The 121896-nt window shown below is 42.2% G+C and overlaps 2 protein-coding genes and 1 pseudogene across 6 annotated transcripts; 1 reads left to right on the forward strand and 2 right to left on the reverse strand.

The window, feature by feature from the left end:
• Positions 1–9962: 9962 nt before the first annotated feature.
• On the forward strand, positions 9963–10775 carry LOC133402558 (programmed cell death 1 ligand 1-like; annotated as a pseudogene).
• Positions 10776–56271: 45496 nt separating this feature from the next.
• Positions 56272–80114, reverse strand: phaf1 (phagosome assembly factor 1). Of its 4 annotated transcripts, none has more exons than XM_061677449.1 (16): positions 79209–80114; positions 78456–78538; positions 77869–77952; positions 75958–76001; positions 72885–72964; positions 72663–72757; positions 71707–71771; positions 71502–71614; positions 68291–68424; positions 68094–68177; positions 67501–67583; positions 67326–67369; positions 67202–67251; positions 65134–65192; positions 64905–64977; positions 56272–58122 (listed from the first exon to the last, which is right to left on the reverse strand). In XM_061677449.1, the coding sequence occupies exons 1-16, from the start codon at positions 79270–79272 to the stop codon at positions 58027–58029; spliced, it is 1251 nt and encodes a 416-aa protein (XP_061533433.1). In that variant the 5' UTR covers positions 79273–80114; the 3' UTR covers positions 56272–58026. The 4 variants fall into 4 exon arrangements, with proteins under 4 accessions (XP_061533433.1, XP_061533436.1, XP_061533435.1 ...); XM_061677451.1 differs by having other exon boundaries at positions 58024–58122; positions 64892–64977; XM_061677452.1 differs by lacking the exon at positions 77869–77952.
• A 3962-nt stretch (positions 80115–84076) lies between these two features.
• cbfb (core-binding factor subunit beta) lies at positions 84077–120498 on the reverse strand. Of its 2 annotated transcripts, none has more exons than XM_061677459.1 (7): positions 120140–120498; positions 119661–119747; positions 113355–113471; positions 96413–96529; positions 96166–96261; positions 94594–94656; positions 84077–85638 (listed from the first exon to the last, which is right to left on the reverse strand). In XM_061677459.1, exons 1-6 carry the CDS (start codon positions 120215–120217, stop codon positions 94627–94629), a joined length of 525 nt encoding a protein of 174 aa, XP_061533443.1. In that variant the 5' UTR covers positions 120218–120498; the 3' UTR covers positions 84077–85638; positions 94594–94626. The 2 variants fall into 2 exon arrangements, with proteins under 2 accessions (XP_061533443.1, XP_061533444.1); XM_061677460.1 differs by having other exon boundaries at positions 84077–85643.
• Between the last annotated feature and the right edge of the window lie 1398 nt (positions 120499–121896).

Here is a 121896-nt window from a genome sequence, read left to right on the forward strand (position 1 = left end):
TTTTTTATTGTAACTAATTACTTCACAAAGGATGCTTTCCAAGTAAAGTCTCTTGCTTTTTAGAGTAGAACTCTCCCCTTTATACAAGTTCCAGGCAGTGGTTTGAATCACAAAGTCTTGGTTGGAGTTTTACACACATTTGCAGTTTTTATTGCTTAAAAATGCTTCCCAGCTCCCTCTGCTGTACACTTTTTTTATTGTAACTCATAACTTCACAAAGGATGCTTTCCAAGTAAATTCTCTTGCATTTCAGAGTAAAACTCTCCCCTTTACACTAGTTACAGGCAGTGGTTTGAATCCCAAAGCTTTGGTTGGAGTTTTTCACACATTTGCAGCTTTTATCGCTTAAAAATGCTTCCCAGTGCCTGCTGTACACTTTTTTTTATTTTCACTCATAACTTCACAAAGGATGCTTTCCAAGTAAAGTCTCTTGCTTTTTAGAGTAGAACTCTCCCCTTTATACAAGTTCCAGGCAGTGGTTTGAATCCCAAAGCTTTGGTTGGAGTTTTACACACATTTGCAGTTTATATTGCTTAAAAATGCTTCCCAGCTCCCTCTGCTGTACACTTTTTTTATTGTAACTCATAACTTCACAAAGCATGCTTTCCCATTAAATTATCTTGCTTTGTAGAGTAAAACTCTCCCCTTTATACTAGTTACAGACAGTGGTTTGAATCCCAAAGCTTTGGTTGGAGTTTTACACACATTTGCAGTTTTTATCGCTTAAAAATGCTTCCCAGCGCCTGCTGTCCACTTTTTTTATTTTGACTCATAACTTCACAAAGGATGCTTTCCCAGTAAATTCTCGTGCTTTTTAGAGTAGAACTCTCCCCTTTATACTAGTTACAGGCAGTGGTTTGAATCCCAAAGCTTTGGTTGGAGTTTTACACACATTTGCAGCTTTTATCACTTAAAAATACTTCCCAGCGCCTGCTGTACACTTTTTTTATTTTGACTCATAACTTCACAAAGGATGCTTTCCCAGCAAATTATCTTGCTTTTCAGAGTAGAACTCTCCCCTTTATTCGAGTTACAGGCAGTGGTTTGAATCCCAAAGCTTTGGTTGGAGTTTTACACACATTTGCTTTTTTTATTGCTTTAAAATGCTTCCAAGCGCCTGCTGTACACATTTTGTATTTTGACTCATAACTTCACAAAGGATGTTTTCCCAGTAAATTCTCTTGCTTTTTAGAGGAGAACTCTCCCCTTCATGCTAGTTACAGGCAGTGGTTTGAATCCCAAAGCTTTGGTTGGAGTTTTACACACATTTGCTGTTTTTATCGCTTAAAAATGCTTCCCAGCGACTGCTGTACACGTTTTTTATTTTCACTCATAACTTCACAAAGGATGCTTTCCCAGTAAAGTCTCTTGCTATTTAGAGTAGAACTCTCCCCTTTACCGAGTTAAAGGCAGTGGTTTGAATCCCAAAGGTTTGGTTGGAGTTTTACACACATTTGCAGTTTTTATTGCTTAAAAATGCTTCCCAGCTCCCTCTGCTGTACACTTTTTTTATTGTAACTAATTACTTCACAAAGGATGCTTTCCAAGTAAAGTCTCTTGCTTTTTAGAGTAGAACTCTCCCCTTTATACAAGTTCCAGGCAGTGGTTTGAATCACAAAGCCTTGGTTGGAGTTTTACACACATTTGCAGTTTTTATTGCTTAAAAATGCTTCCCAGCTCCCTCTGCTGTACACTTTTTTTATTGTAACTCATAACTTCACAAAGGATGCTTTCCAAGTAAATTCTCTTGCATTTCAGAGTAAAACTCTCCCCTTTACACTAGTTACAGGCAGTGGTTTGAATCCCAAAGCTTTGGTTGGAATTTTTCACACATTTGCAGCTTTTTTCGCTTAAAAATGCTTCCCAGCGCCTGCTGTACACTTTTTTTATTTTGAGTCATAACTTCACAAAGGATGCTTTCCCAGTAAATTCTCTTGCTTTTTAGAGTAGAACTCTCCCCTTTATACAAGTTCCAGGCAGTGGTTTGAATCCCAAAGCTTTGGTTGGAGTTTTACACACATTTGCAGTTTTTCTTGCTTAAAAATGCTTCCCAGCTCCCTCTGCTGTACACTTTTTTTATTGTAACTCATAACTTCACAAAGGATGCTTTCCAAGTAAATTATCTTGCATTTCAGAGTAAAACTCTCCCCTTTACACTAGTTACAGGCAGTGGTTTGAATCCCAAAGCTTTGGTTGGAGTTTTTCACACATTTGCAGCTTTTTTCGCTTAAAAATGCTTCCCAGCGCCTGCTGTACACTTTTTTTTATTTTCACTCATAACTTCACAAAGGATGCTTGCCAAGTAAAGTCTCTTGCTTTTTAGAGTAGAACTCTCCCCTTTATACAAGTTCCAGGCAGTGGTTTGAATCCCAAAGCTTTGGTTGGAGTTTTACACACATTTGCAGTTTTTATTGCTTAAAAATGCTTCCCAGCTCCCTCTGCTGTACACTTTTTTCATTGTAACTCATAACTTCACAAAGAATGCTTTCCAAGTAAATTCTCTTGTATTTCAGAGTAAAACTCTCCCCTTTACACTAGTTACAGGCAGTGGTTTGAATCCCAAAGCTTTGGTTGGTATTCCCTTGCCGAAGTCCCCTTTTCCCTTGCCCTTCCTCTTTGCCATGTTGTCAAGATTTTTATTTTTCTACCAACAAGAATCATTTTGGTTTTTCTTCGGAAGTGGACAGATTTTGATTTTTCTACCAACAAGAATCACTTTGGAAGTGGATTGAAATTATTTTTTCCTTTTCTTCAAATGAGACTGGACTTCAACTAAACCATACATTAACAGGGTATGTCCCTGAACGCAGTAAGTAACCATCCCATCGTTTAGTAAAGGATGTTAGTCAGTGGGGCCAGGTGAAACGCTCACGGCTAATTATTCTGAGAGTGTAGAGGCGACGCTAAAAGAGCGGAGCTGAGTAACCAGGTGCTGTAGTACGAGCCCATGACCCTATGCGCTACTGGGGGGTATCGGAAATAGGCAGCTCCACTCCTACAACAGAAGCGGGCTACGGCCAAATTAATACGCTAAACAGAAGCGGGCTACGGCCAAGTTAATACGCTCAACAGAAGCGGGCTACGGCCAAGTTAATACGCTGAACAGTAGCGGGCCACGGCCAAGTTAATACGCGAAGAAGAAATGTTTATGAATGCGGGAGAAGACGAGCCCCCGGGCCCCTCAGAAGGAAGAGCGGCAGTGGTGGAATCGAAGACCCGACCTCTAGGACAACATGAAATACCGATAAGACTCGTGCTATATAACGGGGGCTTGGAAGAATGGCCGCCCGGAGTAAGGAGGATGGTAGAAACGGAAAATCCATCCATACAACCCTTGGAACTCCCGACAACGGTGAAGAAAGCCGTCAAGGGACAAGGCCAGTTTAAAGCAGAGACGGCCGAAGGAACTGGAGTGATGACAATAATTGTAGACCACCCTGGAGAAGACTACAATCGTAGAGAAGCTCCCCAATGGTTGGAGTGGTGGATAAGGATGATGGAAAGTGTTGGATTTATCTTACCAAACATTATAATCAATAAACACAAAAGGAATGAAGACGCTGGTCTTTTTACTCATGAGGAGCGCGCATGGGAGATTGTTCAGGTTACAGCCTCTCAACACGCTCTAAACAATCTCCCCCGTCGCTCCAACATTTATTTGAAAATAGGAGGGTTTTACAAGACATAATGTTCTAAGCACTAAGACACAACACAAAACATGGGACCAGACCAACACCTGTCACGTCCCCGACCACATCCGATCACGTCCTTGGTCAAGGCGCCCTTCCATCGGATGTTGCTGAGTCATCTTCTTGAAGGCGAGACATCTTTCTATCTAAATATTGTCCATAATACTAATGCAAGCTACAATGCAAAATACTAATGCAAGCTAAGCAAATAAATGATAACTTCTAAAATATATCTAACAGAAAGATACAATGTAGTTGAATTGGTTAGCACTTGTGTTGGGTTGGACCCCATAGTAAAAATACTGGCGAATACAACAGAGATAAAATGTAAACTGGTGGACAGAAAAAGGGCAAGGGCAGTGTCCAGATATCAAGAACACCAAGATTACATTCAGAGAATAAGAATGCTAGCGGAAAAGAAAAAAGTGCCAGGCCTCAACACCTTGAGTGAGGAAGACTCATCAGATGTGGATCTAGACACGGTTGTTATTCCCCAAGCGGAAGAGAACCAGAAGGAACAAAACAGAAAGGCAAGGTTGACATGGCAAATGACTGCCCTTATTAGAACAGAATCTTTGCCACCCTTGCCAAAGGAAACCAAAAAATGTAGAGCTGGAAATGGAGTGACCATGTGCCACAATGTGGGGACCCCTTGGGACATTTGCGGAGATGCCCTGGTGATATTCACAAATAAGAGACTGAGACCCTATAGTAAAACATTTTGGGACGATTTAGACCTTACAGCAGGAGAAGAATACATAACAGAGAAGGAACTAGAATTGCAAAGAAGAGAATCGGACTCGAAAGCAGTTGTGATAACCAGTGGGGGAGATTCGTCCTACTATATGATAGTACATGTCCCTGGGGAGAAGTGGACGACAGAAGTAGACCAAACACAGTATATGGAAGAAATGACAGAAGCGCTAGAAAGCGGCATTGACAGAGCTTTGGAAAGTGGAGCTGCTTGAATCGTAATCGAAGTGAACGGAATAAAGTAAAAAAAAAATGTCATGGAAGTTGGCTGAAACGGCAGCGGTCGGGGCTTTTAAGCTGAGAGCATTGACCCCAGTGACTTTAGCCACAGGAGCTGAATTTGTGGTGGTAATATCACCGAGACAGAGAGGAGAAAGGGTAAATGTGGCAAAAGAGGAGCTGTTAACTCAGATGCTACAAATATCCCGAACTCAGCTGCAACTTCAACAAAACCCCGGAGCTAAGCCCAAAACACCGCCTCAGCCAGCTCCACAGACAGAGAGCTACCCCATACCGTCACCTAGAAGGAGGAAGGAAGGAATAGAACAGGACTCAGAATTCCAAAGAGCTGGAGCAGAAATAGAGGACGAGGTACCAACAGGACCGAATGAGCTGAAAAATGGAGGAAAAAACCCTGGAAGAGGGGTAGTGACTTTCAGTCCGGCTACCTCCACTCCCAGATCGGTAAGTGACTCCTATCGAGCACTGCCTCCACTGACACCTTTACTTGTACCAAGGGGAAACCCGAGGCGATCACCTAACGAAGCAAGGGAACCAGTCGGACAACCGCTGGCACCCGAAGAGGGAAGTGGAAACGAGGGTGACCGAGAGAAAGAAGACTGGGTGTGTGTACCTCTCAGGGTCTAACCTGAGGCCGAGGTAAGGGAGGAGGACTTGGACTCGCTGACTTCAGACGCAGCTCCTAAGGACCCTGAGGACCGACCTCCTAAAGTTGTTACAAGACCAACACATAAAGGGAAGAAAAACCCACAACCGGTATTTAACATATACAAAGCCTCAGAGAGGCTTGCCAGAGACATACAATTGGGATTTGTCCAGACTCAGGATGGGAGAAAGACTTTCGTACCAGAAACGGGGCAAAAAGAATATCCATACCTATTTGTTTGGCTAGAGAAAATGGATGAAGACATGACTTTGAAGGTAAAAATCACCTATGGAGAAGCAGCAAACATTTTGCAAACTCCCACGTATCATACGTTAGTGGTACATATGGAATTCACCAAGAATTTCAGAGAAGGCTTCGTGACAGTAATGTATGATATGATACTCAGAAAACTTAAACAAGCAGTGTATCAAAGAGCACAAACTGAATAAAGAGCTGAAGAGGACTTGGAGGAGGACGCAGGGGCAATAGCGGCCCCTGTCAACCCTGGAAATCAGCCCTCTCAGTACGGAATACCTCTCGGAATGACAACGGTTGGACCTAACTCCATATACCAGCCGAGCAGCACGGAAAGAGACATGCAAGAATTGCATGGTTAGAGATGCTCCTGGAGGAGAAATAGCTAAGAAAATATGGCTGCAATATATTATTGCCAATCCCATTGGACCCAATGAGAGATCTATGAGAGATGGGTGGACGGTGAAGATGAAGACCAAGAGGCTCACATAGTGAGAGCTAGGGAACAACTCAAACAAGGAGTCATGTTATTGAATGTATGGCATAAAACAAGACAGGTTATAGCTCCAAGCAGATATGTTAAAACGCTGCGAATGATTGTAAAAGAAATGGGAAACGAAGCTACTTTTGTGAAGATGGCACCAGACAGCACAGCACAAAAAATCGAAGCTTCCATTAAGCAATGGGATCGACTGACTAAATTCTACAGGAAAAAGAGGAAAGCGGCACCAACTGACTACCGCTCGCGTGGGAATAACCAACAGTCAACCCAGAAAGCGACGCAGTCTTCCCAAAGAACAAACGAAAGTCAGAAACCAACTTCCCAAGAAGGACAACAACAAACGGCGAAAAAGAAGGAATTTGGAGCGTATATACCGAGAGAAGAATTTCTTTAAATTACACCAGAAGAAAGGAAGGCCCATCTTGAGGCTCGCAAGGCTGCCGCCTCAGGAGGGCCCAAAAAGTGATGGAAACCGAGGCACGGGTCACCCTGGAAGGAGTCTATCGGACAGGGGACGAGCTCTACGCAAAGTTGGAAGGAGTACCCTATTTGGTGGACACCGGGGCCGAGGTGTCAATGACCCGTGAAGCCTTGAGAAAAATTGGACACCTAAGAGTGAAAGTAGCTGATGGTTCTATTACAGAAATGCCACTTGGAATTTGGAAAGGAATTGTGTGGATTATGGGACCATACAACCTATTGACACTACGAGACTTAGAAGGGCTGAATAAGCCTAGCAAAAAACGCCAAACTGCATTAAAACAATGGAAGAAGTTGAAATTAGCAACAGTGAGGGTTGGACCCACCAAGATAACCCCAGAATATGAGTGGTATAAACCAGTGGATATATCAGCAGTAAAGGCCCAACAAATTCAAGGAAGCAATTTGTCGCCAGAAGGGAAAAATAAGTTAAATGAAATAATGGAGGAAGCCTCCGTAGCCCACTTTAAAAATGACTGTGGAGACCTAGGACCGAATTACCTGCACACCATAAGTGGAGGAGTGCACCCGGCGGTGAGACAATACCCTCTTAAGCCGGGAGCCGTGGCTGAAATGGCCATGATAGTGAAAGAACTATTGGCGCTTGGAATAATTCGTGAAGAACCCAATCCAATAACAAACAGCCCCCATTCAGGCTGTGTTTATTGACCGCCTTACACCCCCCAAGCCAATGGTGTGGCCGAAAGGACCATTGGTATAGCTAAAAATTGGCTAGGAAAAAAATGCTAATGGGAAAGAATGGAGTGAAAAGTTGGTGGAATTGGTCAATGACTTGAATGGGAGGAGCAGGATGGGAAGACCGTCCCCCTCAGAGGAATTGAATCAACGCCCCTTTGTCGCCCATGACATTGCCAGAGTAAAAGAGGAGACAAGCCTCCAGAAAGAGAAGTGCCCGTTACAAGTGGGACAGCGAGTATGGGTCAAGTCACATAGCGCATCTGAAGAGCAAGCAGTAAAACCCAAATTTAAAAATACTGACATCGTAGAAGAAGTGTTGGACAGAAACACAGTGCGCCTCAAGGAGAGAGGGATCCAAGGGGTAGAGCATCTTAAACGAATACCAAAACCAATATTCAGCTAGAAGCCAAAATAGAAGAAAGATATGAGTACTGAGATGGAAGAAGAAGTTCCGCCTTTTGTCAAGTTGGCCATGATAAAAGGTGTTGTGGTCACACGGAGGACTACGAGTGGAGTAATTGCTGGAAGAGCATTTAAACTTTTGGAGAATGCTAAAAGAGGATATCTATCCAAGGGGATAGAGAGTTTGTGTTGGCACCATGTGAATCAAGGCTGTCTCTCCTGCGGAAAAACCGAATCACAGAAGAAATGGGACAAGCCGGGATTGGACCGCCGGATCCCCGACCTTGGAGGAATTGGGACAAGCAAAGGTACTTGACGCTTACATTTGCGAAAGTTGCAGAGTGAGATATTTGTCTAGATTAAAATTCTATGCCCAATGGGATTGGAACCCACAAGAAAATAAAGGACAGAAAAACTGTGAATGTTGGTGGAATGGAGCAATGCTACTATATTGTGACCACTGCTGGAATAGGGTCCAGGAAGGAACATTGGTGTTAGCTGGTCAAGCCGAGGGATGGCAAGTAATCAAAGCAGAGACACCATTAAGCCAGTTGCCTCCCATTTTGACTCACCCTACAAGAATGGAGATAAGCAAAGAAAGACTAGATTTGGGACTTTCGAGTCTACTCAAAACAAATTGGCCGGAGTGGGTAGAAAACAAACGCCCCGCAAAATTAATAGAACAATCAGTACGAGTAGCATCTAAGATGCAATTGTATCCCCTGTACACCTCGGGGAGTGGAACATCCTGGGAAGTGATAATAAGTAACATTTTAGCCAATTAGCGCATCCCAGTAACCCCCTTACCCAATGCTCCACACGAGCGAGAAGTAGGAGGAAACGGCTTGTATACCTATCGAACGTTGTTGGACAAAGCCACCAAGAAGATGGAGTATAAAGAGAAAGTTGCTACACTACAGATGAGTCCAGTGGCACCTCACCTGGTACTTCCAGCCAAGACAGCAGTAAAACATTGGGTCGAGGTCAAGGTTATGGTAGCCATGATACCTTATGAAGGAATATACTCCCTAGGAATGAAGTTGTCATTGAGAACAACTGTTAAAAGAGAGGAAAGAGATCAAAGTGATAGCCCTACAAGGGTCTCAAGTGTCTTGAGTAAAAATACAAAATTATTGTCGCTAGCAGAAGCAGCAACAGGGGAATTAGAGAAATGGAGAGAAGAAATTAAAAATGCTGCAAGTGGCTCAGACAGTAGCGATGAAGAAGTTCATAAGTTAAGGAAACGCACCGACATTAGGAAAGGAAGTAATATGTGCCCCTACCCTAACTGTACCGGTGACAGGCACGTGCAGTCAGATAGGACGTACCATTGGTCTCTGAGAGGATGTCCTAGCTATAATAGAAGATGTCCAAAGGCTTATGGGAGCTCAAAATGGAAAGAAGTAAGACGAGTAGTGAGCGCAAGGAAATACGATTTAAAAGATGATGAAGACTGGGAGCCCGAGAAGATCAGAAGGAGTAGGCGACGACGGCCTACAGAGAGAAAAGCTTCCCCAGAGAAGGAGGCACAAGAACCAGAGGAAAGCCGCCGCACACAAACGATTGATAGTGGTGACAAAGAAGTTAAGGGATGACTCTCTCATCTGTGGAATAGACCAATCGAAGAGTCATCTTCCTCTTCGAAGGAGGATTAAAATTACTTTGAAAACGCAAAAAGGTTTCTCTATATGACGTATTGGAAAAGATGTAGTTGGCGTTGCAAGAATTATACGATAAAGAAGATATAATTAGATTGAAGACAATTTAATTATAAGGGGGTGGGGCCAATGTGAGAATAAATATACAGTGGGATTGAAGCAAGTAAACTGAGAACTGTGCAGTCACACCCCGCATAACGAGGAAAGAGAAGAATGGATCAGCTGAGTGCCCTGAGAGCTCGCACGACTGAATTGGAGGAACAAGCGTCGAACACAGCAGCTGCATTAAGGCTCACATTAACAGCACTACAGGTAGTACAAAAAGGACAGGAGGAGATCACAGCTCTTGTGTTACAGCATCATGCAGCATTCGTAGACCAGAAAGCCCTTCTCAATCAATTGGAAGAATTCATACCAAGGACTACTGGGAGGCTGCTCGCTTTATCAGCCGATGTGTCTTACTTATCCCATAAATTGGATGAGATAGAAGAAGAACAACTGGATTGCTAAAAAGAATATTTGCCTGACTAGATTTTTAAGGACCTAACAAGAATTCAAGCTATAAGAAAATACCCCAACCAAGGAATCAGAAGAAGGAAAAATAACTATTTTTACTGAAGAAAAAACAAAAGATCTAAATGAAGTGGAGCAATATCTTTATTTTGCAAGTCATGTTCCAGCCAAGTCTCCAAGTCTTGTTAACCACCGATGCGGAGCGGACCTCATAGAAGTCCGAGTTGGGAGGAGACGTGGTAATGGGCTGCCGGTTCTTCCCTTTGTCTCAGCATCCCTACGAGGACTTGACTGTGTCCTGGCACTGGATCTCGCCGGCTCGGTCTCGGGAAGTGTACCGTATGGATCGCGGGCAGGAGCAAGCCTCCTTCCGGCATCCAGACTTCCGGGGTCGCGCCAGACTTCTTACCGAGCAGATTAAAGATGGCTGGGCCAAGTTGCAAGTGTCCAGGCTGCGCATCGATGACACGGGAACCTACCAATGTATAATAGGGACAACAAACGGGGCTGACTATAAGGATATTAAGTTATCTGTGACTGCACCTTTTAAAACGGTCACCAAAAACATTTTAAAATCAGCAACAGAAGGCGAGCTCGTGCTAACCTGCCAGTCCGAGGGCTACCCGGTATCTACAGTGACCTGGGAGAACGCTCACCAGCGAGATCTCAACGCCAGCACCACCGTTGTGTTGACAGAGGACCGCCTTTTCAGAATCACCTCTCAGATAAGAGTGGCATCATCGCAGAAAAAGAACTACACGTGTGGCTTTGACAGTAGCGGCTCATCTGCAACTTTTCTCATTCCGGATGACACACAGCTACAGAAGGAGAACAGGTACAATGTAGTTGTAACAGCAGTCGGCACATGTATTGCACTGATTGGCTTCATTATAGTGTTAATTTATCTGCACCAAAAAGGCTTTGGAAAGAATAATTAGCCCGACTGGATTCCAAGGACCTGACAGATATTCAAGTAACCAGGACCAACCTCGAACTCGAGGGCGGAGCGTGTATAATAAGGAGATAAGATTGGAACAATTAAAAGGAAGGACTGCCAGAAGGGAGCAGCAGTCGCAACCAAGAACAAGCATGACCGAACCCAGGGTTAAGGAGAAGATTGAATGCAAAAGACCAACTAATCAAATGGAAAAGGAACCAGGCGGAAAGATGGAAGGGGGGAACCTTCAGACAACTGACACCCCGCATTACGATACTCCTAAACCGCATTACGATACTCCTACACCGCATTATGATACTCCTCAGCCAGGAACTTTGAAGGACCCCTTGTCACAACATCAAGAGGTAAGACAACCAGTTCATACATATCGCAACTTAGGACGAGCAATAGAACAAAAAGAAAATGCATACGAGATACCGACAGGAAAGGAATCGGAGGAAACCTTGTATGAACAACCCAACCAAGATGTAGAATGGAACCCTTTCAGTCAAGATGAAATACCCCGTCATAACACACCACGGACGTTCTGGCTCAAATATAGGAGGAGAATGAAACATATCGGGATCTTAGCGTGCAGCTGTATCATCATGTATGTCCTGCTGATGTTAATGACGAACCTTAACACTCGGTTTGAACTCAAACAGAATAACCTTTTGGATTTGACTACTATCCGACATGGAACAACAAAGATAATTAATCAAACATGTTGGAAAGTTCATCAACTACAGGTGGTGGAGAATTGGAGAAAGAATAATAGATCTGACTCAGGCACAGGACAAGACACAATTGATGATTGTAACAAATCTCCCAAAAATAGTTCAGGGCCTTTGGAAATACGGAAAGGAGGAAAGAACCTAAGCGCATGGCTGAAAAACTGCACCGAATACCCGAAGGACGCCAAGAAGAGGTGTACCCCACATGTTGTTCAACAGGCTCAATGGACTCGGGGAAGCCCTACTATCAGGTTAACTGTGCTGTGCTTGGAACAGAGTGAGTCAAGAGAGGTTAGGAAAAATTGGCTCCAAATAGGTCATGTCACGTACGTGGTTAAGGCGAGGGCGAGTAACGCAAGGCAAGAACATGGTGGACCCAATTGCAGGGAAGCAGGGAGGCAAGGCAGGAGTGCGGGAGTCTCAAAATAATATTTAATCTTCAAAAAAGGAAAACTAAACAAAGTCCCACAACAGATACCAATCAAATCAAAGTAACAAAGAAACACTCGAATATCTAAAACTGGAAACAAACTATGACCTGTGAGTAAGACGTGGAATAGAAAGGGAGAATGACACCTGACAATAACATACCACAATGATAAAGACAACTGACGACTATGACATGGCAGAGACATGTGACAACGACAATGAACCGACAAGAACTGAAAGAAACCAGGGAACTAAATACAAACAGATAGACGAGACAACGAGGAACACCTGGACAAGAGATGAGTGGCTGGAGAGAGCTGATTGGTCGACACAAAGCAGACGAGAACAGGTGGACACAACAACTTAATGAGCACACGACAAACATGGAACACAGGAAAACATGGAACAAAACTAAACACAACCCAAACCAAAACACAGACCATGACAGTACCCCCCCTCTAAAGGAACGGATCCCAGACGTTCCCCAAACAACAACCAAAAAGTCACCAACCCAGGGTGGGCGGAAGGGGGCCTGGAGGAGGGTACAGAGTCCACCCCTCAGGTCAGTCTGGTGGCCATCCAGGCCACCCAGGGTGAGGTGCTAAGCTGAGCGGTTCAGGAGGTCGCCCAGGATGCCAAGCACCAGGGTCTTTACAGGGCCATTCAGGCGGACGGCCACGGTGCCGAAGCCAATGGTAATGCAGGGGCCAGGCAATAGGGTTGGGTGGCGGCCGCTGGACGAGCGCCGCCGGAGCGAGGACGGGTGGCGGCCGCTGGACGAGTGCCGCCGGAGCGAGGACGGGTGGCGGCCGCTGGACGACCGCCGCCGGAGCGAGGACGGGTGGCGGCCGCTGGACGAGCGCCGCCGGAGCTTGGACGGGTGGCGGCCGTTGGACGAGCGCCGCCGGAGCTTGGACGGGTGGCGGCCGCTGGACGAGCACCGCCGGAGCGGGGTCGGGTGGCGGCCGCTGGACGAGCGCCGCCGGAGCTAGGACGGGTGGCGGCCGCTGGAAGAGCGCCGCCGGAGCAAGGACGGGTGGCGGCCGCTGGAAGAGCGCCGCCGGAGCAAGGACGGGTGGCGGCCCCTGGACGAGCGCCGCCGGAGCAAGGACGGGTGGTGGCCGCTGGACGAGCGCCGCCGGAGCTTGGACGGGTGGCGGCCGCTGGACGAGCGCCGCCGGAGCAAGGACAGGTGGCGGCCGCTGGACGAGCGCCGCCGGAGCAAGGACGGGTGGCGGCCGCTGGACGAGCGCCGCCGGAGCAAGGACGGGTGGCGGCCGCTGGAAGAGCGCCGCCGGAGCAAGGACGGGTGGCGGCCCCTGGACGAGCGCCGCCGGAGCAAGGACGGGTGGCGGCCGCTGGACGAGCGCCGCCGGAGCAAGGACGGGTGGCGGCCGCTGGACGAGCGCCGCCGGAGCAAGGACGGGTGGCGGCCGCTGGACGAGCGCCGCCGGAGCAAGGACGGGTGGCGGCCGCTGGACGAGCGCCGCCGGAGCAAGGACGGGTGGCGGCCGCTGGACGAGCGCCGCCCGAGCAAGGACGGGTGGCGGCCGCTGGACGAGCGCCGCCCGAGTAAGGACGGGTGGCGGCCGCTGGACGAGCGCCGCCGGAGCAAGGACGGGTGGCGGCCGCTGGACGAGCACCGCCGAAGCAAGGACGTGTGGCGGCCGCTGGACGAGCGCCGCCGAAGCGGGGTCGGGTGGCGGCCGCTGGACGAGCGCCGCCGGAGCAAGGACGGGTGGCGGCCGCTGGACGAGCGCCGCCGGAGCGGGAACCTGGCGCAGCTGCTGAGGAGCAGGAGCGGGAACCTGGCGCAGCTGCCGAGGAGCAGGAACGGGAGCCTGCCGCAGCTGCCGAGGAGCAGGAACGGGAGCCTGCCGCAGCTGCCGAGGAGCAGGAACGGGAGCTGCAGTCGCTTCCTCAGCCTGCCGCCATTGAGGTTTGGGAGTAGAGGGTACGGGAGTGGAAGCGTGCACAAGGTCTCGGGAAGGTGAACTAGGAAAAATGGCTGGTACTGAACATGGTGGCTTGGGGGCAGGTTTGACTGGACGTGACTTAATTGGAGCCGTGGAACAACGTGTGGGAACAGGTGAAAAATTAAGTGACTTGTGAACAGGGAAAAAACGAGGGGGCAAAATTTGACCTTTACTTGGGCGCCTCCGTTGGCCACCACGCGGCGGTCCCGTGTAGATGGCCAAACGGGTGCCCAAGAAAAGGTCAGAGGGAAAGGTTTTGGACTCACTGGGGTTGGAAACGGCGAGACGTGACAAAAACTGACCAGGACGGGATAAACTAGGGAAGGAACCAGAAAAATCTAAGTCTGTGTCAGAGTCAGAATCAGACAGAAGGTTAACTAAATCGGGGCCATCTTCACAATAAGAAAAATCAGAATCTAAAGAAACGTGGATGTAAAATAGTAGGGCATGGTGAATAACTAGGACAAGTGGGGGGACCCGATGAAAAGGACAGAAAAGACTGAACGATAGGGCTTACTGGAGGAGGGTAGGTATGGATGGCAGGCTGAGGACGGTGGGAGGCAGTTTGGTGGTGTCCAGGGTGACGCCATCTTCTTCCCGCTGGGTCCTGTTCGGGTCGGTTCATTCTGTCACGTACGTGGTTAAGGCGAGGGCGAGTAACGCAAGGCAAGAACATGGTGGACCCAATTGCAGGGAAGCAGGGAGGCAAGGCAGGAGTGCGGGAGTCTCAAAATAATATTTAATCTTCAAAAAAGGAAAACTAAACAAAGTCCCACAACAGATACCAATCAAATCAAAGTAACAAAGAAACACTCGAATATCTAAAACTGGAAACAAACTATGACCTGTGAGTAAGACGTGGAATAGAAAGGGAGAATGACACCTGACAATAACATACCACAATGATAAAGACAACTGACGACTATGACATGGCAGAGACATGTGACAACGACAATGAACCGACAAGAACTGAAAGAAACCAGGGAACTAAATACAAACAGATAGACGAGACAACGAGGAACACCTGGACAAGACATGAGTGGCTGGAGAGAGCTGATTGGTCGACACAAAGCAGACGAGAACAGGTGGACACAACAACTTAATGAGCACACGACAAACATGGAACACAGGAAAACATGGAACAAAACTAAACACAACCCAAACCAAAACACAGACCATGACAGGTCAAGCTGAACCAATGTGGTATACCAACGAACACTGCGCAGGACTGCCTGATGACTCAGGAGGATATTGGAATAACTTCACCAGACATTAAGGACATCGTTTCCAAAGCGGCGCCCCTGAATCATACTTGTACCACGGTGCGCCCGAGTTGGGAACCATGCTGGAGCTGTTTAACTTTCACCTGTGCAAACCAACCATCCATGAGCAATGACAGTCAAGAATCCCCAACTACTGAACCAACAACGGCAACCTCGACACCTTCTAAAAACAATGACAGTCAAGAATCCTCAACCACTGAACCAACGAAGGTAACAACGCCACCTTATAGAAATAGTTTGGAACTAAAGTAATAAAAAAGCCTCCGAGGAAGCGACGCTCCACGGAAGATAAATTTAAAGAGTGCCAGCAGAAGTTGATGCAAGGAACTCCTTCTCTACACCCCCGTCTATGGAATACTGGTAAAAAAAAACAATAGTTCCTACCATTTCCATATATTGACCTATAGGGGAATGTATCTACAGAATGACAATTTTGCACCTGATTTTGCGAAACTGCTTATCCAGTCTGTGGGTATCCTAAACCACCAAGGAACCGAAGTGAACTACGAACCCTGGCTAAATAACTCCTTGACATGGATAAGACCAGTATGTACGTCCAGATGGATTTCTGAGAAGAAGGAATCATCGTATAAGTTAGTACCTCGAGAGATGCGATGGTATTATCAACGACTTCCAACCCCAACGGAATTGCTCTCAGTGCCCGACGGTGATTTCTACAAACTGGATCAATGTGTGGTTTTGAAAATAGTTGAGCAACTTCATGGAAAAGAATGGACACAGGGCACCTCACCTTGATGTCCTTTGGAAGAAGGAATAGGAGCACTTTCCACCAAGTGGATTTACAATTGTACAAGCCTGAAAAAGAACGACACGGTCAAAGGAATTTTGCAAGCATGGAAAGAATACCACCCGAGAGACGAAACTAAGACTTGGTGGGGTTTTAACCAGAAGGAGTTACAACAGTTCGTGATTCCGTGCTTGAACTCATAAAAGAATTATTGGGTTAAGTACCAGTATTTGGCAACAGTGTATTCGAAAGAACAAGATCTATGGCCTGATTATGCGAAAATAAATGGGGGAGTTGATCTTTATGCCAACCCCAAACCCTGGAAAATGACTTGTAATATACAAAAAACTAATGGTACAATATAACTAGCGAGACAACCGTGTGACAGTGTACCAAGGTTTAAAGAGCACTGTAGGGATGAATATATAGATAAAGATTACGCAAGTATAGAGGGAGCGGTATGGATTAAGAATAAGAATCAGTGGATACGACAGGAGGCTGTAAATAGACAATATTGCACGCGATGGGAAAAAGATTACGGTCTACAAAAGACAATTAACCAGGGTAACGCCCGGAACTATATTCCATACAAACCTGGCGCGGAAATACAGATTCTTGAGGGACATGCGTTCCGGAAGAGCTTATGTGAAGGGAAAGAAGTAACAAGTTTCGAATGGGTAGGCTTTAATAAAATTTATAACAACGGAACATGCTACGAACCCTATGAGCATTGGTTGTTATGCGCCCACAGCGACAGCCTACATGATTGCAAATGGTATGAAAGAATAGGGAAGGTTCTGGGGGAAAATATCAAAGAAATCGGCGTAGCCCTAGTCACAACTGCGGTAGAGATTGTGAAAGAAAGCCTAGATATAGGTTCTTGGCGACTTGACCTGACCAAGGAAATAGGATGGTGGCTACTATTGGGACTTACAATAATACTTGCGGCTGCAATAACTGTAACGATCATCAAAAGAGGACTACAAGGACAACCCATGCCTTGGCAGGGAGGAGGCCTCCAAAAGGAAACGTCGTTGAGAAGGTCTACATGCAGCTGCGCAAGAAAGCGGCGGAGCCTAAGCGGAAGTGTCTGATGGCCAAGGATGAAGAAACAAAGGAGGGGGCGGGGCCTGTGCGTGTATAAAAGCTGGTGCGCGCCGCTGTCCCCCTCAGTTCCAACTTCGTGGTGGAAGGGCAAACTTCGAGCCATGGTGTGTTCTTCATCTAACAATGACACTTATGATAGACCCGGCGCAATGCAGAATGTGAGTAATGAACTTCAATATTGGATGATTTTAGCAATATGGGTAATCTATTGCTGTACCGGCCAATAGAATTTTCACCAGGTGACTCGGATCGTCATTTGTGGCATAGCTATAGTTAAAGTTTTGGTTTTGTGATTTGTGTATTGCACTTATACCTTAGGACTCGGCATGTTCGTTGTGTTGATGCATGGCCGAATAATAATTGATTATAAAACACCCAAAGGCATTGTAGAGACATTTTTGTTAACAGGCTGGATAGTCTTAGACGTAACATCGATGAAAGCCTTTGAGATAATTTACGCAGCGGTGGTGTTGGAGGGTAAACTGGCAATAGCCATGGCCTTATACGTGATGAACCTAGTCATTAGTCTTCAGAATAATAAAAGTAAGAGGGTTTGGATTTGGCGATTGGCTAAATTAATAGTACGGGGAACCATTTGGGGTATTATTTCCCTTCTTCTTTGGATGCGCTTGATTGACCAATTAGTTCTGATTGCCTGGTTCTTCACATACTCAGCTTTCTTTACCCTCCCACCTTGGAACTCTGCTGCTCGGCGAGTGACATCCCCCTCACTGCCACGCAGTTTGAGTATGAGAACACGCTCTCTTGATAGGAATAACACGGCTATTTACCAACTTCCGGGTCAAGTGACTTTTGTAAAGGACCAGGCTGATGCCTAGGATCCCCTTCAGTTGATGATTTGTGTTGACTATGTGTATGTTTACAGAATGTAATTACCCCGCGGTGTGTCCTTTGTGGGACTACCTCCCTTTGATCCGCGTGGGTCATGGGTGGTTCCTTCCTGGGACACTGCTGCTTCCCTTCACCGCTTAGTTCAAAGAAGGAGATCTGGCTTGTACCTGATGGACTCTACCTAAAAGAGGTGGCACAGGAACAAGGCTTCCTCTCTGGCGACTGGCTGTGGCTGACCTTTGCTGATCTGGCGACGACGGGTATTATGACACATTCTGTTTTAGGTGTATCTTCGGTACCCCTCGCGATTCTAACCGAGGACGGCCATCACCTGGGTCGAGTCCCTCCATTGCTTCGCATGGCTTGGCGCCTAGCTAACGGGAGCCACCGTTTCACCTTCCATATGAGGGGTGGTTCCTGTATAGCGGTTAGCCCCGTGACACAACCACCAAAAGGGCAGGGTTTTGCCACCACCACCACTACTGCTGACCATCGTTCGGACCGGGTATGTAGGCCTGAGGCCCCCGAGCCCAGTGCCGCCCGACGAGCGCCGGCGGTCAGCAGCGTCACATCGGCAGTACATCCACCGTCTCCGGGAGAAGTGATAGATGTGGATGAGGATGAAGAGGAGGAGGGGACCCTGTACGACAGCTGGACCCCTACCTCTCCTCCACCCGTCCCATCGGTGGTATCTGAAGCAACACCTCCTCGTCCGGCTACACCCGAGACACCTGGCAATGTGTTGGAAATGCTGATGGATGTGGTAATAAATCCTGACTATCTTGAACCAGAGCCAACTGTGGGGATGGCAAGTGGCGTTCAGGAATGGGCGGCTATTGTCAACGCGTTCAGAGCTACCCAGGGCCCAGTTCATAGTGGGGCTGAGTCTCAGCTCAAGGAGGGGGTGTCAAGTGGGCGGCCAAGCCAAATAAAACGATGGTACAAAAGGTTATAATTGGCTTATGTAGCTGGGTTCATATGATTGAGCTTAGCCCCAGTTTCAATTCCTGGTTCAACCACCAGAGGTCGCCAAACCAAATTTAGATCATGACGTATGAGTCGCCAGGTCAAGCATAAGTCTTCTTAAATATCTTAATACTATTAAACCCCCTATCATAGTAAACAACCAAATACTGAAGTCAACTGCTTATAATCATTTGTTTGATTTTATATCCTTGAGATAATTGTGATGTTCTCATTGATGTTATAACTCAGATGTTCTTTTGGAAATCATTGATAAAAAGTACATCAAGCCTAGTAAGCCTGTTAGATGTTATTCTTACTTTTGTATTACTATTATGCAATGCATTGGAACAGCTTTTATGCAAAAACTGTAACCTGTGTAAGGTTGTTTCTCTCAGGCAACGCAGCACAAGATGTACTACAAAGCACGAACCTGTTGAATGCATGGGAGAATTGTATTCACATTAATGTATATACATTTAATTGACATTTAACATATACACATGTATTGCAGAGTGCTTAGAGATTAACATGGTGTGATGAAATGTATTGGTTGAGTTCAAGACATGAAATGTGCTTGTAATTGAATGAATTTACTGAGAACCTACAAGACATGAAATATGCTTGTAGTTGAATGTATTTACTGAGAACCTATTTGGGTGAGCAAATAAGAGGTCAAGTCAAGATAATGCTGAAAGTGAAAGCATTAGGACACTGAAGTGGAAACAGGAAACAGGTGCTTCCCACTCAGGTCAAAGTCAGGACACTGAAGGGGTAATAAAAAATAATAGCGAGGAGCACGTGCCAGAATATGTAAACAAAAGGATTATTTTTAGAAAAGGGAGGTTCTGAAACCAAGGTTATAAAAACCTCACACGCTGATAAACGGGGCTCCTTATTCTCTCGAGATAGGGAGACACACGTTCTTTTTCCATCGCAAAGATCAGGGACAGGCTGACAGGAGGAATTCATCTCTGAATCAACCTCTTTAATTGGGCAAGACTAAGAGAATATTATAATAAGGTAACTAATAGAACCGCTATTGACTTTGCGTGGATAGGAAAAAGGGTTAGTCAGCTGTCCAGGGATTCGTATGTTCCAAATTATCTTATTATTAATTGGCATCACGGCTCCGTAGGACTTGATCACTCCTGAAGGCTCACTCAAAAGGTAACACTTGTTTTATGATTTATTACTTTTAAACTACTTCTACTTCTTTTCATTTTTTGTTATTCTTATGATTGTTTATTTTACAAACCCTTACTGTCATATTATAAATTTAACCTTAAGTAATCACTGAAATAAATACTTTGCTTTAATTGTATTCTATCTTTGTCATTCTTATAATGAGAAGTTATCTCAATTTTAACACTCAACCTCTTATAAGTGATTGAACGTCGACGATACCAATACCACTGGATCGTATCACTATCCCAAAAAAAGTAACTCATCTATATCACTTCGGCTTAATACAAAAACAATTCCGTACGGTCCTAACAAGGATTGTTAAATTTACTAGGTCAATAACAAGTGCAAACGATTTTTAAGGGATGAAGCTGCTGTAAAAATGGAGAACTCATTTTAATTACCCTTTCACTCGGTGCGGTTACTCATCAAGGGGTGATAAACGAGGGCAGACCGGATTGGCTCCGTAAAACTAAAGGCAGTTAGCACACCCAGGCAAATTCATCTCAACACCGGCTTAACAGCTCCTCATCCCTTTGCGCGTACGGTGTTGGTGCCGGTAAAGGAAAAGGGGGGAGCTTGACCCTTTAAACGGAGAGTCGGTCAGGACATTTCTCCCGATTAGTCCTGTGGGTAAGCGAAATCTGACAACTCATAACTTCACAAAGAATGCTTTCCCAGTAAAGTCTCTTGCTTTTTAGAGTAGAACTCTCCCCTATATACTAGTTACAGGCATTGGTTTGAATCCCAAAACATTGGTTGGAGTTTTACACACATTTGCAGTTTTTAATCGCTTAAAAATGCTTCCCAGCGCCTGCTGTACACTTTTTTTATTTTGACTCATAACTTCACAAAGGATTCTTTCCCAGTAAATTATCTTGCTTTTTAGAGGTGAAATCTCCCCTTTATACAAGTTCCAGGCAGTGGTTTGAATCCCAAAGCTTTGGTTGGAGTTTTACACACATTTGCAGTTTTTATTGCTTAAAAATGCTTCCCAGCTCCCTCTGCTGTACACTTTTTTTATTGTAACTCATAACTTCACAAAGGATGCTTTCCAAGTAAATTCTCTTGCATTTCAGAGTAAAACTCTCCCCTTTACAGTAGTTACAGGCAGTGGTTTGAATCCCAAAGCTTTGGTTGGAGTTTTTCACACATTTGCAGCTTTTATTGCTTAAAAATGCTTCCCAGCGCCTGCTGTACACTTTTTTTTATTTTCACTCATAACTTCACAAAGGATGCTTTCCAAGTAAAGTCTCTTGCTTTTTAGAGTAGAACTCTCCCCTTTATACTAGTTACAGGCAGTGGTTTGAATCCCAAAGCTTTGGTTGGAGTTTTACACACATTTGCTGTATTTATTGCTTAAAAATGCTTCCCAGTGCTTGATGTACACTTTTTTGATTTTGACTCATAACTTCACAAAGGATGCTTTCCCAGTAGATTCTCTTGCATTTTAGAGTAAAACTCTCCCCTTTATACTAGTTACAGGCAGTGGTTTGAATCCCAAAGCTTTGGTTGGAGTTTTACACACATTTGCAGCTTTTATTGCTTAAAAATGCTTCCCAGTTCCCTCTGCTGTACACTTTTTTTGTTGTAACTCATAACTTTACAAAGGATGCTTTCCCAGTAAAGTCTCTTGCTTTTTAGAGTAGAACTATCCCCTTTATACAAGTTAAAGGCAGTGGTTTGAATCCCAAAGCTTTGGTTGGAGTTTTACACACATTTGCAGCTTTTATCGCTGAAAAATGCTTCCCAGCTCCCTCTGCTGTACACTTCTTTTATTGTAACTCATAACTTCAAAAAGTATGCTTTCCAAGTAAATTATCTTGCATTTCAGAGTAAAACTCTCCCCTTTACACTAGTTACAGGCAGTGGTTTGAATCCCAAAGCTTTGGTTGGAGTTTTACACACATTTGCAGCTTTTATCGCTGAAAAATGCTTCCCAGCGCCTGCTGTACACCTTTTTTTATTTTCACTCATAACTTCACAAAGGATGCTTTCCCAGTAAATTCTCTTGCTTTTTAGAGTAGAACTCTCCCCTTTCTACTAGTTACAGGCAGTGGTTTGAATCCCAAAGCTTTGGTTGGAGTTTTACACACATTTGCTGTATTTATTGCTTAAAAATGCTTCCCAGTGCCTGATGTACACTTTTTTTTATTTTCACTCATAACTTTCCAAAGGATGCTTTCCCAGTAAATTCTCTTGCTTTTTAGAGTAGAACTCTCCCCTTTCTACTAGTTACAGGCAGTGGTTTGAATCCCAAAGCTTTGGTTGGAGTTTTACACACATTTGCTGTATTTATTGCTTAAAAATGCTTCCCAGTGCCTGATCCATCCATCCATCCATCCATTTTCTACCGCTTATCCAGGTCGGGTCGCGGGGGCAGTAGCTTTAGCAGGGATGCCTAGACTTCCCTCTCCCCAGCCACTTCATCCAGCTCTTCCGGAGGGATCCCGAGGCGTTCCCAGGCCAGCCGAAGGACGTAGTCTCTCCAGCGTGTCCTGGGTCGTCCCCGGGGTCTCCTCCCGGTGGGACGTGCCCGGAACACCTCACCAGGGAGGCGTCCGGGAGGCATCCGAATCAGATGCCCCAGCCACCTCATCTGGCTCCTCTCAATGCGGAGGAGCAGCGGCTCTACTCTGAGATGACCGAGCTTCTCACCCTATCTGTAAGGGAGAGCCCGGACACCCTGCGGAGGAAGCTCATTTCGGCCGCTTGCTCCTCCTGAATCTGAGATTCGACTTCCTGACTGCTCCTCCTGAATCTGAGATTCGACTTCCCGACGGACCCTCCTCTCCAGCACCCCTGAATAGACCTTACCAGGGAGGCTGAGCAGTGTGATCCCCCTGTAGTTGGAACACACCCTCCGGTCCCCCTTCTTAAAAAGGGGGACCACCACCCCAGTCTGCCAATCCAGAGGCACTGTCCCCGATGTCCACGCGATGTTGCAGAGGCGTGTCAACCAGGACAGCCCCAAAACATCCAGAGCCTTTAGGAACTCCGGGCGAATCTCATCCACCCCCGGGGCCCTGCCACCGAGGAGCTTTTTAACTACCTCGGTGACCTCAAACCCAGAGATAGGAGAGCCCGCCTCAGAGAACCCACACACTGCTTCCTCATGGGAAGGCGTGTCGGTGGAATTGAGGAGGTCTTCGAAGTATTCTCCCCACCGACTCACAACGTCCCGAGTCGAGGTCAGCAGCGCCCCATCCCCACTATACACAGTGTTGGTGGTGCACTGCTTTCCTCTCCTGAGACGTCGGATAGTGGACCAGAATTTCCTCGAAGCCGTCCGGAAGTCTTTCTCCATGGCCTCACCGAACTCCTCCCATTCCCGAGTTTTTGCTTCAGCGACCACCAGAGCTGCATTCCGCTTGGCCAGCCGGTACCCATCAGCTGCCTCAGGAGTGCCACAGGCCAAAAAGGCCCAATAGGACTCCTTCTTCAGCTTGACGGCATCCCTCACCGTTGGTGTCCACCAACGGGTTCGGGGATTGCCGCCACGACAGGCACCGACCAGCTTACGGCCACAGCTCCGGTCGGCCGCCTCAGCAATGGAGGCGTGGAACATGATCCACTCGGACACGATGTCCCCAGCCTCCCCCGGAACATGAGCAAAGTTCTGTCGGAGGTGGGAGTTAAAACTCTTTCTGACAGGGGATTCTGCCAGACGTTCCCAGCAGACCCTCACAATACGTTTGGGCCTGCCACGTCGGACCGGCATCTTCCCCCACCATCGGAGCCAACTCACCACCAGGTGGTGATCAGTTGACAGCTCCGCCCCTCTCTTCACCCGAGTGTCCAAGACATGTGGCCGCAAGTCCGATGACACGACCACAATGTCGATCATCGAACTGCGACCTAGGGTGTCCTGGTGCCAAGTGCACGTGTGGACACCCTTATGCTTGAACATGGTGTTCGTTATGGACAATCCATGACGAGCACAGAAGTCCAATAACAGAACACCGCTTGGGTTCTGATCGGGGGGCCGTTCCTCCCAATCACGCCCTTCCAGGTCTCACTGTCATTGCCCACGTGAGCATTGAAGTCCCCCAACAGAAGAATGGAATCCCCAGCGGGAGCGCTCTCCAGCACCCCCTCCAAGGACTCCAAAAAGGGTGGGTACTCTGAACTGCTGTTTGGTGCAAAGGCACAAACAACAGTCAGGACCCGTCCCCCCACCCGAAGGCGGAGGGAGGCTACCCTCTCGTCCACCGGGGTGAACCCCAACGTACAGGCGCCGAGCCGGGGGACAATAAGTATACCGACACCTGCTCGGCGCCTCTCACCGTGGGCAACTCCAGAGTGGAAGAGAGTCCAACCCCTCTCGAGAGGACTGGTACCAGAGCCCAAGCTGTGTGTGGAGGTGAGTCCGACTATATCTAGTCGGAACTTCTCGACCTCACACACCAGCTCGGGCTCCTTCCCTGCCAGAGAGGTGACATTCCACGTCCCTAGAGCCAGCTTCTGTAGCCGGGGATCGGATCGCCAAGGTCCCCGCCTTCGGCCACCGCCCAGCTCACACTGCACCCGACCCCTATGGCCCCTCCCACAGGTGGTGAGCCCATGGGAAGGGGGACCCACGTTACCCTTTCGGGCTGTGCCCGGCCGGGCCCGATGGGTGCAGGCCCGGCCACCAGGTAATCGCCTTCGAGCCCCACCACCAGGCCTGGCTCCAGTGGGGGGCCCCGGTGACCCGCGTCCAGTGCCTAATGTACACTTTTTTTTATTTTGACTCATAACTTCACAAAGGATGCTTTCCCAGTAAATTCTCTTGCATTTCAGAGTAAAACTCTCCCCTTTATACTACTTACAGGCAGTGGTTTGAATCCCAAAGCTTTGGTTGGAGTTTTTCACACATTTGCAGCTTTTATCGCTTAAAAATGCTTCCCAGCGCCTGCTGTACACTTTTTTTTATTTTCACTCATAACTTCACAAAGGATGCTTTCCAAGTAAAGTCTCTTGCTTTTTAGAGTAGAACTCTCCCCTTTATACTAGTTACAGGCAGTGGTTTGAATCCCAAAGCTTTGGTTGCAGTTTAACACACATTTGCAGTTTTTATCGCTAAAAAATGCTTCCCAGCTCCCTCTGCTGTACACTTTTTTTGTTGTAACTCATAACTTTACAAAGGATGCTTTCCAAGTAAAGTCACTTGCTTTTTAGAGTAGAACTCTCCCTTTTATACGAGTTACAGGCAGTGGTTTGAATCCCAAAGCTTTGGTTGGAGTTTTACATACATTTGCAGTTTTTACTGCTTAAAAATGCTTCCCAGTTCCCTCTGCTGTCCACTTTTTTTTATTGTAACTCATAATTTCACAAAGGATGCTTTCCCAGTAAATTCTCTTGCTTTTTAGAGTAGAACTCTCCCCTTTATACTAGTTACAGGCAGTGGTTTGAATCCCAAAGCTTTGGTTGCAGTTTAACACACATTTGCAGTTTTTATCGCTAAAAAATGCTTCCCAGCACCTGATGTACACTTTTTTTATTTTGACTCATAACTTCACAAAGGATGCTTTCCCAGTAAAGTCTCTTGTTTTTTAGAGTAGAACTCTCCCCTTTATACTAGTTACAGGCAGTGGTTTGAATCCCAAAGCTTTGGTTGGAGTTTTACACACATTTGCAGTTTTTATTGCTTAAAAATGCTTCCCAGCTCCCTCTGCTGTCCACTTTTTTTATTTTGACTCATAACTTCACAAAGGATGCTTTCCCAATAAGGTCTCTTGCTTTTTGAGAGTAGAACTCTCCCTTTTATACGAGTTACAGGCAGTGGTTTGAATCCCAAAGCTTTGGTTGGAGTTTTCCACACATTTGCAACTTTTATCGCTTAAAAATGCTTCCCAGCGCCTACTGTCCACTTTTGTTTATTTTGACTCATAACTTCACAAAGGATGCTTTCCCAATAAGGTCTCTTGCTTTTTGAGAGTAGAACTCTCCCCTTTATACTAGTTACAGGCAGTTGTTTGAATCCCAAAGCTTTGGTTGGAGTTTTACACATATTTGCAGTTTTTATTGCTTTAAAATGCTTCCCAGCGCCTGCTGTAAACTTTTTGTTATTTTGACTCATAACTTCACAAATGATGCTTTCCAAGTAAATTCTCTTACATTTTAGACTAAAACTCTCCCCTTTATACTAGTTACAGGCAGTGGTTTGAATCCCAAAGCTTTGGTTGGAGTTTTACACACATTTGCAGTTTTTATTGCTTAAAAATGCTTCCCAGCTCCCTCTGCTGTCCACTTTTTTTATTTTGACTCATAACTTCACAAAGGATGCTTTCCCAGTAAAGTCTCGTGCTTTTTAGAGTAAAACTCTCCCCTTTATACTAGTTACAGGCAGTGGTTTGAATCCCAAAGCTTTTGTTGGAGTTTTACACACATTTGCAGTTTTTATTGCTTAAAAATGCTTCCCAGCTCCCTCTCCTGTCCACTTTTTTTATTTTGACTCATAACTTCACAAAGGATGCTTTCCCAGTAAAGTCTCGTGCATTTTAGAGTAAAACTCTCCCCTTTATACTAGTTACAGGCAGTGGTACTAATCCCAAAGCTTTGGTTGGAGTTTTACACACATTTGCAGTTTTTACTGCTTAAAAATGCTTCCCAGCTCCCTCTGCTGCACACTTTTTTTGTTGTAACTCATAACTTTACAAAGGATGCTTTCCAAGTAAAGTCACTTGCTTTTTAGAGTAGAACTCTCCCTTTTATACGAGTTACAGGCAGTGGTTTGAATCCCAAAGCTTTGGTTGGAGTTTTACATACATTTGCAGTTTTTACTGCTTAAAAATGCTTCCCAGTTCCCTCTGCTGTCCACTTTTTTTTATTGTAACTCATAATTTCACAAAGGATGCTTTCCCAGTAAATTCTCTTGCTTTTTAGAGTAGAACTCTCCCCTTTATACTAGTTACAGGCAGTGGTTTGAATCCCAAAGCTTTGGTTGCAGTTTAACACACATTTGCAGTTTTTATCGCTAAAAAATGCTTCCCAGCACCTGATGTACACTTTTTTTATTTTGACTCATAACTTCACAAAGGATGCTTTCCCAATAAGGTCTCTTGCTTTTTGAGAGTAGAACTCTCCCCTTTATACGAGTTACAGGCAGTGGTTTGAATCCCAAAGCTTTGGTTGGAGTTTTCCACACATTTGCAACTTTTATCGCTTAAAAATGCTTCCCAGCGCCTACTGTCCACTTTTGTTTATTTTGACTCATAACTTCACAAAGGATGCTTTCCCAATAAGGTCTCTTGCTTTTTGAGAGTAGAACTCTCCCCTTTATACTAGTTACAGGCAGTGGTTTGAATCCCAAAGCTTTGGTTGGAGTTTTACACATATTTGCAGTTTTTATTGCTTTAAAATGCTTCCCAGCGCCTGCTGTAAACTTTTTGTTATTTTGACTCATAACTTCACAAATGATGCTTTCCAAGTAAATTCTCTTACATTTTAGACTAAAACTCTCCCCTTTATACTAGTTACAGGCAGTGGTTTGAATCCCAAAGCTTTGGTTGGAGTTTTACACACATTTGCAGTTTTTATTGCTTAAAAATGCTTCCCAGCTCCCTCTGCTGTCCACTTTTTTTATTTTGACTCATAACTTCACAAAGGATGCTTTCCCAGTAAAGTCTCGTGCTTTTTAGAGTAAAACTCTCCCCTTTATACTAGTTACAGGCAGTGGTTTGAATCCCAAAGCTTTTGTTGGAGTTTTACACACATTTGCAGTTTTTATTGCTTAAAAATGCTTCCCAGCTCCCTCTGCTGTCCACTTTTTTTATTTTGACTCATAACTTCACAAAGGATGCTTTCCCAGTAAAGTCTCGTGCATTTTAGAGTAAAACTCTCCCCTTTATACTAGTTACAGGCAGTGGTATGAATCCCAAAGCTTTGGTTGGAGTTTTACACACATTTGCAGTTTTTACTGCTTAAAAATGCTTCCCAGCTCCCTCTGCTGCACACTTTTTTTGTTGTAACTCATAACTTTACAAAGGATGCTTTCCAAGTAAAGTCACTTCCTTTTTAGAGTAGAACTCTCCCTTTTATACGAGTTACAGGCAGTGGTTTGAATCCCAAAGCTTTGGTTGGAGTTTTACATACATTTGCAGTTTTTACTGCTTAAAAATGCTTCCCAGTTCCCTCTGCTGTCCACTTTTTTTTATTGTAACTCATAATTTCACAAAGGATGCTTTCCCAGTAAATTCTCTTGCTTTTTAGAGTAGAACTCTCCCCTTTATACTAGTTACAGGCAGTGGTTTGAATCCCAAAGCTTTGGTTGCAGTTTAACACACATTTGCAGTTTTTATCGCTAAAAAATGCTTCCCAGCACCTGATGTACACTTTTTTTATTTTGACTCATAACTTCACAAAGGATGCTTTCCCAGTAAAGTCTCTTGTTTTTTAGAGTAGAACTCTCCCCTTTATACTAGTTACAGGCAGTGGTTTGAATCCCAAAGCTTTGGTTGGAGTTTTACACACATTTGCAGTTTTTATTGCTTAAAAATGCTTCCCAGCTCCCTCTGCTGTCCACTTTTTTTATTTTGACTCATAACTTCACAAAGGATGCTTTCCCAATAAGGTCTCTTGCTTTTTGAGAGTAGAACTCTCCCTTTTATACGAGTTACAGGCAGTGGTTTGAATCCCAAAGCTTTGGTTGGAGTTTTCCACACATTTGCAACTTTTATCGCTTAAAAATGCTTCCCAGCGCCTACTGTCCACTTTTGTTTATTTTGACTCATAACTTCACAAAGGATGCTTTCCCAATAAGGTCTCTTGCTTTTTGAGAGTAGAACTCTCCCCTTTATACTAGTTACAGGCAGTGGTTTGAATCCCAAAGCTTTGGTTGGAGTTTTACACATATTTGCAGTTTTTATTGCTTTAAAATGCTTCCCAGCGCCTGCTGTAAACTTTTTGTTATTTTGACTCATAACTTCACAAATGATGCTTTCCAAGTAAATTCTCTTACATTTTAGACTAAAACTCTCCCCTTTATACTAGTTACAGGCAGTGGTTTGAATCCCAAAGCTTTGGTTGGAGTTTTACACACATTTGCAGTTTTTATTGCTTAAAAATGCTTCCCAGCTCCCTCTGCTGTCCACTTTTTTTATTTTGACTCATAACTTCACAAAGGATGCTTTCCCAGTAAAGTCTCGTGCTTTTTAGAGTAAAACTCTCCCCTTTATACTAGTTACAGGCAGTGGTTTGAATCCCAAAGCTTTTGTTGGAGTTTTACACACATTTGCAGTTTTTATTGCTTAAAAATGCTTCCCAGCTCCCTCTCCTGTCCACTTTTTTTATTTTGACTCATAACTTCACAAAGGATGCTTTCCCAGTAAAGTCTCGTGCATTTTAGAGTAAAACTCTCCCCTTTATACTAGTTACAGGCAGTGGTACTAATCCCAAAGCTTTGGTTGGAGTTTTACACACATTTGCAGTTTTTACTGCTTAAAAATGCTTCCCAGCTCCCTCTGCTGCACACTTTTTTTGTTGTAACTCATAACTTTACAAAGGATGCTTTCCAAGTAAAGTCACTTGCTTTTTAGAGTAGAACTCTCCCTTTTATACGAGTTACAGGCAGTGGTTTGAATCCCAAAGCTTTGGTTGGAGTTTTACATACATTTGCAGTTTTTACTGCTTAAAAATGCTTCCCAGTTCCCTCTGCTGTCCACTTTTTTTTATTGTAACTCATAATTTCACAAAGGATGCTTTCCCAGTAAATTCTCTTGCTTTTTAGAGTAGAACTCTCCCCTTTATACTAGTTACAGGCAGTGGTTTGAATCCCAAAGCTTTGGTTGCAGTTTAACACACATTTGCAGTTTTTATCGCTAAAAAATGCTTCCCAGCACCTGATGTACACTTTTTTTATTTTGACTCATAACTTCACAAAGGATGCTTTCCCAGTAAAGTCTCTTGTTTTTTAGAGTAGAACTCTCCCCTTTATACTAGTTACAGGCAGTGGTTTGAATCCCAAAGCTTTGGTTGGAGTTTTACACACATTTGCAGTTTTTATTGCTTAAAAATGCTTCCCAGCTCCCTCTGCTGTCCACTTTTTTTATTTTGACTCATAACTTCACAGAGGATGCTTTCCCAGTAAAGTCTCGTGCATTTTAGAGTAAAACTCTCCCCTTTATACTAGTTACAGGCAGTGGTATGAATCCCAAAGCTTTGGTTGGAGTTTTACACACATTTGCAGTTTTTACTGCTTAAAAATGCTTCCCAGCTCCCTCTGCTGTACACTTTTTTTGTTGTAACTCATAACTTTACAAAGGATGCTTTCCAAGTAAAGTCACTTGCTTTTTAGAGTAGAACTCTCCCTTTTATACGAGTTACAGGCAGTGGTTTGAATCCCAAAGCTTTGGTTGGAGTTTTACATACATTTGCAGTTTTTACTGCTTAAAAATGCTTCCCAGTTCCCTCTGCTGTCCACTTTTTTTTATTGTAACTCATAATTTCACAAAGGATGCTTTCCCAGTAAATTCTCTTGCTTTTTAGAGTAGAACTCTCCCCTTTATACTAGTTACAGGCAGTGGTTTGAATCCCAAAGCTTTGGTTGGAGTTTTACACACATTTGCAGTTTTTATTGCTTAAAAATGCTTCCCAGCTCCCTCTGCTGTCCACTTTTGTTTATTTTGACTCATAACTTCACAAAGGATGCTTTCCCAATAAGGTCTCTTGCTTTTTGAGAGTAGAACTCTCCCCTTTATACTAGTTACAGGCAGTGGTTTGAATCCCAAAGCTTTGGTTGGAGTTTTACACATATTTGCAGTTTTTATTGCTTTAAAATGCTTCCCAGCGCCTGCTGTAAACTTTTTGTTATTTTGACTCATAACTTCACAAATGATGCTTTCCAAGTAAATTCTCTTACATTTTAGACTAAAACTCTCCCCTTTATACTAGTTACACGCAGTGGTTTGAATCCCAAAGCTTTGGTTGGAGTTTTACACACATTTGCAGTTTTTATTGCTTAAAAATGATTCCCAGCTCCCTCTGCTGTCCACTTTTTTTATTTTGACTCATAACTTCACAAAGGATGCTTTCCCAGTAAAGTCTCGTGCTTTTTAGAGTAAAACTCTCCCCTTTATACTAGTTACAGGCAGTGGTTTGAATCCCAAAGCTTTTGTTGGAGTTTTACACACATTTGCAGTTTTTACTGCTTAAAAATGCTTCCCAGCTCCCTCTGCTGCACACTTTTTTTGTTGTAACTCATAACTTTACAAAGGATGCTTTCCAAGTAAAGTCACTTCCTTTTTAGAGTAGAACTCTCCCTTTTATACGAGTTACAGGCAGTGGTTTGAATCCCAAAGCTTTGGTTGGAGTTTTACATACATTTGCAGTTTTTACTGCTTAAAAATGCTTCCCAGTTCCCTCTGCTGTCCACTTTTTTTTATTGTAACTCATAATTTCACAAAGGATGCTTTCCCAGTAAATTCTCTTGCTTTTTAGAGTAGAACTCTCCCCTTTATACTAGTTACAGGCAGTGGTTTGAATCCCAAAGCTTTGGTTGCAGTTTAACACACATTTGCAGTTTTTATCGCTAAAAAATGCTTCCCAGCACCTGATGTACACTTTTTTTATTTTGACTCATAACTTCACAAAGGATGCTTTCCCAGTAAAGTCTCTTGTTTTTTAGAGTAGAACTCTCCCCTTTATACTAGTTACAGGCAGTGGTTTGAATCCCAAAGCTTTGGTTGGAGTTTTACACACATTTCCAGTTTTTATTGCTTAAAAATGCTTCCCAGCTCCCTCTGCTGTCCACTTTTTTTATTTTGACTCATAACTTCACAAAGGATGCTTTCCCAATAAGGTCTCTTGCTTTTTGAGAGTAGAACTCTCCCTTTTATACGAGTTACAGGCAGTGGTTTGAATCCCAAAGCTTTGGTTGGAGTTTTCCACACATTTGCAACTTTTATCGCTTAAAAATGCTTCCCAGCGCTTACTGTCCACCTTTGTTTATTTTGACTCATAACTTCACAAAGGATGCTTTCCCAATAAGGTCTCTTGCTTTTTGAGAGTAGAACTCTCCCCTTTATACTAGTTACAGGCAGTGGTTTGAATCCCAAAGCTTTGGTTGGAGTTTTACACATATTTGCAGTTTTTATTGCTTTAAAATGCTTCCCAGCGCCTGCTGTAAACTTTTTGTTATTTTGACTCATAACTTCACAAATGATGCTTTCCAAGTAAATTCTCTTACATTTTAGACTAAAACTCTCCCCTTTATACTAGTTACAGGCAGTGGTTTGAATCCCAAAGCTTTGGTTGGAGTTTTACACACATTTGCAGTTTTTATTGCTTAAAAATGCTTCCCAGCTCCCTCTGCTGTCCACTTTTTTTATTTTGACTCATAACTTCACAAAGGATGCTTTCCCAGTAAAGTCTCGTGCTTTTTAGAGTAAAACTCTCCCCTTTATACTAGTTACAGGCAGTGGTTTGAATCCCAAAGCTTTGGTTGGAGTTTTACACACATTTGCAGTTTTTACTGCTTAAAAATGCTTCCCAGCTCCCTCTGCTGTACACTTTTTTTGTTGTAACTCATAACTTTACAAAGGATGCTTTCCAAGTAAAGTCACTTGCTTTTTTAGAGTAGAACTCTCCCTTTTATACGAGTTACAGGCAGTGGTTTGAATCCCAAAGCTTTGGTTGGAGTTTTACATACATTTGCAGTTTTTATTGCTTAAAAATGCTTCCCAGTTCCCTCTGCTGTCCACCTTTTTTTATTGTAACTCATAATTTCACAAAGGATGCTTTCCCAGTAAATTATCTTGCTTTTGAGAGGAGAACTCTTCCTTTTATACTAGTTACAGGCAGTGGTTTGAATCCCAAGGCTTTGGTTGGAGTTTTCCACACATTTGCAGCTTTTATCGCTTAAAAATGCTTCCCAGCGCCTGCTCTCCACTTTTTTTTATTTTGACTCACAACTTCACAAAGGATGCTTTCCCAATAAAGTCTCTTGCTTTTTAGAGGAGAACTCTCCCATTTATACTAGTTACAGGCAGTGGTTTGAATCCCAAAGCTTTGGTAGGAGGTTTACACACATTTGCAATTTTTATTGCTTTGAAATGCTTCCCAGCTCCCTCTGCTGTACACTTTTTTTATTGTAACTCATAACTTCACAAAGGATGCTTTCCAAGTAAATTCTCTTGCATTTCAGAGTAAAACTCTCCCCTTTACACTAGTTACAGGCAGTGGTTTGAATCCCAAAGCTTTGGTTGGAGTTTTTCACACATTTGCAGCTTTTTTCGCTTAAAAATGCTTCCCAGCGCCTGCTGTACACTTTTTTTATTTTGAGTCATAACTTCACAAAGGATTCTTTTCCGAACAATTATCTTGTTTTTCAGAGTAGAACTCTCCCCTTTATACTAGTTACAGGCAGTGGTTTGAATTCCAAAGCTTTGGTTGGAGTTTTCCACACATTTGCAGCTTTTATCGCTTAAAATTCTTCCCAGTGCCTGCTCTCCACTTTTTTTATTTTGAATCATAACTTCACAAAAGATGGTTTCCCAGTAAAATGTCTTGCTTATAAGAGAAGAAATCTCACCTCTATACTAATTTCAGGCAGTGGTTTGAATCCCAAAGCTTTTGTTGGAGTTTTACACACATTTGCAGTTTTTATTGCTTAAAAATGCTTCCCAGCGCCCTCTGCTGTACACTTTTCTTATTTTCACTTATAACTTCACAAAGGATGCTTTCCCAGTAAATTCTCTTGCATTTTAGAGTAAAACTCTCCCCTTTATACTAGTTACAGGCAGTGGTTTGAATCCCAAAGCTTTGGTTGGAGTTTTTCACACATTTGCAGTTTTTATCGCTTAAAAATGCTTTCCTGCGATTGCTGTACACTTTTTTTATTTTCACTCATAACTTCACAAAGGATGCTTTCCAAGTACATTCTCTTGCATTATAGAGTAGAACTCTCCCCTTTATACTATTTACAGGCAGTGGTTTGAATCCCAAAGCTTTGTTTGGACTTTTCCACACATTTGCTGTTTTTATTGCTTATAAATGCTTCCCATAACCTGCTGTACACTATTTTTATTTTCACTCATAACTTCACACATGATGCTTCCAAAGTAAATTCTGGGCTTTCTTGGGAAGAACTCTCCCCTTTTTATTATTTACAGGCAGTGGTTTGAATCCCAAAGCTTTGGTTGGACTTTTCCACACATTTGCTGTTTTTATTGCTTATAAATGCTTCTCAGAACCTTCCATCCATCCATTTTCTGAGCCGCTTCTCCTCACTAGGGCCAGCTATCATCGGGCAGGAGGCGGCGTACACCCTGAACTGGTTGCCAGCCAATCGCAGGGCACATACAAACAAACAACCATACGCACTCACATTCACACCTACGGGAAATTTAGAGTCTCCAATTAATGCATGTTTTTGGGATGTGGGAGGAAACCGGAGTGCCCGGAGAAAACCCACGTAGGCACGGGGAGACCATGAAAACTCCACACAGGTGGGGCCGGGGATTGAACCCGGGTCCTCAGAACTGTGAGGCTGACGCTCTAACCAGTCGGTCACCGTGCCGCCCTTCCCAGAACCTGCTGTACACTATTTTTATTTTCACTCATAACTTCACAAAGGATGCTTTCCAAGTAAATTCTCTTGCATTTTAGAGTAGAACTCTCTCCTTTATACTAGTAACAGTCAGTGGTTTGAATCCCAAGTCGTTGGTTGGACTTTTACACACATTTGCAGTTTTTTTCGCTTAAAAATGATTCCCAGCGCCTGCTGTAAATTTTTTTTTTTCACTCATAACTTCACACTGGATGCTTCCCAAGTAAATTCTCTCGCATTCTAGGCTTGAACTCTCCCCTTTATACGAGTTACAGGCAGTGGTTTGAATCCCAAAGCTTTGGTTGGACTTTTACACACATTTGCAGTTTTTATTGCTTAAAAATGCTTCCCAGCGCCTGCTGTCGACTTTTTTTATTTTCACTCATAACTTCCCAAAGGACGCTTTCCAAGTAAATTCTCTTGCTTTTTAGAGTAGAACTCTCCCCTTTCTACTAGTTACAGGCAGTGGTTTGAATCCCAAAGCTTTGGTTGGAGTTTTACACACATTTGCTGTATTTATTGCTTAAAAATGCTTCCCAGTGCCTGATCCATCCATCCATCCATCCATTTTCTACCGCTTATCCAGGTCGGGTCGCGGGGGCAGTAGCTTTAGCAGGGATGCCCAGACTTCCCTCTCCCCAGCCACTTCATCCAGCTCTTCCGGAGGGATCCCGAGGCGTTCCCAGGCCAGCCGAAGGACGTAGTCTCTCCAGCGTGTCCTGGGTCGTCCCCGGGGTCTCCTCCCGGTGGGACGTGCCCGGAACACCTCACCAGGGAGGCGTCCGGGAGGCATCCGAATCAGATGCCCCAGCCACCTCATCTGGCTCCTCTCAATGCGGAGGAGCAGCGGCTCTACTCTGAGATGACCGAGCTTCTCACCCTATCTGTAAGGGAGAGCCCGGACACCCTGCGGAGGAAGCTCATTTCGGCCGCTTGCTCCTCCTGAATCTGAGATTCGACTTCCTGACTGCTCCTCCTGAATCTGAGATTCGACTTCCCGACGGACCCTCCTCTCCAGCACCCCTGAATAGACCTTACCAGGGAGGCTGAGCAGTGTGATCCCCCTGTAGTTGGAACACACCCTCCGGTCCCCCTTCTTAAAAAGGGGGACCACCACCCCAGTCTGCCAATCCAGAGGCACTGTCCCCGATGTCCACGCGATGTTGCAGAGGCGTGTCAACCAGGACAGCCCCAAAACATCCAGAGCCTTTAGGAACTCCGGGCGAATCTCATCCACCCCCGGGGCCCTGCCACCGAGGAGCTTTTTAACTACCTCGGTGACCTCAAACCCAGAGATAGGAGAGCCCGCCTCAGAGAACCCACACACTGCTTCCTCATGGGAAGGCGTGTCGGTGGAATTGAGGAGGTCTTCGAAGTATTCTCCCCACCGACTCACAACGTCCCGAGTCGAGGTCAGCAGCGCCCCATCCCCACTATACACAGTGTTGGTGGTGCACTGCTTTCCTCTCCTGAGACGTCGGATAGTGGACCAGAATTTCCTCGAAGCCGTCCGGAAGTCTTTCTCCATGGCCTCACCGAACTCCTCCCATTCCCGAGTTTTTGCTTCAGCGACCACCAGAGCTGCATTCCGCTTGGCCAGCCGGTACCCATCAGCTGCCTCAGGAGTGCCACAGGCCAAAAAGGCCCAATAGGACTCCTTCTTCAGCTTGACGGCATCCCTCACCGTTGGTGTCCACCAACGGGTTCGGGGATTGTCGCCACGACAGGCACCGACCAGCTTACGGCCACAGCTCCGGTCGGCCGCCTCAGCAATGGAGGCGTGGAACATGATCCACTCGGACACGATGTCCCCAGCCTCCCCCGGAACATGAGCAAAGTTCTGTCGGAGGTGGGAGTTAAAACTCTTTCTGACAGGGGATTCTGCCAGACGTTCCCAGCAGACCCTCACAATACGTTTGGGCCTGCCACGTCGGACCGGCATCTTCCCCCACCATCGGAGCCAACTCACCACCAGGTGGTGATCAGTTGACAGCTCCGCCCCTCTCTTCACCCGAGTGTCCAAGACATGTGCCCGCAAGTCCGATGACACGACCACAATGTCGATCATCGAACTGCGACCTAGGGTGTCCTGGTGCCAAGTGCACGTGTGGACACCCTTATGCTTGAACATGGTGTTCGTTATGGACAATCCATGACGAGCACAGAAGTCCAATAACAGAACACCGCTTGGGTTCTGATCGGGGGGCCGTTCCTCCCAATCACGCCCTTCCAGGTCTCACTGTCATTGCCCACGTGAGCATTGAAGTCCCCCAACAGAAGAATGGAATCCCCAGCGGGAGCGCTCTCCAGCACCCCCTCCAAGGACTCCAAAAAGGGTGGGTACTCTGAACTGCTGTTTGGTGCAAAGGCACAAACAACAGTCAGGACCCGTCCCCCCACCCGAAGGCGGAGGGAGGCTACCCTCTCGTCCACCGGGGTGAACCCCAACGTACAGGCGCCGAGCCGGGGGGCAATAAGTATACCGACACCTGCTCGGCGCCTCTCACCGTGGGCAACTCCAGAGTGGAAGAGAGTCCAACCCCTCTCGAGAGGACTGGTACCAGAGCCCAAGCTGTGTGTGGAGGTGAGTCCGACTATATCTAGTCGGAACTTCTCGACCTCACACACCAGCTCGGGCTCCTTCCCTGCCAGAGAGGTGACATTCCACGTCCCTAGAGCCAGCTTCTGTAGCCGGGGATCGGATCGCCAAGGTCCCCGCCTTCGGCCACCGCCCAGCTCACACTGCACCCGACCCCTATGGCCCCTCCCACAGGTGGTGAGCCCATGGGAAGGGGGACCCACGTTACCCTTTCGGGCTGTGCCCGGCCGGGCCCGATGGGTGCAGGCCCGGCCACCAGGTGCTCGCCTTCGAGCCCCACCACCAGGCCTGGCTCCAGTGGGGGGCCCCGGTGACCCGCGTCCAGTGCCTAATGTACACTTTTTTTTATTTTGACTCATAACTTCACAAAGGATGCTTTCCCAGTAAATTCTCTTGCATTTCAGAGTAAAACTCTCCCCTTTATACTACTTACAGGCAGTGGTTTGAATCCCAAAGCTTTGGTTGGAGTTTTTCACACATTTGCAGCTTTTATCGCTTAAAAATGCTTCCCAGCGCCTGCTGTACACTTTTTTTTATTTTCACTCATAACTTCACAAAGGATGCTTTCCAAGTAAAGTCTCTTGCTTTTTAGAGTAGAACTCTCCCCTTTATACTAGTTACAGGCAGTGGTTTGAATCCCAAAGCTTTGGTTGCAGTTTAACACACATTTGCAGTTTTTATCGCTAAAAAATGCTTCCCAGCACCTGATGTACACTTTTTTTATTTTGACTCATAACTTCACAAAGGATGCTTTCCCAGTAAATTCTCGTGCTTTTTAGAGTAGAACTCTCCCCTTTATACTAGTTACAGGCAGTGGTTTGAATCCCAAAGCTTTTGTTGGAGTTTTACACACATTTGCAGTTTTTATTGCTTAAAAATGCTTCCCAGCTCCCTCTGCTGTCCACTTTCTTTATTTTGACTCATAACTTCACAAAGGATGCTTTCCCAGTAAAGTCTCGTGCATTTTAGAGTAAAACTCTCCCCTTTATACTAGTTACAGGCAGTGGTACGAATCCCAAAGCTTTGGTTGGAGTTTTACACACATTTGCAGTTTTTACTGCTTAAAAATGCTTCCCAGCTCCCTCTGCTGCACACTTTTTTTGTTGTAACTCATAACTTTACAAAGGATGCTTTCCAAGTAAAGTCACTTCCTTTTTAGAGTAGAACTCTCCCTTTTATACGAGTTACAGGCAGTGGTATGAATCCCAAAGCTTTGGTTGGAGTTTTACATATATTTGCAGTTTTTACTGCTTAAAAATGCTTCCCAGTTCCCTCTGCTGTCCACTTTTTTTTATTGTAACTCATAATTTCACAAAGGATGCTTTCCAAGTAAAGTCACTTGCTTTTTAGAGTAGAACTCTCCCTTTTATACGAGTTACAGGCAGTGGTTTGAATCCCAAAGCTTTGGTTGGAGTTTTACATACATTTGCAGTTTTTACTGCTTAAAAATGCTTCCCAGTTCCCTCTGCTGTCCACTTTTTTTTATTGTAACTCATAATTTCACAAAGGATGCTTTCCCAGTAAATTCTCTTGCTTTTTAGAGTAGAACTCTCCCCTTTATACTAGTTACAGGCAGTGGTTTGAATCCCAAAGCTTTGGTTGCAGTTTAACACACATTTGCAGTTTTTATCGCTAAAAAATGCTTCCCAGCACCTGATGTACACTTTTTTTATTTTGACTCATAACTTCACAAAGGATGCTTTCCCAGTAAAGTCTCTTGTTTTTTAGAGTAGAACTCTCCCCTTAATACTAGTTACAGGCAGTGGTTTGAATCCCAAAGCTTTGGTTGGAGTTTTACACACATTTGCAGTTTTTATTGCTTAAAAATGCTTCCCAGCTCCCTCTGCTGTCCACTTTTTTTATTTTGACTCATAACTTCACAAAGGATGCTTTCCCAATAAGGTCTCTTGCTTTTTGAGAGTAGAACTCTCCCTTTTATACGAGTTACAGGCAGTGGTTTGAATCCCAAAGCTTTGGTTGGAGTTTTCCACACATTTGCAACTTTTATCGCTTAAAAATGCTTCCCAGCGCCTACTGTCCACTTTTGTTTATTTTGACTCATAACTTCACAAAGGATGCTTTCCCAATAAGGTCTCTTGCTTTTTGAGAGTATAACTCTCCCCTTTATACTAGTTACAGGCAGTGGTTTGAATCCCAAAGCTTTGGTTGGAGTTTTACACATATTTGCAGTTTTTATTGCTTTAAAATGCTTCCCAGCGCCTGCTGTAAACTTTTTGTTATTTTGACTCATAACTTCACAAATGATGCTTTCCAAGTAAATTCTCTTACATTTTAGACTAAAACTCTCCCCTTTATACTAGTTACAGGCAGTGGTTTGAATCCCAAAGCTTTGGTTGGAGTTTTACACACATTTGCAGTTTTTATTGCTTAAAAATGCTTCCCAGCTCCCTCTGCTGTCCACTTTTTTTATTTTGACTCATAACTTCACAAAGGATGCTTTCCCAGTAAAGTCTCGTGCTTTTTAGAGTAAAACTCTCCCCTTTATACTAGTTACAGGCAGTGGTTTGAATCCCAAAGCTTTTGTTGGAGTTTTACACACATTTGCAGTTTTTATTGCTTAAAAATGCTTCCCAGCTCCCTCTGCTGTCCACTTTTTTTATTTTGACTCATAACTTCACAAAGGATGCTTTCCCAGTAAAGTCTCGTGCATTTTAGAGTAAAACTCTCCCCTTTATACTAGTTACAGGCAGTGGTACGAATCCCAAAGCTTTGGTTGGAGTTTTACACACATTTGCAGTTTTTACTGCTTAAAAATGCTTCCCAGCTCCCTCTGCTGCACACTTTTTTTGTTGTAACTCATAACTTTACAAAGGATGCTTTCCAAGTAAAGTCACTTCCTTTTTAGAGTAGAACTCTCCCCTTTATACTAGTTACAGGCAGTGGTTTGAATCCCAAAGCTTTGGTTGCAGTTTAACACACATTTGCAGTTTTTATCGCTAAAAAATGCTTCCCAGCACCTGATGTACACTTTTTTTATTTTGACTCATAACTTCACAAAGGATGCTTTCCCAGTAAAGTCTCTTGTTTTTTAGAGTAGAACTCTCCCCTTTATACTAGTTACAGGCAGTGGTTTGAATCCCAAAGCTTTGGTTGGAGTTTTACACACATTTCCAGTTTTTATTGCTTAAAAATGCTTCCCAGCTCCCTCTGCTGTCCACTTTTTTTATTTTGACTCATAACTTCACAAAGGATGCTTTCCCAATAAGGTCTCTTGCTTTTTGAGAGTAGAACTCTCCCTTTTATACGAGTTACAGGCAGTGGTTTGAATCCCAAAGCTTTGGTTGGAGTTTTACACACATTTGCAGTTTTTACTGCTTAAAAATGCTTCCCAGCTCCCTCTGCTGCACACTTTTTTTGTTGTAACTCATAACTTTACAAAGGATGCTTTCCAAGTAAAGTCACTTGCTTTTTAGAGTAGAACTCTCCCTTTTATACGAGTTACAGGCAGTGGTTTGAATCCCAAAGCTTTGGTTGGAGTTTTACATACATTTGCAGTTTTTACTGCTTAAAAATGCTTCCCAGTTCCCTCTGCTGTCCACTTTTTTTTATTGTAACTCATAATTTCACAAAGGATGCTTTCCCAGTAAATTCTCTTGCTTTTTAGAGTAGAACTCTCCCCTTTATACTAGTTACAGGCAGTGGTTTGAATCCCAAAGCTTTGGTTGCAGTTTAACACACATTTGCAGTTTTTATCGCTAAAAAATGCTTCCCAGCACCTGATGTACACTTTTTTTATTTTGACTCATAACTTCACAAAGGATGCTTTCCCAGTAAAGTCTCTTGTTTTTTAGAGTAGAACTCTCCCCTTTATACTAGTTACAGGCAGTGGTTTGAATCCCAAAGCTTTGGTTGGAGTTTTACACACATTTGCAGTTTTTATTGCTTAAAAATGCTTCCCAGCTCCCTCTGCTGTCCACTTTTTTTATTTTGACTCATAACTTCACAAAGGATGCTTTCCCAATAAGGTCTCTTGCTTTTTGAGAGTAGAACTCTCCCTTTTATACGAGTTACAGGCAGTGGTTTGAATCCCAAAGCTTTGGTTGGAGTTTTCCACACATTTGCAACTTTTATTTCTTAAAAATGCTTCCCAGCGCCTACTGTCCACTTTTGTTTATTTTGACTCATAACTTCACAAAGGATGCTTTCCCAATAAGGTCTCTTGCTTTTTGAGAGTAGAACTCTCCCCTTTATACTAGTTACAGGCAGTGGTTTGAATCCCAAAGCTTTGGTTGGAGTTTTACACATATTTGCAGTTTTTATTGCTTTAAAATGCTTCCCAGCGCCTGCTGTAAACCTTTTGTTATTTTGACTCATAACTTCACAAATGATGCTTTCCAAGTAAATTCTCTTACATTTTAGACTAAAACTCTCCCCTTTATACTAGTTACAGGCAGTGGTTTGAATCCCAAAGCTTTGGTTGGAGTTTTACACACATTTGCAGTTTTTACTGCTTAAAAATGCTTCCCAGCTCCCTCTGCTGTACACTTTTTTTGTTGTAACTCATAACTTTACAAAGGATGCTTTCCAAGTAAAGTCACTTGCTTTTTTAGAGTAGAACTCTCCCTTTTATACGAGTTACAGGCAGTGGTTTGAATCCCAAAGCTTTGGTTGGAGTTTTACATACATTTGCAGTTTTTATTGCTTAAAAATGCTTCCCAGTTCCCTCTGCTGTCCACCTTTTTTTATTGTAACTCATAATTTCACAAAGGATGCTTTCCCAGTAAATTCTCTTGCATTTTAGAGTAAAACTCTCCCCTTTATACTAGTTACAGGCAGTGGTATGAATCCCAAAGCTTTGGTTGGAGTTTTACACATATTTCCAGTTTTTATCGCTTTAAAATGTTTCCCAGCACCTGCTGTAAACTTTTTGTTATTTTGACTCATAACTTCACAAATGATGCTTTCCAAGTAAATTCTCTTACATTTTAGACTAAAACTCTCCCCTTTATACTAGTTACAGGCAGTGGTTTGAATCCCAAAGCTTTGGTTGGAGTTTGACACACATTTGCAGTTTTTATTGCTTAAAAATGCTTCCCAGCTCCATCTGCTGTCCACTTTTTTTATTTTGACTCATAACTTCACAAATGATGCTTTCCAAGTAAATTCTCTTGCTTTTTAGAGTAAAACTCTCCCCTTTATACTAGTTACAGGCAGTGGTTTGAATCCCAAAGCTTTGGTTGGAGTTTTACGCACATTTGCAGTTTTTATCGCTTAAAAATGCTTCCCAGCTCCCTCTGCTGTACAATCTTTTTTATTGTAACTCATTACTTCACAAAGAATGCTTTACCAGTAAATTATCTTGCTTTTGAGAGGAGAACTCTTCCTTTTATACTAGTTACAGGCAGTGGTTTGAATCCCAAGGCTTTGGTTGGAGTTTTCCACACATTTGCAGCTTTTATCGCTTAAAAATGCTTCCCAGCGCCTGCTCTCCACTTTTTTTTATTTTGACTCACAACTTCACAAAGGATGCTTTCCCAATAAAGTCTCTTGCTTTTTAGAGGAGAACTCTCCCATTTATACTAGTTACAGGCAGTGGTTTGAATCCCAAAGCTTTGGTAGGAGGTTTACACACATTTGCAATTTTTATTGCTTTGAAATGCTTCCCAGCTCCCTCTGCTGTACACTTTTTTTATTGTAACTCATAACTTCACAAAGGATGCTTTCCAAGTAAATTCTCTTGCATTTCAGAGTAAAACTCTCCCCTTTACACTAGTTACAGGCAGTGGTTTGAATCCCAAAGCTTTGGTTGGAGTTTTTCACACATTTGCAGCTTTTTTCGCTTAAAAATGCTTCCCAGCGCCTGCTGTACGCTTTTTTTATTTTGAGTCATAACTTCACAAAGGATGCTTTTCCGAACAATTATCTTGTTTTTCAGAGTAGAACTCTCCCCTTTATACTAGTTACAGGCAGTGGTTTGAATTCCAAAGCTTTGGTTGGAGCTTTACACACATTTGCAGTTTTTATCGCTTAAAAATGCTTCCCAGCGCCTGCTGTACACTTTTTTTATTTTGATTAATAACTTCACAAAGGATGCTTTTCCGAACAATTATCTTGTTTTTCAGAGTAGAACTCTCCCCTTTATACTAGTTACAGGCAGTGGTTTGAATTCCAAAGCTTTGGTTGGAGTTTTCCACACATTTGCAGCTTTTATCGCTTAAAATTCTTCCCAGCGCCTGCTCTCCACTTTTTTTATTTTGAATCATAACTTCACAAAAGATGGTTTCCCAGTAAAATGTCTTGCTTATAAGAGAAGAAATCTCACCTCTATACTAATTTCAGGCAGTGGTTTGAATCCCAAAGCTTTTGTTGGAGTTTTACACACATTTGCAGTTTTTATTGCTTAAAAATGCTTCCCAGCGCCCTCTGCTGTACACTTTTCTTATTTTCACTTATAACTTCACAAAGGATGCTTTCCCAGTAAATTCTCTTGCATTTTAGAGTAAAACTCTCCACTTTTTACTAGTTACAGGCAGTGGTTTTGAATCCCAAAGCTTTGGTTGGACTTTTAGACACATTTGCAGTTTTTATCGTTTAAAAATGCTTCCCAGCGCCTGCTGTACACTTTTTTTATTTTCACTCATAACTTCACAAAGGATGCTTTCCAAGTAAATTCTCTTGCATTTTAGAGTAGAACTCTCCCCTTTATACTATTTACAGGCAGTGGTTTGAATCCCAAAGCTTTGTTTGGACTTTTCCACACATTTGCTGTTTTTATTGCTTATAAATGCTTCCCAGAACCTGCTGTACACTATTTTTATTTTCACTCATAACTTCACAAAGGATGCTTTCCAAGTAAATTCTCTTGCATTTTAGAGTAGAACTCTCTCCTTTATACTAGTAACAGTCAGTGGTTTGAATCCCAAGTCGTTGGTTGGACTTTTACACACATTTGCAGTTTTTTTCGCTTAAAAATGATTCCCAGCGCCTGCTGTAAATTTTTTTTTTTCACTCATAACTTCACACTGGATGCTTCCCAAGTAAATTCTCTCGCATTCTAGGCTTGAACTCTCCCCTTTATACGAGTTACAGGCAGTGGTTTGAATCCCAAAGCTTTGGTTGGACTTTTACACACATTTGCAGTTTTTATTGCTTAAAAATGCTTCCCAGCGCCTGCTGTCGACTTTTTTTATTTTCACTCATAACTTCCCAAAGGACGCTTTCCAAGTAAATTCTCTTGCATTTTAGAGTAGAACTTTCCCCTTTATACTAGTTATAGTCAGTGGTTTGAATCCCAAAGATTTGGTTGGACTTTTATACACATTTGATGGTTTTGTTGCTTAAAAATGCTTCCTAGCGCCTGCTGTACACTTTTTCTTTTCACTCATAACTTCACAAAGGATGCTTTCCAAGTAAATTCTCTTGCATTTTAGAGTCGAACTCTCTCCTTTATACTAGTTACAGTCAGTGGTTTGAATCCCAAAGTTTTGTTTGGAATTTTACAGACATTTCCAGTTTTTATTGCTTCAAAATTCTTCCCAGCGACTGCTGTACACTTTTTTTATTTTCACTCATAACTTCACAAAGGATGCTTTCCAAGTTAAATCTCTTGCTATTTAGAGTAGAACTCTCCCCTTTATACGAGTTCAAGGCATTGGTTTGAATCCCAAAGCTTTGGTTGGACTTTTCGACACATTTGCAGTTTTTATCGCTTAAAAATGCTTCCCAGCATCTGCTGTACACTTTTTTATTTTCACTCATAACTTCACAAAGGATGCTTTCCAAGTAAATTCTCTTGCATTATAGAGTAGAACTCTCCCCTTTATACTAAATACAGCAAGTGGTTTGAATCCCAAAGCTTTGGTTGGACTTTTTTACATACTTGCAGTTTTTATTGCTTAAAAATGCTTCCCAGCACCTGCTGTATACTTTTTTTATTTTCACTCAAAACTTCACACAGGATGCTTCCCTCGTAAATTCTCTTGCATTCTCAGCTTTAACTCTCCCCTTTATACTCGTTACAGACAGTGGTTTGAATCCCAAAGCTTTGGTTGTACCTTTACACACATTTGCAGTTTTTATCACTTAAAAATGCTTCCCAGCGCCTGCTTTACACTTTTTTTTATTTTCCTTCATAACTTCACACGGGCTGCTTTCCAAGTAAATTCTGGGGCTTTATCGACAAGAACACTCCCCTTTATACTAGTTACAGGCATTGGTCTGAATCCCAAAGCTTTGGTTGGACCTTTCCACACATTTGCAGTTTTTATAGCTTAAAAATGCTTCCCAGCGCCGGCTGTACCCTTTTTTTATTTTCATTCATAACTTCACACAGGATGCCAAGTAAATTCTGGGGCTTTCTCGGCAAGAACTCTCCCCTTTATACTAGTTACAGACAGTGGTATGAATCATAAAGCTTTGGTTGGACCTTTACACACATTTGCTGTTTTTATAGCTTAAAAATGCTTCCCAGCACCTGCTGTACAATTTTAATATTTTCATTCATAACTTCACACAGGATGCTTTCCAAGTAAATTCTGTTGCATTCGAGGCTAGAACTCTCTCCTAGTTACAGGCATTGGTTTGAATCCCAAAGTCGAGCCGGGGAGCAATAAGTATACCCACACCTCTCACCGTGGGCAACTCCAGAGTGGAAGAGAGTCCAACCCCTCTCGAGAGGACTGGTAACAGAGCCCAAGCTGTGCGTGGAGGCGACTCCGACTATATCTCGTCGGAATTTCTCGACCTCACACACCAGCTCGGGCTCCTTCCCTGCCAGAGAGGTGACATTCCACATCCCTAGAGCCAGCTTCTGTCGCCGGGGATCGGATCGCCAAGGTCCCCGCCTTCGGCCACCGCCCCGCTCGCACTGCACCCGACCCCTATGGCCCCTCCCACAGGTGGTGAGCCCATGGGAAGGGGGACCCACGTTACCTTTTCGGGCTGTGCCCGGCCGAGTCCCATGGGTGCAGGTCCGGCCACCAGGCGCTCGCCTTCAAGCCCCACCTCCAGGCCTGGCTCCAGAGGGGGGCCCCGGTAACCCGCGTCCGGGCAAGGGAAACCTGAATCCATTAATTTTACTCTCCATAGGGGTTTTTGGAGCCGTGCTTTGTCTGGTCCCTCACCAAGGACCTTTTTGCCATTGGTGACCCTGCCAGGGGCATAAAGCCCCAGACAACTTTGCTCCTAGGATGATTGGGACAAACAATGATTAGGAAGCACCCTAAGATAATAAAAATAGAGGACTTGGCAGAGTGTGCTCAGAGCGGTAGGAGGTTGTAATTGCGTACAACTCTGTCCGTTCTCCTTGTGAGTAAAAAGAACCAGTCTCTTGTCTTCCTTCCTTGTTTATTAAATGTTCTCGGTTGTTTGAACCTGACATTAACTTGGTCCTTCGAGCCAAAAAACCTGAGGATTCCAGCGGGTGTGGTGGACTCCAGATAGACCGTGGCCACAGCAGGCTCCCTAGAGTGAGCCTAAAGATCCTTTTCCAGGACTGGACCTCGACCCGGCAGCTGGGATCTGACAGTTGACGGCATTTCGACGGAGGGAAGACAACAGTGGTGAGTTAAACTTCCTTAAAGGGGGGAATTGACTGACTGGAGGTCATTGCGCGTTAATAACTGGAAGTCATTGCGCGTTCGGAAATAAAAACCCTGTGAATACTAGTAAATGGCAGGTAAATGAGGGACAGCGGAGTCCGATAAATTCCGTAGAAGAAGGAGGGCGGAGTCCTGTGTACACTTAAATTCAGTGGGATTGTAAACAGCACACTGGTTTGGATGCAAAGGCAAGAATTATCCACCTGAAAAGGTTGAAGTGACAATTACCACAACAGAAAATGTTAGTTGCTGTCCTACTGATAAGAAACCAGTTTTTCGAACACCCTCTGTGTTGACAAACTGGACCAAATTCTCTAAAATGGGGAAAGGAAGTCCATCCATCCATCCATCCATCCATCCATTTTCTGGGCCGCTTCTCCTCACTAGGGTCGCGGGCGTGCTGGAGCCTATCCCAGCTGTCATCGGGCTGGAGGCAGGGGACACCCTGAACTTGTTGCCAGCCAATCGCAGGGCACATACAAACAAACAACCATCCGCACTCACATTCACACCTACGGGCAATTTTAGAGTCTCCAATTAATGCATGTTTTGGGGATGTGGGAGTAAACCGGAGTGCCCGGAGAAAACCCACGCAGGCACGGGGAGAACATGCAAACAAACAGAGTGTAATATGCAAATCATTCTCTGACATTTTGTCTTGTAATTTGGAGATCACCTTTCTCCCTTCAGTCATTAATGCTGTTACTGTTTCTTTTATCTTTTATTCATTTATTTATTTATTTATTTATTGTCCAGCATGGAGGGCGTGATTTCCATACTCCTCCAAGGTGCCTGTAGGCAGGCCAATATAATGTTTGTTAACCCAGCTGCGAATTGCGTCTTTTAAACCTGCATGGAGAGCATTCTTCAACTGCTGTTGAAATGGCTCATTTACATCTCCATCCTCCTGCAGGCCACTGTGAGTGTTGAATACAGCTGTCATTCTTACTCTGTATTCCTCAAAAAGGCTCATCATCCTTTTGTTTTACTCTTGCTATTTTAGTGTAATTTGCTCTCTGTCTGAATTGCTGGGTTTCTCTGTTAATTAATCCTTCCACCCGGTGTCCCAATTTGCGACTATCGTAGGCCAAAATCCCATTACATCTCTTGGATTCCATGGTCCTCTAATATTATGCCAATCTGGACCCATGGATCCACACTTGTTGGACTTCTGCATCATTTAAATTATATGATCGCCTTAAATTCTCCATTTCCTCAACAAACTGGTTTATGTCTGCTTTATGTGGTGTCAGTCCTTCTAATGTGGAGGCGGTGGTAATTTAGGATAAAGGGGGGGCAGTTACACCTCCCCCATTTTCACTTACTCCTCCAACTCTCTCTTTTCCTCGACCCTGTTTGATCATCCTCCTTTCTATGGAACATTAATTGTTCTTTTTCCTTCTCTACATATTTTCCGTCTTTCTTTTCACATTCCTTTTCCTTTCTTATTTTGTCTACATTCTCTTTATGTTCTCTGTCTCCCTCTTAAATTCTCTTTCAGTATTCTGTTTCCTCAAAATAATTTTCCTTCATTTTTTTTAGGTTTTTTTTTTTTTCTTTTTTTTTAATATATAATTGATTCATGCAACGCGGCTATTTTTTGTGTATTTAACCAACCATTAAAGCCGTGTTCAGTTATCCATATGTCTAAATATTAAATTTTATCAGGATCCTGATTTTCTTTTTTTTTTTTTTTTAATTTAATGAACTTCCAATCTTTACACTGCAGTGTATCCCTGAGTTTTATTTTACTACTTACTTTCCCCATTTTAAAGAATTTGGTCCAGTTTGTCAACACCTAGGATGTTCTAAAAACTGGTTTCTTATCAGTAGGACAGCAACTCAAATTTTCTGTTGTGGTAATTCTCACTTCAACCTTTTCAGGTGGAAAATTCTTGCCTTTGCATCCAAACCAGTCTGCTGTTTACAATCCCACTGTTTTATATTAGATAAATACCTAGTGGTATTTTATCTCCATTCATTCACTTCTCAGTCACACAAGTGCTTTATTACTGCGATTTTCACGGAATTTAAGTGTACACAGGACTCCACCGTCCTTTTTCTACGGAATTTATCGGACTCCGCCGTCCCTCATTTACCTGCCATTTACTAGTATTCACAGGGTTTTCCAACACGCAATGACCTCCAGTCATTAACGCACAATGACATCCAGTCATTCACTTCCCCCCTTTAAAGAAGTTTAACTCACCACTGTTGTCTTCCCTCCATCGGAATGCCGTCAACCGTCAGATCCCAGCTGGTGGGTCGAGCTCCAGTCCTGGAAAAGGATCTCAGACTCTCTTTAGGGAGCCTGCCGTGGCCACGGTCTTTCTGGAGTCCACCACACCCGCTGGAATCCTTAGGTATTTTGGCATCCGGCTCGAAGGACCAAGTCAATGTCAGGTTCAAACAACCTAGAACATTTAATAAACAAGGAAGGAAGACAAGAGATGTTTTTTTATACTCGCGAGGAGAGCGATTGAGAGTTGTTCGGAGTTTACAAACTCCTACCGCTCTGAACAAACTCTGTCGCTTCCTCTCTTTTTATTTTCTTAGGGCGGTTCCAAGTTGCACAGCTGTTGCTGCTATAAAGTTGGGGGAGCACATAGCAGCAACATGTGAACAGACTCACAGACAACTTCAATACACATGATACAATCAGGTCACTGTTGGTGTAGTGGTATACTCGCCTGACTTTGGTGCAGGAAGCGTGGGTTCAGTTCCCACTCAGTGAGGGTGTGAATGTGAGTGTGAATGGTTATCCGTGTCTATATGTGCCCTGCGACTGACTGGTGACCAGTTCAGGGTGTAGTCCGCCTTTCGCCCGAAGTCAGCTGGGATAGGCTCCAGCGTCCCGCAACCCTAACCAGGATAAGCGGTGTTGAAAATGGATGGATGGATGATACAATCAACATAGTGCTAAATGCATGCTTTGAAAATACTATGAGAGTAAATATGGGATAACAAATGTACTTTTATTCTAACACAAATTACACTGAAATAGGAAGAGCAAAACAAAAGAATGATGACCCTTTTGAGGAATACAGTGTAAGAATGAAAACTGTATTTAAGACTCACAACGGCCTGCAGGAGGATGGAGATGTAAATGGGCCATTTCAACAGCCGTTGAAGAATGCTCTCCATGCAGGTTTAAAAGACGCAATTCGCAGCTGGGTTAACAAACACTACATTGGCCTGCCTACAGGCACCTTGGAGGAGTATGTAAATCACACCCTCCATGCTGAAAAAAATAATAAAAGATACAAAGAAACAGAAGTTTACAGAAACATGTGTTAGCAATAGAAGATAACACAAATTTAGACAAAGACACATTAAAAGATATGCAACAACAAAGTCCCAAACTGAACAAGAACTTTGGAAGAAAAATGGCGCAACATTACAAGATGACATCTATGTATAACCAAACAACAAACCTATCCTACCAAAAAATCTGTACAAATGGGCTGCTATATTGAGTCATGGTTTAACACGTCTCAACAGGAGGGTTGGTGGAGCAGATACATCAACATCATACAATTTATGGCTTTAATTCTTATTCAAAAAAATGTTCAAGGGGATGTTTGATATATGAAAGGCACTTTGCAAGGATATCATTCCTAGATATGGTATTCCTGAAAAAATACACAGTGATAACGGTGCCCATTTTGTTAACCAAAGTGTGAAAAAGATAGGAGTGATGTTTCACATTGATCTAAAGAATCATTGTGCTTGCCACCCTCAAAGTGCTAGATTGGTGGAAAGGATGAATGGGAACAATAAAAAACAGACTCTGGAGACGGCATCTGAAGCCAGCGGTAAATGGCCATTATTTTGCAGGACAATGAGGAGGTCAGTGGACGTTGGACCAATCAGATGACAGCGATTCCATACTTCCTTTTTGAAATATTGTATAAGTCGGGGGCAAGAAAGGATAGCTTTGTTCAGTCTGCGCTGTCTCTGCTTAGCTAGGGGAAGCGTAGCTACTGACCCAGAGCTCTGTGAAATGTATAGACTCCTCTGTCAGGTATAAATTGGTTGACTTTTAACACGTTATAATTGTAGCTCTTTCACGAAAACGAACACGCATGGAACCTCGAGAGTAATAGGTGATTATAAAATTCAAGTTCCTACAGGTATCAATAGTAATAGAAATTGACTTCAGTCCGCAGCCAAGAGGGGACATCTGGTGCTGGTGTGGAGATGCTAGACTATTTGATTAAGAAAAATAATAATAAATTTAACAGGTCTTTGTGCCCTAGTGACTTTGTTGTTACTGGTATCGGCACAACCTATGTCTGTACAATAATTAACAGTTAGGTTATACACTTTCATGCCAGAACATTGGCGACGTCAGAAAAGAGCAGCAGACTGGCAGGGCCAAAATGATCCAACATACATTGACGCCATTGGTGTTCCCCGTGGTGTTTCAAGTGAGTATAAATTTGTAGATCAAATAGCTGCAGGATTTGAGTCCTCAATCTGTTGGTGGTGTACAACCAACAAAAACGTAGACAGAATCAACTACATCCATTACAACGTGCAAAAATTGGGCAATTGGACACAGAGTGGGTTTGAAGCTGTACATGAACAGCTATCAGCCACATCACTTATGGCATTCCAAAACAGGGTAGCTGTTGACATGTTGTTGGCTGAGAGGAGGAGTATTTGCTATGTTCAGGAGAACAATGTTGCACATTCATTCCCAACAACACAGCTGCAGATGGCAGTCTCCCTCTATGCATAGAGGGACTCCGAACCCTTAATGGTAAAATGAAGGAACACTCTGGTGTTGACACCTCCATGTGGGACTCCTGGATGAATGCCTTTGGAAAATACAAAGCCGTGGTGTCCTCAATTTTGGTATCAATCCCTGTTTTTGCAGCAATTTTGACATTGTGTGGATGTTGTTGTATTCCTTGTCTGCATTCTCTCATTAATAGATTGATAACAACAGCAATCTTACGCATGGAGAACCGAATGGCTCAAATGTATCCTTTACTTGGTCCTGACCCTGAAGATAATGACAGTGATGATGATAATGACGTGCATTATGACCTGCCTGATGTATTTCTAGATCCAGGTGACTATGAATAAAGATCAACATTGCCTCTGAGTGTAAATGTATTTGTTTTCATAAAAATGATCCTACAGTCGAAAATCTAACTGAAGTGACTGATGTAAGGTGATGTGAGAATTTGAGTAAATTCTAAACAGGAGGTTAGAATAAATGTACATAAGTTATCTCATGTTGGCTCTAATCCTATTGCAAAGCATTCATTCAGCAGTATAAAGTTGATTGTATCATGAAAGTTGAAGTTGTCTGTGAAGAGGACTGTGCCCTCATCAAAAGATAGCGGCTGGAACATTTTGCAGTTGAAGGGTGAAACAATCAGCGCTGATGAAGAACACATCTGCATTATCATCTGCACAATGAGTCATATCTGTGATTGTTTCACGTTGCTACTGTCTGTGCCCTTATCTCAAGATAGCAGCAGCAACAGCTAGTTAGGAACCACCCTAAGGAAATAAAAAGAGAGGGATTGGCAGAGTGTGCTCAGAGCGGTAGGAGGTTGTAACTGCGTACAACTCTGTCCGTTCTCCTTGCGAGTAAAAGAACCAGTCTCTTGTCTTCCTTCCTTGTTTAATGTTTATTAAATGTTCTAGGTTGTTTGAACCTGACAGTATGCATAACAATAATCACTGAGGGGAAATGGTTGGGTGCGATGGGAATGGAACAGACAATACAAAGCGTTAATATGAGAGTAATATTAACACCAAAATGTGGCTGTCCATTATAAACAAAAACGTTATTATACTCATTGACCTCCACATGAAAAAAAAAAAAAAAAAAAAAAAAATGTACAAATGGACAGCTTGTCTCTCAAACCATTTCTGGTTCTGATATGTCCACCTGAGTTGATGCGCTCTTTCAACAATGGTGCTATTACAAGATTATTTACAACATCATTTCTCTATTGGGACACCTTTTAGTTTAATCTATACACTGTATAGATTCTATAAGCACAAGCTTTATTGAGTGCTTGGTTTTTTGTGTAAATATGGCCACCACTCAAAAGAAGTAAAAAGAAAAAGTACAAAACATCAAGGTGTCGTAGAAAAAAACCCAAATCTGAACAGGTAAAATTTTAATTGACAGAACACGTCAACACCAGCATGTAAAATGCTGTTATGACAGGCAATATGAACAAACACACAGGCACACTCGATGCATTTCACATTCTCCATTTAGAATATGTGCAAGGAGATTCTTCTTATTTTACAAAGGACAACAACGACAAATGTCAGACAGGCTCAGTGGGAGATGAGGCACAATGTTCAGTAGGTTTTTTTTCTTTTCTGCTTTCTTTTTACACTTTTTACATCAAAGAAGGTTACCAATAAGTGTTTGAATACAACTCTCACACAATATAACACATCCAATCCAAGAAGTGGAAATATCAGAAGAGAACTATTACGCAGAAAATATTCTTCTGTATTCCTATCAATCAAAATTTTGTAGTAAACCAAAAGACTCTACTTCTGATACTGACCACTTTGCAAAAACTATACAGGCTGATTTTTAAAAAATACGTCAAAATCATTATGTATTTATTAAGTTTAAAAGCATTGTAATGGACTGAATCAGTGGTCATTTGATAGGGGAGTTATCCCAGTTTGATTGGGTGTGAACGTCACCGCTGTGGGTGACGTACTCCTCTGACGCCATTCAATTGTAAAAAAAAAAAAAAATTACGTTTTTTTTTTTAACACTCAAAATGGCGACTCCTCAGCAGAAAGCGTTTTGTGTGCTTGATTTTACGAAAACAAATGCCATTGTCACGGTGGAGCGTACTTTTAGACTTTTTCTTGTGGGGATATGTTAAAGACAAAGTTTATGTTCCACCACTTCCGGCAAATATCGATGACATGAAAGATTGAATAACTGCTGCAATCAACACGCTGGACCGTGACATCCTGAGGCCCGTTTGGAAAGAATTCTCATATCGGCTTGATGTTGTCCGTGCTGCCCACACTTGTGGGCACTTGTAAAACATGAAATAAAAACTTTAAGGTATGTACAACATATGTTTCTAAGCTGGAGTTTTCTATTGTTTTTCGTTTTTGAAATATTGCGTGCTGATTTTGGCCCATTCTTTTTTAATCACCCTGTATTTCGCAGCTCTCCTTTGCACTCCAAATGTGAAAGATTTAGTTTCCTGTCCAGAAAAGTAATGACAGACCATTTTTGATTATTTAACTCAAACATGATCACACTTCACCTACATCAACAGTGAAGCAGTAGTTTCGATGGTTATCCCGACAAATATGAATACATCCTTAGAACTTGTCAGTGTGTTGGGTAATTAAGTCATGAAAAAGTGTTGTTTTTTGTATATATTTTTTTTTACTTACAAAAAATACAATTGTTTTTGCAACGTGTAAGCGTTACCCGTTGGCCATTACAAAAGATAACAGGCTCAAGACACACCCTCATTGGGTTCTTTTCTTTTTTTTAGTATAGGCCTGACTACTGGTCATCCATCCTGTTGAATTGCCGAGAATACACAAGAGCTGCTTGGAATTCTAATTATAATAACCACTTGACCCACGACCCTTGTGAGGATAAGCGGTACAGAAAATGGATGGATGACCACTTGACAATTTCTTACAAACAGAAAATGACAAAAAGGAGTATAAGGGTAACATGATAAGTAGAATGCTATTAGAATTATGTCATGAAACCACAAGAATTTCAGCCATTCTTGCATCAATGAAGTGCAAGTTTACAAAAATTAAGTCCTAGAAAAAAATAAAGTAAAATATTACTTGAATAATGTCCCTAGTGTTATTTTATGAGAATAATGTCCAAACACTACAGAAAAAGTGTCCAAACTTCTTCACAGAAAGATGTTAAAATGTAAAGAAAAGTGTTCTTTTGAAGAATAAAGACAACTAATTTTATGCTGTTATGATATTTTTTAAAGGCATTCTTGTGGCACATCAACACCACCAGCAGTTTAAACTCATTATCAACAAGTGGTGTTTTGTAGAAATATTTAATCATATTACCAGAAAAATACAAAAGCGCGTATCTACAGGGGCACAGTAAGGGCGACGGGGGAGAGATGACGGTAACATCACCCCATGACTCACAGGGGCCCTAATAAATAATGTTTGCAATTTACAGTGTTCAAGTAATATTGAAGTGGTGGGGTGATACACTGTATTGCCAAAAGTATTCGCTCATCTGCCTCAACTGATATATAAAGTTAAGTGGCATCCCATTCCTAATCCATAGGGTTCAATATGACGCCGGTCTACCCTTAGGAGCCATAACAGCTTCAACTTTTCTAGAAAGGTTTTCCACAAGGTTGAGGTGTGTGTTTGTGGGAACTTTTGACTATTCTTCCAGAAGTGCATTTGTGAGGTCACACTTTGATGTTGGATGAGAAGGCCTGGCTATCAGTTGCCGCTCTTATTTATCCCAACGGTATTCTATCGAGGTCAGGACTCTGTGCAGGGCAGTCAAGTTCATCCACACCAAACTTGAGCATCCATGTCTTTATGGATCTTGCTTTGTGCACTGGTGCACAGCCATGTTAGAAATGTTAGAACTGTTCCCACAAAGTTGGGAGCGCGGAATTGTCCAAAATATTGGTTCCTTAGTTCCAGTGAAAGGAAGGATTCAGCTGACCAATAATTTTAGGGCAATTCGTTGCTCCCAACTTTGTGGGAACAGTTTGGGGATAGCCTCTTTCTGTTCCAACATGTATGTGTACCAGTGCACAAAAGCAACGTCCACAAATCAACTTGACTGGTCTGCACAGAGTCTTGACACCAACCTGATAGGAACACTGTTGGGATGAATTCGACTTCAGACTGAGGGCCAGGCCTTCTCGTCTAACATCACTGTGTGACCTCACAAATGCGCTTCTGGAAGAATGGTCGACAATTCCCTTCACACGCTCCTGAACCTTGTGGAATCCTTTTCAGAAGAGTTAACGCTGTGGTAGCTGGAAAAGGTGGACCGATGTCATAAAAAACCCTATTGATTAAAAAGTGGATGTTACTTCAGATCATATGTGAGTCAAGCCAGGTGCACGAATACTTTTGGCAATATAGTGTGTGCCACCCCACCCCCCAAATCTTTCAGTATCTAGAAGGACAGTGGCTGTGCGTCTCAGAGTTGTATCAACATTCCTGTGGAAAGTTTAATATCCACTTTATTCTGGTGACAGAATTTGTTCATATGTGACATTTTCCAAGTAATGTTCCAAAATTATTCTCATATTACAGCTATTTTGCTTATGGCCGTACTGCTACGCCATACCTTTGTAATCATGGTCAACAGTTAAACTAGTTGAGGAAACTTTAGTGGAGGCTTTTCTACCACAGTGCCCTTGATGTGCAGGAATGTATGGAAAACCATTTGTGCTTTTATTCAATATCCTGGATATCCAGGTTGAGGACATGCACTACAGCAGTACGCACTCTGCCCTTACTAGTAAGATATCAACCATAGCGAATAAATGATAAAATCCATTTGCACATTTATCGATCTTAAATGTCGATTAATCAGCCAAAATCAGCCCTTTTCAAATTGGCAAAAATCTTTTCGTTAAAAAAAACAAAACCAAAAAAACACATTATAACATAAAACAAAGATAATGACATTCAAACAAACAAAATGGCAGATTTTTGCAGATTGTTCACAATTTTATGCAGCTAAATATTAGAATCGGCATCAGCCTGACTAAACCATATCGTTTGGGCCCTACTACTAATAGGCCAAAAGTGGCATTAGTAGTCGAAAAAAACAGTAGTGAGACAGTCGTTATACGAGTGCACTGGGATGTCTTACTAGTGAGAAAACCAAGCATACTTGTTCATGGACCTTAACCTGGATATCAAGGACATTAAAAAAATGCTCAACCAGCTTGCAATAGTAATGAACGTAAGGAAACAAAATAACCCACATCTTGACTGGCAGACACAATGACACAAGAGGTTACATTGTCAGCAGATCAGAAGAAAATGACCCTGAAATGTCTTTGGCGTTTGCATTTGGCAGCTCAACGAACAAGAGGACGCAGATGTTGCTGAGGGACAAAAAGTCACGCATCACTAGCATGTAGAGTGACACACATAAACAAAAAGCAAAAAGGGGGGACAAAGTAACAGAAGGTGTGTTAACAAACAATATACATACATGCATAGGGGAATCTGTTCTCTAAGCTTGGTCATTTAATAAGAAACAAAAAAAAAAACATTCCTTTGTCAACTTGCTTACTCCTAATATAATAAAGTACAGAGGTGCGCTAGCGTGCAAAGTTACTGCTATAAAAGAGCAACACGGATATAGTGACTATGAGTGAGACAGGGCACAGAGTAGGGAAAAATGCAGCATTTTCAATACTTCTAACATACAGGACTAAAAATAAGAGGTTGCCAGTTTGTGTTTCTACTCTTATCCAAACCTGCCTGTCGAGTTACTGCAGTGTTTGCATGCATGTCTACTAGCTGAGAGAAGAAAAGTGTGGAACGGTGACCTTTGTTTTGAACAAACTAGGCAACTAAACTGACCTTTTGTGTGCTTATTGTGTTGAAATGATAGGAGATGATTCAGCTTGTGATCATTTATGGGCACACGGATTCTTGGCGTGTGGGGGGTCAAAAGGGAAATACAAATTTTTTTAGAAGATCTGCTTTAAGAGGCTTCTCATCTGGCTTGGCCACTGAATGTTTGGTTCTTTTACTGTTCGATAACATTTGGATCGACCACCTTTGCTTCCTTTTGTCCTCTGCAGTATCTGATGGCTCTTCCTGGATTGGCTTGCGTCTTGTTTTTTTGAGGGAGGAAGACAGGCGGTAGCTGCCAGTCGGCATTGTAGTTGATAATGATGATGATGATTCCGAGGATCAAGTCAAAGTTTGTCTTGAGTTTGACCAGAACAGTTTTCTTTAATGGTGCATTTCGCAAGTCCAAAGCAGCAGGACAGCTTCCCACAGGCTGTCAGCTGCATTTCACTTTCTGAAATTCCTTTCTTCCAGTTTTACCCGAATGCAGATTTCATCACTTTGTCTCAAAGTGATAGTCCCTCGAAGGCAAGGGCTCCTATACGTCACCAAGTCTCGAGTACAATTCTTCCAAGCCAGCAGGAAAACAAATGCAATTGCTGTTTCTGAATTCAATCCAAGAATGGCCGTGTTGTGGTTGTGGCTTGCTTGATTTCAGCTCTGTGCGGACTGAGAAGAGGCCTGAATGAGATGCGAGGTCTGGTTACTTGTTCAGTGGGAGCTGCTGCTGGCTTCAAGTTGGGTTCGACTGGTGGTTCGTGGAGCCCCATAGAGGGTCACTGATGCTATGTGATTATTCTGCATCACCTAGAGAGGAAAGAAAATATATCTATATGATGAGAAGACAAAAATGATGACCACACTTGCTCGTTAGATAATTCCTGGTTAATGGACCTACCGTAATTTCTCGTGTATAATGCGCATTCCCCCCCCCCCCCAAAGAATTGTCAAAAGCCAATGGTGCGCATTATACATAGGTATAGGGGCAAATAGAAAAAAACTTTCACATTTTATAAATCTCGTGGTTATGAAAAAGCTGTACACTTTCATTCCAATATGATAGGGGCGTGGGGGGTACGTATGACTGCATATATGTACAGTTATGCTCATAAGTTTACATACCCTGGTAATGTTTTGTTTAATGACAATTATTTTCTGAAATGCTTGACCATTTAATTTTAATCCCATTAAAATAACATTGTGTTTTGTCTAGCCCTTCATGTTTTCTTTAAAGAATTGTACCCATCTTACAAATTCTGCCTGGGTAATCAATCATATGAGCACAACTGTGTGTTTTCTAATTTACTAAATAAAAGAAGGGCTCTGAATTTCAAAATAAGAGCAATTTAAAAAATAATTCCGTGTTCAAAAAATGTGCTTAACTTGAGAATAATTATTTGAAAAAATTAACAAAATACAGATAATACTTCTCATGTTTTGATCATATGGGGAGAAGCAAAATCATGCATTGTAAAAATGCGCTATACATAGGTAGAAGGGTTTCCAAGAATTTATAGGTCAATTTTGGGGGTGCGTATTATATATGTGTGTGCATTATACACGAGAAATTACGGTAATTGTTCTTGTAAAATAGTACCATTTGCCCCTTACACAATGCCTGTAAAAGGAAGGCCTCATCTGCTGGTCTAATCACTATAAAAATTACTGACCTACATTTATAACCTAAATCTTAATATTTTTTCAATGAAATTCTATTCATTTATTTTTAAGTCTATTCGCTTCAATTCACAGCATTTCTCTTGGCTGGATTGCTTTCCAGTACATGTGCATGATAGACTCCCCCCCCCCCCCCCCCCCAATCCAATCAGATTTCAGTCTTTACGTCTTGCCATCTCAATTTAATCTGTCCAGGGGTTTCAGAATCCTTAATGCTGGCTGATGTAACGTGACCTTTATTGGAAATGGGACTTTTTTTTTTTTTTTTTTTTTTTTTTTTTTTTTTAAATCAATCAGACTTCATATTCTGACTGGTTGGTCAAAGCAAAACTTGTTACCAAATTTCAAATTACTGTAAGCCACTGTAAACTTTTGCAGTTTGACCATTAACACTGCGCTTAAATATAGGGGGTAAAAAAACAAAGATTCAAATAAAATGTGTTGCACATAAAGAAAAATTTAACCTAAATAAACATTTGAAAACAGCTCTAAAATATTAAATGCAACTGTATTGTACTTAAAAGTTAAATACAACTGAACTGGACTGAACAAATATACTGTACATTAATTCAGTGGTTCTTTTTTTTTAATGTTATTACAGCTGTTCGTGGCCTACGACTGGATGGATGGCAGGAGAAGAGCCGACTGAGGAGCGTTGGCAAGGTGAAATGCAGAGTGGAGTGAGAACCCGGCGCTTGAGAGTGAGGCGGATCTAGAAGGGACTGGAAAATGGAACCACCTTTTCTCTGTTTGTGTTACTTGCCAACGGACGCTACAGTTGCTTGTTTACTTTAAACTTATCTTGAAGCAAACATGAGTGACGTCATGTATACTGTGATCTGGACATCTATGACCCCATGGTGGAGGGACTTCAAATCTCCTCTTTCATCTATAATCACGTCAACCACTTCCTGCGTGGCGTTTGCATGTTCTCCCCCTGCCTGCGTGGGTTTTCACCAGGTACTCCGGTTCCCTCCCACATCCCAAAAACATGTATGGTAGGTTGATTGAAGACTCTAAATCACCCATAGGTGTGAATCTGAGTGCGAATAGTTGTTTGTCTATATGTGCCATGCGATTGGCTGGCAACCAGTTCGGGGTGTACCCCGCCCCTCGCCCGAAGATAGCTGGGATAGGCTCCAGCACGCCTGCGACCCTGGTGAGGATAAGCAGTACAGAAAATTGATGGATAGATGGATGGCTCATTTGAGGGGTAACTGTTCACATTTTGAGCTTGCTTTCAGGTTTTCAACTCTATGTTTAACAGCATGATGTACCTAAAATTAGGTTAGCCAACTACCTGAATATACTGAATGAGCATGTTTTGTCTTTTGACATATGCCAAGATTCATCTGGTTCTTATTAATAAATAGTTCAGGAATCACGTAACAACATTTTACACAGGTGACCACGGCCATCAATATATGATTTTGGTCAACAAAGTCCATCGATCCATTTTCTGCCCCCACGTAAAAGGGAGTCGGGTCGCGGGTGCAGCAGCTTGAGCAGAGAAGCCCACACTTCCCTCTCCTTAGCAACTTTGTCCAGCTCTTCAGGGGGAATCCTGAGGTGTACCCAGGCCAGCTTGGAGACACAGTCTCTCCAGCGTGTCCTGGGTTGTCCCCTGGGCATCCTTCGCTGGGCCTCCTCCTGGTGGCACGTGCCGTGAACACCTCACCAGGGAGGCGTCCAGGGGGCATTTTAACCAGATGGCCGAGCCACCTCATCTGGCTCCTCTCGATGTGGAGGAGCAGTGGCTTGACTCTGAGCCCCTCCCTGATGACCGAGCTCCTCACCTTATCTCTGAGGGAGATCCCGGACAGCCTGCAAAGGAAGCTCATTACGGACGCTTGTAGCCGTGATCTTGTTCTTTCGGTCACGGGCCACAGCTTGTGACCATAGATGAAGGGTATCTACGTAGATGTATAAATTGAGAGCTTTACCTTTCAGTTCAGCTCTTTTTTCACCACGACAGAAGAATACAGATCCGATAAATCCGCCTGTTGATTTCCCGTTCCATTCTTGCCCTACTTGCGAATAAGACCCCAAGATACTTAAACTCCTCCACTTGGGGCAGGACCTGATTCCCAACCCAGACATGGCACTCCACCCTATTCTGAAAAAGGACCATGGCCTCAGATTTGGAGGTGCAGATTGTCATCCGAACCGCTTCACACTTGGCTGCAGTGAGAGTTGGAGATCACGGCTTGATGACGCCAACAGAACCACATCATCTGCAAAAATCAGAGATGCAATACTGAGGTCATCAAACCGGATCCCGTCAATGCCTTGGCTGAACCAAGATGTTCTTTCCATAAAGGTAATGAACAGAATCGGTGACAAAGGGCAGCCTTGGCGGAGTACAACTCTCACTGGAAAGGAATCCGACTTACTGCCAAACTCTGACACTGGTAGTTCGGGGATCAAACAGCCCTTATTAGGAGGCCTGGTACCCCATACTCCCAGAGCAACCTCCACAGGACCGGCCGTGAGACACAGTCGTGCGCCTTCTCCAGCTCCACAAAACACATGTAGACTCGTTGGGCAAACTCCCATGCCCCCTCAAGGAATATACTGAGGGTGAAGAGCTGGTCCAGTGTTCCACAGCAAGGACGAAAACCACACTGCTCCTCCTGAATCTGAGATTCAACTATGTGACGGACCCTCCAATCCGGGACCCTTGAATAGACCTTACCAGGGAGGCTGAGGAGTGCGATCCTCCTATAGTTGCAGGGTTCACGCTACCTGTTCGCCAACTTGCCAATGGATAATTTAAACAGGATGAGGTGAAGTGAATACTGCCCACATTCACTATGGTGGCGAATCAAAATCGCCTTCATCAAAACACAAAAGCCCTTCCTGACAAGAGTTAAAGTGAGGTATGGTTTGGTATTTACCATCAAAGATTTAGAATATTGTTTATCTTCAACGAAAAGGTTTTAAGAAAATTCTTTATAAATTCCTTAAGATCCATCTTGGGGGGAGTATCAAATAATGAGTGAATCAATTTAACATGTTTACTGTAATTGATAAGAACATTAATCAACCTTTAAATAGTTTACCATTTCAACTGCTTTTATACTCACATCTGGATGATGAAAAGCGTCACTCGTGTCGCTCTCCACTTTATCTCTATACTCGGCTGACACTGACAGCAGTGCTACTGCTACTGACAAGAGCATCATTATACAGTATTAAATTTTTACAAGGCATGAAGTTAAATCAATACGTGATTCAATAGTAAAATACAGATTTGGTCTTCATATGAATTCATCATAACATTTAGGCCTGGCCTACAAAAGAGTTATTTGTTGGCTATATCCAATGTTCATTTATTTCTTGTGTTTCGTGGAAAATGCTGAAAACAAACTTCCATCCATCCATTTTCTGAACCGCTTCTCCTCACTAGGGTCGCGGGCGTGCTGAAGCCTATCCCAGCTATCATCGGGCAGGAGGCGGGGTACACCCTGAACTGGTTGCCAGCCAATCGCAGGGCACATACAAACAAACAACCATTCACACTCACACCTACGGGCAATTTAGAGTCTCCAATACATGCATGTTTTTGGGATGTGGGAGGAAACCGCAGTGCCTGGAGAAAACCCACGTAGGCACGGGGAGAACATGCAAACTCCACACAGGCGGGGCCGGGGATTGAACCCGGGTCCTCAGAACTGTGAGGCTGACGCTCTAACCAGTCGGCCACCGTGCCGCCTGAAAACAAATTTCCTCCTGAAAAAAAAAAATCGCCATATTTGTTTGAAAGTAACAAATAAAAACATGCAATTAAGACTTTTTCCTGAATTATTCAGCCTTACTCCTGACTGATGAATCGGTAGTTTTAATTGGGCCTACATCGTTAAAGCTTATCGGCTTAGTTCCCAGTGACGAGGACTGGCTAAGTGTGGCTAAGATTTAGGCCACATAAACACACGTGATGATGTGGCTAACTACACACAAGTGTGGCTCGGAGATTTGTATACTAACCACATTGGCTAATCGGTTTCATGACCCAGTGCCATACCCTCTGGTCCCCCTAATCAGTCTGCAGAGGCACTGTCCCCGATGTCCACGCGATGTTGTAGAGGCGTGTCAACCAGGAGAGCCCCACAAATTGCAGAGCCTTTAGGCACTCCAGGCGGATCCCATCCATCCCTGGGGCCCCGCCACCAAGGAGCTTTTTAATCACTTCGGTGACCTCAAACCGGAGATAGGAGAGCCCTCCTCAGAGTCTCCAGACTCTGCTCCTCATAGGAAGGCGTGTCAGTGGAATTGAGGAGGGCTTTGAAGTATTTGGCCCACCAACTCACAACGTCTTGAGTTGAGGGCAGGAGCACCCCATCCCCACTATACACATACAGAGTCTCCAAATGCAGAGTCTCACATACAGAGTCTCTAAATGTGCACTGCTTCCCCTGAGACGCTGGATGTTGGACAAGCATTTCTTCAAATCCATCCGGAAGTCGTTCTCCATGGCTTCACCGGATTTCTTCCACACCCAGTTTTTTCCTGAGCAACCATTGTCCAGCTGCCTTATGTCAACCGTCGAAACCTTCAAGTTCCTGGGAATTACAGTCTCTCAGGACCTGAAGTGGGCGATCAACATCCACTCAGTCCTCAAAAAGGCCCAGCAGAGGATGTACTTCCTGCGGCTTCTGAGAAAGCACGGCCTGCCACGGGAGCTGCTGAGGCAGTTCTACACAGCGGTCATCGAATCAGTCCTGTGTTCTTCCATCACAGTCTGGTTTCGTCCACAGCAAAGGACAATCAAAACTGCTGAAAGGATTGTCGTTACACCCTTACCTACCCTTGAGGACTTGCACGCTGCCAGAATTAAGACAAGAGCGTGCAAAATCCTCTCCGACCCTCCACATCCCGGTCACCGGCTCTTCCGGCTCCTTCCCTCAGGTAGGCGCTACCGATCAATGCAAACTAGAACTAGCAGACATTCCAACAGCTTCTTCCCTCTTGCAATCAACTTCTTAAACAGCTAACTTACAACTCCATTGCAACATGCTGCCAATTTCTTTTGTCTGAGTTTGTTGTCACATTTCTGTCGGCCCAATTATATACTACTCTTGCACTCACTGTAGTAGTCTCGCCACGCTGCACTATTTGCATATCTGTTGTTGACCAATACTGGCCACTCATGCCAGAGTAGAATCTGCCTCATTTGCATACTGATTGAGGAGTATCTGCAACATTTGCACAATCAACATTGTCCCAGATTATCGCACTAGTCACTTTAAACTGCATTCACTCCTTGAAGTCTCGGCACCCTTTGCACAATGGTCATTGCACCAGACTATTGCGAGATTAGTGATTCAAACTGCTCTCAGTGCTAGAGGGCTCTGCATATTTTTGCAAAATTGTCAAAAATAAATAAATAAATAAATAAATTGTACCAGCATTACCAGATAACTAGCAACCCTTTATTGCTCAGTGACTGTTTTTCTCAATGTCTTTATGTCTCAAAAGTGTTCTCTGTCAATTGACTGTCTGTTGTCGTACTAGAGTGGCTCCAACTACCGGAGACAAATTCCTTGTGTTTTTTTGGACATACTTGGCAAATAAAGATGATTCTGATTAGAGGTGTATTTCGATCGGCCTGTCAGTACCCATCAGCTGCCTACGGAGTCTCACAGGCCAAAAAGGCTTCTTCAGCTTGAAGGCATCCCTCACCGCTGGTGTGCACCAATGGGTTTGGGGATTGCTGCTGCAACAGGCACTGACCGACCACCTTACGGCCACAGCTCCGGTTGGCCGATATAAACTAAAGTAAAACTAAAAAATCAAAATAAATGCTATGGGATTTTGTCAAATTTCATGTTTGCTTTTTTAATCCAAACTGTCTTATTTGGCCAAACAGAATACATTCACTCATACTCAAAGTACATACTATGCATTCTGACCTCAAAGATCATCCTCTGCAGTCCAAAGCAAAAAGTAGAGCCAAAGGGGTTGGTGTTATTGGCAGATGAGGACCTGTTGAGCATATTTTTGGTTGTTATGGTGACGCTACAATAACGATGCAACTGAAGTAAATATTAGCATTTATTATTGTATAGAAAAATCATCTTTAGAAGTGTGTGAGGCACAAACAAAAGTCAAGTAACACAGTCAAAGCATGGTTTTCATTACCTATGAAGCACAACGGGTTTTTCCATTGAGTGGCCCAGCAGTTCCTGAATCTGATCCCACTGGCCATGAAAAACAAAGTGATGAAAAACAGACAACACTGATTACCTAGTGTTACATTTACAAGACCAAACACTAGTAGAATGAGGAAATAACAAAGCTATGATGTTATAGAGAGAATTTTTTTTTAAATCACTCAAACCAGGAAAGAATCTTGAATAGCTGTTTGGGAACCGTCTGGAATATTATATAAATTTCAACCATAATCGTACTTCCTTTGTAATTAATTCTTATTTTACATATCCGAAATCAACAGAACAAAGAACAAGTAAAAAAAAAAATCTGTATTGATAGAGGATGGATACACAGTAAAACCACAAATAAAACTGAGGGAAAATCCCAATTCCAATGAAGTTGGGATGTTGTGTTAAACATAAATAAAAACAGAATACAATGATTTGCAAATCATGTTCAACCTATATTTAATTTAATACACTACAAAGACAAGATATTTCATGTTCAAACTGATAAACTTTATTGTTTTTAGCAAATAATCATAAACTTAGAATTTTATGGCTGCAACACATTCCAAAAAAGCTGGGACAGGGTCATGTTTACCACTGTGTTACATCACCTTTTCTTTTAACAACATTCAATATACGTTTGGTACAACTGAGGACAATAATTGTTGAAGCTTTGTAGGTGGAATTCTTTCCCATTCTTGCTTGATGTACAGCTTCAGCTGTTAGACAGTCCGTTGTCTCCGTCGTCGTATTTTACGCTTCATAATGTGCCACATAATGTGCCACAAGGTTCAGGGTGTACCCTGCCTCCTGCCCGATGACAGCTGGGATAGGCTCCAGCACGCCCGTGACCCTAGTGAGGAGAAGCGGCTCAGAAAATGGATGGATAATGTGCCACACATTTTCAATGGGAGACAGGTCTGGACTGCAGGCAGGCCAGTCTAGTGCCCGCACTCTTTTACTACAAAGCCACGCTGTTGTAACACGTGCAGAATTTGGTTTGGCATTATCATGCTGAAATAAGCAGGGGCGTCCATGAAAAAAACGTTACTTGGATGGCAGCATATCTTTTTCCAAAACCTGTATGTACCTTTCAGCATTAATGGTGCCTTCACATATGTGTAAGTTACCCATGCCATTGGCACTAACACAGCCCAATACCATCACAGATGCTGGCTTTTGAACTTTGCGTCCATAACAGTCCGGATGGTTCTTTTCCTCTTTGGCCCGGAGGACACGACGTCGACAATTCCCAAAAACAATTTGAAATGTGGACTCGTCAGACCACAGAACACTTTTCCACTTTGCATCAGTCCATCTTAGATAAGCTCGGGCCCAGAGAAGCCGGCGGCGTTTCTGGGTGTAAATGGCTTTTGCTTTGCATCGTAGAGTTTCAAGTTGCACTTACGGATGTAACCCAAACTGTATTTACTGGCATTGGTTTCCTGAAATGTTCCTGAGCCCATGTGGTGATATGTTTTACACATTGATGTCGGTTTTTGATGCAGTGCCACCTGAGGGATCGAAGGTCACGGGCATTCCATGTTGGTTTTTGGCCTTGCCGCTTACATCCAGGGATTTCTCCAGATTTTCTGAACCTTTTGATGATATTATGGACCGTAGATGATGAAATCCCTCAATTCCTTGCAATTGTACATTGAGGAACATTGTCCTTAAACTGTTCAACTATTTTCTTCACAAAGAGGTGAACCTCGCCCCATCTTTGCTTGTGAATGACTGAGCAATTCAGGGAAGCTCCTGTCCCAACTTTTCTGGAACGTGTTGCAGATATAAAATTCCAAGTTAATGATTATTTGCTAAAAACAAAGTTTTATCAGTTTGAACATTAAATATCTTGTTATTGTAGTGTATTCAATTAAATATAGGTTGAACATGACTTGCAAATCATTGTATTCTGTTTTTATTTATGTTTAAAACAACATCCCAACTTCATTGGAATTGGGTTGTAGTTGAGCACAATTTACAGCACCTCCTGTCAAACTAAAGTGATCCCTGAGAACAGTTTACAAGTTTAGTAAATGACTGACCTTGCTGTAAGTGGTCAATATGCAGTCATCTGTCTGAAAGTCAACTCTTCCTGAGACAGAAAAGAAATACATATTTGTTAAAAAGGTAAGTCACACAAATATGATGAAGCATCCAGTGACTAACCTTTTTTTATGACAAGTGAAATCTTAAAGTCACACCGATGATATCTACAGCGCAAAAGGAGAGAACAGAATGACAGAGATTATTATACACAAAAAAATACTGTTGCACCTCATATCTAAACAAATTCCAAAGGTCAAACACAAAATAATTTTTAAAAAGGTGACAAGATATTTACATATTGAAGTTATAATGTCCTGGGTAGTTGGTATGGAGGACAAACTTCTTAACCAGATGAGTTGTTGAGTCAAAAAGGATATCCTGCATAAAAAAGAAAATTCAAATTGTGGATAAATGTGGGAAGACAGACAACGGATGACTCTTTCAAAGATACTCATAATGCAGGCTGTTATTACAAAAACTTTGTTCACTTTATATTGTGTGTTTTGAAAATATAACGATGGCAAAATGTTTTGCGCGTCTTGGTAGTAAAAATATTTCACATACAATAGCTGAATTTCATACTGGTGTGTGCTGTGGTTCTGTGATCAACTGGTGATCAGTCCACAGAGGTAACAATAACAGAAGAAAAATGTTTACTTGGCTTTGTCTGTGTTTGTGTTATGATTAGCATGAATAAGCTGGAAGACAATATCATCCCTTAATGAATAATTCAGAACGAGCAATAAAAAGAGAACATCAAGTGTATTGTACTTAACTTAAAAAAAGCCAACAGCAAAATATACAATCACTCTTCTTCATACAATTCTGTATTAAAAAAAAAAAAAAAGCAGTGCATACTTCTTAAAACACAGATAAGTCCTTACGTACCACTCCAAGGGTGAAGTAGTTGAAGAAGTAGTCGTTACATTTGGAAGGAACTTGCTTGTGAGGAGATGGAGAGTGGATCTTCATCTGAAATAAATCAGAACACATGTAGACACGCTTAACTCAAACATGCAGAGCATCCTCCCAGAAATTAAATGTTTTCTTTCAACCTGAAGAAACATAATTAGGAGGAGAGATACCTTGTCCTCAGACTTGTAGAATATTTTATGTGGTGAGCCCAGAGCGCCAAGCACCTCCTGACAGGAGTCACCAAAGTAAATGCATCTTTCTAAGGACCTCACTTTCGCATCACCCATCACACCAGGACCACAACCTGCACACTCATTTCAAACAAAATTAAAAGTGACTAACAAAATACTGTACAAGTGAATAGTTTTCAGTTGCTGTGTGCACATCTGTCTGTGTTAAAGGTCTCCTTCCATCAGAATCTATTTTTTTTTCTCAATTGTTCTCTGCATAACACACAGTCAAAATGAGTCTGTGACATGGTTTAAGTTTGACATCCATACAGTTCGTTGATTTAATGTAAAAGGCAATAAACAGCATAAGGCTTGCAAAACGGGTGGATTTGAAATTACCGACATTGTGAGGTAGTCTTAGGGCTGGGATATATGAATTCATATCACTGTATAAATTGAATCCCTTCACCGTAAATGGTATAGATCGCAGTATAAGCTTCAGTGTAAAAATGATCATGGAAGCATTTATGAATGGGTTGTTGTTTTCATTAATATAATAATTGTAGCTGTTCAAACAGCTTTAGGGTTGATCGGAAGAGCTTTTACCGCATACCAAACAAACCTGAAGTTTTTCAAAAGCTTTGAATCGCAGTGGAACCTACTGATGACGACTGTGTTTACTTTCGACACTTTCTATATCACTGATTTTGTTTTGCATTATATTATATATCATATTGTTCTTATTTATCTCTTTTATATTAATATATTTGTCTAAGTGGAGACAGACTAGCAAAGTAAGACTTTCATTGTGTTTTTACTGTGTATATAACAATGAATTCTGAGTCTTTAATATTGTTCATATTGAGCACAAATAGCAATGACAAAAACAGTCTTGACAAGACTCCATATGCAAATATATCATATTATATATAATACAAAACCAAGTTGAATTTAGATTTAATTAACAAGGAATTGATTGTTATGTGTGTACAAATCTTTTCGAATAAAACCTTACACAACATCAGTCTGGATCCTGCAGGCAGGACAAGAGTGGGGGATACATGTATGCAAAAAAGTTTTGCTGCTTATCTTTGCTTGGCATTAGCTGGCAACAAACTTGCATACTGTGATAAGTAGGCTCGAAAACTAGGTGAGGATAAGTCTTTCTTATTTTAATTATTTCTTGTCCTCCTTTAGTAATAACAATATTTTGATAAATACTGTGTTGCTTGTTAGGCGATGATTAACGAGTACACCAGTGCAAACTCACAGACTTATTTTTTTTTACCTCCCAACTTCTGCGCTGCTCCGCTAAATCTGTACCTTCGTCCAAATGTATACCTTCCACCGATTATACTGTTTCTACCCCGCAAACCCTTGGTAGTTTTCTCAATAATATTCAAGTACCTGCCCACTTCGTGTTTGGTACATGCACACTCAACTCAGCTGAACGGCAACACAGCATTTTTGAGTCTCAGCCATACAAATACAGTCTGTAAAGTATTCAGATGTTGTCTTTTACAGCAATACTTAACTATATTCATTATTTATGACGCAACAGTGGATGAAATAGCAAAGATTGCATTCATCGTTGCCAGGGACGGTCATCGCAAGGGATTAATTTCAAACGAATGAGAGCGGATGACGAGCATATCCTCAAAACATCCCCCTCTCTTTTCATTTTCAACCATGTCCCCTTTCAGATCACGCTGCCTATTAGTGGGCCAACAATCCAACATCTGGTGAATTGTGCTTCACAATAATAGTAACGGAGGACGGGCGTCCCGCTGGTCGCCGTGGGCGTTCACAGCCTACAGTTGCTGGCCGCGAGTGTCACAGGGCGAAGGACATCAAAGATTATAAAAGTAAAATAAAATAAAAAATTGATGGAAGGGGACCTCTTGATAATGTAAATAAATATAGTATAATTTGCTATATAATCTTTCTTGTATAGCTACTAAAGCTGCACGATATTTTGTTGAGCGTAGTCATCGCAATGTACGGGTGCGCAGTATTCATCGCAGTGTGTGCTTGGACGTTGGTGTACTGCAGTGCTTCTCAATTGTTTTCTGTTACGACCCCCCTAGTAAGAAGAAAAAAATTTGCGCCCCACCCGCAGCCCCCACTAGGGTCACGGGTGTGCTAGAGCCTATCCCAGCTATCATCGGGCAGGAGGCGGGGTACACCCTGAACTGGTTGCCAGCCAATCACAGGGCACATACAAGCAAACAACCATTCACACTCACATTCACACCTACGGGCAATTTAGAGTTGTCAATTAACCTACCATGCATGTTTTTGGGATGTGGGAGGAAACCGGAGTGCCCGGAGAAAACCCACGCAGGCACAGGGAGAACATGCAAACTCAACACAGGCGGGACCAGGGTTTGAACCCAGGTCCTCAGAACTGTGAGGCTGACGCTCTAACCAGTCGTCCACCGTGCTGCCTAATATAAGAATAGATCAATTATTTTGTTAATATAGTCAGACAGAGCTGCGACGAAGGCAAAGTTATCAATGTCCTTTCACGATCTTTCCCGACATACGGTGTTGCACGTTTTTATTTGCACATTAAGGACAAAAGTTTAAGTTTGTTTAAATTGCTTATTAAAAAAAAAAAAAAAACACCATTCAAGTGAAGTTTTTCCTCATGTTTTTGAGATTGGTAGGAAATGCCCGATGATAGCTGGGATAGGCTCCAGCACTCCCGCGACGCTTGTGAGGATAAGCGGCTCAGAAAATTGAAAAATGAAAGTATATGACTGTATTTTGAGGGTACTAGCCCTTCCCTATATATATATATATATATATATATATATATATATATATATATATATATTTTATTTTTTATTTTTTTAAAAACAAAAAAAACTGTGAACTTAGTTACAAATTTTGAATTATGAGATATGAACTGAACAAGTTCATTTTTGTAATGAACTGAACTAAGAACTAGTTTGCATGGAAAATGAACTTTCCCAACATTGATCCTGTATAATTTCACATCACAATATACATCGCAGGTTGGAGAGAAAAATAAATAAAATCGCAATGTAATATTTTCCCAATATCGTACAGCCCAAATAGCTACCAATAACATTAACATAGCATTAAACATCTGAACAGTTGAAAAAACTTAAAATACAGTGAATCCATTATTGACTTTTTTATGAACTTCTCAGAGAAATTTGAAATAGGCAGAGACAGATGTTACCCGCAGTTAGAAGGCGGAACTTAAGCCCCACTGGTCCTGTACCCTCTCTCAGGACATCCACGCACTCTGCAAAGATGTTACCAAAGAAACAGGCCAATGGCATCGCTGGAGCTCTGAGTACAAGCAAAAGTGCGTAATCAATTTGAATGTTTTAACACATTCAAATCAAGTTTCTGAATAACTTAAATGGGTGTATGTGATGTACTTTGTTTCTTGCAGGTTGTTGCCAGTATAGATGTGCATCCTCTTGACCATGGCCCCATGCGGAATCTGCAGGGATGCCAAAACCATGGCAAAGTTAGGCTGTCAAGGCAAAACAACTAGCAGAAATAGTGTGTATGGAAATGCATAAAGAGCTAGCTATCTTGAATATATAGTACTGTACCAACCCATTCATGTCTACAAAAAAATCACGCAGTCCCTGCGGGACAATACGTTAGCGACAATGACCAGATAGATGTTTAACTGACCTAAACACCGACACTCTTCATTGTTTGACGTGATTGGCGACATTGCATTTTAATGCAACTTGAATCTTTACCAGGCAGGAATGCTTAATCCAGAAATATCCACCAATTTTTTTCTGAGTCCGGAGTGCTTCCTCTGAGGCTCAGAGCTGATCTAATGCTAAACTGAGCATGCCTTTCGAAATTATGAGGGACATGTTTAATCATAAACTTAGGCAAAGGGTGGATAAAAAAGATGAGAGGAACTAAACAATATCACTCCCTCTTCATAAATCTGCTTGGAATTATTATTGTTATTTGGAAACTGATGTTATATCTGCAAATTATTTAGAAACAGTTGCTAACATACAGATGTGTTGGCGCAGAAACCTTTAGCAAAATTGCTGAACACAAAAATACCTTTCATAGTGGGATTAAAATTATACTACACAGTCTCATTTTTATTGTACTGTATAATTTTATGGCTAATGTTGCTTTTACTAGTTCAAATTGCGTTATACTTAATCCATGCAAAGTCTATTGTTCCAATGTGTGTTTGAAGTACTTGTCATACCAATTGCTGACCATTGTGGAGATTATGACATATGGCATATCATCACCACATGATAGTGTTCAAAAGTTGCACTTCTTATTGAAAATTGAAAAGACATTAGGTACTTTTTAAGTGGCTGCCACACCAACTGGGAATTCTCACCTCATATTTTGGAGCCTCGTTCCAAGAGTCAAGTTGGAAAGAGAACGACAGGCCTCGAAAGTTGAGATGGAACAACTGCTCAGCTGCATTGTAAACTGGACACAAATGGGGAAAGGAAAAGCAGATTCATCCCAGAAAAGAACACAGAAACAAAAAACTGGATTTCTATATTTCTATATCCTTGATTTTTTTCCATTGCATATGATTTAAAGAAAAGTCTACCTCCAGGGTGGGTCGCTCCAAACGACTGGTCTATTTGTTCTATAGTGGGGGCAATGGCTTGAGAATTGAAATGGACGCCACTGCAAAGACAAGAGTGTAGAGACAGTGAGACTTGTTAACAACCATCTTCGATACAATATTACTTAAGAAGCTAATGCAACATATTCATTTTACTGGATATATGCAAAGTGTTTTAAGAACACATTAAAGATGAGCCGACTCCATTAATGGTCGAACAATTGCAGCTGCTGCGTTTTATGGCTAAGAATGAATGTCATCTCCACTGCAACATAAAATGAACAATGAATAGTCCATACAAATAATGTTAATAGAGTTGTTGGGGCAGTAACAACAGTAGGACTAGTCTGTGAGGACTTGGTGTGATGACTGGAAGGTGGTTGTTTTAAAATCTGCTATGGAACAAACACTGCCAAACAAAAATATGAGTCGGATGATGAGTGTGATGCAGTTTTACTTCCCAAGCACGCCCATGCAGTCCTTTGTAATGGGTCTTTGACTTTTATGACACAGGTTAAAGAAAAATATCCAAAACTTTACAACTTCTACTTTAATGTAAAAGTTTTCTGAAGTTTTCTTTTTTTTCTTAAACTAACTACTGCTACTAACCTGCCGAACTGATCATTTTCAAATCAAAATCAAATCAAACTGTCATTCTACCAGACAAAAGTATTGTACATATTAAGTAAAATAAAAATACAACATACTAAAGGCACACAAACGAAATACAGCTCCTGAGCTGCATGACTGTATTCAGTATGTGCTTGTATACAGTGGGTACGGAAAGTTTTCAGACCCCCTTAAATTTTTCACTTTGTTATATTGCAGCCATTTGTTAAAATCATTTTAAGTTCATTTTTCCCACATGAATGCACACACAGCACACCATATTGACAGAAAAAAAAAACACAATTGTTGAAAATTTTGCTGATTTATTAAAAAACAAAAAATAAAATATCACACAGCCATAAGTATTTAGACCCTTTGCTGTGACACTCATATATTTAACTCGGGTGCTGTCCATTTCTTTTGATCATCCTTAAGATGGTTCTACAACCTCATTGGAGTCCAGCTGTGTTTGATTATATTGATTGGACTTGATTAGGAAAGCCACACACCTGTCTATATAAGACCTGAAAGCTCACAGTGCATGTCAGAGCAAATGAGAATCATGAGGTCAAAGGAACTGTTTGAAGAGCTCAGAGACAGAATTGTGGAAAGGCACAGATCTGGCCAAGGTTACAAACAAATTTCTGCTGAACTTAAGGTTTCCGGAGAGCACAGTGGCCTCCATAATCCTTAAATGGAAGACGTTTGGGACGACCACAACCCTTCCTAGAGCTGGCCGTCCGCCCAAACTGAGCAATTGGGGGAGAAAAGCCTTGGTGAGAGAGGTAAAGAAGAACCCAAAGATCACTGTGGCTGAGCTCCAGAGATGCAGTCGGGAGATGGGAGAAGGTTCTAGAACGTCAACCATCACTGCAGCCTTCCACCAGTCGGGGCTTTATGGCAGAGTAGCTCGACGGAAGCCTCTCCTCAGTGCAAGACATGAAAGCCCGTATGGAGCTGGCTAAAAAATACCTGAAGGACTCCAAGATGGTGAGAAATAAGATTCCCTGGTCTGATGAGACCAAGATAGAAATTGTTGGCCTTAATTCTAAGTGGCATGTGTGGAGAAAACCACGCACTGCTCACCACCTGCCCAATACAGTCCCAACAGTGAAGCATGGTGGTGGCAGCAACATGCTGTGGGGGTGTTCTTCAGCTGCAGGGAGAGGACGACTTGTTGCAATTTTAAGAAAGATGAATGCGGCCAGGTACAGGGATATCCTGGACAAAAACCTTCTCCAGAGTGCTCAGAACCTCAGACTGCGCCGAAGGTTCACTTTCCAACAAGACAATGACCCTAAGCACACACCTAAAATAACAAAGTAGTGGCTTCAGAACAACTCCGTGAGAGGATCTGCAAGGAGGAATGGCAGAGGATCCCCAAATCCAGGTGTGAAAAACTTGGTGTATCATTCCCAAAAAAGACTCATGGCTGTATTAGCTCAAAAGGGTGCTTCTACTAAATACTGAGCTAAGGGTCTGAAATACTTATGGCTGTGTGATATTTCAGTTTTTCTTTTTTAATAAATCTGCAAAAATTTCAACAATTCCTTTTTTTCCCCTGTCAATATGGAGTGCTGTGTGTACATTGTGGGGAAAACATGAACTTAAATTATTTTAACAAATGGCTGCAATATAAGAGTGAAAAATTTAAGGGGGTCTGAAAACTTTCCGTACCCACTGTACATTTTACATACAGTATATATATTTAATATGTGCATGTGACAGTAAAGGTAACTATTAATTCAAACTAAAAAACATTTTTGAGGGAAAACCTTTCAGCAACTGCCTAAAATGGAAAAAGAAGCGGGGAAACAAAAACTATCTACCAGATGACCTGCAGCTGTTGCCTGTGTGTCAATTTCTTTCTCTTCACTTTCTTACCCATGTCATCGTCCTTACTGCCTTTCCTGTTAAACAAACACCTTCAGATGCACGCAGGTGGTGTAGGAGTATAGGCTAATAACCTGATTACCAAACACAGAATGTTAAAAAGTGATGTGTGTGGCGCATCACCTTCACATTATGTCGTCCCCATTTAAGTAGTGTTTAATGCCTTAATATTACCACTGGTTAGCTTATTTTTATACTTGTATTATAGTACCTTTATGACATCGACAGTTGACCCTGGAACGTATTATTTCTATTGCCATTGTTATCTTTGGGAAAAGGTTATTTTGATACAAACTGGAGTACAGCCAGGTTGATGTCCCGCAAGTGATTGTTTTCAACCTCAGAAGTTCCATTCTACCATGAACAACGTATAGCATCCAAACTGCACATTGCACTATTTTACATCCAATCCTCTGAAATCCCAGGTATTATTTGTAGTTATAGGATCCACATTGTACATGAATATTTTAGTGGATGTGTAAGCATTTAGAAAGCTATAATTGAGTGTAAAATTGTATTTCATCGATGGGGTATCATTTTTATTTCAACTTACCAGTATTTCAGTTTCACTTTGCTTAGGTCATACACTTCAATCACCTGTCAACAAATAGACAAATCAATAGTCGGTATGTAACAAGAATACAACGCTTGCTTTAGGGCTGCACGATATTGAAGGAAAAAAATGACACTGCAATTTATTTTAAACCTGCGATATGAAATAATACAGGATTGGTGTTGGGAAAGTTAATTCTCTACGCAAACTAGTTCAAGTTCAGTTCATCCTTCCAAAAATTAACGAGTTCAGCTCATAGTTCAAGATTTTGAAGTTCACCAGCCCTAACTCGTTCATAGTTTATTTTTTTTGTATTACCCTCAAACTGGCCTCATACTGGCATTTCATTTCCCCATTGTTGCCAACCATTCAGTCCACACTAGTAGCTAGCTGCAGCTTTCACCCTACAATCTCAAAAACATGAGGAAAAACTTTTTGCTTGAATGATGTTTTCGAAAAATGAGGAATTAAAACAAAAACTGGAAATTGAGAACTTTACATTCATTGCAGCTCTGGCTGACTATACTAACAAAATAACTTATCTATTCTTAGATTTCAAAACAAAATAAATTCCATATTATCACAGTGTGATCATACAGTGTTTTAACTAAAGCATTGATAACAAACAATAATTTTCCTAGTCATCCAGTTTTACAATTATATCGTGTTACAAAAGAAAACATTCACTTCAATTCACGCAGTGTCCCTGTACGCACCTCACGCACAGACACAGCTGCTGCGTACCTGCCTCGTCTCATTCTGAAGCACGAAATAGGAAATGCAACAGGTGTACCATGTTTTAATCTTTTGAGCATGTCCAAACAGGTCCCTCAGCTGGTCAATTTTTATATTACAGTTGATTCTCTGCAGATTACAGTACCCCAACATCACAGCAGATCCTGCGATGAGACTATTGCGTACACGTTCTTCGCCACCGTGAGGCTCTAAACGAAATATTGTGCAGCCCTAGCTTGCTTTAGCAGGGGTGTCAATTCTATTTTTGTCACAGGCCACGTAGTTACGACTTCCTTCAGAGGGCTGTTGCGACCGTGAACCCATGCAAATGAATTATCACCTCACATAATTACATACATTATCCATCAATTTTCTGACCCGCTTCTCTTCACTAGGGTCGCGGGCGTGCTGGAGCCTATCCCAGCTATCATCGGGCAGGAGGCGGGGTACACCCTGAACTGGTTGCCAGCCAATCGCAGGGCACATACAAATAAACAACCATTCACACTCACATTCACACCTACGGGCAATTTAGAGTCTCCAATTCATGCATGTTTTTGGGATGTGGGAGGAAACCGGAGTGCCGGGAGAAAACCCACGCTGGCACGGGGATAACATGCAAACTCCACACAGGCGGGGCCGGGGATTGAACCCCGGTCCTCAGAACTGTGAGGCTGACGCTCTAACCAGTCGTTCACCGTGCCGGCTACATACATAATACACAACAAATTGATGAATAGCTACTTTTCATATCAGAAGCCTATAAAAACATATTTTTCAACTATTACATTTCTTTTCAAAGGGGTAACAAAAAAATGTTGGCAATAGCTCAACGTTATTACACTGGAACACAAATACCAATTTTGATTTGCTTTCGCGGGCCAATAAAATGACGTGGCAGGCCGGATCTGGCCCTGAGGCCACCAGTTTGATACATGTGCTTTAGTCAAAATGTGATACAAAGGGGAGTCCATAAATGATTTAAAAAAACAATAAAAACCCAAAACAAAACAAAAAAGTTTTTACTCGACATAATTTTACAAAATATTTTGTAGTTGGGTTGTGAGACCTAAATTGCAAGAAATTTGCCACAGTGCTCTTGTCTATCCAAAATATTTGAGTGCATTATTTAAGAAAAAAAATATTTGGGGAGGTGGCAGTACAAAAATATTTCACCTTGAGTCTCTGATTTGTGGCATCAAACAGCAGTTTAATACCATCCTGAGTCAAGTTCAGTATGAGGTCATGGCTGAGTGGTGTCTGTTATGGAGATAAACAAGGTCATTAAGTAACATTAAGATGGGTGGGCCGTGGATATGTCCTCATGCTCATGATGCAGAAGGCGACTACTGGAACCTGGCAGACACGAACATTTACAATTACAATTCCTTTTTCAACAGACAAAAAGATAATCACTTTTTGTGAAAAAATGCTGATGAGTTAAAAACTCATGTAAGTATTTCACAGAAAAAGTGTTTGTTTGAGCCAGTGCGGGCTGAGGCATACGCACACATGCAACTGGTCAACATATCATCGCTGTCTCAATTTCGGCAAGGAAAAACGGCAAATGCAGGACATTTCTATAAACAACACATCTGGGCCATAAATATAAAACAATCAAATAAAAAACTAAATATCGTGGTAACTGAGTGACCTTCAAAATGTTTTATCTTGGTACCATTGGAAACAGAGGACCCTATTATTACTTTGTTCAAACATTTTTGCTGTAAATGAATGAAACACAAACACTATGGCCATCTCACCTGTTCACTGTAAAGCACCTGGACATTTTTGATTATGCGGCATTGTTTCTGGAGAATTGAGATGGCCTGGGCCAAAGGCATGCCTAGACAAAACAAAACAAAAATCGGACAAAGCATCTCGTAACTTGAAGGTTGCAGGTTAGATCCTCAATTCCTGTGCAGCTAATTTAAAGCATCATTCAGTATACAGCAACAAACGGAATTTGCAATGTCCTTTCATAGTAACACTGGCCAGTGGTTCAGAAATGTTGTCACCCACATTTTCCTATTGTTGCAAAGTTGCCACACATTTTTATCAAAGTTCAGAACAATAAAAACAATGATTTGGTTTAAAAATAGCCTCTGAAAACATATGTACAGTATATTACATTTTGAATGTAGTTTCAGTTTGGGGTACCGCCAAAGGCATATGGCTTGCCATGATGTTCGCCATTCAAAGGCTAAACTGCATTGTATTTGTTTACAGGGTAAACTACAGGTAGTGACTAGATAACAAGGGAATATTTCCTATTATGTTCTCTTTGGGAACTTAGTACACCTCTGTACTGTACTGGTAAGATCAGAATAGGATGACATCAAATTGTTTTTACAAGCTGTCCTGACCCACCAGTACAGAATTACTGACAGAAGACATTATCATTGTGGTATTGTATGGGAAACATTTTAAGTACTGTACATTGAATTACAAAACAACCACAAAAAGCATTAAAATTCAAACAAAAAGAGACAGCATAATATCACATCAATACCTACCGAGGGCAAATTCCCATTGCTCATTTCCAAGTGATCGCTCAGGCACCACTTCAAGATCCAGCATTGGCAAGTAGTAGGGGGTGGCTCACTCTAAAACACAATGGGACCCTCTGAGGGACCCTTCTCTCTTTGTTTGACTCTTCTCGAACACTGTGTACACTACCACTGTAATTGGCTACTTTAATTCATAACTCCAAACGTACACAAGCCACCAAATTCAGCTTGAAACTGTCAAGTAACCCCTTGAATTTACGACATGTGAAACTTACATTAAAAGGGTAAAAAGGAGTTGAAATCAAATATATAACATAAGTATCACAAGATCAGAATGAAGCTTACGAGTTACAATTTTACCAACATGCTACCAAGTTAGCTGCTCTCAACATTTGCAAACAAACTACGCAACCTAACACCAACAAGGTCAGCTGTCAGTCGAACTATTGCTCAACTAAATCTGCTGTGACAAGAAGCTAAGGTGATCGGTCACTATCAGCCAGTTACGAACGCACCAACCAGGACAACAACAACACTGTGCTCCGCTATTTGCTAACATTAGCCTGTTGCGCTATTTGCTAACATTGTTTGTTGCGCTTATTGCGTTGGGAGTGAAGTACAAATAGGAATAGTTAACTCATATAAAAGAAATGCCCTGAATTCAGTCCACAGGAGATAAACAATGCAGGTCACAAGGCCATGGCATGAATACACAAAAGCGCGTAGTGACTGGCTTTCTGTCTTTCTTTCTTCCACCGAGGGTTCAGTTAGCGAGCTCTTCTGCCGCGTGGACGCCAATTCAAATTCCTCACGTCCCCCGTTTACTCAAGTGTTTGTCAGCCTTTAAGCGTCCACCCTGTTCCCTCCTCCGGCTTCAAGTGGCGTCGGCAGGGTGTCCGAACAGATACTCCGACTTCCGGAAGCACCAGCATCAGCTGATTGTGCAACTTCCTGTGTTGCTCGGCGGCGCATGATCGGGACATACGTATTGACGTCATAACAAAACCCAGCAGCAAGGAACCTTATAGTACCTACTCACACTACAGAACTCAACTAAGTAAAGAAACTTGTTTAAAATACATAAATAAATAAATAAATAAATAAAAGACGTGCAAATAGAACTAATGTTTCAACTCTTGTACCTAAGTAAAGGTTTTTTTAAAAAGCAGACTGAAAAGTAAAAATTATTAGTAGTAGTAGTACTAAAAACCCGTTTTGATAACTGACAGAGGACAATACACATTTGCCACAAATCATTATTGTGGCTGACCACTTCAAACAATTCTCTTAAATAAAGCCATGGATGGGGAATATCTTGCTTCTCTCAATCTGTTGCTGTCATCATTGATGCTCAAGCGTGTACGTTCCTCCATGTCGCCGCTCTCCGTTTTTTTCCCCCGTCTTGTAGGTTCCCAAGATCTCAAATAATCAAGATATTAAACAGCAGTTTACTTTACCTCTCTCTGTTAACATGTTTTTTTTTTTTACGTAATCATCTGTAAAGGTTGGGGGGAAAGTAACGAACCTATTTTGACAAAGTAAGGCGTAGAAAGTACAGATATTTGTTTTCAAATGCACTGAGTAAAATTACAAAATTTGTCAGAACAATAAATACTCAAGTACCGATATCTGAAAAATCCACTTATATCTTATATATATATATATATATATATATATAAGATATAAGTGGATAATAATAATATATATATAGTATTGTTTCGTTTCATCCCACGAGTGTTTATTTGTACATGAATGCAAACACATACAGTACATTAATCTCTCAAAAATTATTCTCTAACATGTAAACTCATAAAATTTGTCCTTTCAAGTGAGAACAAGAGGAAACAAGAAGAACACTGTCTTCATGAAGGCCAAGGTCTATTTTATATCAATGTTCTACTCTATGAATAGTTTACCAAAATGTGTCCATCACAGCCTTCGGACTAAGGTACATCAATTGATCTACCTAAATTCTTATTTGCTTGGTCACTTTTTAAATCTTTAATATATTGAATTTTTTGTTGCTAAGTACTGAAAGGTTTATCACTTGATTAGACATTATTTCACCAAGCACTCACACACTTTAATTTATCCTTATTTATATTTTATTTTTGAGATTTTAGATACAACAACCCAAAGATGCAGTTTGTTTCCAAATTAACTTTGATTAATTAAATACAATTTGACCATCTAAAAAAATAACTCCTTTAATTATCCTCAAAATAACCACCACCACACTTCTAAAAACAATCATTTGTTTCTGTAGTACTTCAGTTGAAAAGTATTTCTGTCCAAAACACATAAATTGGACCTGAGAAAACCAGACTTCCCTCTCCCCAGCCACTTCACCCAGCTCTTCAAGGGGATCCCAAAGCATTCCCAGGCCAGTTGGGAAAGCTCTCCAGCTCCTGGGATATTCTCGGGGCCTCCCATCAGCGGGATATGCCCAGAACACCTCACCAGGGAGGTGTCCAAGAGGCAACCTTACCAGAGGTCAGTGCCACTTCATCTGACTCCTCTCCCCCAAGATAGTTTAAGTCCTCCACTTGGGGCAGGATTTCATGCCTTAACCGGCAGTCCACCATTTTCCGACTGAGGACCACTGTCTCAGTCTTGGTGATGCTGATTCTTATCCCAGCTGCTTCAGTCTCAGATGTATTGCAGCTTGATGAAGCCAACAGAATCACATCATCTGCAAAAAGCAGAGACGCAATACTGAGGCCACCAAACCTGTCCTGCAACGCCCCGGCTGCACAGAGAAATACTGTCCAGCAATGTTATGAACAGAATCAGTGAGATGGTGACAAAGGGCAGCCGTGTTGGAGTCCAACTCTCAGCGGAAACAAATCAGACTTACTTCCAGCAAAATGTCTGTATAGCTTCCTGGTCATCCAGGTCATGGTAAGCCACAAACGTTCAATCAAGGCAAATGGAGTGCACTTTGTTTGTTGAAAACGTTTCAGCTTTAATCCAAAAGGCTTCTTCAGTTCTAAATTATCGGTGTGGTGTCTTCCTGTTTATGCACCAGGGGGTTTTGTTGCTGTTGCCTGGCGTGGTTTGTGAAATGACCATTCTGTATTTCAATCAGTCGTTCACTCGTCTTGCGGCAAATCAGCTCATTAGGGCCACTCTTTCCAACAAAATAGGCGACCTTTGGGGTGAGAGATGTCAGGACATTGATATAGGCAGACGATAGTTGACGCCTCAAACTTCCTCCTCTGTTTAGTGACAGCTTTTCTAGTTTGACATAGATGTCTTATTTTACACCTCTTTCAAACCATCAGTCTTCCCTGTCCAGAATTTGGACGTTGTTGTCCTTGAAGGAAAGTCCCTTTTTGTTGTGATGCAAATGAACCACTGATTCTGGACCTGAACAAGGCATCAGCTGATGTTGCGCCAGGGGCTTGTGCATCGGCTGCTTAGCCTCTCCAATGTAGTGGTCTTTGAACTCCTCACTGCACTGCCATGTGTAAACAACATTGGTGAGTTTGCGTCTCAGTATTTTGTCCTTGGGGTGAACCAGTTTTTGTCTGAGGGTGTTAATGGGTTTGAAATGCATTGGCTCTGAATGTTATGTTTGGAGAAAATCCTTCTGAGATTCTCTGACAAACCAGCCACATATGGGACCACCACATTTTGCCTCCTATTTCTGTCTTCAGGCTCGGGAATGGTGGCTCTTCTATTCTTGGTGGATTTGAAAAAGGCACTGTTTGGATACCCACAGTTAGTAAGAGTCTTCCTTTATGCGATTCTGCTCCTTTTGTCTTCTGTTGTCAGTGGTGGGGATGTTCTCTGCTATGTCCTCGAGGGTTCTGATAACACCTAGCTTGTGTTCCAGATGGACTCTCCTCTGTAGAACCCCACGAATAGATCTTACCAGGGAGGCTGAAGAGTGTGATTCCCCTGCAGTTGGAACACACACTTTCTTATAAAAGGGGACCACCACCCCTTGTCTGACAATCCAGAGGCACTGTTTCTGATGTCCACAGGATGTTACAGAGGCATGTCAACCCAGGAAGCTTGAAAACATCTATAGCCCCACGCAGGGCAGGATAGCGCACCTTGGCATCGCCAAACTCTGCTTCCTCATTGGAAGGTGTATCAGTGGAAATGAGGTCTTCAAAGTATTCTCTCAAACGACCAAAAACGTTGCAACTCAGGGTCTGCAGGGCCCCATCCATCCACTAGACAGTGTTGATGGTGCACTGCTCTCACCGCCTGAGGCGTGGCCTAACTGAACTTCTCTCACACCCAAGTTTTTGCCATAGCAAACCACTGAAGCACATTCCAACTGGCCTGACGGTACTTACCTGCTGTCTCCAGCGTCCCACAGGCCAAAAAGGTCCAATAGGAGTACTTTTTCATCTTGACGGCATCCCTCACAACTGGTGTCCACCAACAGGTTCAGGCATTACTGCCACAACAGACACCAACCATTTTATGGTCACAGCTCCAATCGGCCACCTCAACAACAGCGGCATGCAACTTTGAGTTGAACAATGTCCTGGCACCTTTTTAACCATTCACAGTCACAGTCACGCCGATAGACAATTTAGGATCTTCAGTTCAGAGTATTTGGAGAGAAAACACAACCAAGCACAGTGGAAAATACAAAGGAAGGCCAGAGACGAGATTTGAACAATGTGAACCTCAAAACTGTAAAGAAGATGTGCTAACGACTAGGCCGCTATGCTGCTAAAAATGCTTATCGTGTTTTCTTAATGGTTGTACAATATAATCTCAGAGATTTAAATCACTAGGAAGTGGAGATCCTGACGCCAAAGGAAATGCTAAAAAAATTTGATTATTTTACCCTCAGTGGACACAGAGCTACTGTAAGAGAGCACTCATCAGAATGCAGATCTCTGTCAAGGTAAATTTTTCATTGAATTTTAATTTCTATACAAACAGATAAAACATTTCCAGTCAAAACATAATTGTGAATCAGACCCATGGATTGTTCTCTAGATTGTAGGGGGAGGACTGGACAAAATAAAAAATAAAACATATATTTTGTTAAACAGAAATACATAAAAATAACTCGTTTTAAATTTTAAAAACAATTATGTGACCTAATAACAGAACTTTGGATAAGCCACATTTAAAGCACACAATAAAACACATGAAACAAACCAAAAATAAAGCCGCAAATCGAAGGAATAAACTTTGATATTTTGTAAATTCCGATATAAATGACACAAAACACAATTGTTGATGAAGACAAATGAATATATATGAAAAGGAGTGAGATTATAAAAAGTAAACATCATGACTTTCACACACACACACACACACACACACAATAATAAAACACATTTAATTATGTTCGTGCCGTAACAGGAAATTGCTTCCTTTTATGGCATTCACACTTTTCCAATACTTAATGAGGAATAACTGGGGGACTGACCAATGGATATATTGAAAGCTAAAAAAAAAAAGAAGCGACTAAAAAAAAAAAAACTCTAAAATATTAATTGATGTATGCTTCATTTTGTTATGTCCATTACCTGTCTGAAGTGACTTTGACTCACCCAGTTATTCCTCATCCGAAATATGTAAAGAGAGTGCTCTAATGATAAGTAGGCTGCCCATAGAACAGCCAACAAAATAGGTAGCCCTCTGTTTAGTCCCATGCAAACAAAAACAATGTGAACTTGACTGATTGTATCACTTAGTGCAAAACACTCCTGGATGACATGTTCTAAATGCCCCCACCCCCTAATGGTTGTTGTTACCTTACCCCTGACCTAATATAAATTTTTGGACTGTTATCTCATTGATGTGGTCATTTGAGAAGCAGTTACAACTACTAATAAGAAAACAGATTTTTTATTTTGGTATCACTCCCCGCAACCTCCCTTTCATTCCAGCAAGGTGAACTTTGGTCTCAGAAAACAGCAGGTCTCTGGATTTTGAGCTTTTATTTCTTTTCTTGTTGACGTACCAAACTAAGGAATCATCCCTGATGATTTTACTTTCTGTTTGATCCCCTTCTGTTTGCTTCTGTAATCTTCTCCCACATTTATTCTCAATCAATTATATTTTCAGTATTTGTAAAAAGCTTATTGAAACTACAGGTGATATTTTGTATGATTTGTCTTATCTACTCACATTTGTCACATTTAAACGTGATCAAACACAGTAGATCTTTTTATTAATCCTTTTATCTACATGGTTCACTGTCAATTCAATCAATTACCTATATTCAAATGCCTAAATACTTAAGTCATTTAAAAAATATATTGGAATTAAAAAAAATGTAAATAAAATTTTAAACAAATCAACATTTCTCTTTTGATAAATGTATTTAGTGAAAGAATAACAGGCCGAGTCTCCTCCTCTTCCGTTTTCCTCTACTTGTCATCTTCCTCAGCACATCTTGTGTTCCGCATCAGCGCTGGCCATCTTTAAGCCAGGGCTGGGGTCCTGCTGTCATCTGGACTGGGGAGAGAGGGATGGAAGGATGACAGAGGAGAGGAAAATGGGAAAAGGTAAACAAAGAAGGTGAGTTTGATGGGTGGATGATGATTTGACAGATTAGGACAGAAAGCATGTGAAGGATAGTAAGAATGGAGGTAGAGAGAGGAGATACATTAAGTACAAGTTTTTAAATATCACAGAGTCAATATTTCCTTTTGCATTTATCAAGGAAAGTGGCGGTATACAGTATGTCTGGTTTCTTATAAATAAATATATTTGATTTGAAGCTCTAATTCTATTCTAGTTCTATTATACATGTACAAATGGCATTTTAGTGGAAAGTAGTAGTTTAAAAAGCTCTTTTGTGACCTCTAGTGATGATTTGTGGAACTGTTTCTTTTTCCACCACTTGTACAAGACAGCATGATGAAATGCGTGTGTTTTAACAGAGGCATTAAATCAATATAATGATAAATACCGTACAACTCATCTTTGAAACCAAGATGGAGCCTACATAGGTGGACGCCTCGGTAACGCACTCTCGAGTATTGTCCCAGTTTTTTTCTTTTTTTGTTCCTCTTTGGAGACATTACGTGACGTACGTACTTACACAAGGGAAGACTTGCTAAGGAAGTACCCTCCAGACCTTTTTCTGCCAACTTTCACAAATTGACAAAGTTTTTTTCTTTGGATATTCGCCAGCGGAGCGACTGCGCTCCATGGCGGATGGAGGAAAAGACGAAGACCCCCGTGTGCCGGAGTGTAGGTCAGGCTGAGACGACGAGGATTTCGAACGCCACTTCCGTCAATTCACCTCGCAAATCTATGCTCTCTACCCAACAAAATGGATGAGCTTCATCTCCCCACAAAGACCAGTAAAGACTGCACGTTCCTGCCACCCTCTGCTTCATGGAGACTTGGCTTTGTGAACGCATCCCCGACGTGCCATACTGCTGCCCGGCTTCCAACTACACAGAGAGGACCGCGACACGGAGCTATTGGGGAAAACAAAAGGTAGCGCGATATGCTTCTAGATCTGCGAAAAATGGCGATTCTGATGTCAAGGAGCTCAGGACACACTTCAGGTCAGACTTGGAGTCACTGCTTTTGAATTGTAAGTCATTCTACTCACTTGCTTCATTCATACTCGACAGTGTTTAGAATCCCAGGCTAACACAAACACCGCTCTGCAAACACTGGCTGACCAAGTAAGCCAACTTGAAAAAAAACGCACCCAAATTCACGCCAAATTATTCTTGGGGACTTTAACAAAGCAAAACTCAACCACGAACTCCCTAAAGACAAGCAGCACATTGACTTCCCCACCAGGGATAACAACATTCTAGACCACTGCTATACCACACTCAAGGATATTGCTATTCCCCATGCAACTTTGGGCTCATCTAATCAGTGTTTATTTCACTTAATACCAACATACAGACACTAACTTAAATGTGTGAAGCCTGTGGTGAAAACATATAGACATGATTACATCCTACATCAGCTTCCGTGAAGCCGTGTGTGTACCAAAAAAGACATTTCGCACATTGAATAACCACTGTGGTTCACTGCCAAACTTCACCAACTTCACAAGGCTGAAGAGGACGCCCATCGGAGTGGGGCCAGAGCCCTGTGCAATCAGGCCAGAAAGCAGCTGACAAAAGAAATCAATATCACATCAATAAATTATGCAGAAAAGATGGAAAACCAGTTTGCTGCTAACAACTCTGCGTCAATTTGGTGAGGATTACAATCACTGGATCAACTACAAGCAATCACCCCCTCAAGCATAGAACAATAAAGGACTGGCTGATGAGTTAAATATGTTCTACTACAGATTTGAGAAGATTTTCACATCCCACATCCACCAAGCTGCACCGCCGACGACCACCATCACACCTCTAACTTCCCGTTCGGCATTGACTATTCACAAACAGGACGTGAAACGTGTCATTAAACAACAAAAGACCAACAACGCGGCAGGTCCAGACAGTGTGCCCCCCTCCTGCTTGAAAGTCTATGCGGACCAGCTCGCTCCAGTTTTCACAAAGATCTTCAATAGATCTTTGGAAGAGTGTGAAGTCCCATCCTGCCTCAAACGCACCACCATCATCCCAGTCCCCAAGAAAACTGCAATTTCAGGAGTGAATGACTACAGATCTGTTGCCCTGACATCTCTGGTCATGAAGTCCTTTGAAAGCTTTGTACTGGATCACCTCAAGTCACAGGACACCTGCTAGACCCACTGTGGTGGATGACGTAGTCAACGTGGGACTGCTCTTCATCCTGGAAGACCTCAACGATGCAGGGACCGATGCGAGGATCCTATTTGTGGACTTCAGCTCTGTGTTCAACACCATCATCCCAGAACTCCTCTCTTCCAAGCGTCTCCAACTCAACGTCTTGCCTGCTTTCTGGCAGTGGATTTACAGCTTCCTGACTGGCAACACACAGCAGGTGGGGTTGAGTGACACCACCTCATCCACACGCACCATCAGCACCGGTGCCCCCCAAAGATGAGTCCTATCTCCACTACTCATCTCTCTCTCCTCTAACTACTGCACCTCAACACACCCGACTGTCAAATTCCCGAAGTTTGCAGACGACACAACAGTCATCAGTCTCATCAAAGATGTTGACAAGTTCGCATACTGACAGGAAGTGGAGCAGCTTGAGCTTTGGTGCGGCCGACACAACCTGGAGCTAAACACGCTCAAGATGGTAGAGATGATCATGGACTTCAGGAAACATCCTTCGCCACTGCTGCCCCTCACGCTGTCCAACTGCCCTGTGTCAACCTTCGAGACCTTCAAAATCCTGGTAATTACAGTCTCTCAGGACCTGAAGTGGGAGACCAAGATCAACTCCCTCCTCAAAAAGGCCCAGCAGAGGATGTACTTCCTGCAGCTTCTGAGGAAGCACGGCCTCCCAGAGGAGCTGTTGAGGCTGCAGTCATTGAATCGGTTCGGTGTACATCCTTCACAATCGGGATTGGTGCTGGCACAAAGAAGGACAAAATCAGACTGCAACAGACAGTCAAGGCTTCGGGAAAAAATCGGTACCCTCCTACCCACTCTCGAGGACTTGTACGCTCCCAGGACTAAAACAAGGGCATGCAAAATCCTCTTGGACCCGCCACATCCTGGTCACCACCTATTCCAGCTCCTTCCCTCAGGTAGGCGCTATCGAACAATGCAAACTAAAACCAGCAGACATTCCACCAGCTTCTTCCCGCTTACCATTAACTTCTTAAACAGTTGACATACAATTTCATTGCAACATTTCATTGCAATTTTGCACATCTCTGTTGGGACACTTAACATTTTTCGTACACTCACTCTTTTATCACACGCCTGCACTATTTGCATGCTGTTGTTGATTACTACTGCCCACTTATGTTTGAGAACTCTCTGCACCATTTGCACAATTGTCACTGTACCAGATCATTGCACTATTACTTTCACTTTATATTGCTCTAAATTGCATGAGCACTCTGCATCATTTGCACAATTGCCATTATATCAGCATCACAAAACTAGTGGTCGACTTTCATTGCTCAATTACTCTCAAAACTCGTGTTTTCCATTCATTCATTTTCTGTAACGCTTATTCTCGCAAGGGTCGTCTATCTCAGCTAACTCTGGGCGAGAGGCGGGTTACACCCTGAATGGTTGCCAGCCAATCGCAGTACTCATGTTTTTTATGTCCTAAATGTATATTTTGTCATAGTGGCTGTTTGTTGTCGTACTAGAGTGGCTCCAACTACCGGGGACAAATTCCTTGTGTGTCTTGTAACATGGCCAATAAAGCTGATTCTGATTCTGAAACGTAAAACCTCATGATAGAAACAATTAGTTTTAAGCAAAATGATATACCCTTAGGCACGGTGGACGACTGGTTAGAACGTCAGCCTCACAGTTCTGAGGAGCGGGGTTCAATCCCCGGCCCCGCCTGCGTGGAGTTTGCATGTTCTCCCCGTGCCTGCGTGGGTTTTCTCCGGGCACTCCGGTTTCCTCCCACAGCCCAAAAACATGCACGTTAATTGAAAACTCTAAATTGCCCGTAGGTGTGAATGTGAGTGTGAATGGTTGTTTGTTTGTATGTGCCCTGCGATTGGCTGGAAACCAGTTCAGGGTGTACCCCGCCTCCTGCCCGATGATAGCTGGGATAGGCTCCAGTACGCCCGGGACCCTAGTGAGAAACGGCTCAGAAAATGGATGGATGGATATGCCCTTAATAAAACGTGAAACGATTTTATGTACTATTCAAATGCATGTGATTGTGATGTGTGCTTTAACCCTTAAACCCGACTCGTAACGATATTTATACATTAAAATATATACGCATATCATCATGCTTTCTTGTACAATTGGTGGGAAAAGAAGCAGTTCCACAAAGCACCACTAGAGGTCATAAAAGAGCTTTTTATTGGCAGTTCTGTGCCTTTGACAAGTTAGGATCTCTGACAGACTGAACAGAATGTTTGGCACTGATAAACACACACACACACACACACACACACACACACAGGCACACACACACATGCGCGCATGGAGTCATTAGGTCATCAGAAGGGATTGGCATAACTTTCAAAGTATTTGATGACAACGAGCGTGGCGCACAGCCTGCCCATGCTTTAAAAATACTTGTGGTTATGTGTTTACATTTGTGATAGCTGAGAGAACTGGAGCAAGGTGAGAATCTGGGCACAATCTGTGAAGCAGGTCACAGTGCAAATACAGACAGAGATAGTAAATGGGGTCACGAGTTCAACTGGAATGCCTTTTGTGGCTCAACGTAATAGCAAATTATCACAAAGTCACATGCTGAAACAAGTACAGCATGTCATGATATAATTTTACCCACTACCAGCCTGACTGACTCCACCATTAGTCTTTATCCGCAGAAATAGGGGCACAGTCACAGTCCATTTCAGTCTGTCTGTCTTATCTTAAACCAACCACTCGGTTGATTATTTTAATTCATGTAATACAAGCAATGTTAGGGAGTAAATAATTACCTTTAATGAGATTACATAATTTAATTACAAAATGTATGTAATTGTTATCAATTACATTGCTGGGAGAAAATGTGGAATTAAATTACAGTTGCATTTGTAAATTTCCATGATTAAAATTTTAGTTACATTTAAAAAATAACTGCAAAAGCTCAGATTTTTTTCCCCATGTCACTTCCTCCTTCTGAAGCTGAGCCTTGTGATTGAGTCTCTCTGGTTATGTGCCTTTCTGCTGTAGTCTCAAATACAGTATTTCCACATAAGACCTCGATCTACTAGTTTGTCTGAGATTTCGAAAAGGTAGATACATTTTTTAACATAAAAGAACATTTACTTTTGAAAGGGCGATCCCGCCATCTGTGGTCCCTTTTCAAGGTTTCTTATTTCTCCCCAAATGGGGTTTTGAGTTTTTGCTGGCCCAATTGGGGGATTTAGATCAGGGGATGTCGTCAATCATTGTCAAACATGTATGCCTGTGAAGCCCTTTGAGGTTATTCTGATTAAGAGCTATACAAATAAACTTAACTTGAATAACAGTTTCATCCATCCATTTTCTGTACCGCTTATCCTCACTAGGGTCGCGGGCGTGCTGGAGCCTATCCCAGCTGTCATCGGGCAGAGTTTATATACAGTATATGTAAAATGCAACAAACACATTTTTATGATGTATTTACAGTTCATTATGTTTTGTTATCAGTGTATTTGTGTAAAAAAATTAATATGTGATCAATTTCAAAATAATGATCTATGGTTTGAATCCACTTTTTTTTTTTTTAAAGGAAACATCCAGGTTGATGCCTTAATTCTAAATTAAGAAAAGTGATCAAAATGTAATGAAATGTAAATAGTTATATTACTTTGAGAAAGTAATTGAAATAGCTACACTACTATTAAATTTTAAACAGGGTAACATGTAACTGCAACCATCTACATTTCCAAAGTAATCTTCCCAACACTGAATTCAAGCTTTAATTGCCTGAATCTGAATCACACCCCTCTGCATTTGCCATGTGTGGATGAAGCATTAAAGACTGGACCAACTATCCCATTCGTATTAGAGCCAAAACAACAGATATGTGCTATCTGAGAAAAGAGTTAACTGTTTGTGATCAAAATAGTCACCGTTTTTGCTGTTTATGCTGTTTCACTGGTGTTGTGTTTTGATTTGCAGGAGGGAGCACTCTAATCATAAGGGCAGGAGCGCTTTCTCTATTGATCCACACACAAATTGAAGCCTGCTGGGCCAGTGTTAGCTGCTTAACCACAGCTCAATACAAGAGAAGTGAGTGTGTTTGTGTTTTCTGTGTGTGTGAGTGTAGTTGTGCAGCAGCTTTGCTGTGTCTGCAACTTTGTGCATGCATCCACTTGAACAACATGAATGTGAGACGATGCTAGGGGGCTGATTTCGATCAATACTAATGATATATTAATGCTTTCTGGCCCAGATTATCATTTACCACCAAATTCTCTTTCTGCTGGGTGACATTGTGTTTGTGTGTGTGCGTGTATTTACCAATCTATTACATCCATCCATCATTTTTAACAGGTATCTTTCGAAGAGGAAAATCCTTGCTTTTGGATGAATGAATGAAGGTGTGTTTTAGTGAATTGTTGTCTACAAGTTCCATTTGAAGAAAGTTGATGATTCAGCAATAATAATAAAAAAAAAATCCCTCAACTGTATATTTAATGAAATACGTATTAATAGTGTACTTTACATTGTAATGTAGAAATTTAGGGTACCATATATGTCAGTGAGATTCTTCCAAAATTAAGACACCAGGATATACAGTAACATCCATACATTTTCTATACCACTTATCCTGTTCAGGGTCACGGGAAGCTGGAGCCTATCAGGATAAAACATCAATTAGTTAATCAATAAAGTAATCTATGCTTTATCCTGATAGGCTCCAGCTTCCATATTTAAAAGTTAAGAAAGTTTACATGCGTGATTTTGCATTGAGGCCGCACGGTGGACGACTGGTTAGAGCGTTTGCCTCACAGTTCCGAGGACCGAGCTTCAATCCCCGGTCCCGCCTGTGTGGAGTTTGCATGTTCTCCCCGTGCCTGCGTGGGTTTTCTCCGGGCCCTCCGGTTTCCTCCCACATCTCAAAAAACATGCATGGTAGGTTAATTGAAGACTCTAAATTGCCCATAGGTGTGAATGTGAGTGTGAATGGTTGTTTGTTTATATGTGCCCTGCGATTGGCTGGCAACCAGTTCAGGGTGGCCTCCTGCCCGATGATAGCTGGGATAGGCTCCAGTACGCCCGCGACCTTAGTGAGGAGAAGCGGCTCAGAAAATTGATGGATGGATGGATGGCTTTAAAACAGCTTTTAACACAAGTGCTCCGAGAAAATGTTTAGTAGTTTTCACTCAAACGAACATACAAAAATATTACTTCCATGAGATAACACAAAAACAAACAAACAAAATCTCATAATTATGCTGGTTCAAAAAGATAACCACATTTACTTTGAACCTGATGCAAATTATGGGAACGTAATGCCTAACATGGGACACAACCGCTAATTTTAGAGTCGAAATGCACGTCACAACAATTTCTCTGCCTAACAAAAGACCTTTCTATGTCCTATTGTGGGTCTTTAAGGAGTAAGCACCAGCAATTCTATTGATTCAGTGACAGACAAGTTATCTTCTTCTCTGTGCCTCAGGGCAGAAATTTGAGACCAGTTTGATAAAAAGTGACCTTCAAAAAGTGCCTGACTTTCTGTCTTTGTACTCCTCATCTGAACTCTATCTGCTGAGTGCCTGCCTTTCTCTCCTCTCTAGTTTCTATATCTATACTGTATATCACATAAGCAGCCACTTTGGTTGGGTGTTGAAGAACTGCAGTACATGTTTTTTTATCAGCTATATCTCTTCTAAGGGCATAGTTGAGTGGTCCTGCATTCGAATCCTGCCTGAGGCGCAACCTGTGTGAAATTTGCAAGTTCTCCCTGTGCTTGAAAAGGTTTTCTGTGTGTACTCACACATTCCAAAAACATGCATGTTAGGTTAACTGATTGCCTCTAATAGTCTGTTGTTGTGAATGTGTGTGTGAATGGTTGTTTGTCTATATGTGCCTTGCAAGTGACTGGCGACCAGTACAAGTTGTCGGTTGCCCAAAGTCATCTGCAGGCTCCAGGCAACCCTAATGAGGACAAGCGCTAAAGAAAATGGATGGATGGATGAATCGATATCTGTTTTTAGCAGATATTGTCTTGTATCCAGCATGCCATTAAACAAATACAAGCGAATACAGTATCGTGTTGTCGAACTTTGTCGTAGCGTCGGAGTATGGTACTCTTTCGCACAGCCCAAACATATTAAGAGGCGGCGGGGTTGCTGAGGAGGATTCTGCATGGATCAACCGGGCCTGATCCTGAGGAAAAGACACTTTCCTGAAGGCATCTATCTACCTGCGGCACTTCCTATAATCTCTTTAAATGGACTTTCATGCTGCTTCAGCTAACATTGTACAGCACCAGACTATGTGATAAATGTTGCCTACTCGACATCCATTGCAGGCTGGTCATCCTGGAAGGGGGATTCCTTCCATCTGTGGTCCCTTCTCAAGGTTTCTTCTTCTCTCCCTAAATGGCGTTTGGAGTTTTTCCTTGCCAGCTTGGGGGGTCAAATAAATGGGGTAGATCAAGGATGTTGTCGATCTTTTTCAACCGTGGGCTTGTGAAGCCCTTTTCAGACTCTTTTTGATTAAGGGCCATACAAACAACTCAACATCAATTTAAATGTATGCACATTGACAGGCACACAGATATTGTCAAGCACACAAATATCCACTCCTCAAAAACAGAAACACAGCAGAAAGTAATGGAGACGGACCACACACACATGCAGGCACGCTGGCATGCACACACATTTCCAACAAAACACAGGATGGTTTAGTGCATAACAGTGTGAGAAATGTGAAAAACCAAGGACACAAACCCTTTTGTTTTCTGCTGGCGTGTCTGTCTGTCATCAGTCCCAAATTTTAGAAACCACAGGGTCCTAAAAAAACAAAAAAACAAAAAAAAAAACAATTCAGGAGTCAGTTGTAGGACATCAACTTCCCATTGATTTCACTAAAGCCATTATGGTAAAACAAGTTCGCATTCAGCAAATAAATATGTTGTACTTCTATACACAATAAAATCTTGGGAAAAGATTTCCCAAGATGGAAATCTTGGGCCACCAGGCAGATGCCTGTGTTTTAGTAATAGTAAATCCGTAGCAAATAATAAGTAAGTAATAGTAAATTTTGTAGCAAACTGATCATGCACTAAACCCATGATTCAATTCAGTCTGTTACTAATACTTAATCAATCTCCAAAAAGTTAAAAGCACACAAGCACACCCTAAACAACCCAAAGCAAAGCAAAAGCATGTACACATGAAAAAGCTATTAAAAGAATGAACTTTTCTTCTCATAATAATTGCAATTAAACAAATAAGGTAAAACATTTTAAACAGAATATCATTACAATATATAATTGTTTTCTGCAATTGACAACCATTTCAGGGTGTACCCCACCTCCTGCCCGATGATAGCTGGGAGAGCCTCGAGCACGCCCTCGTGAGGAGAAGCGGCTCAGAAAATGGATGGATAATTGTTTTACAAATATTTTTCCATAATTAAGCTTGAATAATAACAGATATTTCCAGTTTTTCAGGGTCTAGCCTTGCAAACCTGATCTAGAAACTTCAAATTTCACTTTGAATTTGCTTGTAGCAGCATGGCTAGATTAAAAGGGAGATGTGGCGAAAGCCAACACTGGAGTGCGGTGCAACAGTAAAACAATGGACCCAATTAATTGATATATAGATTAGGGCTGTTTTTTTAAATCAGATAAATCACACTTTTTAATTTTGATTATTTGTGATTAATCACAGGTGCCAAATACATTTCTCTTTGAGATGGGAGTTTTTACTTGTTGTGCTTCGATGAATTGTTTTTTTCCCAAAAGTCTCATCGGGGTGACTTTTGAAGCAAAATTTTCTGCCGAGCACACCAGTTGGCGTCTCCTCACTCATCTTTGCACTGGCGTAAGCATTGACCTGATCACTGAATTTATAGAAACCTGCACCACATTTCAGATATCCATCCGCGGTTAAGGTAAAGGAGCGTGTGTGGTCAAAATAAACTGTGTGATTAATCTGAGTTAATACACGATTAATGTGATACATTTTTGAGTGATTAATCATGACTTAACGCTTTAACTTTCACAGCCCTATTTTAAATATATATATTTTTTATATTTGAAGTTCTGTACATACAGTGTAAAAATGATTTAAGATAGATTTGTAAATATTTCTTAAACTGCAGCTGACATTGTTGACATTGTTTATACGCTGTTAATAGCTGGTTAACAATTGCAGTTAAAAATAAAAGTGTGAACAACTCTGTAGTGTAGGAATGTTTTTTTCTTAAATAACAGATTTTATAAAGAAATTAATGAAAATAGTGCTGCTGTTTCAAATGAAGTTACACTAACAGTTTCAGAATTTTCAGTCTCTCACCTCTAGGTCCTCTCTGTGTGACCTCTCTCGCTCTTCAAAGTCTCTGGTTCTTCGTCGAGCGTCCTCAAATGCTGCCTGAGCCAAAGCGTCCTCATGCTGAACACACGCACAGTCGCAGGCACACACACAGAGCAAGTTGCAAACCTGTTATTTTATAAAACCTTAAGTGAGATACAGTAGTAAGGCATAATGTGCTGCATCATGTAAGTTAAGTTAACCATTCTTCTGGTAGTATGTTCTGCGCTACCTGTGCCCTCTCATCATCATATTCCAGGAATCCCATCCCATCCAGCCTCTGTAGGTCGATCCAACCTCTCCAAATCACACACACTCCATTCAAGATCATCGGCGCCTTTAAATGGACCTGACAAAACAAAGAAGGAAAACATCTCCAATACATTTGACTAAAATATCGACATAACAGTATATTATGGACATGGAGGTTATACTGAACATGATATGGATTATTTAGCATCGCCTGAAACTGATTGACTGTTGAGAAAGACCAAAAAAAATTTTTTTTTAAATAAATCAGGTCAACAGTTTCCTAATGCAACAGATCGACTAAATGAGGCAGTCACTATTAGTGCAACATTAAGATAGTCTGAAAGAAAACACATTATTATAGATACAGTATGTTTTCTGTGTCAATGTTATAATGCGTATCCTTTTACATACAGTATAACGGTTTCTATGAGTTTGTTGTTTTTATAAGGAATACTGGGAATATTGATTTCAACATCAAAACATTTGAAGTCTTATTCTATGCATACAATACAGTAAATGTATAAATCATCCCCCTCCACATTTAGCTAAGTTCACCTGTTAATTTGTTAAAGCCAAAGAGTTATTTTACTTATTTATTAAACGTTTTTGATTTCTGGATGTCTGAATGCCCGAATGTCAGCATAGTCAAGGCACACAATTTGCAGTTTGAATTCAATTGAATTTTGAAACATTATTTCCAGTAGGAATTTATGGAAATAGAATTAGAACTGTCATTTCAAGGGGACATTAAGAAAAAATTACTTTTTAATTGCTTGTATACAAATAGTTCTCTCACCCATCAAGTGTGAAGTTAAGTCAATTTCAATCAAGTTCAATTTATAACATGTACTCTAATTCTTGATATTTTGAGTATTTTGACGAATTTATGTCATACAACTTTAAAATTGCAAAAAAAAAAAGGCTATTACATTTCCTTTTAAGTCAAATTTTAACTTCATCTGTCCATCAATTTTCTCTGCCGCTTTTGCACCTGAGCTGGAAGCTTTCCCAGCTGACTTCAGACAAAAGAGGGGTGGGGGACAACGCCCTGGACTGGTCACAAGTCAAGCTCGGGGCACATACCTGTATAGCGACAGATAATCATTCTCATGCACATTCATGATTTAACTGAGTGGACACTGACCCCACACTGCCAGCTCTGAAGTTAGGTGAATGTACCACTATACCATCCAAGTGTTAAAAAAATAAAAAATATAATAGAAAAATAATTTAACCACTCCAAATAGTGACAATAAAAACAGTAAAACACTCTTAGTTTGATAACAAGTAAGGGAACACATGGTGACACTGGGAAAAAAGTATTGGAACGCAAAAAGGACAAAGGCATTGGGACATAGCTAGAAAAAAAAATTCATTTTACTGCTTTGAATGCTTCCTATTAAGTAAGTTAGGTAATTTTGTTTCTTCTTTGCTTCACACATTTTTATCTTAATAGCCCTGGATCAATCTTTTAGGATAGGTGTAGCAGAAAAGCCACAAAAACAAAGCAAATCACACATACAGAAGTATGGTGAGGTCTCACACGACATGCCGATGTCACGAGTGACACCCAAGTTTTGTCAACTTTAGAGCTGCTCGACTATAGAGATTCTGCTGTAGATTTCATTTTAATTTTTTCAATTGAACTTGTTGTAATTTGTCCAAGTAGTACAAAAACCTTCGTGTGAGTCATTGGACTCACATGGTAAGGCTTTTACAGCAGCTGTTAATACAAACTTTAATCAAATGAGGATGGACAACAAATGAATATGTGTAATGGACAAAAACGATGAAAATCACAAAACCCAAAACGGTACCGCATCAGTAGATATACATTGTCGTACAATGGAGCAGAGTGGAGAAGTGTCCTCTATCGTGTGTATACACAATTATGCAGGGAACTCTCAGAGCGAAATAAACACAAGATTATCTCTAAAAAAAAAAAATCTGTCTGTCCACCTGTCAATATTGTATTTGATCTTTTAATGCCATTGTCGTTTCTACTACTTCAATCTGCTTTCTGTGGTATTTTTGTTGTTGTCGTCAAATTAAACATGATTTGAAGAATTAATCAACAACTCAAACACATCTTCCACTACATACATGCTGTTATTTTCTTTGAGCGATTGGGCAGCTCCACGCTCAGTACTTTACTCGGGTTATTTTTGGAGGCGCTCATACAGGGACCTCTTTTACCACAGCGACTCACACAGCACCAAGGATGTAGGGGGACCGCACCCCGAGAAGTTGTGGGTTTTAGGTTTATTCCAGTTCATATGTGCGCGTGTGTGCATAAGACAAGGAGAGAGGAGAAAAATTAGTGGCAGAAAGGGAGAGATGGCTTCCATATCATTGGGGCAGAATGGTACTTTAAAAAGAAAGCTTCGCTTTGCCTGACGAGGAAAATGTGTGTGTGTTGTGTGTCTGTATGAGGGGAAAATATGCAGAAACGGTCCAACCACAGACTTCCTCTGAGAACCATGTCAACCCCCACATCCATTTGCTAACACACACACACACACACACTGAAAAAGAAAAGGCAATACAGCAAAATGTGGCATAAAATTCTGCCTCCTCCTCAAAAAAAAATGGAAGAGCTGGTTTATTTGGTTAGGCCTGGAAGCATTGGTTTGATCGGCTGAAGGTTAGTGTACTGTTCGGACGTGATATCCTGTTGGCAATGTGCAATCCAATCCTCAGAAGGGCCAGGTCTTTATTTGAAAATGATTCATTTTAATCCCTTTTAAGTTTACGAACATTTCGTTTCTAGGTTTTCAAGTGCAATTCCCTTAAATATTTTTTTACTTTATTTTAACCAACTGTTGAAACTTGTTGCACCACAACATACTGTATTTGTTAAATGCTCAGAAGCTAAAAAAGTGTCGCAGATAGAGATAAAGATTCGAAGTCTGTAAACAAACATCGGATTATTTTGGTGTGCAACAAACACACAACAACAAGTGCTAGCAAAACACGAGGTGTCCAGACTGGTCTATTAATATTATAAACCCGAAACAGCTAAAGTGCCAGTAGGTAGGGCAGCGTACTGTAGCACTGACAGACATGATGTTCTCTTCTAATTACAACAAATTATTTTGAAGCTTTAGTTTTCTTTGACAGGTTTAATACTGAAAACATATGGCCGAGCCCACACCCCAGTTATGTGTAATATTTAACCTATTATTATTATTATTATTCATCCATCCATTTTCTGAGCCGCTTCTCCTCACTAGGGTCGCGGGCGTGCTGGAGCCTATCCCAGCTATCAGCGGGCAGGGGGCGGGGTACACCCTGAACTGGTTGCCAGCCAATTGCAGGGCACATACAAACAAACAACCATTCGCACTCACATTCACACCTACGGGCAATTTAGAGTCTCCAATTTTTTGGGATGTGTGAGGAAACCGGAGTGCCCGGAGAAAACCCACGCAGGCACGGGGAGAACATGCAAACTCCACACAGGCGGGGCCGGGGATTGAACCCCGGTCCTCACGACTGTGAGGCTGACACTCTAACCAGTCGTCCACCATGCCGCCTATTATTATTCACTTTTTTCTTATTTTCTATGCATCCAATTCCATATAATTTTGAGGGAACTCTTTGGGTCTTTTTTAATTCGAGCTTGTATCAATGCACAAAGTTTCACAAAGGCATAATTGGGGCAAAAAAGATCCCATAGCCAAATGTGCTCATAAATTATTCCTACAGGCCATGAAATCCAAGACACGATGTCCACTTTACCTCTATAAATTAAATTTAATTTAATATAATATTAATAATATTTCATTTGGAGACTGACTTAGACAAGATCGGTGATTTATATTATTAAACATGTTCATGTCATGAAACCCCCTCCTTGACCCGTCAACTTGTCGTGGTGGAGGGGTTTGTGATCCTAGGAGCTAAGTTGTCTGGGGCTTTATGCCCCTGGCAGGGTCACCCATGACAAACAGGTCCTAGGTGAGGGCCCAGACAAAGCACGGCTCAAAGACCCCTAATGATGACGACAAACAATAGACTTCATTTTCCCTTGCCCGGACGCGGGTCACCGGGGCCCCCCACTGGAGCCAGGCCTGGTGGTGGGGCTCGAAGGCGAGCGAAGGCGAGCGCCTGGTGGCCGGGCACAGCCCGAAAAAGGGTAACGTGGGTCCCCCGTCCCATGGGCTCACCACCTGTGGGAGGGGCCATAGGGGTTGGGTGCAGTGTGAGCTGGGCGGTGGCCGAAGGCGGGGACCATGGCGATCCGATCCCTGGCTACAGAAGCTGGCTGTGGATGTGGAATGTCACATCTCTGGCAGGGAAGGAGCTGGTGTGTGAGGTCGAGAAGTTCCGATAGTACAGTCGGACTCGCCTCCACACACAGCTTGGGCTCTGGTACCAGTCCTCTCGAGAGGGGTTGGACTCTCTTCCATTCTGGAGTTGCCCACGGTGAGAGGCGGCGAGCAGGTGTGGGTATACTTATTGCCCCCTGGCTCGGCACCTGTACGTTGGGGCCTCCCTCCGCCTTCGGGTGGGGGGACGGGTCCTGACTGTTGTTTGTGCCTATGCACCAAACACCAGTTCAGAGTAGCCCCCCTTTTTGGAGTCCTTGGAGGGGGTGCTGGAGAGCGCTCCCGCTGGGGACTCCATCGTTCTGCTGGGGGACTTCAATGCTCACGTGGGCAATGACAGTGAGACCTGGAAGGGCGTGATTGGGAGGAACGGCCCCCCCGATCAGAACCCGAGCGGTGTTCTGTTATTGGACTTCTGTGCTCATCACGGATTGTCCATAACGAACACCATGTTCAAGCATAAGGGCGTCCACACGTGCACTTGGCACCAGGACACCCTAGGTCGCAGTTTGATGATCGACTTTGTGGTCGTGTCATCGGATTTGCGGCCGCATGTCTTGGACACTCGGGTGAAGAGAGGGGCAGAGCTGTCAACTGATCACCAGCTGGTGGTGAGTTGGCTCCGATGGTGGGGGAAGATGCCGGTCCGACGTGGCAGGCCCAAACGTATTGTGAGGGTCTGCTGGGAACGTCTGGCAGAATCCCCTGTCAGAAGGAGTTTCAACTCCCACCTCCGACAGAACTTTGCTCATGTTCCGGGAGAGGCGGGGGACATCGAGTCTGAGTGGAACATGTTCCACGCCTCCATTGCTGAGGCGGCCGAGCTGTGGCCGTAAGGTGGTCGGTGCCTGTCGTGGCGGCAATGCCCGAACCCGTTGGTGGACACCAATGGTGAGGGATGCCGTCAAGCTGAAGAAGGAGTCCTATTGGGCCTTTTTGGCCTGAGGCAGCTGATGGGTACCGCCTGGCCAAGCAGAATGCAGCTCTGGTGGTCGCTGAAGCAAAAACTCGGGTATGGGAGGAGTTCAGTGAGGCCATGGAAAAAGACTACGGCTTCGAGGAAATTCTGGTCCACCATCCGACGTCTCAGGAGAGGAAAGCAGTGCACCACCAACACTGTGTATAGTGGGGATGGGGCGCTGCTGACCTCGACTCGGGACGTTGTGAGTCGGTGGGGAGAATACTTCGAAGACCTCCTCAATTCCACCGACACGCCTTCCCATGAGGAAGCAGAGTGTGGGTTCTCTGAGGCGGGCTCTCCTATCTCTGGGTTTGAGGTCACCGAGGTAGTTAAAAAGGTGGCAGGGCCCCGGGGGTGGATGAGATTCGCCCGGAGTTCCTAAAGGCTCTGGATGTTGTGGGTTGGCACGCCTGTCCTGGTTGGCACGCCTCTGCAACATCGTGTGGACATTGGGGACAGTGCCTCTGGATTGGCAGACTGGGGTGGTGGTCCCCCTTTTTAAGAAGGGGGACCGGAGGGTGTGTTCCAACTACAGGGGGATCACACTGCTCAGCCTCCCTGGTAAGGTCTATTCAGGGGTGCTGGAGAGGAGGGTCCGTCGGGAAGTCGAATCTCAGATTCAGGAGGAGCAGTGTGGTTTTCGTCCTGGCCGTGGAACAGTGGACCAGCTATACACCCTCGGCAGGGTCCTCGAGGGTGCATGGGAGTTCGCCCAACCAGTCTACATGTGTTTTGTGGACTTGGAGAAGGCGTTCGACCGTGTCCCTCGGGGAGTCCTGTGGAGGGTGCTTCGGGAGTATGGGGTACCGAACCCCCTGATACGGGCTGTTCGGTCCCTGTACGACCGGAGTCAGAGTTTGGTCCGCATATCCGGCAGTAAGTCGGACTCGTTCCCGGTGAGGGTTGGACTCCGCCAAGGCTGCCCTTTGTCGCCGATTCTGTTCACAACTTTTATGGACAGAATTTCTAGGCGCAGCCAAGACGTAGAGGGGGTCCGGTTTGGTGGCCTCAGTATTGCATCTCTGCTTTTTGCTGATGATGTGGTTCTGTTGGCTTCATCAAGTCGTGAGCTTCAACTCTCACTGGAGCAGTTCCCAGCCGAGTGTGAAGCAGCTAGGATGAGAATCAGCACCTCCAAATCTGAGACCATGGTCCTCAGTCGGAAAAGGGTGGCATGCCCTCTCCAGGTCGGGGATGAGATCCTGCCCCAAGTGGAGGAGTTCAAGTATCTTGGGGTCTTGTTCACGATTGAGGGAAGAATGGAACGGGAGATCGACAGGACTTTGTATCGGTCCGTTGTGGTAAAGAAGGAGCTAAGCCGAAAGGTTAAGCTCTCAATTTACCGGTCGATCTTCGTTCCTACCCTCACCTATGGTCATGAGCTGTGGGTCGTGACCGAAAGAACAAGATCCCGGATACAAGCGACCGAATTGAGTTTCCTCCACAGGGTGTCCGGGCTCTCCCTTAGAGATAGGGTGAGAAGCTCGGTCATCCGGGATGATCTCAGAGTAGAGCCGCTGCTCCTCCGCATTGAGAGGAGCCAGATGAGGTGGCTGGGGCATCTGATTCGGATGCCTCCCGGACGCCTCCCTGGTGAGGTGTTCCGGGCACGTCCCACCGGGAGGAGACCCCGGGGATGACCCAGGACACGCTGGAGAAACTACGTCCTTCGGCTGCCCTGGGAACGCCTCGGGATCCCCCTGGAAGAGCTGGATGAAGTGACTGGGGAGAGGAAAGTCTGGGCGTCCCTGCTAAAGCTACTGCCCCCGCGACCCGACCCGGATAAGCGGTAGAAAATGGATGGATGGATGGATGGATGGATGTCATGAAACTACAATAACAGTTACAGTCCTCTTTGTTGAAATTACAGTAAATACTGTTCATTCTACACTGTGTGTGTGAGACTGTGAATACTTGGCGGACAGTGTGTGACACAGATGTAGAGAGAAGAGTTGGCACAGCATCTCTCATTCAGTCTCGTGCCAGCCATCCAGTCAGCATCTAACAAGTGGCCCGTAACACACAAAATAACACCCACAAACTGCGATAACACAAGAGGCATCTTTGTTTTCTGATTTTTGAGGACTGACAGTATGTGCCTCCGATCACACGCATATACAATTTGTACTTTGTGTCTATTCCGTCCCGTGTGCTTGACTTAGTTGAAATTGTCTTACATCAAATTTCAATCAAACCAATGTAAATTAGTGTTTGGTGTCAACTGAATAACATGGGTCACACACAACTCATGCTCTTCTTTTTCATTCTTTCTTTATTTCCAACCAACACCAGCACTCCTGCCAGGACAATAAAGAAAAGGATCTGAGTATTTGTCTCAATACTCATCCCAGATTCACACACACACACACACACACACAGACACTGCAAGTCTATCACAGCCAGCTACAGTACATGACACCAACACTGTGCTGATGTCACATCATTTCAGATGTTCGGGGGATAAATCACGCTGGTCATGAGGAAGTGATGCTGGGGCCATTCTCTATATACACTACAGTAAGTTAAAGTTAAGCTTGTGAAAGTTCCAACAACTGTGTCAGTTGAAAAGATGTTTATTTGTAAGAGTAACACATTGACTTTTATTCCTTGTCTGACATGGCACAATCCATTTCTTGGGAAAAAGACAAAATGAGGGGTGTTTAACTTTTGTCTGTGTGTGTGTGTTTGGGTGTGCATCGGGCGACAGAAGCAGGTGGAGAACAAACATGTTAGTGGGAAACCCCGTTCCAAACCAGGTCTTTTGTGTGCCACACGCGCACCTACACAGGCACAGTGAGGGCTGAAATAGTATACACACAGATAAATAGACTATTGTATGAGGGGCCGTTTGGGACATTATTCAGGATTAGCTCTCACACTTACTATTCAAATGCTTACACACACACACAAACTACTGAAAGGCTCTCATAAGTACTACTCAAACACTCTCATACACACGAGTCTTGCTCTCATTAACATTACTCAAATGTTCTCATTTACACTAGTGAAATGCTCTCATTTACACTACTCAAAGGTTCAATTCAAAAAGCGAAATTATAGAGATGAACTGCACACTGCACACACTCAGAGTGAAGTATTTCATATTTAAAATATGCATTATTTTGATGATTGTAGCACATAGCAAATAAAAAATAACTACCCATATTGAGAAACTAAAATATTACGTCAAACGAAATAGTCAATTAATTCAAGAAATAAAGTGATTTTTAAAGTAGGAATTAGGTTGGAATTTGCACTCTGAAAAGTATTTCAGTGTTTAATCACTCTATGAGTATTGAAGAAAAACATTTCAACTATATTCTAATTTATTAAGATGTACCGATATTTTAAAAAGTCGTAAAATATTTGACTCTGACTGTGTGTAGTCTGGAGTGCATATCTATGACACGAGTTTCACAACGGCAATTAAATTCCTTCATCCCCTTTGGACACCTCATTAGGTACACCGGCGCAGGGGAGCTGAAAACACGACTATCCGGCCATCCTGCCTGCAACGAACCGTAAACGTTTCAGATTGTAACGCAGCGGTGTTGAAACTCTGTCTTGAGTCCAGGAGTAAACACACGTCCATTGCGCTTTAGCCCGAAAGGCACATTTATTCGGTAGCATCCGCGACTGAATAATGCCGTCTTGCTCTTGATAGACGAGCCAGCCTAGCCCTAAATCATACACGACACGGCTTCTGATTGGCCGACCATTATGTCATATCCTCCAGCAGTTACACATTAAAAGCAACCATTTTAAATCAATGATGTAAAGCGTTATTGTAACACAATAATCAACAAGTATACGACATATACATTAAAAATATCTGTATGTACTTCTTCTTTTCCTTTCGGCTTGTCCCTTTAGGGGTCGCCAGAGCGCGTCATCCTTTTCCATGTCAGCCTATCTCCTGCATCCTCCAGCTCTGCTTCCTGTTGTCTCTTCAGTGCCACTTTCTCTAATCCGTACATCATAGCTGGCCTCACCACTGTTTTATAAATTTTGCCCTTCATCCTAGCAGAGACTCTTCTGTCACATAACACACCTGACACCTTCCTTCACCCGTTCCAACCTGCTTGGACCCGTTTCTTCACTTCCTGACCACACTCACTAGTGCTCTAGATGGTTGTATAGCTCCTTCTGACCTCCTCTGTACTTTTCCATCAACATCCTCAAGGCAAATAATGCATCTGTGGTACTCTTGAAACATGAAACCATACTGTTGCTCGCAAGTATTCACTTTTGTCCCGAGTCTAGCCTCCACTACTCTTTCCCATAACTTCATTGTGTGGCTCATCAACTTTATTCCTCTATAGTTCCCACAGCTCTGCACATCACCCTTGTTCTTAAAAATGGGCACAAACACACTTTTCCTCCATTCCTCAGGCATCTTCTCACGTGCTAGAATTCTATTGAACAAGCTGGTCAAAAACTCCAGAGCCACCTATCAGAGATGCTTCCATACCTCCACAGGAATGTCATCAGGACCAACTGCCTTTCCATTTTTCTTTTTTTTTCTATTTATATTTTTTATATTATATTATATTTATATATTTTTTTCTATTTATATGTGTTCATCTATAGTTATAAGTCTGCAACTATTTGTCAAAATGTATCTATCTGTGTTAGACTATGAGAGCATTTGAGTAGTGTTGATGAGAGCAAGATGCGTGCATATGAGAGCATTTGAGTTGTGCAAATGAGAGCATTTGACTAGTGTAAATGACAGCATTTGAGTAGTGTAAATGAGAGCATTTGAGTAGTGTTAATGAGAGCAAGACTTGTGCGTATGACAGTGTTTGAGTAGTCCTTATGAGAACCTTTCAGTAGTTTGTGTGTGTGAAAGCATTTGAATAGTAAATGTGAGAGCTAATCCTGAATAATGTCCCTAACGGCCCCTCATAGTTTGCACATGCTCACATGCGCACGTGCTCAAACACACACACAAGCACATTGTTCATTCTTTTGGTTTTATGAAAGTCACTAAAGGAAAGTTGTTCAAGTCTAAAGAGGCACCCACTCAAGAGGAAAACATGTTTTCATTTGGGAATGATACATTCTCAATTAAACATGGTACAATGTCGAATTGCATTTAAACTTCAGGGACATTCAAGTCTTCATTGCTGATGTTTAATGTGTTGTAATATATTCATGAATACAAGAAGGAGCCACATTTAAGACATGCTTTGTGAACCCACACCATCTTTTAAGCCTTTTGTTATAATATGTTCGTGACTCTTTTCCAGTTTGTTGCTCGGAAAACATTTCACGCTCAGAATTTCACACTGAAAACATTTCCCATATGTTTTCTATTTTATAATAATGTTATAATGGTTCACTGGCAGTTTGTATTTCCACTGTGAGCATGTCGACAGTTGGGCTCCTTTTTGTATGAACCAACTGCTGCTTGCTCCGACGGAATTGTCATGCAAATGCACACGTATTTGTACCCGATACCCAGTGCTTGGTACATGGTTTATACAGTTGACATGCAAAAGCTGGAGACTAGCAACAGATAATTTAGACTCTTCAATGAACCTAACACACGTTTTGGGATTGTAGGGGGAAAGCGGAGTAGAGAGAACCCACACAAGCACTGGGAGAACATGCAAAAAGTACAGACAACAATAATAGTCACTGTACTACTGTCACAAGTGAGTTTAAGGAATTATCATAACAAAACACAGACTGTAAAACAGAATTAAGCACTCAAGCTCAATCTGTGTTACGTAAACACTGATTGAACATTTTCAGGGGCATTTTTTTGCCACACACAGAGGGGGACTTTGGTCAAAAAGTGTGTGTGTGTGTGTGTGTGTGAGTGTGTGTGTGTCTGGGTTCCGCTGCCTCTGAATACTAGTCTATTGTTCTGGTAGCATTCACACTAGCTGCGAACTGTACTGCAGCAGATTTTATTTTCCATTTATCTGGTTCACACCAGACTTCATTCACCACTTGACCAAACAAATCGCACAATCAGCAATCACAGAGACAAAACCTGACAAGTGGGAACACGTATTTAAAAAAACAAGCAAACAAACAAGTAAATTGCAATTAGAATGTGGTTGAAGTCTGCTGCCGTCTGTTCTGATGAACTTACAAATCTTTCCTTTGCCAATGTCGCGCCCCTTCACGATGTTTTGTTCAAATCAGTTAAGTACTGGAGCTTTGATCAATGCTGGTAACATGCAAGCTAACACAACTTAAAACATTCTCTTCCAAAGCATGAGGAAATTATATGTGACATTGGTGTCTGTACTATTTCCTTGTGCTCCAATTTTGAGATCCAACCTTTTTCCCCCCCACAAAATTACAGACATACTGACAAATGATAACGTCTGACTGCACTAAAAATCCAGGTAAACTGTCTGGCATACTTCACTCCTCACTCAGTTACTGGAAGAGAAGGACATACAACAGAGGAATGCAGCTGACACACGCATGCTGGATGTCACACCAGACTGACCTCTCACTGCATTGAACATTGTGCGACTGTCAGTTGTTTGTGAACCTCTCTGAAAACACACATTGGTTCTCTACATCTACTCGTAGAGAGATACAGTCTAACATAGGCACACAGGGAGGATGCAAACAGAGGATGTGGTCTGAGTGTGTGTTGCGGTGCATCGTGGGAATGGGTGTGGTCATTGATCTTAAGCCTAAAGTAGGAAATATGAAACCTGGATGGCATGCGAGTATGTGCATGTCTTTTGTGGTGCACTCGCCTTTGCTAACAGGGAGACCCCGAGAGCAGCAGGCACAGAGGGAAACAATTAGTGGAAGAGACTTTGATGATGTCACTGACTGATGAAGGACCCTTGACACAGCTTCTGTTCAAAAGGCAACATGATGCTTGCAGAGAAACACAGAACACTTCTTATTTGACACCAAGGCCCTTTCATTTAGCGATTCATTTTAAGCAGCAATGCCTTCTCCTGTCACATGCATGTCAATGTCAACTCACTGAGTCTTTGTGTTTCTGTGTCAACGAGATTAATAGTACGGACAAAAAAAACCACATGCTTCTAATATGGCTTCAGAAGAAGAAAACGGCTTAAAGATAATAAGAGTCTGACTTGATGTCAAAATGTCTGACTTGATGTCAAAATGAAATCAAACATTTTTCCTTTCAATTGACAACAAGCATGGACTTACAAAATCAGACATTTAATGTCAACTGTTATTTACCAAACGGGGCTCAATAACTTTTCTTTTGCTGACCAATTCAGAGATAATAGCAATAAATCTTTATATATATACACACACAGATAATGCAAAATATGGATGGTTAAAATGGATGGATGCCAAAATACTTTATATAACATTTAAATTTCACAGTTGATCAGTGATATCTAATGAAAGAACTTGTGGCCAGGAACTGAGAGTTGGCAGGTAAACTAATAGCATTGTAGAGCGGGCCTACTGAAATGGAAAATCAAAAACAAGATTCCTTCCTGTTGACTTACCCTCCAGACATAAGTGAACATTGTTCAACATCCCTGTCATGCCATTCAAACACAGCACAGAAAAAAGCCTTTCTTGTTCCACTCATGGCTATTTTGTTATAGAATTTGATGTCAAAAACAGCACCTCCACGTGAGACCTGCAATTGAACTGCAAAAAAAAAAAAGGTATTGGCTGGCTGTTTAATTTTTTTTTCCATTTCATATTTGTAAAATGGCGGCACGGTGGACGACTGGTTAGAGCGTCAGCCTCACACTTCTGAGGACCTGGGTTCAATCCCCGGCCCCGCCTGTGTGGAGTTTGCATGTTCTCCTTGTGCCTGTGTGGGTTTTCTCCGGGCACTCCAATTTTTTCCCACATCCCAAAAACATGCATTAATTGGAGACTCTAAATTGCCCGTAGGCATGACTGTGAGTGCGAATGGTTGTTTGTTTCAATGTGCCCTGCAATTGGCTGGCAACCAGTTCAGGGTGTACCCCGCCTCCTGCCGGATGACAGGTGGAATAGGCTCCTGCACGCCCACGACCCGAGTGAGGAGAAGCGGCTCAGAAAATGGATGGATGGATGGATGTTCGTAAGATGAACATGATTAAATAAAGTAGAATTTGCATGAAATCTCATCGATTTAACATTTAATAGATTATTTCATGTTGAAATCCCATTTCTATGCCGTGAGGTCATCACAAGTATGGATGGGTAACAGTCCTGGAAAGCTTAACAAATGTGCTGTTTGCAGTGGCAACATTGCTTGGTCTTGTCTGTGCTTTAAACCTGAGCTACCCTCCAGATTTAAAATACACCTTTGAAGCTCTGCAAAGGATAGTCATGGAATTAATAAATCAAATTAAACTGTTAACTGTTTTCAATCTGACATTACATGGAGGAAATGAAATTTCATAACTTCATTTAGAGAAACTGGAGCCTATCCGAACAGACTTCAGACAAGAAGCGGGTTCGCCAGTCACATATACACAAACATCCATTCACACTCACATTCATACCTATGGAGAAATTAGTATATTTCCATAACATGAATGCTTTTGAAATGTGGGAGGAAGCCAGATAACCCGGCGCAAACCCACGCAAGCGCAAGGAGAACATGCAAACTCTTCACAGAGATATTCCAACAAATATCTGTAACTGGATCTCCTGACTGAGAGACAGACATTCTCACCGCTATCCAACCGCGCTGCCGTGACAAACACGAGATCTTAAATAATGCAATACATGAATTATTATTATTATTTGAATGACTAATTATGCGTTAAAATTCATGTCTACAAAGAGGTGTACGCTCGCTTGCACGTAAGCTGCTAACCCTAAAATTAACTTTGTCCCCAGCTGGCTCCCATTAGGCCTTAAAGGATGCCATGAGTCTCTGTCTCGCACGCACACACGCACCATCCGAGCAACTTGGATGTGCTACTGCAGCCTTGGTTTGGCATTGTCTGTGTTTGGAAATGAAGGCGGGAGAGCGGGTGGAGTGGCGTGAGGGAGGGTGTGGCTCCGGAGAGGCTGACAAGCACCATGGATTTTCATATTTTATAAAGGGTCCGAAGACTAACACATACAGGAAGAACATGGGAATGTAGACAGTATACATATATAGTATTTAAACTGTATGTAAATACTAATTGTTTATACTGGACAGACCAGAGGGTAGTAAAAATAATCAAGTGTAAATAATTTCCATCCACTTTTTGGATTTTCTTTATGCCCTATACTTCAAGAACATACTGCGACAAAGTAACATTTTCAGGATCTCAAGATAACCTGCTTTTTGAAGAAAGGTTGAGAAAAGGTTTTGCAACATCTCTGCTCTCTCATGTGATTTGAATGAATGAAAGCTGCTTTCTGAAAATAACTACCTAAAAATAGATTATTATATCTGAAAATATTGACTGGCTCTTCAGAGTATTCCTTTTTTCACATAGCATTGCTTTTAGAAAACCACAAAATGCACTCGCCTGTCTTTCTCCATACAGCATACACTACTCTTACAGAAACAACTGCAACCTTATATTTATACTTGCACATTTTACTAAAGCTCTAAGACAATATTTGAGCTGCTCTATGTAGAGAAAGCCGAACAGAGGGATTTCAGTTCAAAAGACAAATATAAATGTGCAGTATATAAAAAGCATCACGTTTATTTAGATGGTCAAATAATGCTATATGTGTACCTGACTTTGCTTTTGCAAAAAAAACGTGCAAATGCTTTATGTTGATTATTCCGTGCCTCATTAAAACTTCATAGATCTGTGAGCACAGTTGAGGTAACAAAGAAGGCGCTATCATCTTCAGAACATACACACACACACACACACACAAACACACGCACACAGCCCTGAAATACACTGCATGTAGTCACCTTCCCTCTCATTCTCTCACACACACCCAATTACACACTGCAACACAACACTCAGTTGCAACCCATCAGTGCACTAGTGTTAAATAATTGAGATTAGTCCGTCAGCTCTGGGGCAAGGAGGTCCATCGATTGCACAGACTGCATTTTTAATGAGCTGTCAGCCAGCATGTATTTCAGCTGGCCAGTGTCCGTGGAGGGGCCTTCTAACACACACACGCACACACACGCACGCACACACACACACACACACGAGCTGTGAGTTTAAGCAAGGTGTCAAGGGAGACAATTAACAGTCACAGCCGTAGCATTACACTTCTCTGTGCACAAATGCTGTCTGGTCTATTTAGGTTATTTAACTTTGACTCTGATTTCGACTGACCACAATCACCCTCATAAATGGGAGCTGAGCAGTGATTCCACCTTTGTGACCCCTATTAATTGATCCTCATAACAATAGCAGGTGATGGTGGGACTCAGTCGAACGAGATTATGTTTTACTCTGTGTGGTCCAGCTTTCTGGCTGACACAATCTGTTTGGACTGATGATGAACTGATTTGAATGAGGGTCATACTTGTGGGGCATCGCTCTGAAGGAAAGGCTATGTCACACGGGACACAGTAACGTTTAAATGATCATGAACCCCCATTAGAATGTGCATATTTGTTTAACATGTCTCCAGCGTACACATTGAGATGCTGTGCATGAGAAGACAAGAATGCCTGTGGCCAAAGGGTCATTGGATCAATTTACATCACATTTTGCAGAATCACAGAAAAATATAAATGTACATTATATAAATATAATACAGGTTATCTTGGGGACTGACAGAATAACTTAGTCACCTTTAATGTTTTTTTGTCGACTGTAAATTTTGAGAAATGCTGTACAAGATTTGCGTGTGTATGTGGAACTTTGAAGCCTTGGATAAACTAGGAAATGCGAGCGGTTTGACCATCTGTTCCATTCACGCGATCAAGTGTGTACTCGTGCAACCGGCTCGTTGAGTGACCACTGTGTGATACACATACAGCACATACTAGCACTTGAACGGAACGGGGGTGAAAGTGATGAGAAGCAGAGAAGAAGAGTTATTTAGGACACTTTGTTAACTCAGCAAATTCCCTGTTTCAGTTATTATTGTTCCGTTTTTATAAATGACTGTAGTCTCAATACATTGTGGATATTAGATAAAAGATGTGTTAAATAATTTTTTGAAAGCTGATTCTTAATTATACCACACACAAATTCCGTTATGAAAATATTGCTGAATCACAGATTTGTGCATCAAATGTGTGCAAACACAATTTAAGCACAAATTCCGTGTTAATGAATGAGACGCATTTCGAGCACATTCTCGCGGAAGCTGCTGTAGGTCACAGATCACGACCAGACACTCACACGCAGATTCGCCGTCCTCACACGTCACCTCACCATTAATACAGTATTTTCACATTTTGTGTGTGTTCAAATACATTTACATTGTGGTTAAATAAGCTTTAATGTTGTTAATGTGAATGGGAGGGATAAAACTATAAAACCAAATATTTGTATGTTTTCTCTACTGTCCAACTCAAATTTTCACGTATTATGAACATATTTTCTGCATAAACAGCGGTTCACTCTACATGCCAATTAAAAAGAAAAAAAAGTCTTAAACCGAGTAATAATTTGTGATTAAATAGGAATTTTAATAAAATGTACTCTTCCATTTTGGCATTCAGCTGGCACCAGTACTTCCTTGCATGTGACAAGAGAGTGTGCTTGTGTTTATTTGTGTATAAGCCCTACCTTTCCTGTCTCTCTCTCAAAGTCAACATACTCCCTCGTAGGAACCTGTCTCTGATCTCCATGCAGGTTGGCTGGAAAGAACTGGAGGGAGAGGTTGGTGCCTGTTGCTACAAAGGCCTGTGGAGAGCAAAAATGAAAGGGATGATATTAGAGACTTTGAATGTTATCACTCGCATAAGAGTTTTATAAAAAAAAGGTTCACCTTATTGCATGATTTATTGATTTAATATTTATTTATTGTTACTTTCCTCAATAGTTGATTAAGGAAAATTAAATCAATCCCTTCACCCTAAATAGCAACAAATATACATTGGCATGCTTTAGTTTGGTAGTGATCAATTTGAATGGAAATATGGAAATACAGCATGCCTGTGGAATATATATCCATCCATCCATCCATACATTTTCTGAGCCGCTTATCCTCACTAGGGCGTGCTGGAGCCTATCCCAGCTATCATCGGGCAGGAGGCGGGCAACCCTGAAGTGGTTGCCAGCCAATCGCAGGGCACATACAATAAACAAACAAACAACCATTCGCACTCACATTCACACCTACGGGCAATTTAGAGTCTTCAATCAACCTACAATGCATGTTTTTGGGATGTGGGAGAAAACCGGAGTGCCCGGAAAAAACCCACGCAGGCACGTGAAGAACATGCAAACTCCACACAGGCGGGGATTGAAGCTCGGTCCTCAGAACTGTGAGGCAGATGCTCTAATCAGTCGTCCACCATGCCGCCTGTGGAATATATATTTATATATTTTAAATAAAAGTATATCCCAGATCATTGAGTTCTGATGTTGGATTCCTTGAGGCAAATTGTCTGCGCATTTAAGGTGGAGTTCACTAAACTGATTATTTTCCCGTTTCTGATATCCAAATGAATTAAACTAATTTTCTAAGTACTTGACCTCTGTAAAATGGCCTCATGCTCTGGACGGAGAACACACTTATACATGCTTTCTTGCACACACGCTGAAACACAAATGAGATGAAAAATCGATTGAATGCACTGCTCTGTCAGAGAGCGACGAACTGTAGAGGCTGAACATAAAGTAGGAAATATCAATTTTCATGCATCGGTGTGTGCGTGTCTGTTGTCTGTGTGCGTGTCTGAGACAGATCAATACTAAGGGCATTGAGGCTGGATCTTAGTTGGATGCGTATGAATTATGTACTGTGTCATGTTTGTGAGGAGGTGGGGAGAAAGTCTGAATCCAAGAGGGTGAACATAGAGTGAACAACTAATGAAAACTCTCAAAATAAAATAATAATTGACGCCATGATTCTGTCTCTGTCTCTTTCATACGCGCACGCTCACGTGCGCATTTAAAGAGTCTAAGAACACCCAAGTCCAAATGTCTGCCCTATTTGAAGTATTGGATTACAACCATCTGACAGTAATTTGCTGCCTACTACTGCTAGAGAGAAAAGGAGCGAAGGAGAGGCTGTGTGAGAGAAAAAAGAGGGAGGGAAACAGACAAAGGAGAAGAGGAGGAGGGGTGGAAGAAGGAACACAGAAAGATGAGAAAGAAAAATGGAGGGAACATGAGCAACAGCAGGAGGGAGGAAGAAAGAGAAGTTCAACAAAAAGGGGAAGGGAAATGGAATTGAGATGGCAAGACTGGAGCCCAGCAAAGCATGAAAATCGATAGTTGGTAAAATGGCAACTCGTTCCTAATGAGCTAGCTGAGGGTAATTTACTTTGAATTATTCGCCCATTCATCAACAAAGATGAACATCTTAATCTGTGTTTTTCCAGGATAAGACCAATAAGACCCTTCATTGCAAAAGGAAACAACATTTGTTTTTTAATCATTCAAACACAATAGTAAATGTAATTATCAGATTATAGGGTGTTGCACGCAGTACATCTATATCATTGTCTCTTTTTTTAATTTACACTGACAAACTTTGACAATATGATTAATTATCAATGTGATGCAATATCATTGTTTAAAATAGAAAATAACTTTCAGTAAGACAATCTAGTTCTAACACGACTGCAAACAAGGGAAGAACCTCCTGAGAATGTCAGTTAAAAGTGAGTTTTATTACCTTTATTATCGTTTGTCTTATCTTAAGCTTTTGATGCACCTATCGTATTGGAAGTACCGTAATTTCTCGTGTATAATGCGCATTTCCCCCCCCCAAAAAAATTGTCAAAAGTCAATTGTCCGCATTATACATAGGTATGGGGGAAAATGGGGAAAGAACCGTTCACATTTTATAAATGCCGCCATCTAGAGGTTATGAAAAAAATGAAGACTTTAATTCCAATATTCCACCGCCACCTAGAGGTTATGAAAAAGGTGTAGCCTACACTTTCATTCCAATATGACAGGGGTACGTATGATTGCATTTATATAAAGTTGTGCTCATAAGTTTACGTATCCTGGCAGAATTTTTGAAATATTGATTTTTTTTAAATAGGCCTGATGACTGAACAACAACGGTCATTGATTTCTTCATGGCTATGTTTTGTTTAGTGATCATGCTTTTCTGAAATGCTTGATAGTTTAATTTGAATCCCATTAAAATTAAATTAAATGTGTTTTGTCTGACCCTTCATGTTTTCTTTAAAGAATTGTACCCATCGTACAAATTCTGCCTGGGTAATCAAACATATGAGCACAACTGTGTGTTTTCTCATTTACTAAATAAAAGTAGGGCTCTGAATTTCAAAATAAGAGCAAGGAAATAAAAAGAAAGTATGACGTGTTCAAATAAAATTCTTAACTTCAGAATGATTCTTTCAAAAAAACTAACAAAATACAGACAATACAGATAATACAGATCATGTTTTGATTATATGGGTAGAAGCAAAATCATGCATTGTAAACATGCATTATACATAGGTAGAAGGGTTTTCCAGAATTTTGAGGTCAACTTTGGGGGTGCGTATTATACATGTGTCCACATTACACACGAGAAATTACAGTACTTCAGTTGTGTAAGTGTATCTAATAAATTGGCAAGTGGGTGTACTTCAAAAGCATCAACTTTATCTGGACACCAAGGTGAATATCTGGCTGTTGAACTTAAATATCTATTGATTCTTCTTCACAAACCCTTAATATGTCCTTGTATGACAGATATGAGAACTACATTTGTACAATACAAATTGTGGAAACTATATATTCGATTGGGTCGAGATGGTTTTGTGACATTTTTAGATGTCTCAATTGCTAGTGTGCTGGAGGACGGTGATTAACTTGGTGTGATGTACTAACGTATATACTGTAACATACTTTCTGTTCTGCACAGGGAAGATCAACCGTGAAGGTGGACATCTATTTATAAAGTGCGTGCCAACCTGAATTGATCATTAGACAGTCGATTTGTTTTCTGTCGGTAAGCCTTGGGAGTGGTGTCATTGTAGGAGGTGTCATTGTATCTGCTAGTTGTCGCGCTGACCTTGACAATAGCAGGAGGTCTTTAGATACGGATACAGTAAATCAGCAACATGATGTCACAGCTGCCGTCGACCTATTAAAACTGTGGCTGTCAATTCTCACAGCAATGATGGGGCTTATACTGTAAATGGACAGACATCTCAAGATGGTAAAACTAGATGCGTCCCCCTCACTTCCTGCTGAGATGCTGACATGTTTGTAAAAACAGAGAGGGGATGACAAATTCTTGTCTTTTCACCTAACTTAATATTTTTTGGGTGACACTGCTGGGTATGATTTAAACAGATTCGTTTTAATCAGTGACTGTGACATACAGTCATATCACAATGAACATACAATATGAGTGTTATAAAGTTATAAGCTTATTTAAAGGCCACTTTCTGCATTTTCAGAGTACGCTTTGTGGATCTTTGTAGACACAGCAGAAATCAGCTCATTTCCCCTTTGTGAAATGAAGCACATGATTACACATAGGGATGAAATGGTTTATGATTGCTGATAAACCATAATACAGTTTGAAAAGGTTAGAGTTACCATTTCACATTTTAATTATCTTTACTCCTGTATTTTTGGGCCTCTGAGTGTGGTAGTTGTTTTTTGGCTTCTTCCAGTAAACAAATGGAGAAAGAAGAAGAGGCGAACTGTAAAAGAAGGAGACAAAGAAGATGATGAAGACATCGCAAGCATGATGGCGCTAAAACTGGTGGAAGAAATTGACTTGACTTAGAAAGAGAACTATGACAGTGTGTGTGTGTGTGTGTGTGTGTGTGTGTGTGTGTGTTAGCCTTGTCCCAATCCAATCATATAATTGGAAATCGGGCCGATCATGTAATTTTCAGTATGGGATCAGACTCGGAGTTAGCCAATACTCATAATCAAATGACTCGACTCTGACTTTTATAAGACTCAATTGGACTTGGAATTAAGTAAAGATAATTAGGCGGCATGGTGATCGACTGGTTAGAGAGTCAGCCTCACAGTTCTGAGGACCGGGGTTCAATCCCCAGCCCTGCCTGTGTGGAGTTTGTATGTTCTCCCCGTGCCTGCGTGGGTTTTCTCCGGGCACTCCGGTTTACTCCCACATCCCAAAAACATGCATTAATTGGAGACTCTAAATTGGCCGTAGGTGTGAATGTGAGTGTGAATGGTTGTTTGTTTGTATGTGCCCTGCGATTGGCTGGTAACCAGTTCAGCGTCTACCCCGCCTCCTGCCCGATGATAGCTGGGATAGGCTCCAGTACGCCCGCGACCCTAGTGAGGAGAAGCGGCTCAGAAAATGGATGGATGGATGGATGGATGGCTTTAAAACAGCTTTTAACACAAGTGCTCCGAGAAAATGTTTAGTAGTTTTCAATCAAACAAACATACAAAAATCTTACTTCCATGAGATAACACAAAAACAAACAAACAAAATCTCATAATTATGCTGCTTCAAAAAGATAACCACATTTACTTTGAACCTGATGCAAATTATGGGAACGTAATGCCTAACATGGGACACAACCGCTAATTTTAGAGTCGAAATGCACGTCACAACAATTTCTCTGCCTAATAAAAGACCTTTTTATGTCCCATTCCGGGTCTTTAAGGGGTAAGCACCAGCAATTCTACTGATTCAGTGACAGACAAGTTATCCCGCAACCCTTGTGAGGAGAAGCGGTACAGAAAATGGATGGATAAAGATAATTAGCTCGTATGTAGAGAACGGTCGTATGCTTGTTTTTAGGAACATGGTAGGCCAAAAGGTTGGTCGTGTCATCCATTTATTGATCAATTTTCTATTCTGGTTTCCCTCGCTGGGTTGTGGGTGACCTGGAGCTCACACCAGCTGACTGGTCGAGAGGTGGGGTACACACTGCACTGGTCACCATACAATCACAGTTGGTCATGTCACTCAAAAATACAACTACGTATGTCTATAAAGAATCATAACAAAATACAAACCAACAAACAAAAATAACCTATTTTTGGTCACTTTCGTACTCAAAATTCCTCAGGCATGTGAAAGCACCCACACTATCTACTCCATGGCTCTGTCGAGTCAAAACACCCATAATACTGCCTCGCCCCCACATCCCCATCAACAATAATACAACTACACACATTACTCAAGGGTGTCACTGTGCATGGGCAAACTGTTACTGTTGCTCTTATTTAAATGCAGTACATCATTGCCACCCTTTTAATTACATTTTGTGTGGTGTTGCATGATGAAAATGCATTTTGTTTGCTGCTCTTCGCAATTTCGAATGTGCAAAAATAGAATATTGGATTGATGATTTTGATTTTGATTTTTTTGTATTAAAAAAAATTACAGTTCAGTACTTGCAATGGGTTGTATGTATCTGTATTATTTTATTATGATTATTATTATTTTAATTGTGATAACTGTGATAACTTTGGTCACTTGAATTGTTACATGAAGTTGGCAAAATATAAATATGGTTTAGTGACAGTAGCGCACACACACACACACACTCTCACTATTAATTCCAGATCAGGAAAATCTATTTGAAGCTGTATAAGACTTGGGACATATTTTTGTATTTTTGTACATTAAACCAGTTATTTGTTTCCCTGTTGTGCACTTGAATGTTTACTGAGACATGACAGAAAACTTATTATAATAAAGTAAAAATGACAGCCCAGACAATGTGTTGCGACTTGCGAGCATAATGCACCCGTGTTATCATGTGTTGATGTCTGGGCGTGCTTTTGTCCAAAGCAGACACACCAAAGTGTTTGATGAGCTACTACAGCAGGAAGTATGTGTCAAACCTGATGACTTTGCATGATTGACATGTCTACTTCCTGGTGCAGCATTCAGCAGTTCCAACAGTTGGATTTAGTAGATTAGTGTGACTTTGTGTTGAGTTCAGCGCCACTTACTATTTCTGAGCGTCCATCTCTGCAGGCGTTCTGGAAGCGGGCTTGCCTCTCCTCATGGGGTCGGTCCCTGAAGCCAGTGTATTTAATCTGAAACCAAACATTGGAATCTTGAGATGTTCGCATCTAGTACGCCTTTTTTGATCGGCAAACTCAAAATTGACCTCCCCCCCAAGATAAGATAGTGATCTTGATTTAAGACCACTGCGCTTTTGGGTCCAAATGAACAGAAAATGCGAGCAGCTGATCGGAAACTTTCACAAATGTTCCTTTTAAGTTCAAATAAATACAATTGTTCTTATGAATGTGTACTCAGTTTTTTTTAAGAAGGTCAAATCGCATATGCTGACTGTTACTTTTTTTTTTTTTTTTTTAAACTTCAGGCTAACTGTAGTTGCCCAGCTTATGCCTTAGTAAAACCGAATCTAACATCATCCAGTCGTGTTAGTGTCTGTGTGTTTATTTACGCCGTGCACGCTCACCTCACACTCCCTGCTCAATTTGCGAAAAAACTCCTCATTCTCAAACTTGCTCCTCTGGTCCGGAACTACCCGCGGCATCTTTCCCCACTGTGGATTCCTCACTTTTATTCCACGCTTTTACCCCCTCCCCTCCACTCACCCCAAACTCAAAAGGAACAAACTTCTTTTTCGTTTTGTTTCTCCGAGTCGTTCGACTCGCTCCCCTTCCTTCCGTGTGTGTATGTGAGTCGGCTTTGCGTCTTCCTGCTGCGGTGGAGAAATGCTGCTTGAATTTCCACGCGCGTGACTGAATGATCACCGCTGGCCCTTTCTAAATTCTCCTTTTTTTTGCCTCCGTGTGCGTCTTAATAAGTGACCCACGGTGGCAGAAGGAAAAAAAAGGGGGGGGGGGGCGGGAAGCTCAAGATCAATTGGACCGCGTCTCTCTCTCTCTCTCTCTCTCTCTCTCTCTCTCTCTCGTTCTCGCTCTCTCTCTCTCTCTCTCTCTCTCGCACTCTCTCTACCTGCAACTTTCAAGTGCTCCTCCCTCCGTGGACCTGGCCGAACTTCCCACATTCTAGCCACTATTTATTCTATATTTGTTTCCAATTATGGATGGCCAATGTGACAAACCCTCTCATTTAATAATGAATGTGCCGTAGATCACGTGACATCGAGCCTATTTTGGACGTCAGCATAATTATCCAACACGTTCGTATGTTATTTATTTATTGCCCCACATGTTCGGTCATGTTGATCAAAATGTGTAAACAATACCAACATGTCCACGGGGAATCATTCCCGAAAATACAGAATAAACAAAAGAAGAGAGCTTCTTTTTCGTCATTTGCAAACGAAAATTCCGCATGGCCGTGAAGGCACCCCACGCCAGTCCACTTCCTGGCTCCGTGGAGTCGCGCTTGCTCTTGTGACTGAACACCCAAAAATACCAGCCGCCCCCACGCAAACAGAACACAACTACACGCGCTGCCCGGCGGCTCACTGCGCATGCGTGCGGTCCAAAACCGCAAAACTTTATGGGATCCATATGTGAGATGCGAACGAGGCATGCAGGGACACTATTTCAAATCTCAAGGAGCAGTGGACTTTTCGAAATGGGAACGTTTTAACTGTCTGTTAAAACTACTAAACAGGGCTTCAACGTTCAAATTAAACTATGCAAAAAGTCAACTGCTCCCATACGTCTCACGTGCAGATGCGTCAGTTCATAATGTATTCTTATGATGATTCAAGGGAGTTACTGTATTTCCTGTACTTTCAACTGCCAGTGAGATCTTGATTTAGCTGCATCCCTGTGTTAAAATCGGAAAAATGAGGTCAGAAACAATGAAAAGGTTAATCATGTACATCTCTGAAAGAAAAAGCGTTTAGAATCAGCCTGTTACAGTCCCTGGAAAGTGAAAATTAAAAATCTTTGATTGATTGACTGCGTTTTACCGAACATATAAATACGTTGCACAAGACATTATGTTGGAAAGTAAAAGAGAAGAAAAATGTTTGAAAAAAAGATTTTGACACATCACAGACAACGAGGAGTTTCAGAACAGTAACAACAATCACAAAACAAAATACGTTGCCAGAGATACACATTTTATTATCAGATTTAGAGTTGTATTTTTGAGAGAGTAAATAGAACCACTATCTTTTGAATGGTCATATAAACATTTTGCAAAGAACATGTTGAATTACAAGTATGTAGCTTAGTATTTTGCGCTGCAACACCTTCAGCGCTTCCCCAAACTACTTTTTGTTGGACA

The sequence above is a fragment of the Phycodurus eques genome, chromosome 5 (assembly GCF_024500275.1).
Source record: "Phycodurus eques isolate BA_2022a chromosome 5, UOR_Pequ_1.1, whole genome shotgun sequence".
NCBI lineage: Eukaryota > Metazoa > Chordata > Actinopteri > Syngnathiformes > Syngnathidae > Phycodurus > Phycodurus eques.

Excerpts from the sequence above, each read along its gene's own strand:
- phaf1 (XM_061677449.1), bottom strand. The coding sequence starts at position 79,272 with ATGCTGGATCTTGAAGTGGTGCCTGAGCGATCACTTGGAAATGAGCAA. Across the intron at positions 68,178-68,290 it reads TCTACAAGTCTGAGGACAAG|ATGAAGATCCACTCTCCATC; the intron begins GTATCTCTCCTC and ends GATTTATTTCAG. Across the intron at positions 58,123-64,904 it reads TGCAGAGGATGATCTTTGAG|GTGATGCAGAATAATCACAT; the intron begins GTCAGAATGCAT and ends TTTCCTCTCTAG.
- cbfb (XM_061677459.1), bottom strand. The coding sequence starts at position 120,217 with ATGCCGCGGGTAGTTCCGGACCAGAGGAGCAAGTTTGAGAATGAGGAG. Across the intron at positions 119,748-120,139 it reads AATTGAGCAGGGAGTGTGAG|ATTAAATACACTGGCTTCAG; the intron begins GTGAGCGTGCAC and ends GTTTGGTTTCAG. Across the intron at positions 94,657-96,165 it reads CACACAGAGAGGACCTAGAG|GACCCTGTGGTTTCTAAAAT; the intron begins GTGAGAGACTGA and ends TTGTTTTTTTAG.